The sequence below is a fragment of the Musa acuminata genome, chromosome BXJ2-9 (assembly GCF_036884655.1).
Source record: "Musa acuminata AAA Group cultivar baxijiao chromosome BXJ2-9, Cavendish_Baxijiao_AAA, whole genome shotgun sequence".
Taxonomy (NCBI): Eukaryota; Viridiplantae; Streptophyta; class Magnoliopsida; order Zingiberales; family Musaceae; genus Musa; species Musa acuminata.
In genome coordinates, this window is record NC_088346.1 from 10,046,365 (window position 1) to 10,185,661 (window position 139,297).

Sequence of the window (139,297 nt, forward strand, 5' to 3'; positions counted from 1 at the left end):
TGTTTTGATTGATGCATCCATTTCAATTGTTTCTCGAATTTGACGAGACTTAATTTAGAGAGTTCAATCTCGTCTTCAAAAATCTTTAAATTGATGTTCGAACCATAAGCTAACTATAATTTTTAAAAATTACTCAAATATAAAATAAGTCCAACTCTAACTCAAATTTAATTGGTCAAAAATTCTAACTATTATTTTAGCCAAAAAAATAAAAATAAATAATTTTAAAATATAAAATTTTATGGTAATTGATGGATTAACTTATTGAATCCAAATCATCATGTCTTAGTCAAGCTCTTATAATCAAACTAGAGGTGTTTCAATGACATCTAATTATGACTTATCATTGATTTATAAATTTATTTATGTTTGTTTAAAATAATTTAATAAACTATTTTATTTAGTTTTAAAAGTTAAAATTTAGGAGCATTGAACCTCGTTGATTTCCGCGTGTGGATCGATGGACGGCTGAGATCTCAAAGATCAAGGTCATGTGCTGTGCGCCAACGCAACGCGATCGTCCATCATCGACGGCGGCGATGGCATCGATCAGCATATTCTCTCTCTCTCTCTCTCTCTACCTTCTCTGTTTGAAGAGGAGAGAGGAGAAGGACGGCAGCCTTTCTCTCTCACTCTCTTTGAACCCTGCTAAAGCCCTACCGGTCTCCGTTCTCCGACGATCGGATCGAGCAGTTCCTCGAATCCATTCGGGATGGAACTCTGCAAGAACTGGAGGCGGGGGAGGAGCAGCCCCCCAAACGGCGTCAAGGTATGGATTGTCCTGGGGATCACCGTCGCCGGCGTGCTCATCCTCGCCGAGGCCACCCGCCGACGGAGGCGAATGTCGAGGGGCGTGCCGCGCCGTGTCGAGTTCTTCGGCGCCTTCGTCGAGCGGTTCGAGCTGGCCCCCTCCCCCCAGCCGCCTCCCCCTGCAGCTCGCCACCCCCTCGCCGACCTCAAGTTCGCCGTAAGCGACAAGTCGGTCGCCTTTCTTATTTGTCTGCCTCGATCATCTCCTTCTTCTGTTTCCCAGCAAAATTTTTTTTCTTTTGTTTGAGTCCTGCAGTTTTGAGATCAAGGGTTATGTTGCTGGGTACGGGAATCCGGATTGGAAGAGGACGCATGAGCCTGCTAGCCAGACGGCGGTGGTGGTCTCGGCGCTTCTGGAGCGTGGTGCAACGTGCGTCGGGAGGACTGTCATGGATGAATTTGCATTCGGGTCAGCATTCTCGATAGAATGATAGCTTTCTTTCCCCTTACTGTTTTGCTGGTTTATCAGCTATAAGTTCTTTGGCATGCTAAGTGATTGCAAAGGGGGTTTCTCTTTTGAAGTATATGTTTCTTTTTCTGCTTCAAGATTCTAATGACTAATATGCATATTGAGGAAAAACCAAAAGTTTGTGTAGATTTATTTGTGCACGGAGTGGATAGTGCGATTGAAAAAATACAGTGCAAATATGAGTCATTAATGCTGTTCAAAGAGAACTAGTTGTTATATGCATTTGTTTTGATCTTTGTGTTCCTTTCATGCAGAATTTTTCTTTTAATAAAAGTTTGGAAAACACATGAATCTGCTCACTCTAGCACTAGTTGATATATCTCTTTGGAGATCTGCAAATAGGGTTTCGGAGGCATCTAAGTTGCTCACTCTAGCAAGTGTAGGACATCTGTGACCAACGTTCAATGTTAAATGCAAGCGATAAAGGTCTCATGAACATAGTGAAGAGGAGTAGCAGATGAGACTTTGGGTAAAGAACTTGCTGAACATAGCTTAGAAACATGGTTTTTTACATTGAAACTTGAAAAGACTGTTGTGTTGGTTGATTCCCCAATTTTCCCTTTTGTGGTTCTAGTGAATTTTATGAGATGATATTTTTTGTGGCAATAAAAAAGCTCTTATGATTATAAACCATCTACGAGAAACTAATATAGCGTGATCAGTTGCAGACTGCAAAACCAAAAGGTTGTTTGTTGCATTCTACGTAATCATTAGTTTTGCCTTCTCATGTGGCTAATAAGTAAAATGGTTCATGTGGATGATACAAAATTTGGTTTGGTACACTTGTTATAGTCTTTATATATCTGGTAATGCCTGGTCAATCTGCTTTTATGTTGTAACAGTGTAACAGGAGATAACTTGCACTATGGTATGTTGTAACAGTGTAACAGGAGATAACTTGCACTATGGTACCCCAATTAACCCAGAATTGCCATCTCTGGTCCCTGGAGGATCATCCAGTGGTTCTGCTGTGGCTGTTGCTGCTGAACTTGTTGACTTTGCTCTTGGTATGTGAGTGATTCATGATTAAAACCATTTACCAGTATATTAGTTGATGGTTTCTCAAAGACTCAAACTGTGCTAAAATGTTGGCCAGCGCACTCATCATTTGTCTCTTGCATATTCTTTTGCTTAATGCCTCGTTAGTTCATGTATTGGTTGTACAGCTGCATCACTGAGGCATGATTAATTTGCTATATTAAATACTCCCATCTTTTTATTGTCATCTTTCATGCCTCAGATATTGCTTACGGCCTGGTTAGAAAATTTTCTTTGTTATTTTAATGTGAGAATTAGTGCTCAAGTTTTTATCTGCTCCTGTTACTACTTCAGAAATCATTTGTGACCCTTCTTAATGCAAATGCTTTTGTAGGATTCAGCTCATTCCTGATTACCAATTACCATTTGATTTTTGCCTTGAAACTTCCATCACTCACATACATCTGACAGTGAATGCATAATTATTTAGTTGCAGCTTTATGCTATTTTGTTTGACTTGAGAGAGATTGGTAGTTGAAATCAGGTAAAATTTTTTGGCATTTTAGGGTGACAGCATGTTCCCATGTACTTCGTGTCTCATGGTTTTTAGTAAATGGGCATTATATATGCCTTGTTTTTCACGGGTTCTTTGTCTTAATTTGCAATTTTGATGCTAAACTAACTGTTGCAGATATGTCATTCCTGTATCTGTGATAATGCTCTTGATCCTACTCTTCTGGTAGCATTTCCTAATTTATTGCTTACTTGTTGTAAAGACAAATATTTTATGCTGCTCTTTCATTTTAAATTCAAATTGCTTGATGAGGCTTATGGTTTTATAGGTACTGACACCATTGGAGGCATGAGAATTCCTGCATCATTTTGTGGAATTTTTGGATTTAAACCCTCTCATGGAACTATATCTAACATTGGGGTGTTAACAAACTCACAGAGTTTAGATACTATTGGTATGTCTTTGTGAACTTGTTAGCTCTTTTTTCTGTTTGATTTGCAAATTGAGAAGCACAACATTACTTTGCAAGCATTTTATCTATCATATGTTTTTCTTCAAGAAAATTGGCAAAGTGCTTCATGTATCTGGACTTATTTAGAATTAAATTTTATTTATGATGCTAATGTAAATAATATCTGGAAAAGGCATTTGTTATTTAGTGTTATGACTGTCATTTGTAGTTGTTAGATCTTTATATAACATACTTAGAAGCTGTCTGTAGTTGCCTGTGGTAATCCAAGTGCATTGTCTTGAAGAGTAAGAATTCAATTTGTTTGACACTGGTACTCTGTAAATAAGAGGGCATAAGTTCTGGATCTCTGCCTTTTGTTGTCTGAAGTATTTAAGAACAAATTCATGAAATATGCTATTACTGCATCAGAGTTTTTCTTCATTATTCTTTATGATTTATGTCCATGTCAGCATAGGTCTTCCCTCTCTGCCTAAACCTTTCTGAGACATATTGAAGACGACTATGCTACTGCAGCTGCCACATAGCTTTGTTGGACATCCGCATTCATCTTTCTGTTATTTCATGGCATGGCTAATTGATGAGTTGGCATTGGTACTTTACTTCCCCTAATAAACTTCTTTTTCTCATCCTTCCACTATGATAGTGGATACAGATACAGGGTATAGACATGTAACTGATATGCTATTACATCAAATCTTATAAGAAGATATATACAACATCTAATATGGCAAAAGGAAAAAGAAGTATAGTGTTGTATATGATAGAACTTGACATCTGCAATAGATGGTATTATATAAATTTATCATGAAAGGGAATAGGTAATTAACTTGCATTCATAACCCATTCATCATTGAAAAATATTTTACAGCATAGTACCTTATGAATGTAGAGAAGATAGCAAGAACATATGATTAATGAAGTTAAATCATTATTTAAAACTAGATAATTGTAATCTGATTCTTTATAAAACAATATATAAGCAGTTTATATATTGTTTTAAGCTAAATAATTTATCCATCTTATCTACAAAAAAGTCTATATCCAATAAAACAAAATTCTCCCAATTAAATATTGGCAAACATATCCTACATATCATGGATCTTTATTAATAGTTTAAAGAATGGATACTCTAAGCGAGTATGAGACACAAACAGAAGTATACTACAAGAAGCATATCCTAGACGTATAAAAAATGGATATGTTATTCAACTAAAAGTATTCATGCCCCACAGTCCTTATGTTTGCTGCATCAATCTCGTAAAATGCCATCCCCCTAGGCAATGTCATGACATGCCAAAATATCGCTGGCTGCTGTAAAGTTTTCTTTATCGTGCCTTGAGACAAAAGAGTGTTGACTCTTGGAATCTGCTGTCACTACTTATGGGTATCACAGTCTGTTGTCTTAACATCATTAAATCCATGTACCATCTAAAACAGCTAAAAAGAATATTGTGCAATCAAAGTGCAGTAAAGGGCACTGATGTTGGAAGAAATTAAGAGCTTTTAATCATTCAAGGTAACCATAGAAGTAGGTTACCATATTCCATTTTACCTGCTTATGTGAAACGTAAAATCTAGAAACACTAATCATGTCACTAACTAATGATGTAATATGTAATCAGAAAAAAACATATCTGAATATTTCACTAGATGGTTGGACTTATCATTGCACCCATGCAAACAAAGCTTTGACTTTCTTCTGCTTTGCTGGGATATTTTCTCTTGTGATATAATGAGCCAACTGCATGATTTGCAATTCTGTTTTTTTTCCCCACATTTATACGATTTTTTTTCTGACTTTTATTCAAAAGATGTTCCCTCTTGGTACTTCTATTTTGGAGAATTTTGGCTCTCCAAAATGTATGCAAAATGTTTTTTTTTTAATCACCTGTATAAGCAAAGAGGTCTTTCCCATAGAATGGAGTGTCTTAATATGTCTACATGCATTAGATGGAAAATGTTTTGTCATCACATTAGTAATTTTGGGTTTTTATACTCTTCATCCTAATCCCTTTCACCTTATTGTTTGTTATCTGCTGTACAAATTTCAAAGTTCCTTCTCTATTCACTGACTTGGAATCTGTATCAGGATGGTTTGCACGGGATCCATCTATCCTTCATTGTGTTGGGCATATATTACTGCAAGCATCTGCAATGGGACCAAAAAGGACCAGGCGGTTTATATTAGCTGATGATTGCTTTCAGATTTTAAGGGTTCCTAAGCATAAAACGGTGCAAGTTTTAGGCAAAGCTGTTGAAAATTTGTCTGGCTGTAAGCCATTATGGCTTTAAGTTTGCTGGTTCTTATAGAAAAAAATGATACTCATTTCATAATCACATGATTGTGATAAACAACTCATGCATGCTTTTGATTAGAAAATCATTTGCTATTTTGTGCAGACCAGCCTTTGAAGCATATGAATATCAGTCAGTATATCGCTACAAATGTATTGAGCTTGAAGGAATTTGTCAAGCCATCCACAAAAATGCAACATGGAAATTCTACTTTGAGGGCAATTTCTTCAGCTATGGTTTTGCTCCAAAGGTAAGTCAGTTATGTTTAATACAGTACACCATAACTCAATTTCATAAAATGGTTTGTTCTTGACTCTACCCCATCTGGATCTATTTGTGTATTATTAACACAAATATCTTCTGTCCACCTTTTTTTTCTCTTCTCTTTTACTGTCACTGATGGGTTTGCAGTAGGCAGAACCCTACATCATGTCACATAGACCATATAATTTTGAAGATGGATAATATGGTCTAGTATGGACTAACATGATCTGCTGTGTGCATTAAATTTCCATGCTAAGTTACTAGTTACAACACTGGAAATGGCTTATTGTTCAGACACGAAGATGATATGATCCTTATCCTTGTAATTGTGTATGCTTTCATGATTATTCTTTAATAATTATGTCTTTGGCATGTTATTCATGTTTTTCTAATGAGGAAAGGAATTAGGTAGTTGTCTGTCTCAGTTTTCTTAGGGAGTAGTATATAAATAATGAGACATCGTCAACACTTTGATGCAAGTGTTTGTCAGCAGCTAGTTGTGAATTGGGGCTTTCTCGTCTGACATATCATTCACCTTTCCAGATATGAATTCAAAACAAACCATGAGGATTGGTTTAATACAACAAAGCCCAGAATCGGTATAGATATTTCCTCTCAAGTTCTTGCGGCTGTGAACTCCACACAGGATAACATCAAGTCTTTGTATAAAATGCGTTTAGAACTGAGAAGTGCATTGAACAAACTTTTGAAGGTACTTTTCTGGTATTTGATATAGCAGTATTGTATATCATAACTTGATTATACTAGTGAATCTTGTCATTCTTCATTTGATGTACTCTAAATATTGTGCTATTGTTTCTTTCTGTTGATGAATTAAATATTCTTCTATGTAATATTAGTACATCTCAAACAGGGAAATATGACATGTCTCCTGTACTAACTGATTGTTGGATGCTTGGAATTTTGGTGATCGAAAAATAGGTTTCTGATGTGGATTTAATTACTTATTGCACTTTTTGGTTTCACTACTTGGTCAGAGTATTCTGTCAGACCGGAAATGTTCTCTTGCAACTGTTGTAAAGTACTTATACAACCTAGCTTTTGTGGATTCTTTTATGGTCCATAAGGATCCAGTCCTGTATGCCTCTTATGGTTCTATTATTTTTGCTATTGATATCATTTTTTTTACGTCTTCTCAAGGATAATAAACCTAGGATGTTTGTAGCTTATTCTAATTCTAAATCCCCATGGCTACCATGTGAACTCACCTCGCTGTAACTTACTCATAACCTGGAAGAGCATGTACATCTGTTCCACTTTGAAGAAGTTTGGGTTCTTCTGGTAGAAATGTGATGATATTAAACGTTTTGTATGTACTAGAAGATGCTAACAATTTGAAATTGTGCATTCAGGGTGTACACCTATATACATTATGCAGTCAAAAAGTTGGCATCCTCGATGGTTAATATTTATTTAATATATATTCCTTTTACAAGGGAAAATGTCTTTTTTACTTAGATGAACTTATTTGTGCTGTCATGGAAAAAAAGAAGAAGAGAAAATTGTGTACTTTTTCAGTTCAGCTAGGTTCCATTTACTTGAATCCTTGATTGTGGAAAATCATTATTTTGGTATTCCACATAAGCACACTTCTTTCCTACCTTCAGTATTGCTGACCCAATTATAGTTTCCGCCTTTTTGCTTATTATTGCACATTGCTTCCTACTTATTTCTTTCTGCTATTGTTTATTTTGTTCTGATTATGACTTTTTGTTGTCTTTTATGTGTTCTCCAGTAATATTGTATGCTTTTGCAGGATGATGGAATTTTGGTAATTCCAACAGTCACAGAATTTCCTTTTAAACGTGATTCTAGGAAAAAGATAACTCCTGATATTGAAGATCATCTACATGCATTATTGAGCATTGCTGGGATGTCTGGCTGTTGTCAGGTACTTGATTGCATTTCTTTTGTAGTTTATAGTAGTTCAAATAAGTTTTGAAATGTACAAGTGATTAAGTCATGATAGTTCTTGTTGGCTGCTCTGCAACTTTAACACTACATTTTTTTTTTAAATTTGCAGATCACAGTCCCTTTAGGAAAGCATGAGAGCTATCCCATTTCTATATCATATATAGCAGCACATGGAGCAGATAAATTTCTTCTTGATACTGTTTTGGATATGTATTCGTCTCTCCAAGAACAGATTACAATTGCATCCAACTTGGTGCCAACACCTGATACCAATGGGGACATGGATGCATCAGAACTATGGAAAGAAAAGGTTTTTTTTGCCTTTTACTATATGCTGAATCTAGGTGGAATCTGGTATTAGTGATGGTTTGTAGTTTCTATTGGAAACTTTGAACATGGCTAGATCATATGCATGTTTTGCTTGCCTCTCTGGTCCTTGGAGTCTATCATGCTTATTACTGTAGTTTCATATATGTGATAATCTCTTGTGGAGTGTTATACGTCTTTTAAACCTCAATGTAGATGTTTAGAGATATCTGTTCTTTAATTTCATTGTTTGTCTAATCCTCTCTTTGTTTGGAATCTTTGTGAACCTTGATAACTGTAGAGTTAAATAGTGTGGTTACATGTTCCAAAACTTCTTAAATTTGTTTACCACATAGTAGGAGGAATTAAAAGGTATTATTAGGTCTTCAGATTTTCCAATTTGTTATAGTGATCTTTCAGTTCATGTCATTAATGTTGCAAAACATAACCTATCCTGATCAATAAGGGATCTTGACATGTACCTCTTTTTCTCATTTCCAATCATGGTTCATTTAAACTTTAACTCAATTTAATCAGTGAGATTCTTAGTTGTCTTTGCTTTCACCTTTTGCCTTCTATTAGCACAGTTAAATTTATACGCTGTAAGGGGCCCTAGGGTATTGAGACAATAAAAGCCTCTTCTGGATATTTTGCCATACAAATCAAACCTTTCCACAGTTAACAATCACCAATGTGAGAAAAGATGTGGTTTAATTTTCCCTACCCTAAGATCCAAAAAGCTTGATCCGTGTTATGCCAGAAGTTAGTAAATTAGGGTTTAATTGACTTCTAATGGATTGTGTTTTCTTGACAGCCTTATTTAGTCCTTCAATTACTATAATGCTCTTCCACATGGTTAAAGATACTACAGCAACTTTCCTTGCATATTGACAGTCTCATAGCCACTGTGATCAATCTGGAGCCAAGTATCAGATAAAAAGCAAGATACCTGATCTAAAATCTTCATCAACAGTTATCTAAGGCCAAAGTCTGCAATGTTTGGATCAACCACAGAATTTATTATTGGGATCAGTTCAAATTGGTCAAGTCAGTTGGATCGAATTATGTGTAATCAGTTTCTTTTTTTAAATCTGCTACCTTTCTGTTTCTGATGAAATGACTAGAAAGAAGTTTGGATCATCCAGAAATTACCTGGAAACTGACATTCTGCTGAAAATCAGTTGGAAATCAATTTGGATCAGCCAGGCGAGATCATTGGCCGATCTCAATCTTGATTAATTGGATTAAATCACTCTGCCTATCCTGAAAACTGTCTCAGATAGACCTTGCCATTGAGATATGTTGACAAAGAAGACATCATGAATTGATATCTACTCCATTACTTCTTTCCTATCATTTTCAAGTTATGGTTGTAGTTTGTCAGGAGATAAGTATAAATATTTGATAAAATGCCCAACATTGCCATTAGAAATTCAACGTAAGGTTATATAAGGCTTTTTCTCTGCCTGTTGAGATTTAAGAATAACATTTGAATTTTCAAAAAATTCTATCACAAATAAAATATGGCCCTAATGATGTAATAGGGAAATGCTGCATACAAGGGAACACAGTGGAACAAGGCTGTTAGCTTCTACTCTGAAGCTATTAAACTGAACAATGCAAATGCAATATATTACTGCAACAGGGCAGCAGCTTATCTGAAACTGGCTTGGTATGTTATATATTGTACTATTCTTGATTGATTCATCAGTATGAAGCATTCAGTTTGACAACTTTGTCACAGTTTCCAGCAGGCTGAAGCAGATTGCAGCCAGGCTCTTTTGTTGGATAAGAAGGTGAGAATGCCCTTAAAAGAGTGTTTCCTTAACCTTCTACGTGTATTTAAACTTTCATGAATCCTTTAAATTATTTACTATTAACTTTTCCATTGCACTTATGAATTTCTTTCCTTCACAAACTATGAGCTGTTCTTATATCTAATGCCTAATGCTGGATGGCTTCACCACCTAATTTGTGGTTAAGTGACTGAGAAATAATCTGTTGAAGGAAAGATTGAATATAATCCAGAAGGACAATTTACCAAGTGCTAGGCATATGAATGCATATAATATGAATAGTAGTTGATATGAGTGAATTTATAGGTGCCTTTTTGAAGTTGAATGCTATAGGCTCTTTGCTGATCAACTCTTTATTGCCTGTTCTGATGAATGATTGCCAGAAAATTGCAGGCATGTCACTAGGATGACAAGTGTATTTTAGTCTTTGTAGATTTTTTCCATCAAAGAGAGAGGAAAGGTCTATTTTTAAGATCTCTGTTTGGTTATCAGAGCCATGGTTGCCACCTTGGTTTTTCCGTGTGCAATCACGGCTAGAAGTGCTACTTTAAACTTTCTCACCTTACTAGAATGTGCCAGCTGTTGTCCTAGACAAGTGGAGCTTTGGGAATCCTGTAGTGCGTGCACAGAGTGTTGGGGATTTTGTTCAGATCTCTAAGGTAATGATTTCATGTGCCATTAGTGTTGATTTATGTCATACAACATGCTACCAGCATGAGGCATGATACCATCCTATGTCTAAGCACCGCAGTGGGCTATCATATAGGCCGTGTCTACTAGTGTATTCCCATGTTGATTTGTGCTTGTTGGCACATACCATTTCAGCACATATGCAGCAAAATTGCATTCCAGGTTGCCACAAAATCAAAAAATCTTGCTCTAATGTGTATCAATTGAGAAAAACTATCTTTGCTGGACAAATGTGCATCATATGTAGGTGATTTATTTGATATTCTATCTTTAGCTTCAAGGTTTCTTATATTGACAATTACAACTCAACTTAGATGGTGATGCAACTTCAATGATTTTGTTGAGTTATTTTCTCCAAATTTTGTGGGTGTTTATCTCCTGTTGACTGTTCCTTAATCTTACTTTAATTTGCTTTTCATGTGAAAACTAATGAAGCTGAATAGATGGTCTCATAGCAAAATTTTTTGCATACAAGAGTTGCTTAGTCTGGATTTATAAGAATCTCTTTGTAGTTAGAGATCAGTGATTTAAAAAGCACTATGCGTCAAAAAACGCAATGTCCCAAAATGTTCGAGGCAAAACGAGGTGCTCTGAAATGTTAAAATATAAAAAAATATAATATAATTAAAAAATAATTATTTTAATAAAAAATATAATATTAAATCAAAAATATACTATTAACATTAAATTACTTACTGTTAATAGTAGTAGAAGGGAAGAAAAAAATTGTTAATAGTAATAGAGAGGGATAAAAGGGTCAAAGGTAGCAGTGAGAAGCTAGCAGTAGTAGCAGCGGAGGGTTAGTTTAAGACAGCTATGGCAGCGCTGCGAACGATAGCAGCGGCAGCCGTGGAAGATGTGGACAGCGACAGCGGCAGCGATGGAAGCTATGGACAGGAGCAGTGGCAGCGACAGAAGCTACGGATGGTACCAGCAGCAATGGCAGAAGCTCCATAGGTCGTCCGTCGGTGGCGGAGGAACCTACGGTCCTCTCCCTCGACAATGGAAGGAACTACACACGGAGCGACAGTGGAAGGAAGCTATGGGCTGTTGCTAAGTTGTTGGACTTGTTTGTTGATGACAGAGGAAGGCTTTATCCGCTGCATTTGCGGTGAAGGCAACGACAGAAAGCGTCGGTAATGGAGGCAGAAGCAGCGTTAGGGTTGGCTTAGGGTCGCATAGGCGTGAAGGGTGGGGTAAGAAATTGCATTATTGAACCAAACCAGGTAAAAGTTTGGTTCGGTTTGCTTATTTGAACTGGGCGCTCGCCCAAAGCGCCCGACGCCTCGGTTTGGGCGAGCGCCCAGGTGGCGCCTCATTGAAGCGATCGCCTGGTCCACACACGAGGCACTCAGGCCTCGCCTTGCCTCACCCGAGCACCTATTTAAATCACTGTTAGAGATAATGCTTTGTCTCTAAAAGTCTAACATCTCTTTATTTCAACTGAACAAAGAAGTCCGGGGACAGATGTGACTCTAAATAAATATGACAAAGATAGACTGTTTGGACATTTAGATGTTGGTAAATCCTTGCATTTGTTTTCTGATTTTAAAGTTAGCCAGACTACTGACTTCGTACCTAAACATAGTTTTTCTCTTGGTATCTAGTGAATATTTTAAAAAATTCTGAATTTTATGTGGTATTTTATTATTGCTGATATTTTAACTATAAGCCTCTAGCATTTCCTACTTCTGAACGATTTCTGTAGCTTTAATATGACTCAATAAACTTCTACTTTTTTGACTGGAAAAAGGTTAGTATTCTTTTCTAACTGACTTCATGTTTTGTCATTAGAATGTAAAAGCATATTTGAGGCGAGGAACTGCCAGGGAAATGCTCTTGTGTTATAAAGAAGCTCTTGAAGGTGAGTGCCTAATGTTACCATCATCTTCTACATTAAAATTCATTTTTGTCAATTGTGTTCTTATCCATTCTTGCAAACATTATTAACCTTTGGCAACTTCTGAGTTGTTGCATCCATTGTTATTGAGGGCTGTAGAAACGACCTCATGCAATCATGCCTTAATGTTTGCATTCATTTGACATATTTTAAGCCCAAACGGTAGCAAACGTACTGTAACTGGCATGTCTTGGTTATAGAACCTGTTATTGTTAAGCAAGATTGTATGTTGAAAATGAAAAGATGTCTTACATGCAACACTTTGCGTTAATGCCAAACAAATAAAAAAAGGAAATAACTTGCAGTTTACCTGAAACCTCCAGATCTGTTACATTTAACGATTTCATTCTCCTGTTTGGTTTTGTCTTGGTTTCTGTTTGCCTTTCATTTAACCATTTATTGATTTCTAACATATGAGTAAATCAGATTCTTTGAAGAAATTTTGATCTGAAAGATTGTGATTCAAGGCTTTCTTTGGTTTCTGTTTTCTTGAGTGCTTATTAGAGTTGATGTAGGTACTGATGATTAACTTCATCTCAAATCTGATTTGGCTGTTGCAAAATGCATAAATGCTTCCTATATTTAGATGACTTGGTCCCTAGACAACACAATGCACCTCTTTATGAATTGAACCTATCATAAAGTATTCTTTATCAAAAAATCTTGAAATGCATCTCCCAGTGTTGACATGGAGAGATAATACAAGTTGTTTACATATTCAAGTTGCTCGATGATCGACACTACTGAAAATCTTTCACCCCACCTCACAAGAAGGGTTTTTATGTTCATGAATCATGGAGTTGACCAATAGTATTGTATAGCAACAAGACTAGTCTGTCAGACTTTGCTTTTGTATGATTTAATAAAGAAGCTTCCATATATTGATCGTACCTGAAACTAAGATTTACGGAAGACTTATGAAGATTGCAAAAATAAGAATATTTTCTTGGAATTTGTTACCATTGATATGGTGTTAATGATAAAGTCAAACACTGGTTTGTAGAAGTAAAGCCATAAATTAAGTGTGATGAGTATCTGAAACTAAAGATCTATGAATAAAATTGCTCCCCTGCAGAAGCTTGCTTTAATGACTAATGACAACTTCTATATAGATTTTAAGCATGCCTTGGTTCTGGAACCACAAAACAAGGATGCCGTTGATGCAGAGAAGAGATTAAGAAAACTGATGGCCTGAAGTCATGCTCAACAGCCACTCCTGGAAGCAAGAAGCATGAAGCTCATCAGAAGGCCGAAAAGTGTTCCGGACATCCCGAAAATGATCCAGTTTTTGGTAAGCTCTTAATGTGTGTCTCGGCAATAAAGGCCTTTGCGTCAAGTTATTACCATCTATCATAAGCATTAACATAATTTTGTTTCAAAAAAAAAATTGCTATAGTTTTTTGCAAAAAAAATGTGCGCTGTAATCATGGAACTGTACTGTAGAGTTACAAATACCACATTGTGATCTCACTGAGGTTTAACATTATATTTTTCCTGCAAATTCAATGCGCAGAACACAATCAACTTTTCTTGGAGCATTCATCACGGTCATGCTCAGACACAATTAACTTCATGAGCATCTATCAAGGTCGCAGGTTAATATAGAATTAATTATGAATGCATATTGGATGTGGATTAATTATGGATCTTAAATGCATGGTGATAAAAGCTCCCATAGCAGCCTGGTGATGGTTTTGTCTGCCTCTCCAGTGTTGTGAATACCATACGCAGCCAAAGGAGAATAGAGGTCGAAGGGATAGAGAGGAGCACGAGAATCATATGAATAAGAACCACAAGATCTGGTATGAAGAGAAGCATGGAAGGAGAAGGGAGATGGATGGATAAAAGAGAGGAGCACGAGAAGCGTAAGGAAGAAGAGTTGAAAGTTAGCGAACCACCTGCGGTCCTACGACGAGAGCCACTTGAGGGGGATTGAAATATGAATGTTAGTGCTATTTCGAAATGATATACAAGTTTAGTAATTTAATTGCAATTCACACTCACTAAATTAATATTTCGACGTGATATACGAGTATAATTTAATGTACATGAGGAACCCACAAATTAGAGGGGAAATATTAGACACTGGTGGTTAAGGTGAAGATACGCATATGAGTAATGATAGCGATAAAACTAGTTGAATTTTTTGTTACATCCAAATAACATAATTCTAACTTTACATATATTACTTATGTAATAATATACTAATTAATTCGGATACCTCAACAAATAGAAGTAGTCCGACAAAAATGGTGGAGTAAACGCTTGATTTTTAGAACCAATCAAATAATCTACGATCGAAACAAATGGACAAAAGCATGGCATACAAATCTTATCGCTATGTCTCTCTACACGAAGCACGGAGCCGATTGCCTTCCTCTAGCTATGATGGAAGCAAAACCCGTTCCTTCGCAACGAGTTGCACGAAACAGCAGCAGTAGGTAGGTACTCTTCTTAATCAGCGAGCTTCCTTCGGATCGACGATGCAGCCATTTTAGCCCACAGCAGTAGCAACTCTTTCGTCTCCTCCGCCTCATCATCCATCTGTTTCACCTCTCCGTGGCCTCTTCCATTGTTGACAGACCAGAGACACGGAGGAGAATCTTCATCCAATACACCCATCTCCTTCTTCTTCTTCTTCTTTCCAACATCCATCTGATCGACGTAGTCTGCACCTGCCATGGCTAGAGCCTCAAGCGAAGTGCCCTTCTTCTTCTTCTTCTTCGTCTTCGTCTTCTCGTCATCCATCGGTTTGTCTTCTTCATGGTCGATAGCTAAGAGATATGGAGGAATCTCTTCGTCCAATGTGTCGAAGTCTATAGCACTATCCTCGTAGTCTGCACCTGCCATTGCTAGAGCTTCAAGTGATGCACCCATCCCCCCCCCCTTCTTGAGCACTGTCTGAGATGGATACGACATGATATTCCATGGGTCTTTATAGCCAAAGATCACGTGTACGGGTGTAGGTCAAAATTATCCCAGTCCAATTTGTACAGAAGCCGATCGACGGTGCAGAGGTGAAGAAGTCTCAGGATGTCCTCAGACCGGGAAGCTTCAACTCCATTGCAAGCTCGTGAAGCCTGTGATGAGCCACTAGGTGTATTCACGCACATGAACAGCAAAACATTCGGGGAGGAGTTGTCTGACGCGGGAAATGACGCTCCTACGTGCAATGCCTTCTGAGCTCGCCATGCACCACACGTGCATCGGAAGGAGGAAGACTAACGATTACAGTAAGACGCTACATCGCCTACGTATCTCATCATGGTGATGAGGTGCCAGTCAACCCGCAATGGCTTCGTGAAACCTGTGATCGGTCAGTCACTCGTCGTCGGAGTGCTCGGTAAAACTTGTGGAAGAGTTGGAACGACCGACGTGGGGAAGAGGACGACGGCAAGTTAAGTGACTCATGCAGAAGGCGAGCTCTCCTGCCGCTGTGTGGACGTCGTCGCTCGTGACATCACTGCTGCCGTACTTTTGCGTGCGAAATTTTTGTTGCCTTCGTTTTCCCACCCAAAAAAACAAATGATAGAGATGTAATGTTTTAGAGTTTATTTTGGAGGAAGAAAAAACCTTTATTTTTGAACTTTTCTCTCGAGAAATATTTTCATGTTTTCAAAGACCAATCTTTATTTGTCGTAATCCTTGAAACCTCACTCGATGATGAAACGAAATCGATCTAATTCATCTTATTTTTTGAATAGACACTCAGTATATGCTTACATTATAACTAACATATAAGTCTCTATATTTGATTGTTTTGATTCCTAAATTAATAATGATACCTATTTAGAATTATTTGAAATGATTTCTATTGAATTTTGAGCCCATTTGACTTATAATGTTTGACTTTGCATATTTTACTTATTTTTATGCAATTGACTGATAACGGTTGGCTTTTTTATGTTTAATTGCATCCAATTTGTTATTTTTCCTGTTTAATTGCCTAAAGTCACAAGCTTCTAAACCTGTCAGTGATCAAGCTTTCAATGTTATTAGTCATTTCAGAAAGTATTATTTCAGCTTGAATCTCAAAGGAAAAAATCTTGCATTTTGATACCTTTTTCCATGTTGAAGAATTCTATAGGAGCAACAATTTGCCACAACACTGGCAACTCAGTAACTTAATGGTGTTTTTCTTACCATTGACACACAGCTAGCAATAACCAAATTTCATTGATTGATGCATCCAATCAAATTTTCTAAATCAAAGATGAAAGAAAATAAAAGATGATCAACATTTAAAATTCACATACTACAGAGGCTACCCAACAGAAGAATCAGCATCTCTCTTGCTGGTCCACATCCCAATCCTAGAAAGAGACTAGGTTCATGTGCAGCACAAGGTAATCTGTAAAGAGAAGAGATAGAGAATGAGTATTTTCCCATTCATGGCATCTGTTTAGATTTTGCTACAAATAATTGGAGAGACCTCCATATTTGATCAGCTGGACCTCAGTACAAACATATATTTATGAGCATTTTCACTGAACAATACAGCTCATTTTGCACCATACACAACTCCTTACGGATTAGAGGGATTCGACATATTGAGTCCAGACATTTTAAAGTATAAAATTGTACAACACACACTCAATATAGATTTTAGTGGTTCTAAAATGCACCGGCAGAAGAGTACCATTGACGCCATGGAGTTTCTTGAAGCGCCAAGCAACAGTCATGGAGATGGAGGCCATTCAAAGCCAACAGAGGCATCACTAAAACCACATCCATAGAACCTGACTTCCAACCCCTCTAGTCCTTGCTCATCATTCCAAATACCATCATCATCACTTTCTCCATCATAGATATTGATCCCATCGTCCATGAAATCCCAGGAGTATATAGAAGAATCAGAGTAGTCAGAGCAATCTTCCCAGAAGCTCCGCTCGTAGGAGTCTGTGACATGTGGTCCCAATACCTTCAATCTGGGATGGCACTCCTTTATGTACTTCTCATCAAGCTTGACATCCCAACACCCTCTTAGATCCAAGAACTCAAGATCCCTGCACCGCGAGAGAATATCAAGGACCCCTGTTGTAGTCAACACCAGGTAGGCCATCTCCAACCGACGCAGCTTGGGCATTGTATTGGCAATGGCATAGGCCTCTTCGTCTTGGCAGACCTTGTCTTTCACTTCTATTGGATGCATCCTACGCCGCAGCCCAACAAGGAATTTGCAATTCCTACCAAAAGCTTCTAGCGCATGGGCACCTATCTTTCCACAGTAGCTCACATCCAGGAAAGTGATATTCAACAACCTTGGGGCAACTCGTTCTACTATTGAGTCACTTATTTCACTCCTTGGCAACTCCAATCTCTGAAGAGAATCAGCACTGGCAAAACAAAAAAAGGAAAAAAAAGCCATGAATGCAAGAAAAAAGGTGAACCATAAGAAACAAAAACAGCAAATCCTAAATAAAGCCCTTTTCTTTTCTCATTTTTACTATTTTCCATGTTTGTCTCTCTTAATACCAGAGTTTGGAATTAAAAAAATGAAAAATAAGGAAACAAAAGAATTTACAGACCAAAGAGATGAGACACAAATTTCCAATTTAGTATCATCACATTTATTAGTTTCCATTGATGAACCCCAGTGACTACCTGATCATTGTTTCCTATTGTAATCAAATGCTATAATGGCCTGCTGTGTGAGGCGTGGGCTATTAAGAGGGGATAGTGAAGGCTTTGGATCTGGAGTTCCTAGCCTGATTGTGGAAACGGATTCAAAAGCTAGTATCGATATTTTGACGAGGCATGCGACACCGCCTTGGAGTATTGCTGTGGTGTAACAGAACATTCACCCTCTAACAAGGCATTTTTTTGGAGTGTTCTTTCGTCCATATATGGCGTGAGGGCAATCATCCGGCAAACTGGCTCGGCAACTTTGTTAGAAACTCTTCTTTTGGTTGTAGTTGGCAGCAGGTAAAGAGGGTTTACGTCCCGATCTAGATTTTTTGGTTTGCAGTGATGCAAACGGAGATGGTTGTATTGAACAATACTAAGTTTTGATTTATAAATCTTTCCTTTCTTGGAAAAAAAAATGCTATAATGATTTTTTTTTGCATTAAAAGCCTCAAGGTAAACAACAAATTTAGCAAGCAACTATAATCTAATAAACAATTTTAAAACAAAAGGATTTCTACATAATAGGCATATATTAGTGATTTAAAAAGTGCTAGACGCCAAGATCCCAAAATGCCCTGAGGCGCTAGGCACTCGCCTAAGCGAAGCGAAACGTTCTGAAATATTAAAATATAAAAAATATATAATATAATTAAAAATATAATTATTTAAATAAAAATATGATATTAAATTAAAAATATACTGTTAACAGTATATTACTTACTATTAACAATAGTTAGAGGGAGGAGAAAATTTGTTAACAGTAATAGAGGGGGATAAAAGGGTCATTGACGGTGGAAACCGACAGAAAGTGATCACAGGTAGCGGTGAGAAGTTAACAGCAACGACGACGGAGAATTAGTTTAAGACAGCTACAACGGTACTGTAAACGACAACAGCGACAGCAGCGGAAGCTGCAAACAACAACAATGGTAGCGGCGGAAGCTGTGGACAACAATAACGACAACAACAGAAGCTACGGATAGTAGCAGTGACAATGGCGGAAGCTCCAAAGGGCGTTTGTCGATGGCGGAGAAACCTGCGGTCCTCTCCCTCTATAGTGGAAGGAACTACACATGGAGCGACAGCAGAAAAGGAAGGCTCGGTCCACTGCATTTGGCAATGGCAAAAAGCATCGACGGCGAAGGCAGAAGCAGCTAGGGTTGGCTCGGGGTTGCGCAGGCATGAAAGGTAACTTTTGAGGGTAAGAAACTGCGTTAAAAGTCTGGTTCGATTCGCTTATTTGAACCAGGCCCTCGCCCAGGCGACACCTCATTGAAGCGTGCCACCTGGTCCACACACGAGACACTCGGGCCTCGCCTCGCCTCACGCAAGCTTGAAAGATTCGTTATGGATGTATATGCCAGGAATAGCTGTAAAATATTAACCATACTTCCAAAAGTTTCAGGATCGGTACATGAATCTTTTTGATTGTTGAGGTGACATTACTATTTATCATTTTCACGACAAGTAACCTACTTAGTACACATGATGTGATGCCCAATAAATACAAATGTATGGATCTTTCCAAGAATTTCAGATTACAATTCACACTTCCGATATCAATATTCAGAATGTCTAAAAATATTTAGTTATCGACATAAAGAAATATCAAGGGATATTCTACAAATAAACTTTCTGTTAAGATCCTCGAAACCTCAACCCGCAGCTATGTTCTACCAATTCTATGAGTCCTTGACCAAATTATGAAGTTATGTGGCCACAAATAGAAAGAAAATGCCAAGTATGTGAGATGTCGATCTTAAACTATAACAAAATAGGCAATCTCATGAGCCAATTCAAAGAGTTTTGAGGAAGAGATAATTGAAGAAATGCAACCCACACACTACTTACTGGTCAGCAATGAAGGTAAACATGGATTCAGTATGAAGCCCAGAGATGCTAAGCCGGCGAAAGGAACCACAGCTTCGAGTTACAAGCATCTGAAGCATTTGATCTAGCTGTTCGGGTTTGCACCGCAGGCTCCATTCCTCTATGTCAATCTCTTGCCAGCAGTAAGGCCCCAAAACCACCCTGCACCAAGATTTGCATACCCTGGGCACCACAGTCAAAATCTCTTGCAATGAGAGGTTGCTGAAGATTAGCCCTAGAGCATCAGGAATCAGCTCCTCCCAGGCTCTGAAGTCACTGCAATCTGCCATCCTGTGAGCAAAGAAAGAGAATCAACCTAAATCTCTGCTCAAACACGCAGATTAAAATAATGTGTACTAACAATACAAAGAAATTCCACCCACAAGTATGAACTCAAAATGTTGCAGAGCAAATCAAGAACTAGAAAACCAAGGGAAAAAAATGTTCTTGGAATCAATTGGATGTGATATATAAGCTCATGAGAAGAAATTAAATATTAAAAAATAAAAGAATTTGGAGAACGAAAACCATATAGGAAAAGTGATTCAAAAGGTGAGATCCAAATTATGGATCAAGATGGAAATGCTATATAGCAAAAGAAAGTGTCCCATCATTGTCCAATGGTTCGCCTGGAAAGCTTTGAACCAGCAACCACTAACTCGAAATCAAGATGAAAAATATGGTTAATGGGAAGAGTCGAAGGAGAAAACAGATGCAATTCTCTACCTCCAAAACTGGCCCCTGTTCACCCGTAAAAGAGAAAGCAAAAACCCCTCTTTTAACGAAAAAAAAGGACTAATATAAGGACCTAGTTGAAGAATCCACTATGAAAATGAAGCAGGCCGAGAGATCAAGAACCCTAAATTCCAAGAACAAGGACGAATAACTTCTGCTAACTAAAAGCCATCATCTTGAGTCAAAAACGCCGCTCCAGACGACGAAATCAAGATAATAAAAGGCGAGAGATCCAAATATATGAGAATATGAATCAAAGAATTGCGTCATTGATCTCAAATCAATTCACGCGCACCGACCAACAAATCACATAAAAGAGAAAAATAGGGCGAGGACGGGGAACCACTACCCAGACGCGGCTGTTACTTCCAGCGCAAGAGAAGCCGCTCCCGAATCCCAATCACCAAAAGAAGACAACAGCCTCAGTGAAGAACAGTGCGAGATATACTGCAAATAATGGCATTCACAGTACGACGGGACAACATGGGTGACAAAGCCTCGTGCTTTAGGTCGTCTCTAGGAGAAAATAATGGCATTCGGAACCAGCAGACACGGGAACGGCGGATTGGAGATGGACGAAGCACCAACGAAGAGCAAAAAGAAACTATTTTGACGGGTCTTCGAGACAGGAGAGGCGACAGACGGGGAGGGAATTCTCACCAAAGCCCGAAGAGACGCGGAAAACTACAGCAATCTGCAAAAGACGCACGCAAGAAACCCTTTTATCTCGACGTTGTGCAATCAATTATTTGCTTTGTTCTCCGCACCAGAAGCGTGCAAAGAAATTGATGGGGAAGAACTGAACCGGGAATGAACCAACATGGACCGGACGGTTCGATTGCAGTATGGGCGGTCTGATTTCGACCCAATCAAACCCAGCTCGATTAAACAGGAAATCTAGTCCAACGAGGAGGCGCTCAATCATGTCGTACATTCCAAATGACTCGGTCTGACCTAATTGGACCGGATCCAAACTCGTCTTAACCCATCAATGCCGGTCGTTTCGATTTTGACTGATCACCACTCGAAAACCCTCACCGTGGCCATTGAATGAATGCTCCCAAGATGGGCTTTCGATCCTCGAAGCGGCCTCTGACGACGCCTTGGAGCGCGACTTCGGGGCTCGATTTCGGCGTCATCGGGGAAGCGCTCGTCGCCTCACAAACTCAACCACCGATCGGGTATGATTATGCTCTACTGCTCTTTCGATCGATCGCTAAATGTTCTTTTTTCGGCGTTGATTGATGAGACAACCCTGCGTATCTCGTACGAGGATCATGCCTTGGTCGTTAGAGTCGATGTTTTGTTTGATGTGGTGTCTTCCCATTTTCCATCTTCAGAATCTGCTTGTCTTGGTTGAAGTGAAAAGAGTTCAATTAACACCTGTTAGATATGAATTAAGTTCCAAAACAAAGATCAACATTTGTAGTTCTTGTTTGTGCAATCCCCAAAGGAGTAGAATTCACTTCGAAATCCACTGTTTGGAATGGTAAGGCGACTATATTTCAATTAAATTGGATGGAATTGAAGTGGTTTGTTATAAATAATAGCAAATAACATGATTTGTGGATTTGGATAAAATCCATTTATCTAAGTACTCCCTTTGCGTCGTTTTTATATGGCATCTTTCTTTTCTTCATTGCACATCCAACCCAAAAGTATGAATGGGTAAGTTCAGGTCAAATTAAATATTCTTAAAAAAATTGGTTTCATTTTCATTAGATTGTTTGTGCAGTTTGCACTGTATATGGAAATTTTTCCCTTTTCTCTCTTCTTCTGGTCTGTCCTGGAGTTAAGAGATGATATGGGGTTGCTCAATGATGGCTTGAGGTTAAACTAGAAGGAATGGAGTAGCACTTTCTGTTTTACTGACCTTTTGGGTTTTCTTGGGCAATCTTTTTTTTTTCCTTATCTAAATTTGCCGTGTTGGAATTCACCATTAGTTTCAGATGGTTGACTTGCTGTGTCAGCCACTTGTGGATATCTTCAACTTTTTCATTTTTCAGCTTCTAGCCAATTCTCTGTTGATAGAAAATGCTTTTCTCCTTTTGATGATGATGATGAGATGCTTCTGTGAGAATGTTTCTAATATATGTTGCTCTCAACGTGCTCTAAGATATCACATCCGATATTTCTATGGAATTCTTAAGGAACTTGTTTAATTGTTGCCAAGGCATCCAGGTGGTGCACAGGCCAAAATACACAGTAATTACCTAAGTGTTCAAGTGGACTGCTTACCGTATTTTGGTAAGAAAATCTGGAAAAGAAAAACCCAAAATCACTAATGACATATGAAATGATATTTTTGAACCAAACATATGATCCACAGAAAATATGAGCAAAAAGGGAGCTCAAGTTGATTGATAATAAAATATGATGTCTTAAGATATTACTCCATTACTTTGCCACCTGTGGAAGACAGCCAACGGCATTCAAGCGGGGACTTCTGTGTTTTAATATGGAAGGACTGCTATGGTGGACTAGTCCAATAGAGAGTTAATAAGAAAGAACAAATTTCCACCTGCGGAAGAAAGCTAAATGTATAACACAATTGAAGCAGGAACTTCTTGAGTTTCAATAGGGAAAAAAACTACTTAGAACAATGGAGATATTTACTGACTAGAATAATTAAGCAATAACAAATGAAAAGAATCCAGAAACGATTTCTGAAAACAAAGACTCAAGATGCAACAAAAATAACACAAGATAAAGGGAGAAAAAGTAAGTACAACAGCATCTGGTTACAGTCATTTTATAGTAGAACACTATAGTGGTATGACATGTCAAAGTAGAGGGAAAAGAGCTACTAGTACTAGCAGTGTCAACAGCAGTAGCAAATTGAAAAGAAAATGCATGAACTTTACAGATAGAAAATGCAACAAAAGCATTAGCATAAACAAAATCGAAAAATAAAATGAGTGGGAGAAGTATCAAGAGGTATATATCAACAAGCAGTGGTAAATATAGGATAGCAGTGAGAAATTAAAGGAAAAAAGAAAGAAAGAAGACAAGTAAAAATGTATGGGTATGGATCAAAATATATATGCTAAACAATGTGTAATTAGAGAATTTCAGTGCCAAGATATAGTTTTGGTTTTAGTGTTACAATTTGGTCAGCTTTTGGTGTATTCTTGCAAAAGGTAGCTAGTTAGGAAATTGCAGCAAAATAAAAACCAGTCAGCATTGTTGCAGTTACTATCCACCGTGATGATGTATGGTGGCATTACACTGATCAGGTGTTACCATCTATGTATAGGTGTCAATGATGCAGAAGCAAGTTCCCTATCTCTTCCCTATCTAAAGTCATGATTACTTGATAACTAATCTACAGACTGAACATTTTGAGTGCGTTCTTGTAGTGTATTATGATATCAACCTTGTTTTACCCTTTGTGATCCGATCTTAACTAATTTGTGATTCCATATTCAATGGATTGTTATGAATGTAGAAATAACCGACAGTTGCAGCTTTTTTGGTTTTTGAGATGTTATTGCACTGATACTTGCTCGATGGTCAATGTACATACGTTAAGTACAAACAAAATTATCAAGATTTGTCCATGAGCTGTTTCTTTACATATTTTTAGGAAAGATAAAAGACTAGACAATTTTTTTTTGGGCATTTGGAATCATGTCGAAAAATTGAAAGTGACTTCTGTTTCTGTCATTCTTGATATAGTGTTATTTTTTTAAAAATAAAAGTAAGTGACGAAGATGATATTCAGAGTTCAGGATTCTGCGATAAACTATCAAAGTTATGGCATCTTCGACATGATTACAGCTATGCAAGGTCAAACTTGATGAAAGAAAAGCCACCCTGTTGCAAGGTCTCCTTTAACATGATTACAGCAGGTATTTATAAAGCCTTAATAACTGAGAATCAGTTCAGATTAGTATGTCTCCTTTTATTTGAACGGCACTGTTATCTTTTCTTCCTCATGCATTGCGTAGCTCGAAAGCAGTAGTGGTCAACCTATGAATCAAGATATTTACAGCTTGTCATAATATGCATGCAAAATAAGTTGGCATAGTATCTGATTGGTTGTGCTCACTCCTCAAAGTACAGAAATCATAGGAACTTGTTAATGGAAGATACTGTAAGGTATCTTTCGTTAGGTAATATTTTAGCTCCTCCTATGTTGATACTAGATGCGTCAACCCACATTTTGGTGATGGCAACTTATGCTTGTGCCAAGGACCACCATCTGTGGACCATCTCTTTGACACATCACTGTTGACACTTTCAGAATTCTGAAGCATCCCATAAGGGTCAGATAAAACTATATATTTTCAAACAAGAGAATAGTCTCTTTTTTGGTTTTTACTAGGCTATCAGTTTAATTTTATTGGTCCCTCTATTATTTAAACCAGTTCAAAAAACATTTCAGTTGTGATGACTCATGGTGGTTTCTAGGGTACCCTTGTTTGGACCAATGGCAAACAAAATAGGGTCACTGAGAGCCGGCAGTGATTCCTTTAGCGTCTTAAATCCATTTCCACAAAAGATGTTGGTCATCTCGGAAGTATCATGACCTCTAACCTATATCTAGGTTTCTATAAAGAATGTGAACATTCATATGCAAATCCCAAAGACTTAGGAATAGAATGCCAAGAATTGTTATGCATCTTTTTTTTGGTTCACAAAAAAGATCATGTTTTGCTGAGAACAGAAAAAAAAGATAATTTTCAAAAACTTTATATTTTTTTAAGCAACGACACTTGAAGGATTTAGCAGATAGTTGAGCTAATTGAAACATCTATATAATGATCCTGATCTGGGTTTGTTTCAGTACTTGGAAAAGAGTTTCATCTCTGACTAATGCATTTACATAGGTTGTGCTTAATCCTTCAATTCCTGGGTATTTTTGATATTTCAACATAGGTCATGATGCTTACATGCCATGGGACAAAATCTACCCCATCCTTTTGCTCCTTGTCTTCGTTCTTCTCTCCTCTCAGTGGAATCACACCAGACAACTATATGATAGGTTGCAGGATTAGAACCCAAGCCATGTGATGGGTGTTTCTGCCTATTTGAGGAATGCATGCCATGGGAGGTTAACTTGGAATTATACGCCTTGCATCATTTAATGCCTTGCTATCTTTTTCCTCCTTCCTACGTATATTTGTATTATTACAGCAGGTCATGACGACAGTGGATTGTCTTCTGAGGAGAGGTGAAACCAGACAATTCCTTGGCCCACACCTCTCTCTCTCTCTCTCTCTCTCCTGCCCCCACATCTGCCATCCGTTTGACTAATCTCTATCTTCACTCTGCCGAAAGTAAGGAAAGAGGCTATTGAGAGTGAGACTTGATCTCTCTCATAATTCTTGCACCTTTTTCTTAGGGATAACCTTTGCATGTGTCCTAGCTTACGCCTCATGTCAGCCACTTAGAAGACTGTTAAACCTAAATGCGTAAATGATAGTGATTGTTGTCGTTTTATTTAATTCACAGAGCTTTCACATGCCATCTCAGTGGGTTCAGTTGTGCGAGAGAGGGAGAGAGAGACCCCTAAATCGTCCGTTTTGTCTCTCTCACCCTTTGTAGGTGTTCTTCACTTGTGTCCTCTCTCTCTCTCTCTCTCTCTCTCTCACTCTCACTCTCACTCTCAGAACCAAAGACCATCACCATCTCTCTCATTTACTTTACCTACCACCTTCCTTGAGTAAGGCTGTCTTAAGCACTCTAAAGTCTTCAGAACTCCCTCTCTTTTTTCTACCTCGATCTGAACTCATGGCAAGATGACATGGTCCCGTTACAATGAGCTCACTGAGCCATGCTGTTCTCCTCGCCACCAGCCTCCTCTTATCTCTCCTCATTCTCATCCCCGTCTCCTGCCTGGATAAGTCGCCTCTTCCCTCTCCTGAGGTATCGTTCACTCCCATACATTTTCTGGTTTTCTCTGCCTTAAAACCTCAAGTAGTGGATGTCTGTGAGTACAGGGAATGCTGCTGGAGCAGAAGATCCGGTTAGGCTCCACGCCGCCGAGCTGCCACAACCGGTGCAACGAATGCAATCCATGCACGGCGGTGCAGCTCCCCACCCTTCCATTCCAACCCAACCCTGTCAGCCCCAGTCGGGTCAGGGAGGCTCATCAAATGGATGACCCCTCTTCTTACAGCAACCAGTACTCCAACTACAAGCCCCTGGGGTGGAAGTGCAGCTGCGGCGACCACCTCTATAGTCCCTAGCTGCAGACGAGCTCTTCTCCACGGATTGGTCCGCGTGAGAAGAATCGTTGCTGCAGGTTCTTCACACTCGTTCTCTTTTGCTTTCCATGTTGTTTTTACTGTTTGAAAGAGTGTAGGTTGCCATTCTTTTTTTAGGCTTACCATGGCTTGCTAGGAGAGAGAACAGCTCTCGTTCTCCCTCAGTTTGTACTGTCTTCGTCCTTTTCTTTCTTTTCCGCAGATGGAGTTGCCATCTCGGATTCTGCGTGATAGATTGACTGATCGTGTCCTAGCGAGAAGTCTCTCTCACGAACTGAGCGTATGTTTGCGATCGCTGCCTGTGTCGGGCTGTTGTATTGGATTTGATAGATCGAGTCCCCACCTGGAATATGATATATAGCCTGACTGACATCCTATCTTGGAATGGCTCAGTGGGCAGAAAGATTGTCATAGATTTTGTCATGATGTTGTCACAACGTGGGTCAGTGTACCAATAAAGCTGACGGGCGATGTGGGACGATAAAGACCAATCAGTTCAGTTATCATATCAGCTACAAATAACCATTTGGATTTGATATATATTAGTTAACAGCCTAGTTATCACTATGTTAATGTTTGTTCTAATCTTTTGTTTGATGCATCCTAATTTAGGCATCGGAGGTAATCTTATTGGATATGTTGTGGGCGCCTTCTGAGTCTCGTAGGTTCACTGGTTTATACTCTCATCAGGTGGATTTCCTTCAGCTCAATAAGCTCACTTAAAGATGTGCTCGACATCAGAAATAGATCCACATGGGACATATTACATAGATCTGTCATCATCATTGGGAGAGAGAGTGACACATGGCCTTCTGCACTAGCTGGAATTAGGTTTCAGGAAAAAAAAATATTAAGAATTCATGCGCTTGTAGTTTGGTCAATAGAGGAAGGTTTTAGCTTTAGACTTATTCAGCTCCTTGCTACTGAGATTTTGGAGAGTCTCAAATATGCTGCATGTTCCAGCTTCTGCTCACTTCTTTAGCTGTCACAGCTTGGTCCAAGGAGAAGATTGGCCCATTAACCTTCTAATTCCTAATATGATGCAATAACTAATCTATTAACTTGATAGGCATCGACTTACGGGACTGAAAATACTTTAAACTTAATTTAATCATGACTTCATCTCAGACCTATAAACTAATTTCTGTGTGGGATTATATATGATGGGGTGTCATTATGTAATTCATCGACTATCAGAACCTGCCCTTAGGACAATTTTCTCTCCTATGTATTGCATTAAATTGCATACAGTCTGCTTTTACATGGATATGAATATGAGATCTATCAATTGTGTGATGATGGGCTAAACACCCTACTTTTTTAGAGGAAAAGAATCCAAGTCCAAACATCTTGTTCCATCTAACCCTTAAAATGTTAAATAATTCAATCTTCAACTCTTACATATATGTATATGTATGCCTCTGTGTTTTTATTATGTCAACTTGTTTATGTGGAGTCCCATCACCATAGATCGGAAAACACTATTGCTTTATAGGCCTTCGAAATTAAAGTTTTTATGCATTATGATTTAGGCTTTAATGTTGACTTGTGTTTTTGTTGGTTTGTGGAATAAACACTACAAAATACACCTAGTTATGACCATTTATTTAGCCTCAACAATTTTTATGATGTACAACAAATCACTAAAATTTGGGTCATCTTATAGAGGAATGCAAATTAAATGATCAAATTTAGAGTCTTATCACGAACTTAGTGGAGTTTGCTTAAGTCATATAGTACCCAAGCAACACTTCAAATTGCATGGACGATTTAAAAACTCCCTTAGTGTAGAAAGGACACTTGTAAATTTTTAGTTATAGCGCATAAGGGTTCTCTCACAATTAGAGAGCCTAAGGTTGCATACAGAGACGATCATGTTTTCGACAATGATTTGACTACTATATTTAAGTGAAGGTTAAAGGAATATGCCTACTAGAAATCTCTTAAAAGTAATATTACTATCATGGGACTCCATAATGCAAATAGACAACAGCAAAAATCGCATCAGGATGCCCAAATCTTTCTATAATCATAAAGAGCTAAAATACATGTGATGGAGCTGGTAATTTCAAGCTTACTTTCCGTCGTAGTACAATAATTTGCATTTTGCATATCTAGAGATTTTTTCTCTGATGACTGACAGTTTGGATCAAAACTATATTACCCTTCAGAGAATAGATCTTTTAAACATTAGTTTTTCATGAATTTTCAAGCAGTAGATTCAGTTTTGGGAAGATAATGTCGAAATGAAATTTTGAGATTTAATTCAAAGATGCACTGGACAGATGTCTTACAAAAAATGAGAATTAGGGAAAAAATAAACAAAAAAGAAGTTTGGCGTCAATTACTGCTCATCATGGGGCTGCTGAAGTAGTTTCATCACTGACTTGGGAGATCTTAATGCAAATTTTCAACTCAGCCTTTTAAGCTTTGTCACAACTTTATTAAATCCATGTTCCCATCGTTCCTTGTGATCAATCAGAAGGACCGATGAGCAGAAGTTATGCTGGAAGGATGTGAATTGCCACCTTCAAGCATCCTGGTTATCGGTGTTTGCTCCAGCTGTGGAGGGTTGCTGAGGAGCTTGTAAGTCTGCGAGCATTCATGACACAAGGAAAAAGGTTAGCAATTTGATTCCATGCTGAAAAGAAATTGCAGTTTCATCAAGTTATGATTTTTATAGAATAACAAACACATTAAGTTAGAAAAGAATTTCAAATGCTCTTAGAAGCTGTCCATGAGATCTCTTGCAAGCTAGTAAATCTTTAGATCAGTGTCATTTACAAATGAGGGCAGAGGATGTGGATGATGTTTACCTACTGCTGTGCTCAGGGGTTGCCTTGCATGTGGTGGGGGTTGGAGCTGAAACGGGTGTTGTTGCGAGGAGGAGGGAATGAAGGACCCCTGCATGTGGGGTGCAGGATGCTGCTGCATGTATGGTGGCCGTGGGCCTTGTGCTAGAGAAGGAAACCCTGCCCTGGGACTTTGCATAGAGTACCCCATGTGAGGGTAATGGTGGTAGGGTGGAGGTCCAACAGCTGATGGTGACGTTGGTCCATATAGCTGTTGGTAGTAGTAGGATGCCACTTGGGGATTGTACATAGCAGCCTGTTTGCAGAATTCAGAAAAGCACAAATGCCATGGCATTAAACATTTGATGAGATACACGGATGATGCACAAGTAAAACTAAATTATCGCTGATAAGAACAGTGCTCCATCGAATAGATTGTTTGTTTTATGAGAGAGATTTCTTTTGTTTGGTAAAGATGAAAGGTTAAAGAGGTTGTGAACTACGACTTTTATCATGCTCAGTGCATTTGTTCCAACATGGAAGGGAATAATTTGGTGCTCTGTTTCTGCAATAGATGCAGTGCCAATGAATAGTTTCCAAACCCTTGGAAGCTTTATAGGGTCCTGAAGGACATTGCTAAATTAAATCTGGATCAAAGGCAGGTATCCAAATGCAGGGGAACTCGAACCCTATAAAACCAAACAAAGAGAGAAGGAAGCACTGACTTGTTGATATCCATATTCAGATGGGTAGGTCAGATACCTGCAATGACAGAACAAATCCATTAGATGCAAGTACCCTACGCAAGACTGTTATGGAGCGCATTGATAGATCAGACACAGTGAGCCCACACCATCGGGAGGAAAAGGAAAAATTGAATGAGAGCATCAGACCAATCTCTATGGACTCGAAGTGGTTTTGGGAGGACGAGCAGGAGAAGTTGAACTCGCTTCACAGAGGGGATTAGGGTTGGAGAGCATGGGAACAAGGTTTTTAGGGGGGGAGAGGGAGAGGAGGAGGGGGGTGGGGGTGCAGCAATGTGTCGTGGCAGGCATTAATTGGAGCGGCTAACAGGCGGCAGCCCACCTTGGCCCTCCACGATGGAGTGTGGGGCTCACGGAAAGGGAGGGAGCAGCAGGTGGGGGACACTCACCCGAGAGGAGCAGGGTAGATGACTGGGGGGCCCACTTGGGCTGGCAGTCTGCCATATGGTGGTGGTGGGCCCTGGTACATGCTCCCATCTTGGCTCCTCCCTGCACACAACAGTGACACGAGAGGATCAAAGAGCAGCCACATCTCGTTGATCCCCATGCAATAATTATGTTGATGATGGTGATGTATTATTCGTGGCCTAACAAGTCGAAAATGCCACATGAAGAAGCAATGGTCTCTCTCTTTCCTAAAGACCGATTAAGGAGTTAAAACCAAGATAAAGGTGAATCCCCTGTGTGTAATGAGAGGGACACGAGGAGATGGAGCCAACACAGGCTTGGCTGGAGCTTATAATATTATTTGGCCAAGCGAAGGCATCACTAGTCTATGCCTGCAATGAATCAGCCAACTTGCCCCTGCGCTAAGTCCTGCACCTTTGAGCTGGCATTTCAGTACTTCTCTTGTATGGGTGTTTTGGCACTCGCTATTGCTCTATGCCTGCTGGCCAATGCCCTTTCCTGAGATGATTCAGTCGAGGAAGATGACACCCACCCCTTGATCACGCAAAAGGAAAGAGATGGAGATGAACACAGAGCGAGGGCGAGGGCGGGGGGTGTGTGTCAAGTCATCCTATACTAAGAAAGCGTGGTAGGAGAAATAGTATTTCCATTTTGTGTTGTCTACGTTTTCCTAGCATGGGGAATGCACAGAAATATTATACCTAGGCGTGGAGAGGGCGGCCTTGGCCTGCCCAAGGCCGCAATGTTGCAGTTGGCTCGCCTGCCGCCGATCACCGGGTTGGGGTCCGCCACTGACCGCCTCGCCGACTCTGGCTCCCGGAACGTCACCTGCCAAGTCCTCCCATGTTTAGCCCCCTCTCGCATGTTATGGAACACGAGCAAAACCAAGCTGAGAGAGAGACTTCGTCTTCGTGGTTTATGATGATAGAAAGGAAAAGTAATGCAGAAAAGGCTGTGTAATGTGAACAATCGAAGGAAGGCCAAGTTAACCGAAGAAGAGAGAGAGATCAGTGATAAGGTAGTTGATGGATCATGACGAAACATGGTATAAAGAAAAACGAGATGTAGATAAGATTACGACAGGAAAAGATCAATATTATACTACTGTTGATGGATCGTCGATAACACAAGAGAGAGAGAAGAGAGGGTGGCTCACGAAGCCGTAGCCTTTGGATCGGCCGGTGAACTTGTCGGTGATGATGACGGCCTCGAGGATTTCGCCGAACTGTTCGAAGTAGCGGCGGAGCTCCTCGGTGGGGGTCTCCCAAGCCAGACCTCCCACGAAGACCTTGGTCAAGGTTGTGTCGCCGAACCTTGATCTGTACTGCGGGCTGGAGGTCGAAGAAGAAGCGGAAGCCATACAGCACACCCTCCCTCCCTGTTCTTCTCCTCTACGCGCAAGGAAGAGTCGGTAGCCCTAATTCACGGAAGAGGAAGAGATCTCCCATGTGTAAGAGGAGGACATAGGAATGGTTGACTATGTTGCCATCTACCTAGCTTGCTCACAAGAACACAGTCTTCCTTCCCTCTCGGTGTACTCCTCTCTTCCTCTTATTTGCCGGATCCCTTCTTCACCTCCTTCCATCACCCGCAGCGGCATGCAGGGAGAGAACCAAGCGAGGATGGCGGTGGGAGGAATCTAACAAGGCTGAGATGGGGATCCGACAGGTGGGAAGGGCCTCCTTGCTGTATTGGAGGCTTGGATATGGGATGACAGCTGCATGACCTCTTCTCACATCTCCCACTTGGTGTCTTATTGTCCTCCCTGTCTCCTACTCAGCCCTTTCATTTTCTTATATACCTCTTATAACAACAATCTCCTCTCTCTCTCTCTCTCTCTCTCTCATTCTCTCATCTGAGTTAATGACCAAAACAACTGAAATATATTGAAAGCAAACAAAGCTGGGCTGGTGGAGTTAGGAAGGATGGGAGTTGTCCATGGCGCAACAACAAGTGCTGACTCACTGGGAGTGGCACCAGCTCTCGGTGTCAGCCATTTCATTGCTTGCTAGCTCGGCCACCTGCCTTCTTGACTTCTTTGGTGACGATCTACTGGGTGATTAGAAAGCTGGGTGTTGTGGCCAGTTCACGAGCACATCATATTGCGCAAGAGAAAGAAACATGGCCAACTCTGGCACACAAATATATATGGTGTGCCGTAAGATACTTGTGGACCTCAAGCAAGATGAGTTGTATATATGTGTGTGTGTGACCTTTATTTTCTTCCTTTTTACCTTTTTAAGTGATAAGATTTCGAATCGAGTATCCATTAATTCATATTAGTAAAATATATGATGATGAAGGTGTGGCTAGTAAAGATTGTTAATCTACCCATATCCATTTACATAAATCAAAACTCCAAATTCTATTTAACCCGGATTTGAGCTATAGAAATAATTTTATATGCAAATATCTCAAATTTCTCTTGTGATGGCTATGGTAAATTCCATTTCCAATCATCCCAAACTATTATCAGCAGAGACATTCTTAGTTTGAGGCTCTGACAAATGGGAGAGAAGTCCGACGAGGGTGGCAGTGCAAAAGCTCAACAAGAGGAGAATCCAAAGGACGACAATTATGCCAACTTTTTTTTCTCGAGAAAGAAACAAAATCTAAGTATGCATCACTCTCATACAAAAAGAATCCGAGAACAAAAAATGGAATTATTCGTAATAGCAATCCAATCGAAGCGAGCATTGTGGGTAGATTAATCAAAGCCATTCCTCATTGTTGGTATACCATAAAAATCAATGTTATTGTATAACTAATCATGACATACTAATATGATATCTAGATAATTATTGGCAGGTTTTTCGCCCATGTTTTTATTAGAAAATAGATGAGAAAAATATATTTTTTTCATTTAATCATAACATGATGTATTCATTATTCACTATTAATTTTATCTAAAATATCGATTTGGAGGAAATATTAACTTAAGACATCAAATAAAGATGATAGTTAGGATTATAGAGTTTGATTTAGGGTATCTATTTAGAATTTATGTCCACATTAAATTTTAAGATGAATTATTGTTTATTGATCTAAGGACAAATGAGAGTTATTTTTATTTTTTCAATTATTATTATTTTTCTTTTTTTCAATTTAGAGGAGGATAAGTGTGTGTGGCGGACCAATAGATTTGCAAGTCAGACCCGAGTTGACAAAGCAGGTATGTGATTGGGTAATTGCGTTGAAGTGATGGTTTCGTGGTCATTATAGCGATTGGGTTTTCCGCACGACATCGCGAGATCGAAACCTGCGGCGCGGGCCTCCCAACTTAAATCCCCTCTATCTTCTACCCACTTCCTCACCGCCCGCAGCGGCCACCGAGAGAGAGAGAGAGAGAGAGAGCGCCATGGAGGAACCCGATTCCGATAATGCCCCAGCCATGGCGTCTTCCCACAATACCCCTTCCCCTTTCCCTCTTCCGGCCGAGGATTCCGAAATTACCCCTCCCGTCGACGGCCCCCGGACCACCGCTCCCTTGCCCGGAAGCGGCGGCGGCGACACCCCTCCCCAGGGCGCGGGCGCGGCCTCCGGTCGCAAGCGGCGCCGCCGCGACAAGCAGTTCCCCGAGATGATCCCCACCGCCTGCCTCCGTGTCCTCCGGCCCACGACCGCCCGCTCCGCATCCGTCGTGTACAGTGAGAAGCTCATCGACGAGCTGATCCAGATGCAGGTCAACGACGCCGCCCCACGGCGCCGCGGCCGCGGCCGCCCTCCCTCGTCCTCCCTCCGCCTCGCCCGCGAGCTCGACGTCGAGGCCCTCATCGCCATGGCCGTCGGGTTTCCGGTCGATTCCCTGACTGAGGAGGAGATAGAAGCCAACGTGGTCCCCGTCCTGGGTGGCGTCGCCCAGTCCAACTATATCGTCGTCCGGAACCACATCCTCGCCCGATGGCGCTCCAACGCCTCGGTGTGGATCACCGAGGCCCACGCCATGGAGTCCATCCGGTCCGAGCACCGCGCCCTTGTCTCCGCTGCCTACGCCTTCCTCCTCGATCACGGCTTCATCAACTTCGGTCTCGCCCCAGCCATCATTACGGCCCCTCCGCGCCACCCGCCGTCCCTTCCTGCCCCCTCCGTCCTGGTCGTCGGCGCGGGCCTCGCTGGCCTGGCTGCCGCTCGTCACCTTCTCTCTCTTGGCTTCAAGGTCGCCATCTTGGAGGGCCGCCGCCGCCCAGGCGGCCGTGTTTTTACCAAAAAGATGGAATCTTGCGCCTCGTCGACCACTCCCGTCGTAGTTGCAACTGCTGACCTCGGCGGCAGCGTGCTCACCGGTATCAATGGCAACCCTCTTGGCGTTCTCGCTCGCCAGCTTGGCTTTCCCCTCCACAAGATTCGGGACTTGTGCCCTCTCTACCTCCCTGACGGCCGGCCAGTGGACCGCGTCATCGATGCGCGTCTCGAGGCAGCCTTCAACCAGCTCCTCGACAAGGTCTGCAAGTTCCGCCAGGCTGTCACCGATGAGCTCAAGTCCGTGGACCTCTCTCTTGGGACTGCCCTCGAGGCCTTCCGCAAAGCTTACGGCTTTGCTGACTCCTCGGAGGAAAGGATGCTGCTTGACTGGCACCTTGCCAACCTCGAGTATGCCAATGCTGCCCTCCTCGCGGACCTCTCCATGGTGTATTGGGACCAGGATGACCCGTATGAAATGGGTGGCGATCACTGCTTCATTCCTGGTGGCAATGCACGCTTCGTTCGGGCCCTCGCAGAGAACATTCCCATCTTCTATGGAAGGAGAGTCACCCGAATTCAGTATGGATGTGACGGGGTGATGGTGTATGCCGATGGACAAGTTTTTCGTGGCGACATGGCACTATGCACTGTACCACTTGGTGTGCTCAAGAAGGGCTGTATCGAGTTTGTGCCTGAATTACCCAAGGAGAAGCGGGAGGCAATCAAAAGATTGGGTTTTGGATTGCTTAACAAGGTTCTGATGTTGTTTCCCCATGATTTTTGGGGTGGTGGGATTGACACTTTTGGGCACCTGACGGAGGATCCAAGCAATCGTGGTGAATTCTTTCTGTTCTATAGTTATTCGTCAGTCTCCGGTGGACCACTTCTCGTCGCTCTCGTTGCAGGGGAGGCTGCAATTAAGTTTGAGACCACGTCTCCAATTAAGCATGTTGAAAGGGTACTGGAAGTTCTGAAAGGTATCTTTGCTCCTAAGGGAATTGAGGTCCCCGAGCCCCTTCAGGTGATTTGCACCAGATGGGGGTCAGATAGGTTTACATATGGATCGTATTCTTATGTCGCTGTTGGTTCTTCTGGCGATGACTATGACATTTTAGCTGAGAGTGTGGGGGATGGGAGGGTCTTCTTTGCTGGTGAGGCAACAAACAGGCGGTACCCGGCAACAATGCACGGAGCTTTGCTCAGTGGTTTCAGGGAAGCAACTAACATGGCCAGGGCCACAAGGAGGAGGTCCACGATGCCAGTAGGAGAAGGTAGATGTTAGGGAGGATACTTCGTATTTGGATTACCTCTTTTGTATTCCAGACCCTCTCTCTTGCTAGTTTTTCAGTTCTTTGTGAACCATGTTATTCAGGGCCTGACTCTACTTCTTTGTTGTGGGTGGGGACTGGTGAAAAAAATGGCTTCTGTCTCTCTTTTCCTTTGTAGTTTGATTCCAAAGAAAAATGATTTGGACTCGGCTGAAATTGATGGAGACGACAATGGACTGACCATGTTAAATCATAGCTTTGGCACAAAACTAGTAGGGCGGAATCACTTGTGCAGCGTTGGAGATTTTTTTGTAGCCAACATTAGAGTTTCAAGAGCAGCTATCTTGAACACTTGATCTGGGTTGATCCGGGGAAGAGGAACATCGTTCTCAAGAAGTTGTTTGGATGGGGCAGCGGACTTAGGTGCATCGTTCAGAAGAACAGATTTGGTCATTAATTCAAATAATCTCAGTCAACTAGCAGAGCAGTGCATAAGTCTACAAACTGAAGCATGGGAACTGCATTCAATTATTTTTATGCCTAAACTTGGTAATTTGTATCAACTCTTACCATTTCTAGTAATTTCTTATCTTCGGTTTATAAGTCGGTAGATGTGCAATCCCTCTTGGGCTTCCATCAAGATGATCACCATTTGTGTTTAGGTTTGGTTGGAGTCATGCCATTGATGAAATGATTTTGCATTCATTTTACTGGATGTACAAAATGCATCTTAATGATCAGTCTCCAGTCATCAAATTGTCATTCAGATGAAAGAAAAATCTATTTCTGTAGTTGACCATTTTTCATTAATATGGAAGTCACTTTTTTTTTCATATATTAATTTCATTTGGTCTGTGCTATGTGTACAAATTTGCTTTGCCTATTTACTACTTCATATGGTGCTTCTTAATTTAAAGCAAATATACTGCAACTAAAGATTTATATGATTAATCAAGATAGCGAATAAATAGCTGTGACAGAAGACTTTTCATCCATCAAACAGATGTATTGGACAACTTAGTCATTACTAGACCTTTTTGGGATATTCAATTCTCAGCTCTTAGTTTGTATGCATGGGAGGATCATCACGAACTAAAACTCAACTTATGTAGTAAGACATTTGGCAGGCACTGATCCACAGAGGTCTTGATCAGAACATGTTTGCTATTTTAGTTGTTTAGACTTTAGAGAACATAGGATTTATGAGAGGAAATCTCTGAAGGTTGACCAACCGAATTAGGTCATTAGCAGTTTGTGACTTGGCATTAAGATAATTTTCCACACTGAGTGTTGTTTCTTCTTCAAAAATAGCTCCATCATTGCTCTAGAGTGACGTATTATTTTCTGCATAAGGTTCTCCAGCAATTGGGGAGAGAAAAAACAAAATTCTGATCAGAGTTTGGCCATCTTAGATACTTCCGGTGAACTTGTGATGTAAGCCATCTAGTTCTGCATGCTAGTATCAGTTGAAACTGTCTTCGTGGCTTTGATCCAACAAACTCATCCTTTATGCATTAGATATGTCAATTGGCTTCTCTTTCTCATTTCACTCTACTGCGATCTTGCTAAATCTCATGTCACAGTACTACCGTTCGGATGATAAATCAATCAATTGAGACCACATGTTCAAAAATATTTTTTTAAAGAAAATACAACTATATAAGAATATAAAATATACCAAAAAATATGGGATCATTTTAAACATCTTGAGTTATAATTTTATCAAGGCATAAGATAATTTATGATTTTGATTCCAAGATTGCAGGATCTCTTTCATTTTTTTTTTTCATATTGTTAACAATCTAAAGATAGGATTATCCATGATGACTAATATAAAGAGGACTAAAAATTTTTTCATTGTTTTACAATCACTTCAAAACCAGTCTGCTCTGACTGGACCGATTGGTTCTTTTGATGCACAGTAAACTGATAGATTGAACCCAGTTTATTCTGATTGTTTTATCATTTTTGAAGCAATTGGTAAATTGGACAGATCAGAAGTCCACTTCTCAGTTTTTCATTTGGTGCAGCCTGTCTGGTTCATTTATCAGTATGAATAGATAGAGAACAGGGGAGGTGTTCAGCTTTCTCTTTTAAGTACAGAAATGGTCCGGTCTTCATAGAAGAGGGAAAGAGGCCATAGAAAATATATAGAAAGTTAAAAGGAAAAGGTTGCATTCTCTTAATTTTCTGTGCCTATCATGGGAATCCTTAGGAAAAGCTCTTGGTTACGAGGAAAGCATGTTTTGTCTTCTTCATTCCAGTGGCAATGCATCTATAAGATCAACCAAAGCATCTCTCTTTTGATTTTTGTGCAGCTCAGTAATACTCAAAGCAACTGTAATTTGATTTTATGAAAATTCTTGGATTCTTATATGCTTTCCTGGGAATGCTACATATTACTTTTTGCTACTATTTTCTATTTTCACAATTTCTTATATTCATTTTCACTGCAATATACAATAACAATTCATTCAACATCTAGCAAACTACTAGATGTCCAATATCAACAAAAAACAAAACTTTTATAAATGAAATCATGCATTGTGTATAATTCTATGTTATAATTGGTGCTCCTTGTCGTAGATCAGTGCTTCTTAACAAATGTGTATATTGACACCACCATAGATTGGATTTTATGGAATGAAAGACATACATCTGAGCTATGAACAAACAGATCTTGATGACCTCTTCCCCTAGTATGACATGGAGTTAGCTGCACACTGAAATCATCTGGTTTGATCCTCAATGCATCTGATCATATGAAACCAAGGTCCAGGATTCTCTTAGTTTTTTTCCTTGGATATATACAGTGGGGCCTCTTGTTATGCTACTCAACCATATCAATGGAAATCCAATAACTTTGATGCACTTAAAACCTTTGGGAGGTTAATCAAAGGAAATCCAATAACTTCAATGAACTTAAGCATTTGGCAAGAAGATAATGGATGAAAGTGGTGGCTAAACATCCAAAAAGTCGCTTGAGTTATTTACATCTGCTTTGGAAACCTCACAGTATTGACAAGAGATCAATGAACAGAGTTTCAATGGGGTATTGCTGATTGGAACCATCCTTTTGTGGATCATTAGGCCTAATCTTCTCAACAGTGGCCCTGCCACATTTGCTGAAGATTTCATCGAGAAGACGAGGAGCTTCTTTGCCAGTTGATGCCATCAAAGTGAAATCCCTCTCATCCTTCTATCAGTGGCTTTCTTATGCATAGCAGTTGGAACTCAAATCTTGGAGTGTATGTGGCTGAACTCAATGCTGGACTGGATTTGCTGACCAATATACAAATTGCTATATGCTTGTAAGTAATGGGGTATGGGAATGGAAATTGACCAAGAAATGAAGAGGGAACAAGGACTTCATGGTGGATCAATGAAAATGGAAGAAGATGGCAGTACTGCACCTGAACTTGTAGCAAATTGATGAGATTAAACAGGGACTTCAATTCAGACAAATTATAATGGTTTCTCTTCATGACAGATGAAGATATGATACAAAAGTGTATAGATATTGTGCTGGACTGTAGATCAGCTGCCGATTATGTTTAGTAGAATAATATGCATGATATAAAGATGAGCAAATATAGATTCGGAAGCCTACATGTGATTACTGTTTACCACGATTGATATGGAATGTTACGGAGATTCACAGTAGATTATATCTGAACAGTTGAAGTTTATGTCAATTAAAGTTCAGTCTCTGATGTGCTTACAGCATTAAACAGCTACAGAACATGGGAAACTTAATCTAATATTAACCACTGGAGACTCAGTTCATGTCTTTGAGTTCATTCAGAAGAAATAAAAAAAAACGAACGTATACATATCTAGATTTATAGTGTCTCAAATTCTTGACTTAATTCAGACATGCTTTTGTATATGCTGTAGAATATGTGTAGGAACTTTTACTTGAAGATGGGAAAGCCAGTTGGTCATGTTCTGAAAAAGAGAGATTAATGAAAAAGGAGCATAAAGATGCAACAAAGATTACCTGGGGCATGTTCGTGTTGGTGTTTCAAGACTTCATATTGATGAGCATGGCACTTCTCTTTTCATGTGCATCTAAGAGCATCTCTTGCTGCAGAAACAGTCTCAATCTCACCAAAATTTTTGACCTAAACAATGGAGGATTTGTGAGCTTTTGGCATTACAAACATATCTGATTTGCCTGTCTGAGACAATTTTCCTTTTCTATATCATACTGCATTGTTCTCTCTGAGGTTGTCAAATACCTCCCTGCTAGATATACATACCGAAACAATATGTTTACTTTGTCAATTTCGATCGTACTCATGTAGAGATTTTTAAATATCTCCATTTGAGTCATCTAGACATATTAAGATACTTTGATTCTCATGATTCTGCAACTAGCAACAAATGTATGGAACTGTAAGATTATGATTTATGTATCTTGTTCATAACAGTTTCAGCTACTTAGATATGTCAATGTCTTAATGATACTTGCTGGTCCACATGCAGGGTTTGGTGACACTCCGCGATACTGCCCCTATCTTTGGATCTCCCAAATCTGAGCTTGAAAGTACCACCACAAATCAGCACCTCTTACTTTGTCACAAGTCTTTCTTCAAGGAAGAACAATAACTCAAAACAATTTCCAGAGTGCAGCTTAGAATCAGACATTATATACATAATGGTTATGCAACCAATACTTACTGGAGAAGAATTAGAAAAGTTTGAATCAGTAATGCTTCATCCCCATGGGGTATGTGATTGATTGCCATATCAAAATTCTTCAGAGATAAGAAAGCTGTGACATTGCCATGAAGCATATGGGACAAGGTTATCATACTGTGGGCAAATTCTCTTCTTTGTTAAGAAGATTCTTTTAGCAAAAATAGATCTTTCTTCTTGTACATGTGGTCTGTAATACTCTTCTGCAAACAGTGATTTCTTATTATTCATAATATTTTGTCATCTACAGTGTACTGATGGTTATATTTTCCCTCTTTCCTGATGAACAGCCATTTTGTTCTTGGCAGTGCTCGGTATGTATCTTGCAAACCGAGTCATCCAATGTCCTGTGAAGTGAGTTGAGGCAGACGCAACAAAATGTAGCTCTTTTGGACTCCTGCGATTGGCCGCCACAATGGTCTTCTCTCAATCCCTCGTGGCGTTTGTGAGATCATCAACCGGTGAAGGTGTTGGAATCTCCTGCTGTGTCGCGCCGGGCAGCGAACTGGAAACGCCGGCGAGGCCCGGAGCGAACCCCGAACGGTGCCTTATCCGCTGTGGGCCCCGCTCGCCGTCTTCTATGGTCGTACGCCGTCCGATCCGAAGCATCGGACGGTTGCGGTCTCGTCCCACGCGAACCCGCGTCCGCTTATCCGCGTTGGAAGCATGGAGAGGAGGAGCGAGAGAAGGGTGAAGAGAGAAAGGGGAGAAAAGAGGGGGGCAGGCCATCGCCGTGGACGAGGAGTCCGCCCCGTGCTAGTTTCTCCCCCTGCCTCTCCAGTTCGCCGAACCGAATCATGGAGGGAAAGCCTCGGCGCGCCGCGCTGGTTTTCCTGGTCGCCTTTGTTGCCGTGGCGGCGGGCTCGCCGGCCTGCCCCAGGCCCTCCGTCGTAGACACGATCCTGGGTCGGCCGGACTCTTGCTGGGATTCGGATTCTACGCTGCCTCTCGGTGCTTATCAGATCGGCGTCGTTGAGGTGCTCCCCTACCACTTCTTGGGATCTCTGGTTCTGTTCCTTTTCTATATATTGCACATTTCCCCTCTTTTAAGTTGTAGTTTCTTGATAAAAGACGCTCCTTTTGGAAGATTTTTTCGTGACATTATGATTATAGCGGTCCTGAACTCGATCGATCTTGCTTGTGGGGAACCTTTCCGTATTGGTTGCAAACAATAGAAATCGCAAAATAGTTGCTTTTGAGGTATCAGACGATTTGGGTTGGCTTGTCCCTCCATAGCACTTGTAATATTTGATGTAATGAGATCAAAACCAAGCATGGTTGTCGACTGAAATTGACTTATGTTCACCACATCGAGACCAAATCAAACATGTTCAGGTTAACAATTGCCTGACACCAAGGATAGGAGATGATACTGACTCACTGGTGGCAGCTATTAAAAGACAAAACAAGCAAAATCTTCCTGGAATCTGGTTCATAATCCTCATTTTTATTCTTTTTCTTTAGAACAACGAAATTATAGACAATTGGGTAGTTGGTTTGACCAAAATAGATTTGTTCTATCTGTCTTGACTTGATTAATCTAAATTAAGGGAACATATACTAATGGTATAAATGGGCGGTTGAAAATTTTCATTTTTGTTAAAGATAGATGAGGAGATTGTCCTTGAGGTTTGACATAGCACACATAGAACATTAGAATAGGACTGTTACAAGGTGCAGTGATAGATATTAATTTTATTGGAAGCCATGCTGCTTTAATTGTATATCCTGCACCAGAATCCTTGGAGGGAAACCATTGTTCTTGAACTAAAAGACGTAGCATAGGCCAAATTGATGGGCATATGACCATAACAGCCTCAGCGGGTTCTGTAAAGAATATTTTTTCATGCTTGTGACAAACTACCGAGCTCTGGACAATGTGAGATAGGACAAAACGGTGCATTGACATCTTAATTCAATATGGCATTTTTATCCATTTGGCATCCATGTAGTTCCTTGCATGGATATGCATGTCCCTCGAACCGTAGTTCTCTGTCCTTTATGATAACTTTGTTTATTCAAGCCTCTAATAGCATAAGACCATCTAGAATAAGCAGAATAACAGCTGGAAAAGGAATATCTTAATCAATGCCAGAAGAGTTCCCGTTTCATGACTTCATTTGTTTTCTCATTTATGAAACTATTCGTAGGAAGATAGCATGAAAACTGATGAGCCAAAACTTATATTAGATGCCTAGAAGATATAGAGTCCAGAATGAGAGGACACCAAGTATGATATAACCCTGAATAGAGACGACACTTGGATGTTACTGAAATTTGTGCCTTTGCAGTATAATCTGCTCGTCAATTTAGAGTTAATGTTTACCGTATTGTCACGGACAAACTTCGAAACAGGATGTTTGGTGTAATGCTTATGTATGTCCGTGTCTTTTGGTATGTTCATTCTTTGCCTAGCATGTAGAGGGACAGCCGAATGCTTAATAGTCCCATTTTAGTTGGGTTTGGTGGCCGCTTTAGGCTTGTAAATAAAGGTTGTGTCATGTGGACACTTATGAGAGATTTTCAGTCTGTAATGGATCATTTTGACCCTTTGTTGTGCAACTGTTCAGAGCTTCTAAAGTCTGTTTGTAATTTGCATTGTCTATGAAGTGTTTTCGGAAATGTTTGCTTGTGGATCCCGAATGAGGCGTTTTCTCTAACCCGTTCTCTATTTTGTGGGTCCTAAGGGACCATGGGAGGCTTCGGGAAGGCTGACCTTTGCTGACGGACACGCAAGGGTGCCGCACGACTTAGGCAAAACCAACTAAGTCCGTGATAGATGGTATCAGAGCGGGACAAGCACTCATAGAAACACTTAGCATGCAAACGTGGGGGACCTAGCGGGGCTGCGTTGAGGGCAGTCAGCACACGCGCGACCGTTTGGGAGAAAACGGGCATGGAGATGTAGGGAAAAGGAGTCACTCGGAGGAGCAGGTATCTGAGATTGGCATTCAGAGGAATGGCCAACCCTTTGCGCAAGAGGCACCACGAGAACAGGCAAGCTTGGAAGAATGCGAAGCGCACAAAAGTTGGGATGGCTGAGTTTGAGCTACGGCTGAACGTTGACAACTATACTTGATGGTGCTCAAGGCAAGCGAGGCGCTTGGTAAAGGATGAGACCATGCAAGGTAGAATGAGTTGCTTAGCGACCGAAAGAGTTGTGCAAAGCTCACAGAGGTGAGGGGAATTGCTAACTCGAAGAATTCGATACTCATGCATAGGCTTGTATGCGGACGATGGAATGTTCGCGGCCATCCCAAGGCGACCGAAACTCGGCACCATGGAGCATTGAAACTTTCTCTTTTGCATGTGAAGGATACGTCCGTAGGAGGCTGAAGTGTGCAACGAGCTCAGCATGTTGCTAGGCCTTGAGTGGTGCAGTGGGGGCTGTATTGACGTGGAGTCGCAATCTAGCAAGTGCGTTTGCAGGAGGCAGAACAATGCACAGTTTGTTCAGCAAATCGGAGTAGTCCAAGGGGATGGTGGTCTCCGAAATGAAGAGAGATGTTGCTCCAACGGGACAGTTATCCAAGAGGGATAAGTCCCGGCTCTCTAGAGGGAGAATCATGTGGGACGAACCGCACATGTTGAGGAGTACCTCAACAAACCACAACTCCACGAAGCTCAATGGATCGAGCAAGCAGCGAGGAGTCGTCGCATGATCTCGCTTGAGAGAATGCATTGGTGGATGCATTGCGAGATCAAGCGGGGGAGCGACCCAAAGCAACACAAAGGTAGGCACACTTGGAGTCGGTATGGAGATCGGACTCAAGGGAGGGCTGACCCGTGGAATGGTGGGCGCGAGGGCCACCGTCAACTTAATGCAAAACGAGGAGCGAAGAAACTTGGGTGTAACTTGACGAAGTATCCAAGCCGCATGAAGGGAGCCAGCATAGAAGATGGAACATGGAGCGGAGGCACAGTGCTTTCCTTGGACAGAGGTCAAGGACATGAACTCTTGCAGAGGCAAGTGTAGGATCATGTTGTTCCATGGGTCCTTCATTCTGACGGAGCAGACTCATCTTGTATGGTGCTAAAGACGAAGGGAGCTTCTGGGCACATGCACCTTATCTCAGAGAAGCATTTGATGGAGAAACTAAGGCGATTCAACTTGCGGAGGCGAAGTTGGGTTCAGAAGGCCTTGGCACGGGACAAGAGGACACGGAGGAGGGTACTCTTGAAGAATATGCCATAGTGTTGTCATTCAAGTTGCCATGAAGAAAGCGGTGTGCAGCGGAGATTGTGCTGGTAGGGGCAGAGGCCCCGGATCCAGACAATAGTGCACTAATTGCAGCGAAGTCGGGGGACTTCGGGAGCTACTAGGTTACGGACTATCCTAGAGCGGTACTTCATCTAGGTGTGACCCAAGAGTGGGTGGATGAAGGTCGATTGTCAAAGGAGCGAATAAAATCGAAGGTGGAAGAGACCCTACAATGTATTGGCAGAGGCCACATATGAAGGGATCACAATTCGAGTTTATCCCACAAGGATCAGAATGCAATGGAGATATCACCAGGAGGCGACATGGTGCAGCGGATCGTGGTGGAATAGTTTGTGGCAATACGATACACATGAATTAGTCCCGTGAGGGACTAGATCATACCGAGATATGATCGGGAGCTACTAGAAGCTCCACTTCGGTGAACAATACGACGGCAAGAAGGGCTATGGATTCAAGGAGTGAAGGCCATGGTACCGTAGAGGCGGGTCTTCCGTGCGTGCATCGAATTTTGCATCGGATGAAAGCCTTGGTCATCAGCATATGAGGGCTGTGTTCCACCAAGGGAAAAGTTCGAATGCAAGTACCAGTGAGTCCCATGGGAGGGACTTGATCATACAAAGGTATGATCGAAGCAGCTGGAGAGTTTGACTGCTCCAGAGCTCATATTCGCTTAAGGAAGCCCGGCAAGTCAGAGGACAAGGTCGAGTAAGCGAACGTTGCTACCAAGGAAGCTAAGGAGAACAGAATCGGTGCAAACCCTACAACGTGATGGCAGAGGCTATGCATGGGAGTTGCAATTAGTCTTTCCATCGATCAAAGGGAGCTGCTTGGAGAACACAGAGGTGTTGAAGCAGAGGGTCGAAAGGGGCGAGGAAGCGACGATGAGTCCAGAGGGACTTAGCTATCCAAAATCAAGCATCAGTTAGAATGGAGGTGGACTCGGAGGAGTGCCACAGAGACATATCTACTGATCGTGAAGAAAAGGGATGCAGATGCGAGGCGACGGATAGTAGGGCCATGGGCATGGCAGCGCCATGGTACCGCAGAGGCGGGACTTCCATGAAAGTCATTGATCCCTTGCTCTCATAGAGGGAGAGTGTTTGGTCGTGAAAGAGGCCGAGGAGGTGGAGCATGCAGAGGCAAACCCCAAGTACCGAGACAAGGCTGAAGGGCAGAGGCCAAGGAACTTCGTAAGATCGGTGTCAATAAGCTTCTCATCAAGATAGCCGAAAGTAAAGGACTTCGGGTCAGGCAAGAGTGCACGACCAAGGAACGAAGTATGCAGTATGTGGTGCTGTACCTTTGCTACTCAGTGGAGTAGGCGGCAGGGTTGATGGAGAAGACGGTACAATCCCAGAGGCGACCAAATCTATTAGAGAATTACTCCAAGTTGGGGTGAAAACTTCCTGCATTCCAAAAGTTCGATGTCATTGAGAAGGTGAATCACAGTAACTAACTCAACGCAAGGAGTGCAAACACTTCAAGTGCTTCAGAAGTGTGAGCAAAGAGCAGGCGAAGGCCAGTAACTAGCTCGATGCATGAAGTACAATCTCGAGGAGGCGGGCGAAGTCAAGTAACCTTTGCCTTCTCAACTCTTAAGAGAATGGGCGAAACCGAGTACCCCAATTCTCTTATCTATCCAGTAGAGGAGCTTTGCACAGGTTCAAAGACCTTTCGAAGATAATAGAAGACAATAGTTGTCAAATCCTCACCAACGGTGATCAGTGCTATTGAGAGTAGATTGTCCGCTTCATTTCCCAACGAAATGTCAATCGAAAGCGGAAGTGATGCGAATCTACTTGGAAGTGACAACTAAGTGAAAGAAGAGTCAATGGGCAAATTTTGTGGAGGAAGGACCCAAAACTTTAGAAGTTTGCGAGGTGATGCTCGTTAAAGCTCCAACAAACATCCACCCAGTTCAAGCAGCATGAGCCATTTGAGAGACTGGCGCATAGTAAGAATGATCTTTTCCTTCATCTGGAGGATCCGCAGGAACCAATAAGGATTAAAACAACTCAGCCAATCCCACACTAGAGTCAGAGTCATTGGCGAGTTGAAGCAGCATGGCGGATCAAATGGTTCGACTACTCAAAAACAACACCGGAGAGCAATTGGGAGCCAAGAGGCGCATTGCAGCTGGAGCAGAAGATTGAAGACTCAGCAAAGGCGAGGAGTTGCAGTGTCGACAAAGGCTTCGACAAGGACGTCGAAGGAATAAGTGGGGGAGAATGTCACGGACAAACTTCTAAACATGATGTTTGGTGTAATGCTTATGTATGTCTGTGTTTTTTGGTATGTTCATTCTTTGCCTAACATGTAGAGGGACAGTCGAAGGCTTAATAGTCTTATTTTAGTTGGGTTTGGTGGCCGTTTTAGGCTTGTAAATAAATGTTGTGTCATGTGGACACTTGTGAGAGATTTTCGGTCTATAGTGGATCATTTTGATCCTTTGTTGTGCAATTGTTCAGAGCTTGTAAAGTCTGTTTGTAATTTGTATTGTCTATGAAGTGTTTTCGAAAATTTTTGCTTATGGATCCCGAATGAGGCGTTTTCTCTAACTCGTTCTCTCTTTTGTGGGTCCTAAGGGACCATGGGAGACTTCGGGGAGGCTGACCTTTGCGGACGGATATGCAAGGGTGTCGCACGACTTAGGCAAAACCAGCTAAGTCCGTGACAGTATGGCATTGTTATTTGCTCTTGATTGTTGCTTGATGCTGCTGTTGACGTATGCTTTGTGGATTAGTGATTCTTCTATGGCCTTTCTGTTTTCTGCTCTCTTTGTTCATGTGATTTTGTGCAGTTGTATCTGCTTCTTGTTCTTCTATGGTAGTGTTTCAATTGTTCCATTAGTCTTGGTCAATCAGGGTTAGTTCAAGGGGCCTTTCTTGTTTTGAGACCTTGTCACATCTAGATTATATTCTTGTTGACTGACAGAAGAACCTCTATATCATATCAATTTGCTTTTCTTAATTGTTCTGAGACTTTTTTTTTTTCTTTACCTTGTGTGTAGGGAGATGAAGCTGCTTTGCAGAAGGCATCGAGTCTGGTGCAAAAGAACAGGGAGGACTATGTGGCCCTGCTCTTTTATGCATCCTGGTGTCCTTTCTCTAAAATTTGTCACCCAAATTTCCAGATCTTGTCTAACTTATTTCCAACCATCCGTCATTTTGCATTTGAAGAATCTGTTATCAGGCCAAGGTACAGAACAATGTTTGTTCAAATGACAAGATTCCTCAAATATATGCATGTACTGATATTGACATCTGGAACTTGTGAATTGCAGCTTACTATCAAGATATGGAGTGCATGGTTTTCCAACCCTTTTTCTTCTAAATTCAACTATGAGGGTGCAGTATCACGGTTCACGAACCAGAAATTCTCTAGTTGCTTTTTACAATCATGTAACAGGTATTTTGCATTTTTCCTTTGATTAGATGCCCTTTTTTAAGTGCCCTTTATCTCTGGATTGCAAAACTGTCCTACAAGACTTCTCACGGCATAGTTATGTTCCCGACTTCCTTAGAACTATTCACTTGATGGTTCAAAACAATAGTCATTTTCAAACTTATGATATTAAGCACTTTTGCCGAGTAACAAAAATACCTTCAATAGAGTTGTTCACAATCAATAAATGGTAAGCTCAAGTTACATAGCATTTATTCATTGAGCATAACCAGGCTGGACTCTCGTTTTGTGCATAGGACTCTACCGTTCTGGTCAATCTGCAATGAAGATTGAAAATTAAAGAAGTTTAACACGAGGCTTTCTTTGCCTTGGAACATGTTATATTTATCGTAATCTGTTCATCGTGTCAGGTGTCGGTCCATCACCGAAACTGGTCTTCCTGGATAATGTTATGGATCCGCCAGATGATACTGAGCTCAAAGAAGACATGCAGGAAAACTGCCCATTCTCATGGGCAAGATCACCAGAGAAACTGCTGCAGCAGGATGGTTATTTGGCACTTGCAAGTGGTTTCCTGCTGATGAGGCTGCTTTACTTCCTTCTTCCGAGACTTAATGCATGTTTTCAGCGAGCTTGGAGGAGGCAGATGCGATATGCGAGCGTGAGGAATCTCTGGAACTATTTCCAGGCATACACTGAACAAGCAAAGCGGGAAGGCAGTAGGTTGCATCCATGCGAGCGGCATCATCTGCAGGAAGGTGCAATGAGTGCCAGAGCCTGGGCTTCCCAGTCATTAGCGTCGGTCACTCTTGGCGAACCTAGTTCTGGGAGAGCATTCTCGACAGGTCGAGAAAAATTAGGCCAAGATGCGGCTGGTTGGCTTTAATTGTTTGTATAGTTGATTACGTAGTCAAGATCCGTTTTGTGTTTTGGTTATTGGTTGCAACAATTCTTCCGCATTCTCTTTTACTCCAAGATGCTCAAATTTGCTCAGTAATCCCTGTTGGTTGATGATGTTACTGGTTGCAACAAACAATTCTTCCTTGTTGATGATGCTATTTTTTGGACATTCTTCCTCCTTGATGATGTTATTTCAACCAACAATTCTTCCACGTTCTCTTGTACTCCAAGATGCTCAAATTTGCTCAGTAATCCCTGTTGGTTGATGATGTTACTGGTTGCAACAAACAATTCTTCCACATGCTCCATGCTCAAATTTGCTCGGTAAACATTGTTGATGACGTCATCTAATACTTGAGATAGTTCGGCTGCGGTTCCGTGTTATTATCATGTTGACGGTTGGCCGCATCCACGAAATTTGCTTGGGTTCTGTAGTCAAACCACTATGATCACAAAAAGCAGGATTATGATCAAGAAATAGGAAGCAGTAACGAATTCCATCTTGCAATGAGAGTCATGGATAGAAGCTGCTAATTGCCATATCACATATTTATTCATATTCATATAGCCATTACGAGGATGCCAAAAAAAGAACACATGAAATGGAGAAGAATGAATAGAGATAATAAATTCAAAACAAGAACACATGATGAAATAAGCCACATAAATCAAAAACCTCTGGAAAATAACAATATTGAAACGAAATCAGAGGATGAAAATTCAAAATAAATGAACAGCAACCACACGAAAGGCTGAGAGAAATATGATATAATGTGTATGTCTGTAACAAAGCTAACATCTGACAATATTACCACAAAACACATTCCTAAATCATCTGAAATTAGAATTCCATACATCACCACCCGGCTAAACTAAAGATTAACAGACTGATGCATAACATATAGGCCATCGATCACATGACCAAACCACGCACCATTATAGTCGGAATACCATGTTACCCATACACACAGTATCGAATAACTAAATAGGCATTAGGAGTCCCACATCTGTTACTCATAACAAAAGTTATTCGTAGCAGACAGCCCTCTCAAGCCCTTTCACCTCGGATCCTCCGAGCCAACTGGATGTCCTTAGGCATGATGGTCACGCGCTTGGCATGGATGGCGCACAAATTGGTATCCTCAAACAAACCCACCAAATACGCTTCGGCAGCCTCTTGTAAAGCAAGCACTGCATGGCTCTGGAAGCGCAGATCAGTCTGCACAACGCAGATATAAAAAAAGATTGTTTTAATAGCTCAGATCAGTCTGCACAACACGATATATAAAAAAAAAAAAAAGATTGTAATAGCTCAGATCAGTCTTTATAGGTCACCACCATTCATAGTGTCACATTACTACAGACCTTGAAATCCTGGGCAATTTCCCTGACAAGCCTCTGGAATGGCAACTTCCTTATCAGAAGCTCCGTGCTTTTCTGATACTTACGAATTTCACTATAGTTTTCAACACCAAAATGCACAATAAGCAGCAGCAAAGCTTAAGTGTGAAAACTACACTAGAGAACCCACTAATATGGTACCACCAGTATCACACAGCATACCGAAGAGCAACAGTCCCAGGACGGTAGCGGTGAGGCTTCTTCACTCCACCGGTGGTAGGGGCTGATTTGCGTGCAGCCTACACAAACACCAGAAAACAGCTAACCACACAAAGCGACAAGCAAAGAGGATAAGAGACATACATGATGCAAGACAATGTGCTAATTAAGAATGACTGAACCTTAGTGGCAAGCTGTTTCCTAGGAGCCTTCCCTCCAGTTGACTTGCGAGCAGTTTGCTTCGTACGAGCCATCTGGAACAGAGGAAAAAAGCAATTAGACTTACTCTATATATGATGGATTATGTGATGTCAAGACAAATCAATCAATTACATCAGGAAAAAAAAAATCAATCTCAAGAAGTTTACCATACAACTAAGTAATGATCACAAAGGGCAAAGCATAGCAATGAAAAAAGATTTAAGAAGTCCACCCATAAAAGGGATATGAACATAACTAGATAGAAACTCATGTGAAATTTTCCATAATTGTGACAGAAAATCTCTCTTGTTGTCAATGTCATATATCAGAGGCATACATACTCAGGTCAATTGGAGATATAGTTATAACCATGATATATGAAACACAGAAAGAGACAAGAAAGAAGGCATGTGTCAAAGCAGATAAACTAATTAACCACCAAAGAACATCACCAGGTTTCTTAAAAACAAGTCTGCTTAAGTTCCTAACAAACTGCATAGTCCACTAGTCTAATTTGATACATCCAAAAAGCAAACAACAGATCAGTGTATAACAATTATTTTTATCCAAACCAAAAATGCACTTACAAAAGCTAAGAACAAATCAGAATTCTGTAATGACAGTATCGAATCACCAAGATAAAGAGAAACAAGAAAATTCACCAGCACTTTTGTTTCTAACACAAGTTATCCAGAGAAATGTTGCTAAAAAGCTATTTTTTAGCTTAAAACTCAAAACTATCATATATAATTTACAAATATAGAACATTGATAATAGGACAACAAGAAGCCATAGAAGTCATTTGATTGAGATATCAAACAAATAACTTTAAAAAATTCAACACCTGTTTATTCAATCCAAAAAAGATCATTTGACATTGAAGAAATAAAAATATGCATCTCAAAAGAAAACGACACAACAGGAAAGATTCTAATCAAAGAGATACTTTACAACTAAATGAATCTAGCATTCAGAAACCCTGTACAAAAAAACAAATAAAGCTGGAAACCCTTACTTCAGGTTTCAAATATGTTCTTGGTTTAACTCAAGATAAAGAGAAGCACACAGCTGAAGATCCATGGAGAATCGGACCATCAACAAATCAACAGATCCAACAAAGTAGAGAAAATCATCTTAGTCTCTTCACACATCTACGAGACCAGTTGAGCTTGAATACATAGATGGACACATTCATATTTAAGTTATGCTAACTGAGATCCTTGCAACTCACAGAGACACAATTGAACTCCACTCACACCCAGATATCATAATATTTGCAACCATAAAAGACAGCAATACCAGCTCAAAAAAAAAAAAAAAAAATCAAAGTGTCCTACATAGAGAATGAACCCTTTGTTTTATCTTTATTTTTTGCTTGTCACATTTGCCTTATAGTTTTCTCACCCAAGAAACATCATTAATAAAATGAGTTATAGTCATTATTATCTGCGACACATTTGATTTGCGTATTATTAAATTCACAAAGTTATTGGTGCGAATTGTTAAGGAATATGGATTTCTCAATTGTCCAATCAGTTTTCACCCCTAGTTTCCACAAAATCATTATTCTATAACCCACGTCGGCAACCAAGGGATAAAGCTTTGTATTTTTCTGAATTCTCAAAACAGACGCCATGCACTGAACACATCGAATCACCTATAGGGTCCTACCAATCAGTTATTCCACAAGATCACAGGGCATTTCCAATTTGCAGAAGAACAAAGATCTCAGTTTTGCACGAACATGCTCAAAAACTCAAACCCCGTAGCACCTTGTGTTACACTCTCGCGTTAAATTCCAGGCAATCAGTCATATCGCCTCAAGGAAACTGCATAACCACGAGTAAGTTTGAGCAAGGCTAGTTGCCGTCCAACAAGGGCAACCAGAATCGCATAGTTTTTTTTGGTAAGCACACCAAAACTTCCTTCCACAACAATGTCTATGCAACCAAATCACCAACGCCGCAAGGCAGAATAAGATCAAAGAACCAAACGCGACATCATTACATCACAGGGACAACAACAAAGCATTAAATCCCTCCCAAACCCAGGCAAATTAGAAGAACACAACAATGACTTTAAGATCACATGAACAAGTCGCGCAGGAATGAGACGAGCAATCAACAAACTTGAAACAAACCAGAGAAATTAAGCGAAAACAGGCGCATTATACAGTACCTCTCGCGATCTCCCTCCTGTTCGCTCCTCCTCTTTACGAAGCTTCGAACCGGAAGAGATCCAAAGTTGACATCAGCGTAGGTCGAGCGCTATTTGTAGGCCGTCCACGGCTTGTGGACAGTCGAGATCCCGTCTCGCTGTGTTTCTTTGCCGTGAAACGAACGGCTGCGATTTGTTACATGGCAGCGAGGCGGATCGAGACGTGTTGTCGGAGGATTTCTATTGGCCGCCACGCTCGTCCACGGATCGCTAGGCGGGGTTGTTAACTCGTTTGCGGTTTTTAGGGGAATGCCCTTAGACACGTTCTTGGGATTCGTTATGCTTCCGGAGACAGCAAACATCGTTCTCGCCACGTAGCTGTCGAGCTAACCATCACGACAGTGGGCCCCACAATGATTGGCACATCAAATCATGGAAATATATATTAATACTGTATTTTGCTATTTATTATTTCCTTATAAAAGAAAAAAATAAATCTGAGGTTTCTGTAATACAAACAAAAAGGCCTATCTGTAATTGCCTCTCATAAAGATGCCACCATCTTCTTTAAAGAAACACCAACGCAGCAGCAGAAGCAGCAGCAGCTTTCATGCAACTACTCCGCCTTCAATTCTCTACTTTGGATTGCCATGTCTGTAACCTGTAGCTTCATGGTCGTACGTAAAGGCAACCAGAGCTCTCCAAATGCTCCTTCAGTCGGTCGATCGGCTATGGTTAAGTCATCAGCAACATCTAAATCACGTGCTAACAAGATGATGATGACCGGTGGTGTCGTCCGATTCCGACCGGCACAAACAGTCCGGTAGAGGATTCTCGTAGAATGCTTCTTCGGATCGAAATCTTTCTTTTCCCCTTGTTCCAGAGATGGGACCTTTTCTCTTGCGAGGTGACCCTTGTCTGATGCACAAATGCAAGACGATAAGTGTCGAAGCAAGAAGGTGTGGACGTGGTTCTATTCATGGCCACATACCTTCCTTTGTGGGCTTCGAGAATCATGTTTGATAGCTTTTTTCCTTCTTTGAGCGATCCACGATCGATCTTATCAATCAAATGAACAAGTGATTTCCTGCATCGTAAATAAAAATAATACATTAAACGACATATAAAAAACGTTCTTCCGACCTATCAACAGTACAATAGAATGTGTTGAAGGATGTCTCGAAGAGTTCATTTTCGAAGGACAACTCACCTATCGGGAGTGATGGTTTTTCGGTGGCCCAAGAAACGACGGTGACCCTCGACCGCCCTTGCCATGTTTCCCAGGTACGATGAAACGAAAACATCGCTTTCCACTGAGACAATGTAATCCAATGCTGCCATTTGAGATGCATATGGTCTAAAAGGATCAAGCTCTTCTGCTGAAGCTAACTTTTCCTGCAAAGGAATATATATTTTTTCATCTACAACCTTAAAACTCCAGGAGAAAGTAAGAAAAAGTTTGATCAAGAACGAACGTTTTTAAGGCGTCTCATGGTTTCATTTGCAAAGATTTTGTTTCCCTGAAGACAATGAAAAGAAAGAATTTGTCTTCATATAAAACCTTCAACTAAGATTTTGTTTTCATGAAGACAATGAAAAGAAAGAAAAATGAAGATATCATGCTAGTCCACCAAAAGGAGAGGAGTAGCTGATCCATTAAGAACATAATATAGGGAAATGTAAGTCTGATACTCTTCTATTATCAAACATCATCATAACATTTACCCAAAACATATGCAATCATGCTTTCATATCCTGCATTTTCTATATTTTATTGTCATTGTCATAAATCAAATGTCGTGTTGTGAACAAATCTAACATATACCTACAAGTAGGAACTGGCAACATTTAAATAAAAGGCTTCACCAGTTTTACTTTGTATAAAGAAAAGAAAACATATGAAGAGACTTCATGTTGCGTTATCAAATGTATTAGTACCTTGCTCATTAGTATCGGAAACCGGGATTGGAGATCAGCCATATGTGAATCACCTCCATATATATCACCAGCTGCAATATATATTGGAGTACTTGATGGATATCCTAGAGCAGAAAGGAAAATTCCAACCTCTTTTGGCGTAAGGGGACAGTGACCTTTGGATCTCTGTTGCATGGGGTCAATGTCTTTCACCTTCCAGTATGGTGTGTTTTCTCTATAAAAGCAGAGAGAGAGAGAGAGAGAGAGAGAGAGAGCAGAGTAGATGAACATAATGCCAGTGAAGAGGTTGTTTCTTGGAAAAAAATGAGACATTAATCTGCAGAAGTTCTTACCTAATTTTGGTTAGCTCATTAGCTTCATGAGGACTCAAACCATATGTACAACCACTAAAAGCAAGCATGTCCTTCTCGAAACGTAAGTGCAGAGCAATGAAAGGACCATATGATCTCATTCTCTCAACCAACAACTGCACTTTATACAAAGAACATGAAAGGGTAAAATAAGCTCCAAGTGTAAGTATTGTAATACAACGACAAATTTAGGAAACATAGAAGCTAAGCTATTACTTTTCCTAGTGCCTCAATGCTAGGGGCGAAACGAAGAGACTCGTAGAAAACTCGGCAACGGAGCTTCTGTATCTCAGAGGATAAATTGTTGTTAGCAAGACGAGAATCTGATTTAGCAGCTCGAATAACCTGTCAGAAAGATAATATCAATGATAAATTTTATACAGTGTAGTAAATAAGTTTTGTGTTTTACAGTAGTACAGAGACTACACCTTATTATCATTCCATAATCGAGATATCTCATCCTGGTAATATTCTACACCAGACCAGCTCTTAAAATATTTCACTATTTTGGTAGATGCAGCAAGCTCCTTTGGTAGTTTCTTCACGATTTTCACATCATTTGCCAAAGAATGTATAAAGTGATCTTCGTCAAAGACATCCGAAAAATTGCTGCCATAGAATAATATGTCAATAGAAAGCACAGATATTCTCAAACAAGACAACAAGAGAATTACAAGTACCTAGAATCTTGCCAAAATGAGCTCTTATCGAGTTTTGGAATCACGAGAGTGGCATTGATAATCCGCACAACTGCTACCATGTCAGAGATCTGCAATGAAAATCTCAGAACATTTATAATAGTTTATGGAAAAACGGTTATACAAGAAATACCCACAACCTCCTGATGAACTTGTACATAAAATCGAGTAACGTTTCCAAATAAACATTGGGTTTTAAGTTAAAAGAACTATGAAAGTAGACAGGGAAGAAAGCATGTTCTGGTAGTCAATGTTGCTTTTTAACTTTTTTTTATTTTAATTCCCACAACTATTTGGGCCGATAGCCTTAAATGTAAAGAGAGTGATTATGTACAAATTTTAATTAAATAAAATTGAAAGGTGAAGAAGGCCATGACTACTTGAATAAGTTACTTATTTTACTCTAGAATATTCAAGAGCTAGCACATCCATGAAAACTTTGGGTGCATTGTATATCTCTAAGACATTTTTATGCAGGAAGATGGCAGGTTCAAGTTTTTAAACTAGTGAAGTGACTGGTCGGAACCACATGAAACATTGGCAATAGATAGTTAGATACCTGTCATAAGCTACAATTTCTTCTGGTTGAACTTAAATTTAATTATTTGTCCAAAAAAATCATAGAAACAGTGACCAAACATCTGGACAAACAATCCTAGTTCAGTTTTTGTTTCAGATGAAAAAAAATTACAAAGAGACTAATACGTAGCAACCCGAATCAGTGAAGCATCTTGACTGTTGCAGAGTCGCAGACCTTATTGACTAGGTTGAAGAAGACAAGTAGGGAGATTGCCATTTTCTAGTAGTCAGTTCAACTAGCACAACTGCTTTGGATGAATGAAATTACAATTTTCATGAAGCAGACAAAGAGCAGTAATTATCCATTAGGTATAGCCGTATAGATAGGGTCCAAACAAATTGCTTGAAAAATAAAGTCAAGATTTCAACCAAATTGCCAGGTATCCCATCTCTAAATCTTGGTTTGGCATGCCTAATTCGCATATGAAATCAACATGGTTGACTTAATGAAACCACTATGCAATATAGCAACTGTAGGACATGCTTTTAAAAAAAAAAATTTCAGACTACTCTATCCTTTACCTCTTTTTTTGTCATTTGGTGATTAAAATAATAGGTCTTTGCACATGTTGAACAATTATAAATAGATGTTATCATGCTGCCTCATGCATTTTTTTGTTAGATCATAAAGTGTTAAAGGTACTTGTTCATTTTTTGGCATTACAGAGTACCATAATATAAAATGCAATCAAGTACTCCCAACTATATTGATCAATAAAAAAATAGAAAGCAAGGAAAGTGACAAGCATGATAATAGATTGGAAGTTGCTTTGCAACCAAATACAACGTGCGAACAACAACTCAGTCAACCACATGTCAAATTAAGGGTCCCAGCTAGTGGAATTTTAACCATCTTAAGAATACTTCCATAATAGAAGGCCTTTGACACTTTAAATTTAATTTAATTGTTGCCCACTACATCTATTTCTGATTTCTTAGTTCGTGGAGAAAATGCTACAATGAAGCAAGCAAAGCCTTTTTAAGTCATATGCAATCATCCAACAATATGTCAAGTCAAAAGGATTGCAACAATGGCAACCAATCTTCTCAAGAAAAAGATAGCCCGTCTCACACTAAGATTCTTTTTCATTGGGAACTTTAACTGTAATGTTCTGACATATATTTTTCATGTTCAAAGCTAGAAACACTATCTTCATGTTTAGTCTCTTTGAGGACCATTCAACTCCAGATGAATTATAATCTGAAGCATGTTACATCACACAACAGAATCTTATGATATGCTATATGTCTGCAGTTAACTCAATTTCTTTTCTAGCGACTAGATTTAGGCAATACCAATCAGAATTGGAATTTTTCTTTGGCCATTTAGAATGGAGCATGAACAAGATATACATAGGAAGATTGATTACCCCTGCCCTCATCTGGTTCAACCCACCATTGGTGCTCACTAACAGGTAACCTCTTGACTCTCCAGGAGCTGCAGTAAAAGAGAGCATTTCTTAAGATAAATGCAATCTGCCAAGTGAAGAAAGAATGGAAACAATCTCAGGAAATGGTGTAGTTTATTACATGAATACGATGAGCTGGGTTTAGTGCAAGGCACAAAGCCACGATCTGATGGAGACTTCCACAGCTTCTCGAATTCCTCCGTCGTCTCCTGGCTCGTGCTATCCCACTGTCAATTCTAGAGGAGTGAAAAGAATGGGAGAGATGGCATGATTGCTCAGCACTCCAAATATTCGACTAAAAACCCCCCATGAAGCCGTTAACGTCAAGAGATCAGATTGAGAAAAATTGCAACTTTGGCATCAAATTGAAGGCGAAACCAATCAAACCAAGAGCTGATGGAGATCGAACAGAGAAATAAGTGGATCACCTGATGATGAGCAGCCGACGCCTTGGAGAGTTGAGGAGGAACCGCTTCTTGCACCCATTTGTGCTCGGAACGCCAACTTCCATACCCAATCTCATGCCTCTGCTTACAACAAATCGTTAACTCTCGTAGAACATTTCTATCTGACGCTATAATACCTTTTTTTGCGGACCAAAAGAGAAAAATGAACCAGAAAACAATCAGAAAAGATCTGCAAAATGAGAGCTTACCATCTTCTAAACAGAACCTTTGGCTAAAAATAACAAAAAAATGGGTTCTTGATGTCGATGCATCAAGAAACATAACGAAAGAGATTTCTGATGCTAAAAATCCAAAAAAACCTACATCAAGAGTCGTTTTTTATTCCGAAGAGATATAAACATAAAAAAAGAGAAAAAAAAACGATTCCAAGAACGGATTTTTAAGGAGCGAGAGAGGTGTAAATTAAGAAAAGGATATCTTGAACAAATCCCAGGATATTGTGACTGAAAACCCCTATAAAGCGTCAAGAACCGGCCTTCGTTTGGAGAACATCAACGATTAAGAGAAAAGAAGAGGGAGAAGCAGCGACCTTGGGGAGCTTGTAAGCACCCGGGGAGGACGAGGAGGAGTAGGAGGACGAAGGGGACACTTGCACGGCCAGCAGCGCCACCAGGAAGACGGTGCCGACGGCGATGGTCAGCAGCAACCGCATGACGGTCACCCTTCTCGGCCGCACCCTGCGCCTCTGCATCTGTCTCTCTCTCTCTCTCTCTCTCTCTCTCTCTCTCTCTTCGTCTTGAGGAGTCTGCTTCTCTTTTTTCTTCTTCTCCTTTTTCTGTGCTGCTTCTGGGTTCGCTTTTTCTTTTTCTTTGTGGGAGAGGAGAGGCTTGTATTGGCGCGTGAATGCGCGTCCGACAGAGCTGAGGCTTGAATTAAAGCCTTGAAATGACGGCAATTGCAGACCGCCGAACACATATGCGCTTCGTTTCTTCCTCCCATCCTCACGCGGCAGATGCTTCACACGTCCCAATACACTTGTTGCCGCCCCCACGCAGATTCGACGAACCCACAACTCACCACCTGGCACATCAACCTTTTGACCCCCACGACTCCACTAAGAACTAACCACCTGCCATTTGCTACACTTCCACCGACCAGGCCTTGGAGATTCACCGCAACGACGTCACTGTCCCGTTCGTCCCACAGATCTGTGTGCGCTCTGCACAAGAAGCAAGGCAGAGAAGGAGAGCTCGAGGAGGAAACATGTCTTTGACAACGGTTTGATTTCGTACCCCGTGGCAGTACAAAAGATCTCGCGGTAAAGAATTCTTTGGTAGATTATTGTCTAGATTTGGTAGGATTAGCTGTTCATATTCTAATCCAAATCAGGAAACAAGAATGTCAGCTGCACTAACGTAATAATCTTTTGGCATATGATATTTTTTATCTTGTATTGTTCACGAGAACACATACAGTAGTCCCTTTTATTGTGAACATTTTTATCATGAAAGATCCGACCGAGTTAGATGTGATCACACCATACCGAGTAATAAATATAAGAGACATATTTGGAAGTGGAAGATCCCAATTTTGACTTTGCCCACCGACATGGATATATGGCAAGAATAGAAAGAGAAAGATGTCTCCACATGTTAGATTTCATCCTTTTATTTGTGTGGCAATATTGAAGTGTTGGGGTTTTCTTTATGATGATTCTTCTTACCACAAAACATAGTTTTCTTGATGACTTATATAGAGAGGAGAACAAAAAGTACAAGGTCATATGCAGGGAAATGAAAGCCTCTATGAGGCGTCTGAGTCTGCTTAACCTGTAAATAATGAAAGGATGAAATCTCTTTATCGTTTATTATCGATACCAGTAAGTTTGGAAAATATCTTAGGGTTTATAATTCTATTCCGATTACTTGGATGGTCATGATTATGAACTTACCGAAGCATGTAGAATACTGACGAAGACATCCTACTCTTCCATTTTGTTTAGTTTGTTCTACTGCTGTCTTACATTTTGTTGGATTACAGGAAGAGCTGATCATCAAAACATCTTCTTCCTTTCAATTTAGATTTTTTGTACTCTGTCACTGCATAATTCAGAGTTCAGGAAGAGCCTCAGTACAAGAACGATTTGCACTACATTGTCTATCGGTGACCGAGCAAAGGCAGTCCGGCAGCGACTCGGTCAGTCTCTTCTTCCATCTGTCTTATACTCGTTTATAGTCTTCCATGGCCAGTTTTGGGATGCTAGAAAGAGTTAAAGATGTTGATCATCTTCTGAGTGTCATTTACATCTCACCTTGCAAGTGCATAAACATTTTTGGCCACAGTTTTTACCTTCTATAATTAATTATGGTTAGTATTTTGATCCTTATATTTTAAAAAATAATATTGAGTCTCTATACGAAGGTGAAAATTTTAGTCCCAATTTTTTTTACATAGTTAATTTCGTCGATCGAAAAAATCGCATGTGTTGTCATATGCAAAAAAAAAAAAAAAAAAAAAAAGCACAAATGGAAAAGATAGAAACGTATTTTTATTATTTTAAAATTATTAAATTTATATTCACTTCTCGCCCTAATTGATTTTTCTTCCTCTCCTCTTTCTAACTACTTGGTCACCACACCCACTTGACCGTCGCTTCTCTTGTATTGCTCGCCATCGTTGCATCGGACCCGCTCGATCGTCGTCGCTCATACACCACTTGTTATCGCTGCACCGGACCTAGCTTGCCTACAGCACCTGCTCGCTCATCACTGACCTGCCGCACAATTGGGTACGTTCGCTAGGACAAGGAGGCTGGTGGGTCAATTCTAAAGCTTATGGAGTTTGCAAAGGACAGAGTGGAGGACAACAAAAGTGTAGCTGATCGATAATGGAGGGTTGAGGAGCTTTCTGTTGCACATGAGGACGATGATCTTGGAGTCTTGCAAGAAGGTGCTGAGGTCATCTCGGTTAGGGATGATTGGGTTTCACCATCACTTATTTGTTTGCTTTTGCTTCTCTTTGCATGTTCACTCAGTTGACTTTATCCATGGAATGACATCAAATTGTTTATAGATTCCAATTATATTAATAATTTGTTATATGTTATAATCATGAGATGATAGCCACACAACAATACACTTTTTTTTTTTAACTTTTCATAATGTTCAAACTAGAACAAGGAGGGCAGCCTACATGGATGAACAATGCTGCTTGGGGCCATTGGACTTCGATCCTTGATTCTTGCCACTATTGTACCCAACGAGGTCCAAGAACTTATCGATCTTGGTGAGTAGCGGGAGTACCGTAGCAAAAGTAGAGATGCACAAGCAGCGAGCTTCTTTGACAACGACGAGACTATCGTCAGCTAGGGTAGGGATGTTGGGGTTATGGGCATGCAGGTGTAGCGGGCAAGCAGGGTGCCACTGGCGAGCTGGGTTTGGTGCGATGATGGTGAGTGGTGCAAGTGCGGTTGTTGAGCAGTGCAAGAGTAATGACGGTCGAGCAAGTCCAGTGTAGTGGCGATGAGCAGTGCAGGAGCAACAACGATTTAGCAAGTCTGGTGCAACGATGATGAGCGGTGCAAGAGAGGTGGCTGTTGAGCAGTGCAGGAGCAATGACGATCGAGCAAGTCTAGTGCAACAATGACGAGCAATGCAAGAGAGGTGACGGTTGAGCAGTACAGGGGCGACGGTGAGCACTATAAGTGCGGTGGTCGAGTGGTGCAAGAGTGATGGTGGTCCAGCAGGTTCGGTGTGACAGCGATGAGCAATGCAAAAGAGGTGGTGGTCGAATAGTGTAGGAGCGGTAGCAATCAAGCGAGTCTATTACAGCGGGGTCGAGCAGTGCAGGAGAGGCAACAATCGAGCGATGCAGGAGCGACGATGACAAGCGGTGCGAGAGAGGCAACAATCGAGCGATGCAGGAGTGGCAGCGATGAGCGATACGAGAGAGGCAACAATCAAGTGACGTAGGAGTGGTGGTGACGAGCTGTCACGACCTTAGCTGGTTTTGCCTAAGGCGTGCGGCACCCTCGCGCGTCCGTCCGTAAATGTCAGCCTCCCCGAAGCCTCCCATTGTCCCTTAGGACCAACAAAAGAGAGAACGGGTTAAAGAGAACGCCTCAATCGGGATCCACAAGCAAACATGTCCGAAAAACACTTCATAGACAATGCAAGTTACAAACAGACTTTACAAGCTCTGAATAGTTGCACAACAAAGGGTAAAATGGTCCATTACAGACCGAAAAGCTCTCGCTCGTGTCCACTTGACACAACCTTTATTTACAAGCCTAAAAAGGCCACCAACCCAACTAACATGGGACTATTTAGCCTGCGGCCGCCCCTCTATCTGCTGTACAAGGCATGAACATGCCAAAAGACAACGGACAGACATAAGCATTACATCCAACATCTTGTTTAGAAGTTTGTCCGTTACATTCTCCCCCACTTATCCCTTCGACGTCCTCGTCGAAGCCTTTGTGAACACTGCAACTCTTCGCCTTTGCTGAGTCTTCAATCTTCCGCTCCAGCTGCAATGCGCCTCCTGGCTCCCAGCTGCTCTCCGCTGCTGTTTCTGAGTAGTCGAACCTTTGATCCGCTATGCTGCTTCAACTCGCCAATGACTCTGACTCTGGTGTGGGGTTGGCTGAGTTGTATTGATCCTTGTTGATTCCTGCGGATCCACCAAATGAAGGAAAAGACCATCCTTACTGCGCCAGTCTCTCAATATTTCCACATGCTGCTTGAACTGGGTGGATGCTTGTTGGAGCTTTAACAAGCATCGCCTCGCAAACTTCTGAAGTTTTGGGTCCTTCCTCCACAAAATCTGCTCATTGACTCTTCTTTCAGTTAGTTGTCACGTCCAACTGGGGTACTCGGTTTCGCCCATTCTCTTAAGAGTTGAGAAGGCAAAGGTTACTTTGACTTCGACCGCCTCCTCGAGGTTGTACTTCATGCATCGAGCTGGTTACTGGCCTTCGCCTGCTCTTTGCTCACACTTCTGAAGCACTTGAAGTGTTTGCATCACTTCCGCTTTCGATTGGCATTTCGTTGGGAAATGAGGCGAACATTCTACTCTCAGTAGCACTGATCACCGTTGGTGAGGATTTGACAACTATTGTCTTCCATTATCTTCGAAGGGTCTTTGAACTTGTGCAGAGCTCCTCTGCTGGATAGATAAGAGAACTGGGGTACTCGGTTTCGCCCATTCTCTTAAGAGTTGAGAAGGCAAAGGTTACTTTGACTTCGCCCGCCTCCTCGAGGTTGTACTTCATGCATCGAGCTGGTTACTGGCCTTCGCCTGCTCTTTACTCACACTTCTGAAGCACTTGAAGTGTTTGCACTCCTTGCATTGAGTTAGCTACTGTGATTCACCTTCTCAATGCCATTGAACTTCTAGAATGCAGGAAGTTTTCACCCCAACTTGGAGTAATTCTCTGATAGATGAGGTCGCCTCTGGGATTGTACCGTCTTCTCCATCAACCCTGCCGTCTTACGAAGTTTCTTGGCCTCTGCCCTTCAGCCTTGTCTCGGTACTTGGAGATTGTCTCTGCATGCTCCACCTCCTCGGCCCCTTTCACGACCAAGTGCTCTCCCTCCGTGAGAGCAAGGGATCAATGACTTGCACGGAAGTCCCGCCTCTGCGGTACCATGGCGCTGCCATGCCCATGGCCCTACTATCCATCGCCTCGCCTCTGTATCCCTTTTCTTCACAATCAGTAGAGATGTCTCCGTGGCACTCCTCTGAGTCCACCTCCATTCTAACTGATGCTTGATTTTGGGTAGCCAAGTCCCTCTGGACTCATCGTCGCTTCCTCGCCCCTTTCGACCCCCTGCTTCAACACCTCTGTGTTCTCCAAGCAGTCCGTTTGGTCGATGGAAAGACAGACTGTAACTCCCATGCATGGCCTCTGCCATCACGTTGTAGAGTTTGCACCGATTCTGTTCTCCTTAGCTTCCTTGGTAGCAACGCTCGCTTACTCGACCTTGTCCTCTGACTTGTCGGGCTCCCTTAAGCGAATATGAGCTTTGGAGCAATCCAACTCTCCAGTTGCTTCGATCATACCTCTGCATGATCAAGTCCCTCCCATGGAACTCACTGGTACTTGCATTCGAACTTTTCCCTTGGTGGAACCAAGCCCCCATATGCTGATGACCAAGGTTTTCATCCGATGCAAAATTCGGTGCACGCCCGGAAGACCCGCCTCTGCGGTACCATGGCCTTCACTCCTTGAATCCATAGCCCTTCTTGCCGTCGTGTTGTTCACCAAAGCGGAGCTCCCAGTAGCTCCTGATCATACCTCCATATGATCTCATCCCTTACGGGACAATGTCGTGTGTGTCGCATTGCCACGAATTGTTCCACCACGATCCGCTGCACCATGTCGCCTCCTGGTGACATCTCCATTGCATTCTGATCTTTTTTTCTTTTTTTTTGGAATAAACTCGAATTGTGAACCCTCCATGTGTGGCCTCTGCCAATACATCGCAGAGTCTCCTCCACCTTCGATTTTGTTCACTCATTTGGCAATCGACCTTCATCCACCCACTCTTGGGTCACACCTAGATGAAGCACCACTCTAGGGCAGTCCGTCGCCTAGTAGCTCCCGAAGTCCACCGACTTCACTGTAGTTTGTGAACCATTGTCTGGATCCTGGGCCTCTGCCCCTACCAGCACAATCTCCGCTGCGCACTGCTTCCTTCATGGCAACTTGAATGGCAACATTGTGGCATATTCTTCAAGAGTACCCGCCTCTGCGTCCTCTTGCCCCGTGCAAAGACCTTCTGAACCCAACTTCGCCTCCGCAAATTGAGTCGCCTTAGTTCCTCCATCAAATTCTCCTCCGAGATAAGGTGCAAGTGCCCAGAAGCTCCCTTTGTCTTTGGCACCATGCAAGATGAGTCTGCTCCGTCAGAATGAAGGACCCATGGAACAACATGATCCTACCCTTGCCTCTGCAAGAGTTCATATCTTTGACCTTTGTCTAAGGAAAGCACTGTGCTTCTGCTCCATGTTCCAACTTCTCTGCTGGCTCCCTTCATGCGGCTTGGGTACTTCGCCAAGTTACACCCAAGTTGCTCCGCTCCTCGTTTTTGCATTGAGTCGATGGTGGCCCTCGCGCCCTCCATTCCACGGGTCAGCCCTCCCTTGAGTCCGATCTCCATATCGACTCTAAGTGTGCCTTCATTTAAGTTGCTTCAGGTCGCTCTCCCACTTGATCTCGCAATGCATCCACCAATGCATTCTCTCGAGCGAGATCATGCGACAACTCCTCGCCGCTTGCTCAGTCCATCGAGCTTCATGAAGTTGTTGTTTGTGAGGTACTCCTCCTCAACATGTGAAGTCCGTCTCACATGATTCTCCCTCTGGAGTGCCGAGACTTATCCCTCCTAGATAACTGTCCCGTTGGAGCAACATCTCTCTTCGTTTCGGAGACCCCCATCCCCTTAAACTACTCCGATCTGCTGAACAAACTGTGCATTGTTCTGCCTCTTGCAAACGCACTTGCTAGATTGCGCCTCCACGTCAATACAGCCACCGCCGCACCCCTCAAGGCCTAGCAACATGCTAAACTCGTTGTACACTTCAGCCTCCTCCGGACGTATCCTTCACATGACGAAGAGAAAGTTTCAATGCTCCATGGCGCCGAGTCTTGGTCGCCTTGGGATGGCCACGAACATTCCATCGTCCGCATACAAGCCCATGCATGAGTACCAAATTCTTCGAGTTAGCAATTCCCCTCACCTCTGTGAGCTTTGCATAACTCTTTTGGTCGTTGAACAACTCATTCCACCTTGGATGGTCTCATTCTTGCCAAGCGCCTCGCTTGCCTAGAGCACCATCAAGTATAGTTGTCAACGTTGAGCCGTAGCTCAAACTCAGCCATCCCAACCTTTGTGCGCTCCGCATTCTTCCAAGCTTGCCTGTTCTCGTGGTGCCTCTTGCGCGAAGGGTTGGCCATTCCTCAAAATGCCAATGTTAGATGCCCGCTCCTCTGAGCGACTCTTTTCCCTACATCTCCATGCCCGTTTTCCCTCAAACGGTCGCGCGTGTGCTGACTGCCCTCAACGCAGCCCCGTTAGGTCCCCCACGTTTGCATGTCAAATGTTTCTATGAGTGCTTGTCCCGCTCTGATACCATCATTGTCACGACCTTAGCTGGTTTTGCCTAAGGCGTGCGGCACCCTCGCGCGTCCGTCCGCAAAGGTCAGCCTCCCCGAAGCCTCCCATTGTCCCTTAGGACCAACAAAAGAGAGAACGGGTTAAAGAGAACGCCTCAATCGGGATCCACAAGCAAACATGTCCGAAAAACACTTCATAGACAATGCAAGTTACAAACAGACTTTACAAGCTCTGAATAGTTGCACAACAAAGGGTAAAATGGTCCATTACAGACCGAAAAGCTCTCGCTCGTGTCCACTTGACACAACCTTTATTTACAAGCCTAAAAAGGCCACCAACCCAACTAACATGGGACTATTTAGCCTGCGGCCGCCCCTCTATCTGCTGTACAAGGCATGAACATGCCAAAAGACAACGGACAGACATAAGCATTACATCCAACATCTTGTTTAGAAGTTTGTCCGTTACAGAGCGGTGCAGGTGCGACGACGGTCGAGCGGTGCAAGTGCAGTGGGAAGTAGATCAGAAAGAGGAGATGAAGAGAAATCGATTAGGGCAAGAAATAAATATAAATTTAATAATTAAAAAAATTATATTTTTATATTTTTATTCATTTTTTTTATACGTGACAACACGTGTTATCTTTTCGTTGACGAAATTTATGACATAAGAAGAATTATGATTAAATATTTTACCTTCGTAAGTGCATGGATCATAATATTATTTTTTAAAATATAAGATTGAGATATTAATTATAATTAACTATAGGGGATAGATAATATGTAATTATCCCAGTTACATATGATCAAAGTTGCATGGAAACTCATTGTTGGCTGACTTATCTTGTTGGTGAACGAAAATTCCTTGACTAACACGGCTGTCACCTTATGACTAGTGTGGTCTGTAGATCATATTAAGGTGTACTGTAGGTTCCATCAAACATGGGTTTTGTCTCCTGTAATCTTGTAGTTTTTGGATAACTACAAGTTGTTCATTCTTATCCTTTGTAGTTTTTGTTGTGTCTTTTATGTTCTATTATCATGTTCATCTTTTTCCACACCGAGCATGACACTAAAGTATAACTGAGAATGAGAAATATAGATCATATTATTATTCTAGGTTGCATCCCGGCACGATTCACATCATCGAGATTGGCAGCAGGAAGGAAGTACAGAAGGCCATGTGATAAGGACCGGTAACACAGCATTCTGAGGCAACTCGCATTCAATGTTCATCTCGGTGACTCATGCATCCAGACAGAAGAAGATGTTCCTGTCACGAACAGCGGAATCCGTTCACGAATTCATGGTTGCAGAAACTTCCTGCACGTTCACCATTGCTGTGTAGTTGCAGGTAGTGACACTGCAGGAGCTGTTCTTGGTCGATAGATGAGTTGTAATAGAAATGATTGAGCTACTGTTCACCATTGCTGTGTGGTTGCAGGTAGTGACACTGCAGGAGCTGTTCTTAGTCGACAGGTGAGTTGTAATAGGAATGAATGAGCTGCGGGAGTAAGTGAGACGATGGAGCTACACAGTTCAAGCAGTTGAAGGTGGTTGGTCTGCAAGATTGGAGAGTCCATCACGAACTCTCAGCATAAGTTCAGTTCAATGAACATTCCATCAAGAACTCGACTAGAATTATAAGCTATCTATCGTTAATTTGAGCTTAAGCGGTCGTGTCAGTAATTTATATTCAACAAGTTGATGGATTAGTTTTGTGGGAAAGGAAAAGAGATGGATGAATCGCTAAAGTGGAAATGAAAATAAAAACATGTAATTTAAGTTTCAGGAAGTAAATATTAATTACATTACAAACTCTGCTCTGGATTACTACTAGTATTACCATCGATCTATCTCCATGTACGGCCGTGGCTACTTCTAATTCCAGTCGTCGGAGCACCAGTTGAGAATGGGCGGCTGGTCGTCGGAGAAGAAGCTGATGAACGGTTCCTCCTCCTCCATCATCAACATGTGGTGATGTTGATGGTGCAGGAATCCTTCCTCCTTGATGGCGCCAGAGAGATGATCCGGATCAAGAAAAAGTGGCGCGGAAATTGTCTCAGCAGCCGTAGGCAGCGGCCGCACCGCGTCCATCGACGAGGGCTTCCCCCGTCGAGGGATGTTTTCGTCGTTGAGGACGGCGCTGGAGTCGCTTTCGGACGATCCGTCCTTGTAGAACAGAGCCGCGGGATCCTTTTCTGACGACGAGGGCGGCGCGGCCTTGGCCTCGGCTTCGGAGATCACCGGCTCTTTCTTCACGGAGGAGAAGCTGAGGCGCTGCTCCCCCGACGACAACTTGGCCTTGAGCTCTCCGATCTGCATCACGAACACGGAACGAGTTCACGAGAAAGAATCCAGATTGCGTAGCTCTCAACGGTTGAACCGATGGATTCGTGACTCACCTGGGTGAGAAGAGACTCCTTGTCGCGGCGGAGCGAATCGTAGTCGAGGCGGAGCGCGTCGTAGTTGGCCTCGAGGGCGGCGTAGTCGCGCTCCAGCTGCTTGGTCTTGCACCGGGCCCGGCGGTTCTGGAACCAGACGGCCACCTGCCGCGGCTGGAGGCCCAGCTGTTGTGCCAGCCTCAGCTTCCGCTCCGGTTCCAGCTTGTTCTCCACCTCGAAGCTCCTCTCCAGAGCTCTCAGCTGCGCCGCGCTCAGCCGCCGCTTCTTCTCTCCTTGTACCGCCGCCTCATCATCTTCCACCATGGACTCGCTGTTCTCCTCTGTAGGTATCCGACATGAACAATCAACAAAGGTGAGCCCCGTGTGTATGATTCGTCATCCACCTCCCTAATTAATGAGAATTCTCAAGGTGATCAACGACCAAAAATAACCGAGGCATGAATGCAGTACCAGATGGGCAGATCGGCATGAGACACCCCCAGTCTGCGATGCGCCTCTTCATCTTGTAGATCTAGCCAGCTACTCTCTCACTCTCTCTCTCTCTCTCTCTCTCTCTCTCTCTCTCTAACAAGTAACAAACAGAGTCTTGTTCTAAATGGGCAGCTCTGAGTGAGAGAATAGGAGTAGGAGGGACTCTTCCATTACCACTCTCCTTCAGATCTCATCACCAGATACTACCATAAGCATATCCACAAAAATCCTCGTAACTGCTTAGTACAAAGTAGAGCGAGAGAGAGATGCGGAGGGATCTGTGGGAGATCTAGAAGAAGGTGGCAGAGCTGAGAGCTCAAGGCAGCAGCAGACTCTTTAAGGAATGGTTAAGAAGGGTGAGAATTAGGTTGCAGGGGATGAACACGAAAGGAAGCTCCGCATTGGCTATGGTCCATTTCTTTATTCATGTTTCAAGATTATAATAATATATATATATATATATATATATATATATGAATATATATAATATTATATGATATTATATTAAGGTTGAGTAGAAGAGATAGTTGTATGAATACAAGGACATGAAGAGCCCACATGGCTGATGTACCACCTTAGTTGAGCCACCCTTGTCACAATAAATAAGTTGGCTATTTCAAGTATCATTTCCCCCATGCAGTGTTCTCTATCTTCTTGTGAGAACAAACAAACTTGTAGATTATGACAGTCAAGTCTCCAAGATTTTAGAGTCCTGTCAAATTGGCTTCAGATTCAATGGTTGTTGTAGGTTTTTGGCTTCATTTAGACACCCAGCAGTGCTGCAAACATGCAATGATCATGTTTTGATGGTGTGCAAAAGTTTGCTGTAACATTGTACCTTGTTAAACTGATTCATAACATATCAGCAGCATTATTCACAAATGAATACAACTTTTGGAGTACTTGATGTTGATATGATAGTTGGATTTTGGCAGACAAAAAGAATACTATGGATAGAATGCATGCCAAATCATCACCCAACAATTGCACATCAAAATTTAACTTACCTCTCTCTCTCTCTCTCTCAGGAAGCTTAATCTTTATCTTTTTTTATCGTTGAGAAAATAAACATAATTTTTCAAGCAATTAAAAGTTTACTGTTTCGTACAAAGTTGCGTTATCCTAACTTTTAATCAATGAGAAAAATCTAAAATAAGTGTTAATCAATCATTAGTCTTGTTGTTGTAATTTTGTGCATCCAACTAGCCAGCTTAATCTCACGCGAGTGTGGCCAAAATACATATATTTTTGGTTGCCATAGTCATATGTGGTCCGAAAGCTTACAAGAAAAAGAAAGCTTTAGATGTGAGAGAGAGAGAGAGAGAGAGAGTTGATTTAGTGCATCCTAGAAGATAAAAGTCGACAGGTACATTTGTCATGTGGTGGAGATAGACATGATCATGAAGGTGTTTTAGCATAGCACTAGCCTAGTCACCATCATCACCCAACCACCATGGCCATGCATGTTGATAACATGGGAACAGAAGGTTTGATGGTGGGAAGGTAATGTCTCCATGCATTGTAATGTGGTACTGTATTCTGGTGCATGTTACACATGGGTGGCTAATTCTACCCTTTTCTTTTAATTATAAATCTATTGAATTTAGATGGCACAAAATTATTCAAGATTATTGTTTTTGTTAGTGTTATTTTTAGGTGCTGCTGAATACCCCATTTTGATTTTTTTTTAACTTAGAATACATAAGCATAATGGAAGCTTTTATTATTATTACTATTATTATTATTATTATTATTATTATTATTATTATTAGAGAACCATCATCGAATGAAATGGTTGGTATGAGATGGGACTGGAGGAAGAAATAAAAGGTGAGACATGCTTAGTCCTTATTTGTATTAATAATGCAGGATGAAAGCGTTGAGTAATGAACTTTGATATTAAAATTAATTGATAAATTTATTGGATTAATATACTTTTTTGATAAGTAACATAAAAAATTTTTTAATCATGAACTTGATCATTGAAAAGCTGGCTTTCGAGTATGAGAATTACACATTGCATCGAGAAATTATTAAATTAAAAATTAAATGTAAAGCTGAAGGATTGATTGATGTGTTGGAGATTGGACTTTGTATTATAGGTTTAGGCATTATACTAGAATGATCGAATATTACATCGAAAGATTAGATATCATTAAAAATTTGATATGTTGGTGGAATGAGCAATATATTAAAGGAAAATATGATGTGTCAAAGATTTAAACGAAGACATGTTAAAAGAAAGTACAAAATGTCGAAAGTTTCGTAAATGTGTCGGATATGTTGTTGATTTATTAAAATTTTGATCAAGGTCATTTTGGATCAATTTAAATTAGTATTGGGTTGCAATAATATCAACTTGTCAAGAAATCCATTAGGCTTAAAGTTTGATCAAATTATGCTTTTTAGAAAGCTAAATTGGTTGCTTAAAATAAGCTTGGGCAATGGTACCATTAGGCCTAAACAATAATACTATCTAAGTTAGTCAAAAAGGATTGTTTGTTATTGTTAGTCTTTCCAATGATCGTATCGTTTATGATACGGTTGTATCACTTATCACGATAGTAGTACTGCCTAAGACGATGATAATAGCACTAAGAATTTAAATTTTATGATAGTAGTACTGTCTATCACGATAGTAGTTCAAAATTATGATGTCACGATAGTAGTATCGCTCATATTTCAAATTTTTAAATATTTAAATTTTTTAGCTTTATTCTCGAAGTATTTTGAGCCTATAAATACCCCCACTCAGGCTTGGTTGATGGAGTATCTATTATTGAGTTTGTAAAGTGTTGTAGCTCTTTATTTGAGTATTGTTTGAGTCCCTTTCTCTCTTTTCAATTTAGAAGTACTAAGTTATAGGATATAAGAGATTTTTTTATAAAAAAGTGAGTGTGAAAGTTATATTCTAAGACTATAAAAAGGATAAAAGTTGTAACAATAGTAATTGATCTTCACGTTAGAAAGAAGATTTGTAAAAAAAGTTGACGGGCTCAACAGAAGAGGAATTAGGAGTAGACCTAGATCAAAAAGATCAAAACACTACAAATCGATTTGTATTTATTCTTTTTCTTATAACTTTTGTTTGTGATGGCTTATTAATTATTATTCACCGTACTCATAATCTTTACTCATACTCAATATTTGATTAATCATATCTTTATATAGATTTTACAATCAAATTTTAAAGTCAATTAAAATATATTATATTATAGTACTAATTCACTCTTTTGTAGATCTTATAAAAAAGTATTTAATCTAAAAAATGGCTATGGGCATTAAATTAAAATAGCAAACTATTCCAAGCTTCAAACCACCGGATCACTGATGAAATTAATAGATCAATAAATTAAGACAGTACATTTAATGAAAATGATAAACATAATTTAATAAAATGTATCACTCTAATATTATGAATTATAACTTGGATGTGGGTATATATATATATAATTTAAAATATTAGGATTAACAACTTGGTTTCAGAATCTTAAGGTAATTTATATTAAAAAAAAACTTTGGGACATTTTTGGGGTATTATAAAGCTGTCTTGATATATGTTGGGAGTAGTCTCCAATCTTTCAAACCCTACTAATTTTTAATTCTAATAGTTAGAGTCAACACAATTAAATATTTTTTTTCAAAAAGACCAAGGTAAATGATGTGATTTATTAGATTTAGTTTGTCCATTATACTCCATCACCATTCCAAGTCTTTATTCAATTATTTTGCACAGCTCCGCATCATCAATTAGATAACGTTGAACTACTAAAGACATCCCCCAATGGCAGGCCTCCAGACCCGCCATTAGAGCACCTCTCTTCAACTCCATTACTCTCTCTATCTACCAGGCAGAAAGATCCGTCCCCCACAGTTGCTAATGGAAACCCCCCCCCCACTAGCCTACCTCCTCCAATCCAATCTGGTCAGTCGCATCACCCCAACAGGATGCCGTGGCATCTCCTCTCCAAAGGCCTCTCGTCCTTGGGTCAGTCTATTTAGACAATCTTCTTCTATTCATACCTGGAACTTTGATGCCGAACATATTGCCAAGATTGGCAAAATCCAAGAATCCTCTCGTTACGATTCGGTACTTGATCCAGCTGAGTTGCAGCATACGAGAGATAACTAGAAAGAACGCCTCCCGTAAAGGTAATCAACTTTACGTTGCTGGCCCTTTGAAAGCTACAATCTGGTCTCCAAATCATAGACCTAGCGAGGGGCTACGTATGTTTCAGATGCCAATCAGAGAAAGATAGGATGAACAAGGCCCGTGATTCCTTAGAAGTCAGACACTCAACCTTTTCTCTTGCCGTGAAAACTTTCAACCCCTAAAAGATAATGATCGTCGCACCAACTTCTTGAGTTCATTAGGATCCTCTTATAGATCGTAGCTTGTATTGACGATTCACTCAAGATCGATGTGATCTATCATAGACAAAGCTATAAATATGATGTGGTAGATAAAACTATAAATATGATGTTCGATGTAATACTCATATATATCAATATCTTTCGATTTTATCTATTCTTTAGGATTTATAGTAAACTTGATAATCTCATTTTGGTTTATTTTTATAATCATTTTAGGCTTACATTCATAAGTTATGTGCAGTCATTATATATAGGTAAAATTGTCCGGTAATAAACCATTTAGACAATCATTTTGAGGATTTTCTAGTTTCGTAGAATAATATATAGTGTTAATCAGCACAACATCCAGGAGCTACTTAGGTGGTACATAGTTGGATATGTCTTTAAGATAGTGACTAGGGCTAGTTTGCTATTTTATTTTGTAGTACTATCATATAGGAACTTGTAGAGACTTTTGATCATGGCGGATCATCTTGAACCCTTTGTTATGTGATCGTTCAGAGTTTGTGAAGTCTATGTTTATAATTTATATATCTTATCACATGCTTGCTGAAATAGTTATTTGTGAATATCGAGTTAAACACTTTCTTTAATCTATCTTATCTTTTGTAGATCCTTAAGAGACCATAAGAGGTTTTAAGAAGATTAACCCTTTGTAGGTAGACATGTAGGAGTGCTAAGTAAATCAGTTAAATCTATAACTTATGGTACCAGAGCGGGACAAGCGCACTTAGAAATCTTACATACAAACATAGAGAACTTAACAGGACTGCATTGAGAGCAATCAACATAAGCGAGCCATTTAAGAGAAACGAGCATTGAGATATAGGGAAAGGAGTGACTCAAATGAGTGGACATCTAATATTGGTATTCAGATGAATGACCGGCTCCTTTAGGCATAACGAGAACAAACAAAATGGGAAGAATGTATAGTGCATAAAAGTTGAGATTAATATCATCCATCGTATGTACAAGTATACAATACACCAGTATGTCATGATATCTCGATGTCTCTCTCGAGTAACATATGACCGGGATTATTTAGGATCTATGTTTAAAGGTGAATCGATATCATTATCGTGATCTCATTACAATCCAATTCCTATTACATAGATTCATGGACATCATAATATATTCATGCAATAAAAAATATAAAATGATAAAATATTAAATAATATGATAAAAAGAAATACGATTACACATCATTACTGCTTGTAGGACACCTGAGACGAACAACTTCTTCTTGGTCCAAGATCTTATTGATCAAAATCATTAAAACCTAAATTTTCTTTACACTCTATCAAATGCGCTTTTGAAGCTCACATGTTCCAAAAGGATAAAATCGTACAGGTACGCCCATCGCCTAAAGCGGACAATTCCTCACGAGCCTACGAACTACACTAATGGTCGATCGATCAAATGATCTCTTATCAAATTGGCGCTAAGGACCCGACGCCTACACCTCGGCCGAGGAAACTCGCTCTTGAGTTGTGCACCTCGATTATAAGCCCTTGGTTGAGAAGTATAAAAACCAAGAGCTCATAAGTCTATCGGATCTCTCTTATCCTTAAAGATACTTTTTGGAGCTCATATGTTTCGAAAGGATAAAATTGTATGAGTACACTCAAAGTGGATAATTTTTCACGAGTCTACAGATCGCACTAATGATCGATCGACCAAATGATCGTTTATCGGTGACCCACCTCATTCTTTTTTATTTTTTCTTTTGAAAGACGCTATCACCCCCGCTTACCTCTGTTGAGTCCCCATTCTCTGTATTCACTCTTCACTTAATTTAAGCAGTTTCTTCCTTTAAATAAAAAAAAAACACATCAGTTAGATAAATATTATGGGCATATAAAGTATGTTTCTTTTGCACCACTCCGTACCAAATTCTTGATATTCCTAATATGTTTATATAACAACTAATCAGGTTTTATATCATTCAAGGAAAAGTCTTTTTGAACTTGAAATTTTTTTTTCCTTCAAATAACTTTTTTCTTAAAGCAATCTGTTTTTACCAAAAAATTCAAAAGTATTTATATATCATAACAATACCAAAGTCATCTCATTGTGAACCATGGAGTTTGGATTCCATGTTCCATGGAGGAGACATTTAAATAGCAATCCCCTTTTCCATCATGTCTCCACCTTTTCATGTTTTCTTGTTCAAGAAGCTATTTTACTTTTCCTGTACCTTTAGATTGACTTTTTCTGTCTTGAACAAGTCAAAGTCCTTTCCCCCTTGAGATGAAGAATGACCGAGTATTCATGATTGCAAGGTAGATTATGGCAAGGATTTAGAATAGTGAACTTCATCATATTGATATCTTTTAAATTGAAATTAATTTAATTATATTTAAATTAATTAATTAAATTAGAAAACACTCCCGAATCATAACTATTTAGAGCCTTCAAAATCAGATAATTCGCAAATCAATTTGATTTTTTAATTCGATTTGAATACCCCTAAAATTTATAGGCGAGTGATCTTAAGTTATATCTATTCTGATGTCGAGTTATATCTATTATTAACCTAATACACGAGAGGTGAACGGAGAATTGAATGAATTCATAAAGAATTGAAGGTTAACGTACTCTCATTGATTTAGTCTTCAATATCATGAAATAAGCTCAATACATTTGATCGGAGAGAGAGAGAGAGAGAGAGAGAGAGAGAGATCTTACGCTGCAGGTGGTGGAAACGGGCATTGTGGCATTCACGTTCCCACCGGTTCAAACTGCAAAGGCGAGCTGCGATGTGACCTCCACTTTGAGGCATGGATCCAAGGCTTGCAGAACATCGTTTTGGGTTTCAATGGCGCCGCCGGTGTGGGCGTGGCCACATCCTTCCCCCCTGTCACGACGACGACTATGGCTACGTGATGCCACGGACTTCTTTGTCGGCGATTGTTGCATGAAGTGGACACGGGCACTGTTGTAGTCACGTTCCCACCGGTTCAAACTGCAAAGGCGAGCTCCGATGTGACCTCCACTTCGAGGCATGGATCCAAGGCTTGCAGAACATCGTTTTGGGTTTCAATGGCGTCGCCTGTGTGGGCATGGCCACATCCTTCCCCCTTGTCACAACGACTACTCCGGCTACGTGATGCCACGGACTTCTTTGTCGGGGATTGTTGCATGAAGTGCTTCTTGACGTGATCTGATCTGATGACCACAGTGATGACTGAGTTCTTCATGGCCGAGGGGAAAGGCGACAAGGACAAGTGGAATCCATGAGCTCATGGCAGGTGTTTGATAGGTGCTGCCACTGATTCCACAGTAAAGATACTTCTCATGCTTGCATTGTTACTGTGTGCAAAGGAAATAATCAACATGGACGTGTCCCAACTTTGTGGTTCGTCTGCTACTAAACTTATCAGGAACAAGAGGAGGAAGAAGAATCACAATAATTAATACAGGATTCTGACATGAAGAGGTTTAAGCCGAAGACCTTCCTTCTTACTGCTCAGCAGTAGTCTTAGAGGTTTGAGTCGAGAGTAACAGAGGTAGTGAACCGTGAATGCTACCATGAGTGTTGAGCTACTTAAACTACGTAGGGTGAAGGTGATGTGCATCATGGTTCATTGATTACTGAGCATTACTTGTTTGTACCATATAAATGCATCTATATTTTATGGATCGATGGTTCTAGTCGTGTCTATTGCATGAGATAGAAAACGACGTCATGACGCTGAATGAACTCTGGAAGCCATGTTTATATTTCTAAGGTCCTCTAGAAATTACATGGAAGGTAGGAACAACAATGTCCTCTCACAATGCTGGAGACCAGCTTCCAAATTACATCCAAAACAATTACTCTCCCTCTCTCTCTCTTAATCCCTATCTACGGGTTTAGGAAAGTGATAACCTGTAGCACGTGCTTGGCACGTGGGAGGAGTGGGACCCACGGACGCACTGGGAAGAATCATTCACCTTCCGATCACGTACGCGCGAGTCGAGACAGGTGGCCGCTCTCGCTGCTCTTTCATTGGTCAAATTTCACAGGGCCCCGCATTTCCCCATCCTTCACACTCGGGTAAGAACTGACTCCCGTTCACCCCCTGACGTCCGCAATCTTGATTGGTTCCCCTTATTGGGACCCACACGTCCCGAAGCGTTCACGAGACAAATGCCATGTTCTTTTAGAGAGAATTGCGTTTCACACGGAAATATTATACACACAAATGTACCCACATGATCATTACTGTAGGAATTTGCTGCCACTGAGATGGGTTTCTTTTCTATTGGTGTCTGAGCCACCGCCCGGTTCACGATAAACACAACCACATGAAGATGACAACGGAGATAACAGAAAGCAGGGAGGGGAGTCGTTGCGGGCCGCACATGTGTCGAGTTCCCCACATCCCGAGTCCGCTCACGGCGCAGGTGAAGTCGCTCATCTCTCAACGAAGACGAAAGATCACTATTAAGTGGCATTTTCGGTGATCGGAAGCCACCGTCTCTCTCCCCTTTCATCTTCTTTTTGTTTCCTTCGATCTCTCAATGCAGTGATCGGAATCCACCGTCTCTCTCCCTTTTTATCTTCTTTTTGTTTCCTTCGATCTCTCAAATGGAATCCGTTCTTTTACCCGGCCGCACTCAAGCGATAAAGCATCCCTGTTCGTCCTTCTCTTCTCTTAGTTGTCGAAACAATGTTCGATTTCTCGCGTCGATGCCCTCCTCCACCCGCCGCCTCCGAGTCTTACGAAACGAGATGGGGTAACGTTCTTCTGTTTGGTAGGAAAAGTTTGGCAACCACTAATAGGACCGCAACGGCGTAGTAGCCCCATACGATGGGTCATGTTCATCCATTTTTAGTCCTTAAAGTTGGCATATTTAGGTACGATTTGGCAACTGTTTGCTAACATTGTTCGTCATGCCTCTTTGGTCTTTCTGGTCCGCCCCTGTGCGATCCATCCACTACCTTAGTGCTTAGAAGTGTCGGAATCAATCATCCCTGATCCTCTGAGCATTCGTTGCCTTCTTTAAATCTTAGAAAGATGACTTTGGCATCCGGGTTGGTTTGAGCGATCAACTCTCTAGCTATTTTTGACGTCATTATTTGTGAATTGAGGATTAAAACACGAGAACTTGTTGTAAATCTGATATAGTCAGAAACTTGAGGATTATTTGCAAGTCAGCTGTGAATAATGTGAAGCAATGGGTATCATTAGTTTGATCATTTTTAGCTGCCAATATTTATAATTTGTTCAATTGTTAAGTAATTTGTGGAGATATCTCACGGTTTCTTATGGCTATGAGAGATTAAAAAGGGTGCATTTTGCAAGACCATTGAGAAACTTTTGCATATTGACTTTTTTATTTGATGTAAAAAGGTGATCATCCAAAACGCTAAGATTTGTGGTATCAGCTGACTCAGAATCTTCATCCACCATTACTGGAATTGGCTGCTCTAGGATGATCTGGCTAATTTGTGCCTTTCCCACTTGACATTCAGCTGGTCGTGATGGTTTGATCACTCAGTTTGATTCTGGATGCTTCTAATCAATCCCAATGAACTTGGCTGATTTCAGCCAGTCTTGCTCAATTTACCTATCCTATCTGACTTTTTAATGTTGTTAATTTTAAAAATTCTTCATGACGTGATTTCCCTAATATCATATTTCCAATCATGAATTTTGTGGTTGATGCAGAAATTCATTTCTTCTATCAATAGAAAATTGAGAGAAAGAATATTTAAGACATGACCTTATTGAACTTGATCAAATCTAACTTTTTCTTATGCTTTTTAAAGTGTAAGAATATTTTAAATGAGTTATTTTATCCTTCTGAATTTTGAAAACCATATAGCTTTCTCAGCATAGTGACAGAAATTCATTTTGTTTATGGTCCATGCTGCACCTTGGCTTGATTTTGCATTAATTATTTTGCAACTCCTTTCAGAGTTCCTTTTGTTTATGTAGTGGTTAGTTCATTTCTATCTGCCATATTTTCTATTCGACAGAACTCATGATATTTTCTTGATTTTCCTTGGTGGCCATGATGCTGGAACATGTTGAAAGAAATATTGATTGTAATGTATTCTGGCAAACTTTTTGCAGATTGAGATTTAGTAAAGCTAAAATTGCTTCAGGGTGGCAAAGGATAATCAGCAAGGCATGTCTTGATTCTTTGTTGCTTTCTTCACTTGTTGATTGAGATTTTCTTCTCTTTTTCCAAAACTATGACTATTGTTATCATTGGATTAGGTCAGAGAAAGATATATGGTTAAGCCTGGAAATGTTTTTGGCCATAGCGTTGAAGAATCTTTGGTAGAGGTATGCTGAACTTTTTGGTACATTGCTAGCAGACTTTCTTTGTTAATTTGGATGAATAATGTAGTAATAATCACAAGCATGTTGACACCCATTGTAGCAGGCAATTCAAAACTAAAGCTTGTATTATGGTAAGTTTCAGGCTATCAGCGTTCCTTTCTTGAGATATCAAGATGTGAATGTGCTGATAATATGAAGACATGAATCAGCATTGTTGCATTGTCTAATATTAACTAAGCATCCTATTCCTAAAGTACAAATCTCCTGTTCATATTGACAAGCTCTTCCTTCTTTTCCCTTTATGCCAAATAAACACAAATCGAGGCACAAGGTGAGGCATGCACCTCAATTAGAGAGGCATGTTTAATGCTAGAATTCATGAAAAAATATTTTGATCAAAGTAATTTATATTTATTTAACATTTAAAAACATTTAATAGACAATCAGCTTCTGGAAACAAATAAGTAAAGAATGCCGTTTGACAGCGTTTTCTATATTGAGTGATACAAACTGATTGAACATGAGATTCATGTACAGATTCCAGATCAAGGCTTACTGTTTGAATCTTGAAATATAGGCTTTTGCATATTTTGGTTGAAATGATCATGTTCCTACTGACTCACCTGCCGGTGTTAACGATCAGTTTGTCTTATATGTGAACAATGTTTAAGGACCAGTTTGTCTATTTATAAAATTTACTGGTTTGATTTGTGCAAAGACTCTTTATGGTTTTGGATAATGGTAGGATTGGTCTGGTGAGCCTTGAACTCAAGCCTAGGCAGTGTAGAGGAACATCTGAGTGTCCAGTGTTCCCTTCAACCTTCAGCATAGTAGAGTAGAGAAATGGAAGAACAGTGTTCTTTACTTCCCCTTTCTTTTTTCTTCTGTTGGCATAATCTGTTCATATATCAAAGGTAATAACCTATGTTATCACTCTGACCAAGGACCAATGCAACACAGGTAACAAGTAAATACTCTTTGCAGGATTGATGAATGGGAAAGAGGGAAATAATTGAGTAATCACAATCGCTAAACAGAAGTAGAAGATAAACAAACATACCAAAATCATGGATTACTGTTTTGGGTACCTGGCCTATGCAAGTCCAGTCCATTCTGGCATACCTTGTGAGAGGGGGAGAAGGCAGTGGGGAAGAAGAGTATGAGATGACGGAGGTAATGGAGAAGAGGGGAGATGATAGAGGATGTAGAAGAGAAGGAGAGTGCCGATCAATAGGGTTAGCAAGTGATGTGATAGCGAGGGGCAGCAGACATGGGCAGTGGCAGACATGCGCGGTGCGCGGTGGCAGACGTGTGCAATAGTGAATGACACTACAGAGGGGTGCAGAGTCTGTCGAGCTGTATGGGACTAGGCATGAGGTATTTGTGTTTTTACTAGACCAGGCTTACTAGACAGTAACCACTGTTTACTTACTAGACTGCCTAGTCTAGTCCAGTCTATGTATGACCTGATAAGATGCTAGAGCGCTATGCTCCAATATGTACCGGTCCAGATGAAATGTCAAACAATGATCCAAATAAGCAATAATTGTCAGTTTGGTGGTTGGAAGAAAAGAGAAAATCAAAAGAAAAAGAGAGAAAAAGAAGGGTAGAAGAACAAGTACACAAAAGTAAAGAAGGGGACAAGGATATCCAGAAAAATGAAAAAATTTTGTAGTGTGGAATCATTTGTGATCAGTTTGTCTTTCTAAATGGAATTGATTCAGGACCATTTTAATGTATTCATCATTTGAATAAAGTTATTAGTTTAGGGGTCATTTTGTATATGTCTTAAGCCATCACTTGGTTTACATACCGTATTTTTCTACATTTATTACTTGAAAGTTGTATTATTCTACAAAGATAGAGAACTATCAATTAGATATATTGTCAAAAAGCCACACTAATTGCTTAGACAAACCTCGAAATTTATCTTCAAGGAAGAAAATGAATAGTTGATTTATGTGGATGTCATTGTATTGTTTTTCATATTTTTGTATTTTCATTTTCCTTTTGTACTAGGGGTCTACAACAGGGGGAAATGTATTGTAATTGCAAACCATAAAGTGAATGAGTGTATTTTGTTACACTAAATGAGTGTATTTTGTTACACTAAATGAGTGTATTTTGTTACACTAAATGAGTATATTTAGTTACACTAAATGTCAGATGATGGTTATTTATTATCCATGTGTGAGATGTACAGAGGTGCTTCATTTTTATCCTTGAGGGTGTTTTTGAGCTAGAGTGAGTTTGATAGTTATTTTTTTCAATTACCTTTTTCTACTAGTATCTTTTCATTCCTCTTATCTCAAATAAATTTTTTTTGTGCTTGTCCTCAATTTGTCTAAATCAGATTTGTTATTGGAACTTTTGGTTTAGCTATGATATTCTACATCAAGGTTGATTCAAATTTCAATTATTTGAATTTTGAATGAATACCAATGCAAGAAATCATACGACTTAAGACCATTTTAATATATATATATACATACATGTATGTATATATATACAAATTTCAATTGCATAAATTTTGTTGGTCTAGAGGGTATTTTGTAAATGTTATAAGTTGCCACTTGGCAGCATCTCCAAAATTCACTTTTATTTCTTACTGAAGGAGAAAAAATGAGGTCAGTAAAGAAAAAAGATAAAAAAAGTCAGAATTCAGTTTGATTGAAGATTCCATCTTTATAGAAAAGTTTTAGCTTTCTAGAAGATTATTTGCCAAGGCAAACATGGAAATTTATCTCCACCAAAGAAAGAAAATGATAAACCATTGATTTATCTAGATGTAATTATATTTTTCTCATTTTTGTATTTTTTTTTCTTATTGTACAAGTTTATATGAAAAGGGAAGTCGATCATAATTGAAGAATAAAGAATGAATGAGTGGAAATATATTCAATCACAATGTGAGGTCATATTTTGAGTCTTGATGGTACAAAGCCATCTTGCACATGTGAAATGTATGGAGGATTGAGATCTTCACCCCGGAGAGTTTCCCCTTGAGATGGAGTGATTTGTTTGTTATGTTCTTTATCATCTTTTCCTATTATTATCTCCCCCACTTTTTTCTTTTCCTTTATTATTGAACGAAAGCTCTCTGCTCATCGTGAACTTGTCTTACATCAGGAATCCTTCCAAAATGGTCGAACTGTCCTTTTGAATGGGACACTTTTAAAACAAAGAGCATTTGTGTCAAATCAGTTGATTAGAATAAAGATGGATCTGACAAGAACTTTGTACATGTAACAATATAAATATCTATGCCTTTCATGCTCAAGTGTTCTAAAATGGTAGATGGTGTAACTCATCTCATTGAACTCATGGACCCTTGCTTGAGGTGATGCACAAAACGAGTCTCAGTATGCTTCATGTCCTGTTATGCTTTTGATGAAAATGAAAACTAAAGTCCAGTGCATATTGATGTTAATACTAGCTACAAATTGTAAAAGATTAGATGCACTAAGCAACTAAGCACTTGTCAATTAACTAATCTTTCTCATTTCACTAGGAGAATCCTTTGTTATTTTCTCCACATGTTGAGGACTTCTATGAAAATACAAATTCCATAAATACTGCAATGTTTTGTGCATTGTTTTGTATAGACTGAACCTCTTGATTACTACTAGCATAATTTATATCCAAAATATATTTCAATATCAATCTGTAACATGACACTTACAAGTCAAGTTCTTTTGCGCAAACCACTTGTTATGGCTATTTCAAACATTTTAATATGATTCATATCTAAATACTTTTGAATCTATCGGAAAATAAAAAAGAACATATGCGTGGTTCCTTAGATGTTTCTAGAAGGGTAAAGTACTGAACCATGTTGGTTGAAACATGGGAAGTATTGGCTTGGACATGTTTTGGCACAATTTATATACCTCAAAATAGCTTGGTTCACCGCAACCCAAATTGTGCTGACTGACATGACAGTCCTTTTGGTGGAACACTCTTTTCTAGGTGGTAACAGTTTGCTGCCTCTGTGTTTGTACTAGAAGTTTATAACATTAGCAAAAGTAATACTTCTCGGTTGCCTTAGATCAAGCTGAGCACAACATTGAACGTTATTTTTGATGCATTAAGTGACAATGACTTGCTAAATGTTTTTCTTGTGATTACTAACATTGTTTGTAATTCCACAATAGGAGAAGGTTACACCAATGTTGGGGACTGATGTTCCATTGAAATATTCTCCTGGCATGGCCTTTCCGCTTGGAGCTTCAGAGGCTGAAAACGGAATTAACTTTGCTATATTTTCTCGACATGCTTCATGTGTCACACTTTGCTTGTCAAATTTTGGGAGGTAAAAAATACAACTCCTTTTGTTAAAAAAAATTCATGTTGTTTGTTCAATCTGCACAGTGGTTACAAAAAACTGTCTTCAGGCAAAAGTTACCGTATGTAGGTTTTGCATGAACATGATATTTATAGTTGCAAGTCACATGAGATATATGTACATTTAAAGATTATCAACTTTCTTTAATGTTCTAGCGATTTCTGTTTGCTGAGCTTTGCTTCCTTTTTCTTAGAACTTTTGCATACACTAAAATGTTCACTCCTGTAAAACCATTTAAAAAGCACATGAAATATATGTACATTATTTGCTAGAGTAGATCATGTGGAATTAGCTTTGCTATATTTTCTCAACGTGATTTGTTTGCCACACTTTGCTTGTCAATTTCTGGGTGGGAAACACTACAATTTCTTTTGTTAACAAAAGTTTTTGTTGTTTGATTTATTTTCATTTAATTCAGTGGTTAAAAAAAATCATCGTCATGCAAAAGTTGCTGTATGTAGGTTTTACATAGATCTAATATTTATAGTTGTAAGCGACATGAGACATATATACTTTAAAAATTGTCAACTTGCTTTAATGTTGTACCAATTTCTGTTTGCTGAGCTTTGCTTCCTTTTTCTTAGAACTTTAGTACTAGTACACTAAAATGTTCACTCCTCTAAAACCATTTCAAAATCTATTCTTCACATGCCACTCTGTTTTTGTTGTTTTCCTGCAGCCTGATTTGTTTGCAAGCATTACAATTGCTGTAACAATGCAATAACCCTTTCTAGCCTTGATATCTGTGGGTTAATTGCTTCTGTGTGATATGATGAAGATTTAGTTTTGTTGATTTTCTTATGATAGAAACTGCTGGATGTTGAAAGGCACACAATTGTACTCGCTGCAATGGTGATGGCAGACTCTAAAGAGAAACCGTAGTTTACAATCTTGTAGTTTACCATCTTGTCGACCAGTAGCCATGCTAAGCAGAAAAGGATAGCGCTTTGATTTGCTTGTGGAATATTCTACATATTTTTACTGTTGGACCATAAAAGCATAATTAATTTTCTTGGTGATGGATAACTTGGATGGCTTTCACTACTGAGTGGTAAGACCTTTAGAGATGCTAATCTTTTTCACAGCTAGGTTAGGAAGCATCGATAAGTTAAGGTTATTACGACTCATACGGTGCATCTTTGCTTGCCTTTAGAAATGATCTTGTTGGGGAAATTTTAGATACTCTGAAATATTCATAATCTCCTGTAGTATAATCTTCTCTTGGAAGCTCCCTCAAAATGTTGAGGCCATTGGTTTTGGTTGGATGTAGATGATGTAGATATGCGGTAGCAACACTGGCACATAACCAGTCTAGCATTTTGAACTTCTAAACATATTTATGTTTGCTACATTCCAAAGTTAAACTAGCCTTTTGGAGCATCCTGCTGAAGTGTACATGGAGAGATAAATCACATTTGGTCCACATCTTGAAGAAGATACATGAGCCTTCTAGTGTTATTCAGAGTTTTGTGTGCTGCAAGAGAAATGACTAAAGTGTCACTAAAAGTTTTTAGTATATTACCATAATGTTCTCAATTTCTCATGCTAAAGCCATAAATTTAAGTGATGTACATTAAAACTGTCATTCCATATCATCTGAAACTTCTCATTTTGAAGCAGGAAGGAATTTCAAAATGGGGCTGTATCTGTGACCCTATGGGGTTTAGTTATGTAATAAAAGACTCAGCCTTTAAGCAACTGAACCTAATTTGTCTGGTTCGTGTGCTCAAATTAAACTGATGTTTTAGGTTCTCCAATTGGCTTGTGTGAAAATTTGTGCTATGTTGTCCTTACCACTGACTGATAGTTGTATAGAAAGTTCTCACAAGAGAGAAAATGCAACAAGAAAAATCTGATGTTTCCAACTATCTGAGACCAGCTACATATATTATCTCGACCAATAAACCCTCTGAAGGCAGTATCTTTTGATAATTTACATACCTAATATATCTGTGTCTTCCTATGAGTGTATTACAATCTCTCTTCTTAATTAATTCATCTAACCTGAATGATATTGTATGTCTTTTTTTGATATGTCCAAGTCAACAATTACCATCAGATGGCCAATATGGTTCGACACAAGGTTCGTTGTACCACAGTATACTGCTCGGTATGGGCGGTACATACCATTTTGACAGGGGACCAGCACAGATGGTACATCGGTATGCCTCCATATACTATGTGTTAGTACACTCAGTATGGCTCGGTACAGTTCGGTACTTATCATACCGACTGCTGGTCAGTACACTAGTATAGACCGATAAGACGAACCATTGTTCGACATACTGTCACACACACCAACTATTTCAGTGGGAAAAACAGAGTGTGAGACATGAAGAAAAAGGAAGAACCCAACCATCGATAGAGAACATTGATAGAACCCTGGATTGGGACTCCTGTTTTTGTGAATCTGGAGATGCCTTAGGTTTTCCTCGTTTGTCCAATGCAATTAAAGGCCTAATGGCCTGCATAGAAAATCTAAAGCTAGTTTGGACCTTTCCCTTAAACTAGTTGGCTAGTTCAATGATTAAAACAGATTGACTTGAAAAAAATAAAAAAAAACTTAGGCACTGTACAATTGTACATACAAGGTGATAACCATACATCAGTCCTTGGTTCAGATTGTCTTACATGACTTTTCTTAATTTTACTATAGGATCTACCCATAATTTTCAGGAATGTTATTATTTCTTATTTTGCAAATCTTGTTATTATGAAATTTCTTTCATAGTATTTTCCTTTTTGATTTTTTTCACCTTTTTTCATATGTGCCTTTTCAACTTCCTAGCATTTCACTTATATAGCATGATTGTCATTCCAGATACTTAATGTCTAAGTTTCCCTGACTCATTACATGGATAACTATTGTGGGTGGTCTGAAAAGTGTCAATCTGGCTCATGCGTTATAAAAGCTGGTTGTGGAAAACTGTTCTATATATGCTTGACACATGCCTCAGCTTGTTAGATATTTGAACACCTGAAAAATACATGTGTTTAGGGATGGAGTTATCTCTGATGTCTATTATCACTGATGGTTATATTTTTGGCTGAAGCTTTCTATAATTTTTAGATAAATGCTGAATCTAGCAGTGCTTGCTTGATGGAAAGATTCTGCAAAAGTTGTTTAGATAGCCTTAATCCTTCATTACCTCATCAGTTTCCCAGCTTAAATCTATTGAATTTCTTGTGGTTGACTTTAGGATCCATGCATTATTTTCCTATGATTAAATTTTTTAAGTTACTTTCCAGTAGCCAATTACAAATTCATTTTCTTCAAAGATTGTGGCTTCTGTATTGTTTGAAAAGCTTATAATAACTTTTATCCTAACTTTTTGGTCCTGATGTCAGTTTGTTCAATCTTGTGCCATCAGGGAAAAGAGTCAGGAAATATGTGATGGGATGGTTGAGATTGCACTGGATCCTGAGAAGAATAAAACTGGGGATGTGTGGCACATTTGTGTTGAGGTTAGTACTGAAGTTCTGTAAATTGGTAGTTTGGGTTTGCAGATTTATTAATTTTCTTTATAAATTATAGTCTTGCTGTGTTGTCATGGCAAATGTCTCCATCATGAGGCAAATTGCTGAGAGATAGGTTAAGGTTGCAACTGTTGTAAACGTGTTCTTTCTGCATGTAATTTCCTATAGATCTATATCCACAGGCAACAGCATTACAGAGTTTGTTTTCCTGTTTCATCACTCATCTTCTTGATAGCATCTTAATTATGGTGAGATGACTCAGAATAATTGTAGTTATCGTTTCAGTACTGATGACACCATTGTCTGTCCATGAACTCCCTACAATTTATTTTGGTTGGGATTTAGGTTGTTCACAATGTCCCAACCATGAACTTATTTTCCATGTTTAGTCACATGATGTTACATTATGAGGAACTAAATTCTGGAAGTACCATATAGGCATATACTATATAGTATGTATACCCAATCAATTCTGTTCACAATGTTTTAGTTAGTTCAACATTACCAGACTCAATTTTGACTTATACTGACCAAACTTTCCCTTAATTTTGAACTGTTTCTGCTGCCTTTAATATGTCATGCACTTCGGCTTAATTTGTTCTGCATATATCATATATATTTTAATAGTTTATTTTTTGTTTGTTTCTTAGGGTTTATCAAGATCTGGCATTCTTTATGGATACCGAATTGATGGCCCTCATGAAAGGGAACAAGGGCATGGTTTTGACAACAGCATTGTTCTTCTTGACCCCTATGCAAAACTTGTTTCTGGTAGGAAATGGTTTGGGGATGTTGCAAATAAGATGTCCAAGTTTCTTGGAACTTATGACTTTGAAAGCATGCCTTTTGACTGGGGTCCTGATTACAAGCTGCCTAATATACCTGAGGTAAAACTAATAAGTAGAATCTATTCAAAGAGATGTGTTTTCTCATGCAACTATTCATCATTTTATGGTTTTGTTACTTATTCTGCAGACAGATCTTGTGATATACGAAATGAATGTTCGGGCATTTACAGCTGATGAATCAAGTGAATTGGATCCAGAAGTTCGTGGCAGCTATCTTGGTGTTATTGAAAAAGTAAATTCTGCTGTGTTTTCTTAATATTAAGAAATTATATGATTTACAATGGATAAATTAGTAGGTTATATTGATTATGCTTTTTTTCCTCAAATTGGTTAGACTTAACCTTGTAGATATTCACCTCAAGGATTGAAATATCATATCGTACCGGAGTTTCGACCTTCTCTCGGTATGGTATGGTATGGTATTGTATACCGAGCGATATAATGTTCGGTATATATATATATATATATAATTAAAAAAAAATGGTGATGTTGCCTCTCTCTCTTTATATATATAATCTTTTATTTATATATATAAATTTTTTAAAAAAGTGTGATGTCGCCTATATATATATATATATGTATGTATGTATGTACCGGTACGTATCGTCCAGTAGCGAGTGGTTCGTGTACCGGTACGTACCGCCCATACCAGGCGGCATCATTTGAAACTGTATACGTTGATTCACCTTATCATTTTATTTTGTTTTACTAAACTGCATTTTGGTTTTCAAAGCCATACTTATTATTTAGCAATTATAGTTAGTATTGTATCATTGTATCTAGGGTCATGATTTCAGGCCATAAAGAAATCTTTTGTATGCGTAGATGACATTATTCAAGGTTGAGGATTGCAGTATCGGGTACTGGACCCATGTTGGTCCATGATCAGATTGGTAAGGATTCATTCTGTACTGACTGACTGACACAGTATACAAGCATATAGCATGGTTCCAAGGGGGGAGGAAGAGTAGAGAGAAGTACTGGGTGGAAGCAACACTAATTAGGGAGAAGGGGAGGGGCTGGGAACTTAGGGCACGGATGGAGTATGGGTGTGAGAGAGAGCTTATAATGAACCATGGCCGAAACCAAGCCAGTAAGCTTGGCTATAACCCGGTTGAACTTGTACCGGTAGGATTCTGGCAAGGGCCCCATGCTTCCTAAGTTAACATAAATATGATAAGAGTAATGGCACATATTTGGCATATTGCAAACCTCCATGCTGGCATTTATTGGCAATTAGCCATGATTGGGACAATGATTTCAAATAGACAAATACCATTCTATATTTATTTTTTTCTATGTTTTCTTTGGTTTATACCAGAAGGTATATGTGAGTATACTGCTCACTGCTCAGTACATTAATCTGGGGGATTACTGGAACTGGTACCTCAGTGACATTTAAAATCTTGGTTGGAACCAAGATTTTTCGCTCGGATGGCACTGAGGTTTCACAAGATGTACACAAGATGGCTAGTGTCAGCAAAAATATTTAGTAAAACTGCACTTCATGTTCCAGAAATTGTATTCCACTCAGATGGTCATTATTTTCCAGCATGGCATGTGTAGCATCAAAAAATAGTAGCCGAAGTTTTTAAATTGTTTACTTGCACTGTTGTAGAATATTTTTTTCTTGAGGTCCTTTATTATTTTACTGTTTATACTTCGGCATTCTTATCTCTTAACACCAGCCACCAAGCTAGAGAGTAATTCTTTGATAAAATTTCTTTGTAGATCCCACATTTATTGGAACTTGGAATCAATGCTGTGGAGCTCTTGCCAGTTTTTGAGTTTGATGAACTCGAATTTCAGAGGTACCCAAATCCCAGAGATCACATGGTAAAGTTTATATCCAGTTTGTGATTTAAGAATAGTTTGTTGTAGCAGCTACTTGAATCTATATCTCCTTTTTCCTCAATGATATAGTAGTGTTCAAACTGTTGATATCTTTTTTCAAGATTAACACCTGGGGCTACTCCACCTTAAACTTTTTTGCCCCCATGAACCGATATGCTAGTGCTGGTGGTGGACCGTTGGTTGCTTCTCATGAGTTCAAACAGATGGTGAAAGCTTTGCACAATGCTGGCATTGAGGTGTTATAGAGTATCGTTTTCATTCAATTCCGAGACAATTTTTATGTCTCTATCTCTATTTAATTTCAACAGTAGTTTTTATTAGAATTTTTTATATTACAGGTCATTTTGGATGTTGTCTATAACCATACTAATGAAGCTAACGATCGTCATCCTTATACTTCTTCCTTTCGTGGTGTTGACAATAAGGTGATCATATAGGAAATTTCGATGTACACTAACACATTGGCATTTTACAATTAAAATGGATTACTTGTAAGCTATTATTATGCTTCATTTAATTGAAAGATCATGCAATCCAAATCCAATTTTCTCTGGATAGTGCATATGGATGTTATGTAAAATGATATAACTGGAGTTTGTGATTCTACAGGACTGGAAGAGGTTGGTCTGACCGTCTGATTGACTAGCTGTGAGTTAGCAGTAGTGTGATTGAGAATGTTGGATTTGGGATGCACTGAGCATCATAAATAAATATTTGAAAATGAAGAAAAACATTTAAGATCTAAATGTGCATCAAGCTTGTAAAAGAAAAAAAAATATGATGCTTTAAATTTCTTGATCTGTTAATTGCTTTTGAAGGATTTATTTCTCTCTTAATTTTAACTTGTTCATGCATTTTCTTGTTTCAAAATTAGCACAAAGTTCTAAGGCCTCAATAGAAAAAGCATCATTATTTGGATGGACAATTAGTATGGAGAGTGGTTGCACTTCTCTAGTAATTTGTTTTTTTGTCTTGTCTTGGAAAACTTATTTTCCTGTGTTATTAATAAATAAAGGAGTCAAATGCTTTTGTTTTGCATGTAGATAAAACAGGCAGTATCTCTTATATTTCTCGATACCTATGGAAATGATAGGTCCCATTATTTGCATTAGAAGGTTGATGTTGTTCTTATTAACACTGGAGTGTTAACAACATGCAGAAGAATGTTTCGTGTTATGAGTCTTATGACCGATTTCAGTTGGGTTGGGATAAGATGGGTTGGGGTTAGCTGGTTCAAGTTTGGAACTCTTTATAAGTATTGACTTGCTAATTTGGCTTTTTGCTAATTTGGCTAAATCAATCATTGGTATTGACTTGCTGATCCAACCTACTGGAAAAAACTGAAAATCAGTCAATTCAATAGAAGCCTTCTTATGACTTTTAGAACTGAAAATGAGAACTGCAAATTAGATGACCATCGAAACTATACCAGAAATGGTTCAAAATTCCAAAAAGTTACTGACTTTACTAAATTTACCAAACTCAAAAAATTAAACTGTTTGAGAGAAGCCAAAATTGAAATGGAAACTGAAACTAAAATCCTTCGAATATTGAGTACATTGAAAGCATGTAGTAAGTACTAATTAGTAATTACCATCATATATGTGCATGCAAAACACAAATTTGCAATGCAAATGTTCACATCTATGATTTTGTTCAACAACTTGTTGGTTGTTTGTTAAATAATATATTAGTCCTTATCTTTTCTTCTGCTTTTAATTTTTATTTTATGCTTACAGGTTTATTACATGTTGGATCCCGATAATGGTGCTAAGTACTTGAATTTTTCAGGCTGTGGTAAATCCTTTAACTAAACACTTTTACTCTCCGGGATGCCTAGAATATAAGGCTGATATTTGTTCTTAGTTTTTCTTTAAAATTGGATCTCTTCTCAAATCATACCCTCTTGCAAAATGCTTTGTTTGGATGCCTCTGGACCAAGTATTGTAGTTTTGATTGCACATGTCAGCAGGGGTTCAAACATATGGCGCCATAATTTTATCGGCATGAACCATGCTATAACATCCAATTTTTGGTTTGTCTGCTTGCATAGGTCAATGCAGATTAGTATGTGATAGAAATCCCATTCTAGATAGTTATTGATGTGGCCTCATTCCGTGATATTACAATCCCTGCTGTAGACAATACAATGTGGTGATTGGCTAGATACTATTGAATGTCAGCTAGTTTATCCCTTGCTATGAGCCATGTTGGTGAACACTGAACTAGACCACGCCAGTTGCATTGATTTGAGCTGTCTTTCATGTCCTTTTAAATAACATGGTGTCTTCTTCCCTTTTTAATTGTAGTTCCTATAGTATCCACTGTAGAGCTTCCCAGAGTATCCACTGTATATCTTGAATGATCAAGTAAGCTTGTAGCAGGAAATATTTAGTCTTTGAAGTTCAGTTATTTGGAATGTGAAGGTGAATGATACTACTATCATTTTCTTTTGCAAAAGAATCAGATACACAGAAATTTCATTTTCATGATGAGATTCTGCTTGCATGTTTGTAATGAATGAATGATAATGCTGTAATAAAAATGGTCCATATTATGGTAATATGGACCCATTTTTATACCATAATTATCCTTAAAATATTCAATTGCATGTAGGATATTTGGAAATCTGACTATGTTTATTTTGCAGGCAACATTTTTGCTTCATTAATTTCGTTTGAAGTTTCAGTTAGTTTCTGATGATAGAGTTCCTTAAATAATATTCAAAATTGTTAATTTAATAGAAGTAAATCCAAGCCATTTCCACTTTGTAGAGATATTAACTCGACTTCGGAGTGCCCTGTCCTTCCCTTGTATTCTCATCATTTGGACATAGGATCCTGGAGTGGGGAAATGAAGACAGTAGCTAAGATCCTTTGTATTGCAGCATTCGGTTGAGTTTTGGTTCTCCAGTAGTTGACTCCAAAAGCTAAAAGCTATTAGTTAGATTATATTGTTAGAGACAAGGAAACAAGAGCCAATATTGTCATCATAACTGAACTTCCATCGGTCTTGCTACTAATACATTTTTATTCCTCTTGTGACTTCATATACCCATAAGTAGTCATGGTACAGTCACATCTGAAATTCCTAGTATGTCAAAATAGCAGGCATATTCTTTGTGAACTTCCATAGAGAAAGATCAAATGACACTATACAAATATGGCGCTTGTTCATTTATTTCTGAGACTGTTTTTGCTTTAAATTTTTTCAAATGCATCTATATCCATTGATTTTTTAATCTTTTGGTTCTATAATTTACTTTTCTTTTTGACCTGTTTATTCAATTTAAAATTTTACTTAATTTTTTTGCTCTTATCCAGGAAATACATTAAACTGCAATCACCCTGTCGTCATGGAACTTATTCTTGACAGTTTAAGACATTGGTGAGTTCTAACATTGATTTTAATTTAGACCTGCATATTTATATTGGTTTGAAGTCCTAAATTATGTGCTTCATTGGTGACTCCTTTCTTGTACGTGGCATTCCAAATATTATCCTTTATGTTAGATAAGCATTGTGTCTAATGCTTGATATTTCTCAAAATTCTCAGTAGTTCTTATATGGAATAACTTCTTATAGTTGTTGCTTCTGTTGTACTGACCGTCACTACTTTTAATTATTTGAAATTTCAGGTCGTCCATGTTTTTCTCTTCTTTTATTTCCATATAACCACTTGCTTTTTTATTTCATTTTCTTTTGTTTATCTCTTTTTTATGTTATCTCAAATTCAAAGGACCTTTTGGCAAGAAATATTGATGGATTTCAATGGTATTTGAATATTATCTTTGTAGAGGAACTGACAGATGATCTTTTCAGGGTATTGCTTGCAAACTTCTTGATAATGTTTTAATTTTAACCTTTTCATGTACATGTAGAACCAGTTTGCTGTTGATGCAAGTTACTTCTATCATATTGTTTTTAGATCATATATCACTGGAGTCATGATGCATTCTTTACTTCTTGTTTCATATTTCCTCCCTTGAGTTACATGAATCTACAACAATAGCATGGCTGAAAGTCCCGAATGTGTTTGCTACATGTATTTTTTATATGAATCAGATAATCCATATCATCTGTTGATGAGATGCACTGTGACTGTTGTCCTTATTATTTGGCTCATCTTCTCTAAACCTGCCTTTTCTATGACACTTATTACAGGATTGATTTCTTCCTTATTCTTGGTGCACTCTGCAGTCCTTTTTTAGACATGTCATTGGTGTCATGATAACCTTTTCCTTGTCTCGCATTTTTTTTTTAATCTCATGACTTGTTTTAGGTAATAACCTTTCGTTTTCAGCATCAGCATAGATACACTAAGTTATCTGTATGATATTCTTAAATGATGAACATTGTCCTATAACGCGTATTCAGTTTCTGGCTAATACTATAGAACTTCCTTTTTATAGGTATTCAGTGATCAGATAACATACCAAATAACTTTATTCATTCATGTGTTCTATTCTATTTATACATGGTTTACCCTTAAGTTTTCCCCCTTTGTTGAATTTTCCATCCAAAGGTAGTATAAGCGGATGTTTTTTAGTACTCTTGAGTCTTGACCAAGGTATGCAATTTCTAATAATACTGCCCGGTAGGGTAGTACGTACCGGTCTGTCATCTTACCTTATCGAGCGGAACGAAATAAAAATAAAAAAAAATATATATATATATATATATATATATATATATATATATATATATATATATACAAGGTCTGTCATACCGAAGCGTACCGGGCGGTACGTATTGGTCCGACAGGTTACCGGTATGCGGACCGCCCGGTACCGCTACAGTACTATCCTGTAGCACTGCTACAGTATAAAATTTATTCGGTACACCGGTACCGTACCGTACCGAGCCTAGGTCGAAATGCCGATACGATATGGTACAGCGAACCTTGTATATATATATATATATATATATATATATATATAAACGAGGCGATGTTACCCCGCGTGGGGGAAGGAAAAAGCGACATCGCCTTTTATAAAAATATTATATATATATATATATATATATATATATATATAAACGAGACGACGTGACGTCGCCCCGCGTGGGAGAAGGAAAAGGCGATGTTGCCGAGGCGATGCGACGTCACCTTTATATATATATATATATATATATATATATATATATATATATATATATATATATATCGAGCGGTATACTGAACAGTATACCGATCGGTATACAATTTCGTACCGGATCGAGCGAACGTCGAAACTTCGGTACGGTACGAAATTGCATACCTTGCTCTTGACTGCAATTTGTTAATTTCTTTTTTCTTGATATGGTTCCATTCATATATTTAGTATTATCCCTGTTTGAACAGAAGCTTTGGATCCTTAGGATACTTGCTCTTGCCATAGTTTCAATTTGAGTTAAATCTTTGAACTAGAATCCTGTTGCTAGCAAATAATATATGCTATAATATTTTAGTTTTCCTATTTTTTAATGATTGGTCCAAATACTTCTGTTTGATTGGTGGTTGATAGCTTTCTTTTTCTGGATTTATGACATTTACCACCTGGAGTTCTTCCTTGTTGATCTTGCATCTGCTCTAGGCTGCTTATATTTTCATTCTCTTGGAGTGGCTATACATTTCTCTTCTTTCTTATCAAGGTGAAGTGTTAAAAACATTCTCTAGATGTACATATCCTCATCGTGTTCCATATTCTGGAGTGGTCTCACTCTCACATATCCAAATTCAAGAAGAATTATGTTAGTACTTATTGCTTGGTACATGTAGAATCTCTGTGTACTGAAAACCTCAATGATTTCTTCTCCCAGTGGTGACTTTAATTGTCATGTGATCTAAATCAAGGTTCGCAATACCGTACCATACCGGTGTTTCGACCTGGGCTCGGTACCGGTACGGTACGGTGTACCGAGCGGTATACCCAGGTGCACCGAGCACTGTACTGCTACTATAACAGTGCAATGCATCAGTAAACTGTACTGTTACAGTGCTACAGTGCACTGCAACAGAGCACTGCTACAGCGGACCGGTAGTGGGCGGTCCGCGTACCGTTGGCCTGTCGGACCCGTACGTACCGCCCATACCGGGCGGTACGATTCGGTATGGCAGACCTTGATCTAAATTCTAAAGTATTGTAGTCAAATTTGTCGCTAAGAGTCACAATGGTTACATCCATGCAGTGGTGCATGGTCTGAACTCTGAATAAGGGATTAAAATTTCAGTCTGATATCAGTTCAACAACCAGTCAGACCAATATATACTGCTATATTGGGTGGTATACTAACCCATATCATCTTGTGTAAGTGGGAAAAAATAATTAAAAACTGTATACCAATTGTTTATGACCTATATGATCCTATGCAGGTCCTTGGTTGGAATGGTAAATATGGGTCCTTACAGACCATACAACTGAAGCTTTAATCCTTCGTCTAAGGATTATTTTATAAAGTCTGATTCATGACCACCTGAGCTTCATCAACATCATATCTATTTTGTTTTAAGGCAAGACAGTTAATGCTTATTTTATGAAATTCTGGGGGTATGTTTCCAACTAATTTCAAGTTTGTCAAAATGTTTATCTTATTATTTCTAACTTTGTGCATAATGGAGAAAAATAACCTCCACTTGGAGAATATCACAGTTAAATACTTCTATGCCACCTCCATAAGTATTTGAGCTTGGAACTACTATAAAGAAAGAGAGCATTAGGTTAACATCTAATTCATCAAAATTTTTATGTAGTGATGTGAATGCAAATTTAAGTTCCTTGCTTTTATCTGCAAACTGTGTATCTTTTACCTTCATAGTTAGCATTTTAGATGCATATTGCTTCTGTTGTTGATAAAATTTGTAATAAATTTCAAGAATTTATATCCATATAGTATTGGAAATTCTATGTTTAGTTGTCTTAGCTGTTTCTCTGACTGATGTTCATATGTGATGGTCCTGTATAAGGGTTAACGAGTACCATGTCGATGGATTCCGGTTTGACCTTGCAAGTATTCTTTGCCGAGGGACCGATGGTTCTCCTCTTAATTCACCTCCATTAGCCAAGGTTCTTTTCGTCCTTATTATTCATGATTTTCTTTTGAGCTAAGTGAATATATCTTTTTTTTGTCATATAATATGTTATTACTGGTTTTATCTATTTTGGAAGATTGCTGAGAATTTATATATGTTGATTGTTGGCAATTAACGTGTGCTAATCTCCTTTGTTAAAAGCTAACTATTGATGTTCAATGAGTTGAACTTTTGAATTCAATCTACATATTATTGTTTTCCTAATTCTTCAGTAGACAATTACTGTAACACCTAGCTCAGTAGATACATTGTCCATACTCTATAACAAGGTTTGTCGTACTACAGTGTATCGCTCGGTTTGGTCGGTATGTACCAATTTGACAGGGGACCAATACAAGTGGTATATTGATATGCCCCCATGTACCATGTATTAGTATGCTCGGTATGGCTTGATACATACCATACAGATAGCTAGTTGGTATATCGGTACGGATTGGTAAGATGAACCATGCTCTACAATACCAGGATATGGTGCTTGAAATAGTATCACTGAGGTTGTTATGACAGGTTTTGTCCAATGCTTTACAGGCTGTCACCTCATGACCAAATTTTTGTGTTAGTTGTCAACAAGATTTTGTGCAAAAATTAAAGATATTAACTACAAACAAGGTTTGCGATTTCGGTACTGGGCCATTGGTGATCGCTGATTGACTAGTTTGGGTCTGGTTTGAACTGGTGTAATGACACATAATCTGTCAATGGTACCAAAAGGTGGGAGGAAGAGAAAAAGAAGAGGACGAGGAGGAGAAAGAGAGGAGGTGTTACAGAAGATGAGGAGGCAGTAGAGAGAAGAGTAAGAGGAGATGATGACAAAGGAGAAGAGGAGGCAACAACCTCCAAGGTGGAGGATGAGGAGGAGAGGGATGCTCCCAGCCAGTGGCATACAACGTAGGTAACAAGAGACAGGCACATGGTTTTATTTTTAAGGTTAAAGACGAGTAATTAGAACCGGCTTACTAGGTTATAAGCCCGGTTCACTAGGTGTGAGCTCCATTCACAACTTATCGGACAGTGGTCCCTGTTCACAGGGCCCTCAGGGCAGTGAGTTCTACACCTCATGTGGACCGCCCGAAATTGGATGATCTGTTTTTGCCAGTTCATGCCTGGACCAGTGAATATCGGTTGGGTTGTACTGGTCACGTCAAAATTGTATTCCTTGGCTGCAGGTTCTATGTTCAGAGCTGTTGTAATTGAGTTAAAAGTAGTGGCATGTCAGCACTTAAACATTAGAGATTTTTGATAAAAGATTGAGGTTGTAACTTGTAAATACTGTAAGACAGACCTTCAGCATGGTTCTATTAGTAATCTCTAAAGAGTTTGTTGGGACTTGGGAGTAAGATTTTAAATCTTCTTGGATGCTTTACTGGTTGGAAATAAACTCCCTTATAGAAGCTATTAATGATCAAATAAAAAAAGAAAAAAATCATATCATAGGGCCCATGATTGAAGGTTATATTCCCCTTATGCTTGTCTTCTTTTTCATGTTGTCCTTGTCCTTGTCTTTTCCTACAGCTATGCTGTGGCAATCCGAGGTCAGCCAGAGCCTTATCCTTCTCTTACCATCTCTTTCCTTCTATTTGGAGCCGAGAGATAGAGTATGAAGAAATTGTGATTTATGAATCATGAACAGTGAACCATGAGTTTGAGATTGGATCTATCCCTCTTTAGAATTGAATCAACAGACTTGTATAAAGATCCTTGTCTAGTTTTAGGTTGGTTTGGACCCAAAACATACATAAACATTAGAATGATGGGGTTCATAGCATGTTAGCATGTGACACATTCCCTCATTGACCAGTGTGTGCTGCCATTCCTTCTCGAAAATCACTTGCCCACCTCTTTGTTATCAATAACATCCAAGACTGTCCAATCCTGTTTCTCTGTGGAACCTTTTGTAATTTTTAGGTTTAATGACCCCTAATCAATTTTTAGGATTCATTTTTGAACAAAACAAATCAGCTTTCTCGATATTAGCACTCATGCTTCCCATTTCCATGAAATGGCTCTTTTCCCTTAATCAATTGGATTCACAAGCCAACTTGAAGAAGAAAATATGATATAGAATGAAGTTATATTATTGGTTGTACGATCCAAGGACCTTGATAGGTGGGATTGAATCTTTGGGTCCTTTTATTTTGAATGTATAGGAGAACAGTTGTGATTAAATGTATAGACTGGATAAAAATCTGCTTGGCAGGCCACTAGTTGGCCACACAGGATCATTTCAAATTTGGTTGGAATTGATAAAGATCTGGCAGTTCTGGCTAATATGGATGATTCAAAATCACAACTGGACTTGGTTATCGATTCCCCAGTCCAGATTGGATTTGTCGTTCCTGCTACCTCGGGGTCATGGTTCAAAATTTTGATACCAGATCCCAAAACTGATGGTGGCTGGACTGGTATGGGTCTGATTGTTACTGGCGTATTGACACACTGTACTCTGGTGTAACGGTTGACAATGAGAAGGGAAGAGGGGAGGAGGAGAAAGAAAATTGGAGGATGGAGTGGAGGTGGAGAAGGAGAGGAAAAAGTTTCATCTGCATGCTGGTTCAAGCTTGGGGCAATAAGTATCTCAGGGTAAGCACTGGTCCTAGCAAAATTTGAAACCGTGTCTCATGTTTGATAGGTTGCTTTTGTTGTCTACTAATTTGATCAGCTTTGGTTTTGCCAAAATGGAGTAGTTGCACGTTTGTTTGTGGTGTTTGATTCTAATTGTTTGCTTGAGGGTTAACTGTAGAGAGCAAAATTGTAGATTTTCTGTCCTTAATGTATGTATAACTTAATTGATTTGTTTGAAAGATGTGGTCACATACTGATAATGGGTTTAATCATATCAACTCACTTCTGAATAAAGATTTTGATTCTTTATTTACATTACTATCTTTGGTATCCAACTAGTTTCCTGTGAGGTTGGTGATATTAGAGATTTCCAAAACTACAGGACGTGGAAACACTGAAATTTTTTTTGCGTAAGCTAATAGATAGCAAATTGCAATTCTGTATTCCTGGCCCATTCACTGTTAACATACTTGTTAATTTATTGGGATAAGTGTACATAAAAGGCACTTATCTTGAGGTGAAAGTGATATTGTAGTTGCAACTTAAAAGATTCGTTCAGCTAATATCTGAGAACATAACTGGAGTAGTGTTTGATCAGTTACGTTTGAGAATGCTAGTACACCAAAGAGTTAGTTCAAGTAATTCTCTCTTGTTGGTTTGATCAATATGCATACTGTGATTTGTCTGTTTTTTTTATCATTTCAGTCTTGCTGGAGTCTATATCTTTGGTTTGCAATTTGCATAGGATTGTACCTCTGTAGGAGTACTCATGTTCTATTGTTTATTCTGGTTATCATTTATTATTGTGGTTTTTGGATAAATTTCTGAGAATGCTATAGAGTTATATAAGCACTACCATATAATTTTTTCACTTGACAGTTGTGATTTGACTCACAGGCAATTGCTAAAGATGCTGTACTTTCAAGGTGTAAGATAATTGCTGAACCATGGGACTGTGGAGGACTTTATCTTGTGGGAAATTTTCCAAATTGGGACCGGTAAAACCTTCATTACTTCCAACAAAATTTGGTTAATGTTGAAACTAAAACCATTGTATATACATGAACAAACATGCTTTTCTTTATTTGGAGCTAGTGATTTAAAAAGACGCACAGGCGCTCGGGTGAGATAAGGCGAGACCTAAGTGCCTCACATAGTAGCCGGGCGACGTGCTTCAGTGAAGTGTTTTCTAGGCACTCACCTAAACCCAGGCGTCGAGCGCCTCGGGCGAGTGCCTGATTGAAGCAAAGCAACTAAACTAGATAATCAACTCTGGTTCGATTGAATAGTAGCTTAGTGGGTTCGATTGAACCAACTAAGCAAAACAATAAAACCCCATTCCCCCACTCTTCGCATGACGCGGACCTATAAACTCTACTTCATCGCCCTGACACACCTCTGTTCCCACCACTGCCTTTGTGCACAACCGCTACCTCTGCCACTAACGCACAAGTCTGACGCTTCCTATACTATTGTTGGACAAGTCCGAAGGTTGACATGCCTTCCTTTGAACCTGTTCCTTCAATAATTCTTGGAGCTTTGTATAGTTTTAACATCAATGGTACCAAATACCTTAAGTTTGGAATCCTTTCTTATTGGTTTTTTATCCTACAAGATAGGCAATTATTGAGAAACAAATTGTGACTGCCTCTGTGCCTCAACTTGAGTAGATTCTGATTCATATTTCTGAAACCTTAAATTTCTCTCTTTCAATAATTAAACTTTTCATATTAAAGATTAATAGATACTAATCTCCATCTCTAGTTGCAGTTTCTAGGATGAACATTGAATTGTGATGCATATTTGTGAATTGTGTGTTATTTTGTGCCATACTATAAAATTCCTAGTTTTAATGATCTGCACAGATGTTGAAAACGTCTTGGGGTATTTATTACATACTTGTACAAAGAATTTTGTCACACAAAAGACATTCTCTTTGTATGATGTGGATTCTGGTGTTGGTGTGAGACAAGTTTCCGAGGGTTGATGATGCGATGGCTGGACCACAAATTAGTTCTATTGTAATCTATATTTTCAAATATGCCTATGTTATGTGAAAACATTTTCCAATATCTGGTTTCCAAGAATGTCTTTTCAAGGATCTCTTTCAACTATGTCTTCCAGGTGGGCCGAATGGAATGGAAAGTACCGTGATGATATTCGAAGATTCATGAAGGTGATATATTGAAAGTTATGCTAAATGTAGTCACAGTTATTTCTAAAATTAAAAGTCGATGCATTAGCAAAGTACCTTATCTTATGATGTATGCCAAGTTGTCCATCTTACTAAGGTTTTGTTTTCAAAAAAATTGCTATATTGATGACCAATAGAAAAACATTACTGTTAGGGTCAATAAGTCGGATAAAGATTGTCAGATTTGAGTGTCATTGTAATTGGCATGGTGTCTTGTTCATTGTAGTTGGCATGATGTTGGCCTCCATGTCAAATAAGTATTTGTTTGGAACAATATTTTCTATCTATGCAGTTTATGATATAAGTTGTTTATTACCAGTTTTCAGCAATTAATAATAAGTACTTCATTTAGGCATTTAAAATTGTGTACAAGCAGTCCTTTGTAGGAGGGATATGATTTGCATTTGAAACAATGGCTACATCAATCATTTCTTCTACTTGAGACTATCTTGTCATTGGATATAGTGGTTCTATCCCAGTCCAATAGATTAGTGAAAGTGGTACAGGACTTTTACCCTTGGCTTTCATTATTGTTCAGTAGGTTATCTTTCATGGTACATTTGTTTAGTCTTTGGCATCACCTAAAACCATGGAAACTTCTTAAGTTCTTATAAGTACATTTCTGTTTCTGAAAGCTGTCATGTAATAACTTTTGCCTTGGAAGGATAAAAAAGAATTCCTGATTTCTTTTCACTCAATTTAACATAAATGAAAGCGATAATTTATATTTTTGCTTCCAATCAATAGTGGTGTGTTTGTCTCGCTGTGAATTTTCTCTTAAAATATATCCTTCTGTATTGGTCGATCCAGAAGTAAAAAAATTTTCCTTTTTCTTGTTAAATGTCTGGATATACTTTATTGCAGGGTGATTGTGGTATGAAAGGGACCTTTGCAACTCGTATATCTGGATCTGCTGACCTCTACCAGGTATCTCATATACATGAATGTTAAATTTTACATCATTTCTGTTATGTTTTGCCTATGTATTTCTAGTATGTAGTAGGTACATGCTCGTTTTTGAAGTTTGGTTACAGAAAGGGAGTGTATTTATCAAATCCAACAGTAAAGTTCTGAGTTTTTCATACTGTTTCGAATGAATCTTGAGCCAGTGCATGCTGGAAACCCAGATATGGGGATTCCAAATTGCATCAGCCAAGACTTTAAAACTAAGACAAATAAAGATTTTTTAATTGACCCATGCCTTCTTGCTCCAAGTTTTGTTAAATATCAAATGACTTATAGAACTTCTATCTTCTGTGGCTTAGAGCTTTGAACAAGAATATCGATTTGTCACTACTCTACACTGGAGAAGATACTAGAGAAAAGAGGTTGCGGAAAGTGTGAACACAAGATGCAGGAAGTAGGAAAAATGAAGAAGTCATAATACCTTTTGAGGGCTGAATCATCATGTTACTTCTCGGTCTTGGAGATAAGACTGGTGGCAAATTGAAAAGGTTGAGGTGATTGATTTGGCCTTTTTACTGGAAAAGTGGCTTGGGATTTCTGAGCTACTGAATCTTAAATGATTGGGCAAATCATTATAACCTTTAGTTGATCTAATATTGCAAAGGAAGATTACATAAACTGTAAATTCATTTAATTTATTTTAGAGCGATGCAGGAAATAAAGCATCATAACCTTATTATGCAAGATTGAATAGCATAGGGTGACAGCATTGCAACTCAAAGATCAATATTTGAAATTATCATTGCTTTACAGTTTAAAATTGTTTTCCATTTCACCTCGGTAGCAAGTTGGGTTTACAGAAGTATGCCACTTTATAATTAAATAGTTCACATGCTTACCTTCTAGTAGTTACTTCAGATTATAAACCCTAATCATCATATGTTCATTGACATTTAGGACAGAATCCTCGAGTTCAGTTTAACTCCTAAAGAAGGCATCTTGTTGTGTTTTTGAAAAGAAAAAAAAAGTACAATGCTTCATTTATTCTCTGTAGTTGGCAGTGATCATTTGATTGTTTCTCATATAAACTTGTCTAATAGGTGAACAAGCGCAAACCCTACCACAGTATCAATTTTGTGATAGCACATGATGGGTTTACACTGTGTGATCTTGTTTCTTACAATTTCAAGGTAATCAAAGCAAATACTATAAAGTTAATTCAAATACTTTGGAATGTAGAATCCCGACAATTAATGTTTCTTGTTACTTGTTGGGCATATAGCATAATGATGCTAACGGGGAAGGTGGCAAAGATGGAAGCAATGACAATTTTAGCTGGAATTGTGGTGTTGAAGGTAAATGTTACATCCCATACTTCTATAAATCATTAAATCTTAAATTAAAAATAATTTCTTTTAGCTAGGAGAACCAGGACATGCTGAAGTTCAAGTTTAGCTGATGTTTTTTTGTTTTCTCTTGAGAAAATTATTTTGTAGATCAATGATGCCATTTAAGTACTGCTCTTGTTATCAATCTGGTCTTCTATATCTACTATGTACAATGTAAAAGATATAGATGGTGTCTTCATGTCTTATTTCTGATGCTAGTGCAACTAACAATCATGTTTATTTGCCATAAACTTGGTTTTTTTTTCTTTCATCTTTTAGTTAATTATGTTAGGTATATAGAATTAGTTTTCATGATGCATGCTATCCTCTAATGAAGTTCTTTTGAGGTTTTAGGAGTATTTTGAAAGCTAAGGATTTGTAGGTAGGACAAAAAGGAATATTCTGTATGTTACTTTCTTTTAACATTATACAAGGAAATCACTTCTTAAAAAGTATATTTATAGAGAAGTTATGACAAACTAATGGCAAAAAAACCAATAAATACTGCAACTGAGGGTGAGATAAATTTGAAAGGTCATAAGTATATATTCATGCAGCCATAATGACTGTTAATTCAAGTTGGGTATAAAATGTTAAGAACAAAGTGATGTAACTTGTTATAAAAACACAATAAGATCCAGATAGAAGAGCAGTAGAAAGAGAAATGGTTGTATAAAGAAGAAAAAATACATGGTTACCATAAGAGTTCATATATTTTTTTATATCCAATTCTTGATAAATACCCTGTGTACAAGGTTCTGCCAGTGCAGGTTTACGGGGATCAATATAGTGTTCAATTTAGGTTATTTTTATGAGGATATTCATATAATTTGGCATTTAGATGGAGATTGTTTCAATATTTTAGGTTAAATGTGCAAAGATTAATACAGATTGTTTCAATGTTTTAGGTTTCCTTGTTCAAAGTTTGCCGGCAGCAATCGGGATTTTCCTTTCTACCTTTTTCCTATGTCAAAGTTTGATTGATACAGATTTTAAACTTTCTGTTCCATTTACCTTTGTTTATAACCTTCAAATTTGGAAAGGAAATTTTGTTGCACCTTTTGAATGTGGTACTACCATACTTAGATATAAGATTCATGTATGCATCTATGTAATAAATCGGTCAATTTAATTTTCTTTCTTTTTCTAGGAGAAACGGATGATGTTGATATTATAGGTCTTCGCTCACGGCAAATGAAGAACTTCCATTTGGCCTTAATGATCTCTCAGGTACCATTTTTCTAAATACCTTTTAGGATAAGGACCTAATATAAAGTTTATAATTTCTCTAAACATTATTGTTTTTCACATAATTATTAACTTGATTTTTCTTCTGCATAATGGGTTCAACATGTTATTCACCATATTAATAGGAAATTATTTGTTTTAATTTCATAATTCTCATATTAATATTTAATACCAGTTTCTCATTTTAATTTAATAATACAAAATGTTGACTTCTATATTATTTTAAAATCCTTTTATTCAAAAGAGAACTTAATAACCCAACCCCCTCTATGTTTCTGTCTCTCTATGTGGTTCTCATCATGTGTTCACCACAACCCGCCCACCGTGGAGCTGCCTGCCACAGCCACATCTTCCTCTTCCTCTTTGCCACCACCCTTGGCTCCTCTCTTCTGATCCTTCTCCTCTCCCTTGTACCATGGAAATTACCAACGTACCATGTGTTGGTACAATAGCATTAACCAGACCTGTTCCAGTTCAGTCATGGATCAGCATGGATCTGGTACCCAATATGTGGAACCTTGGTCCAAATTGTATTGGATGGGACAGAGAGACTCTTTATTTGATCCTGGACAACAGGTATGATGGAAGAGTTCCCTTTCTAGACCACACAACATTTGACTCTGAACCATGGAAGGCATTTTCATGTTTTAGAGGTAAGAGCATCCTAGATGCCGTTCAAGTTGCAGCACTACTTTTTATGAGACAAACCTTCTCCACTCATTAAGGTCATATCCGTAAGTCACTTATTCCTCAGCTATCTGTTGTACTGATGTGAACCTGGAGTGGATTGAGATGACAGGAAGGAGAGCAAAAGTATATAAAGTAATAGGTGATCCCATGGTTGAATTTGATCATGCCAGCAAAAATTGAACCCACGGGTGAGTCATTAACTCAAGTTGTCTGAATGGAGTAATAGAAATATTTTTCCTGGGAATTTACCAAATGGAAACTCAGAGTAATACTGAATGCCTAAAAGGTCCAACTGTGAGATGAAGAGAAAAGGCTGAAGACATTCTTTTCCAGATTGAACTCCACTTGGTCTCTTCGAATATCATTTCCATTCTTAGTAAAATGGTTGTCTTCACCTTAATAAATTAATGACAGAAAGAAGAAATTTTGTTTTGCCTAGATGTAAGTCATACATCATATTTGAAAATAAGAAATAGATTCAAGCTTCCTTTAGGAGACTACTGGACTCTTTATAGGTATGACAAGAAATGGGTTTTGAGAAATATTTTATTTGACCAACTCTACTGGATTGATACTTTGAACCATCAGTTTCCTCCTACTGTAAGAAATTCTGAGTCTCAGTATTCTGTAGCTTCTGGCATTTGTCATTGTAGAGAACCATTTGTGTTATCCTGTATCACCTCATACTTCCTTTTACATGCTATTCCTGATTTAGTTTTCTCTTTAGATTGCTTTAGCATATGAATATGAACAAAATGGACATTCATCTGTGCCTGCAAATGCTAATCTTTGTCCAGGGAACACCAATGATGCTAATGGGGGATGAATATGGCCATACACGTTATGGAAACAATAATAGCTATGGACATGACACTTCCATAAACCATTTTCAGTGGAAACAGGTACCAGGCTTTTTTTAATTTTTGACAATGATAAGTTGCTTGTTGCTAGCACTGGTTCTATTTTCCTCTGCCTTATCTGTTTTTCTTTTGTTTTTTCTCTTTTCGTGTTGTGATAGTTGGAAGAAAGAAGGGGCGGTCATTTTAGATTTTTCTGTGAGATGATAAAATTTCGCTGCAAGCATCCCATGTTGCGACAAGACAGATTTCTTACCAAAGTAAATCTCCTAAACTATCTACATTTCATGCTTCTGGTAAATCAGATATTTGAAGCTATTTTTCATGATTGATTTAGAATATATGTGAATATAGAAAAGCATTTTATGTTCTTAACTGGTAAGTATTTCTACATAATATCTATTTTGTGAGAACTAGTGGAGTATAGCACTCTAGTGGGTATGCCTTCATGATGTTTAACTAAAGATCTTGTCTTTGCAACATGAATTTTTATAAATAAATTTACAACATTTCTCTTTACTGCAAAATGCAACTTTGCACAATCCTTTATCTATATATATTCGGGGATCTTATAGATCCAACTATATAAACTCAGAAGAATAACTAATTATTGGTATCTACTTGAAAAGAATTGCTAAGTTTGACCCTACCTACAGAAACTATTCAATTTCACTGGACTTTTACCTTTGTAGAGAAAATAATTGGGCCTTATGGCAGCAGCTTAACTTCTTCAGGTGCAATTGGGATCTAAGTGAACCTAAACTTATTGAAGTTCCTTGAATTTTGTGATGTTAAACAATTGGCCTTATGGCAGCAGCAACTTAACTCTGAGGATGAGGTCTACTTATTAAAGAATGTGTGGCTGTGAGGGATGTTTACAGCTGGCTTGGGCTACACGTCCTCTGCAACTGTTTGCCTACATGTGTGGACATGGCACTAAATTTTGTTTGTTTTCTCATCATTTTCTATGATAAACTTTGGGTTGTCCTCATTGGTTCCATTAATAAGTGATGAAGTTATCTTGTCACCTGAAGCAACTATGGAATTATATGAACTGACAAAATGAACATCTGTTTTGCAGAATGATGTTGCATGGCATGAAGACAACTGGAGCAACCAGGAGAGCAAATTCTTAGCATTTACGTAAGAAAAGAATATCTCCCATTTATATGAAATTATACTCATTATGTTATCATTTTCTTGCTAATGACAATTATTTAAAGGCCTTTTTCAGCTTGTCTATATACACTTAGAGACTAGCAAAAGTCAAAAGCTTATCCTAATTTTCTGTCAGCTTCTCATAAGAATCTTTAATCATAGGCTTCATGATGATCAGTTTGGAGGGGACATCTATTTGGCTTTTAATGCTCATGATTATTATGTCAAAGCTGCAGTACCTTCACCACCACATAAGAAGAGATGGCACCGAGTGGTATGAATTCTTCCATTATTTTCTAATTTCCTTGGAGTTAATAATTGACTAGTTGATAGCACAAACTTTTCCATGACTCATTCCATGTAATTAGCAGCTGCATATGGCATCTTCTAGCATTGCATTTTGATGCAGACTTGAGCTGCAAATATTATATAACATATTAATCGGCTCCTCATCTCCTAGTATGCAGAGCAAAAATATTCATGCTACAACCATAATTTTAACTCTCTTACTTGAGAAAATTGGAATAAAGTTGAGAGATTCTTGTTTTTTCTTTTTCTTATTGAACTTAGTTTTTAAGAAAGCTTAGAACACACCATGTACTGTATGAACATGATGAAAGATATGCTCCATTTTTCATGTCCTCTTATGATCAATTCTTATGTATCCATTCATGAATGTGATTCTCTGTTGTTTGTATGCAAGTCTCTTTTGAGTGCATTCTTGTTAAACGAACTTTACTGGTAATGCTATTGCTGGAACTCAGCATCCTTATGTTGATTTGGTCTAGTTGAGCAAAGGCGGATACTCCAACCTAGAGAGTTTTTAGATTCTAAATTGAAGCATGTGAAACTTTACCAAGTTGAACACTAATGCCCAAATTATGGTTGTGAATTATTCATATTTAGTACTGATTGATTTTTTTTGTCAATATTGCAGGTTGACACAAATCTGGAATCTCCCAAAGATTTTGTTCCCGAAGGTGTACCATTCAGCAACACCAGTTACAATATCGCTTCATATTCTGCAGTTCTCCTTGAGGCAAAGCCATGATCCTGTGACATTTGTTCTCCAGAATCATGATCAATAAAGGACTCCCACTGTTTGACAAATTGCTGCCTAAGGGTTAGTCAGTCCATCTGCTGACATTATATAGGAGGTCGGAGAGGGAGACGAAGGAGAATTAAAAAGGAGAGAGGCAGGGGGTTGGATTGAAGGGAATTATTTGCTATAACTATCCCATAAATAAATTTTAGAAAATTGACACATAATAAGAAATAATGTTCTGAACTTTTGCCCTTTCTCTTATTTAGAGTCAGGTGTTTAATCTTCTTCTCACATGTTCTGCAAGTTTTGTCAGAGTTCTGCAAGTTCTTGTCGATCTTTCTGTGAAATGGTCAAGTCATTTTCGCATGTCATTAGTAAATCTGTGCTGTAACTCTACAAGCATCAGTTTTAGACGAATCTAAGCTTAATTTCTACAAGCATACGGCACAGAGCAGAGGTTGCTTTGACCAGTGCGAATATAATCAGCAAATTGAAGCTATCTCTGAGTCTTGAGATCTTCCACTTGTTTGATGATGCTATTTAGGTTTGTGATATCGGCGATCTGAGAGTATGGACTTGGTTGACTCTATTCTCTTCATTCTCAACTGAAAGTTAATTCATAGAATAAGCAACACTTTTATATTTTTGTCTTTACGGTGTCAATATTATCTGTAAAATACCAAAATTCAAAATGGCTCTATTCATGGAATCAATTCATATTTGAGGACACAGAGCCTCTATGTTTGGTGATACTGTGTGTTTTATTCTCTTCCATGTTTCTCCTGAGGTTTGAGGATGAAGCAGGCATTTATTTTGTGCCCTGAGAAAGAACTGCGCCCATCATATTCTCCATCCATTAGTTGTTCGTTGTTTCGACCCCACTAATAATTCCAGCACATCTCAGTGGATGGAGAACATCTTTAGGGTTGTAAGCATCACTTTCAGGAAGCACATTCTCCAGCAGTCCCAAGTGAAGAAGATAAGACACCCAAGCAAGCATATTTCCATGTGCACTTCACCTCCCTCTTTCCTCACCAAAACCCTCAAGTCATTTGAGTATGACACCCTGAAACAACAGGAGAGCAAGTTGATCCATGATTGCCCTAACACCCAAAAAGAAAAGAAGAAGGATTAATCTGTCGTCTGTCATAATAAACTGTCACCAAGAGTTGCACTGTGAGTATTGGAGAATCTTCTTGGCAATTGGGGGATGCCCAAAGAAGAATATGGTTTACGTAAACGTGCAGAAGTTTCATGCTGGTGTCTCTCCATGGAGGAGGGCAGGGTTCCCTGATCACGTCCGTCGAATGCATCACATCAGGCATTGCGAGATTTATAGATAGAGATCGCTGTCCCTTACGTCTCTCTCTCTCTCTCTCTCTGTTTGGCTTTCCGCCTTTATATACACCGTCTCTCCCCGGTTGTCCAATCGCTACGCACTCTCTACGCTCCAACTCTACCTCTACCTGACAGTCGCGGCCGCCATGAAGTCCTCCGGCGCCCGCCTCCGCCTGCTCGTGGCGGCTCTGACCCTGCTCTTTGTGGCCTCCACCGCTCAAGCGCCTGGCCCAGCTCCCGTCAAGCCCCCCACCGTAGCTCCTACCCCCGCTCCCACTGTCGCGCCCCCGACCCCGGCTCCCGCTCCCGGCCCCGCACCGTCCCCCAGCGTCCCTGTCCCCGCACCGTCGGCCCCGGCGCCGTCCCCCAACGTCCCTGTCCCCGCCCCCGTGGCCCCGGCGCCGTCGCCTAAGGCGCCCACCCCGGCACCAGAGGCGCCCGCCTCCTCCCCTCCCGCTCCCCCTCCAGCCAGCCAGACGCCGACCGAGGCGCCGAGCCCGCCGTCCACCAGCGGGGCCGCTGAGCTCTGCTCTGCGGCCTGGGTCTCCGCCGCCGTGGCCGTCGCCACCGTTGCGTATGCGTTCTAAGGCCTGGGTCTCCGCCGCTGTGGCCGTCACCCTCGGCCGTGGCTTCCTCACCTATTTCTCCGTCTCTCTCTATTTAGATTCCTCGTGTTAATTTGTGGCCATTCTTGTTTTCGTTATGGCTTTTATGGTTCTCCTTCTACATGCTTTTCTTGAATTCTTCTTCTTCTTCTTCTTCTTCTTCTTCTTTAGGCAACTTTGTAAGAGTGGCTTCCAATTAACCAGTGGGTGTTTGTCGACATAGCATTGCTGTGGTGAATTCTTTTGTTATAGTTCTCATGATTGGGCTTTGTGAAACGAGAGAGAGACAGTGAGAGCGAGAGATCCCACTCGCTCAACAGCTGTAAGGCAGTGGAGGGAGGCGCGCCCATCTGCTCGTGGCCTCCCGGTTTCACCTAGTGATCTCGCTTCACGTGTGTGTGGGCTCGTCCACCTACCGCCACCTAACACACGATTTAGTTGGCCGGAAGACAGAGGATCTTTGGTTGGGTTGGTAGATTGCAGCCAGCAAAGAGAGGCTCTGCGAGGGGAGAGACAGATGAGACGTGGTACAGGGAGTAAAGACCTCCAAAGAGAAATTTGAAAGATCAAACAGGTATATATATATATATATATATATATATATATATATATATATATATATTAATATTTTGACATAAGATTTAGATGGTTCGACTCCTTGTCTTTATTTACTCAAAAATAATTCTTTTACTATAAAAAAAATAAAATATAAAAAATATCTCTCTTCAATTTTTTTTCTCAGTCTTTTTTAGATTAATATGTAAACGGCACCCAAAATATCTTTCTCTATATCTCTCTCCAAATCCTCAAATAGTTTAAAATTAATTATTACTTCTAGAATATTTATCGATCCTAACAATAAAGAAGTTTTTTTATCTATATATATAATTATTATGATCAAAATTTTCAAAATGATGTAAGAATGATATTCACATTCGTAGTATATAATAATGTTTGTGAAAATATTAATGTTGAGCTGATCAAAATAAGTCGTTTGAGTGTTTTTTTTTTAATGTTGACTCATTACAAGTTCTAATAAGATTTAAAGTACTTAAAATAAATTAATAATTCAATTATGAAAAAGATTTATAGTGAATTAGAATTTGTTTAGATATAATTATTTTTTATATAATAAAAATCTTATTTTCTCTATAATGATCCTAAATAGTTAGGACTTATGATTTTAATATTGTTGTTGTTATTATTATTATTATTATTATTATTGTTATCTCTGTAATCATTAGTAAATATTATTTTAATTTATTAAATTATTAATATTTAAAATTTCTCTCTCTTGTTTTCACAATCTTTGATGTCTAACACACCACCAACATTCCCCGTCTTCTCCCAGCAAACTTCACCATAGTCATAGTGCAGGAGAAATGCAGTGCTTTCTGTCTCAACAAACATTCCAAGGAGACTTCGACAACAGTCATACGGCATCGTATCCATACTCGTCTGTTCTCACCGAAGTTAGTGCATTGCTTTCCTTTGTTTATCTCTCTCTCTTTTTTTTTTTTTCTTTTTTTTTACATTTTAGTTTCTATATTTTTAAAAATCATATTAAAATTTTATAGGTAAAATATTTAATCTCATTTCTCCTCTCACCGTCAACTCTAATGATGAAAACACCATATATGCTTAGCGATAAATCAAAATAAAGTAAAAGCAATATGTGGTCAATGATAAATCCTTAGCAAAATCGTAACAAAGTCGATGATACGAAGAAAAACAAATTAAATATTTTACTTTCATAAGTATAAATATAGGAATCTTAATATAAATTTTAAAAATATAGGGATCGATATACTAAAGATAACTAATTATAATAAATAATTTATAATTAGTCCATCGCTAAGTATAGGTTTTTAATATGTTATTCTCCTATTGCAATGGGAAGAGAGCATAAGAAGGGCTTCACATTACTTTATTATCTTTATAAGAGCATAAGTAGTTCTTTATTATCTTCATTTTGTTCGTGGAACTCACGATAAGGCATCGCTCGTAGGTATAGGTTTTTAATAGGTTATTCTCCTGATACAATGGGAAGAGAGCATAAGAAGGGCTTCACAAGAGAATGCAACCGTATCTCCGACACCCACATGTCAACAGTAGTTCTTTATTATCTTCATTTCGCTCGTGGAACTCACGATAAGGCATCGCTCGGAGGTTTTGAATCATATTTATCCACGTACATAAATTAACAATAAAAGCATGAATTTTAGATACCATATTCTCAATTTCATTTGTAAGGATTATTTTAAATATCATTGAGAGTCGGTAAACCTAATTTTTACCACTCACCAACCAAACATTGATTTGACATGAAAAAAAACAGCACTATTCATTTGGTCGATTTAACTCGTAAACTTTGAACCACCAGCGTAAACTATTCGAGTCAAAGTTAACCTCTCGCATTTTCATTTTGTGGTTCCATTTAGAGCATTGCATATCCCATATAATGTAGAGACTATTCGAACCATTATTATATTGTATTTTATTAGTTCAATTCTGATATATGAATTCTCTATTCAACTGAACTGATTTCACACACACACACATATATATATATATATATATATATATATATATATATATATATATATATATATATATATATATATATATAATCCTTTGTTTGTGATGTATATAATTAGAAGACATTGATCAGGGAGTGCATTGTCATACAATTGTCTTTGTTAAGAATTGTAGGATCAATGGAGAAATTGCCAATCTACTTCTTTCCGGATAGTAAAAGAGAAATGTTATCAGGTGAAAATGGAATTGTAGGTGACCAATTCTATAAATAAAGGAATTCCAAGTACATTATGAGATCACATTATTCTTCACTATTGTATGAATGGATGAGACGGCTGAAGGCAAATCACATATAGATATGATAAAACAAATGCTTCTTCTTTGTTCCTTTTTTATTGCTGTGAGTCAAGTAAATTCAACTCTCTTGTGAAATAACAAGGAAAAGGAGTGGACTAATCCAATCAGAAAAATAAAGATGACTTGAGAGAGAGAGAGAGAGACCTTAGTTGTCTCTAAAGGTTTGCTGCACTCATTCTCCCACACTAATAATATGTACAGAGAGAGAGAGAGAGAGAGAGAGATCAGGAGACAGGTGTGGTGGAGAAGGTCATCATAATACACCCAAACCCAGTAGGAGATCTGCACCAACTACTTCAAATTGTTGCTTTCAGCTATGTGGCTACCCTGTGTACTATGTCAAGGGGACTTTCTCTTTTCTTGGAGTAGGTAATTTGTTGGGCAGTCATGTCCACTGTTTGTCCCTACAAGGAGAGAGAGAGAGAGAGAGAGAGAAAAAGGAGATTTTTTTCTGTAGATAATGTTATCCTACCAACCCTGCCAGCCTTTTTATGCATTCTTTTCTGATCATAATTCAAATCAATTGCATATATTTCTTCCCTTTTATTCTGCTGAAATAGTACATCAGTCGTTACTTAATAATATGGCAACATGTTATTTTTAGGTGCATCTGCACTTCTCATGCAAATGTCTTCCTTGCACTTGTCTTACTTCTCAGCACTTGAAGCAATGTATCACTTGTTGCAGAGATGATAGTGATTTAGCAATTCCTGCACCAATTTGAGGTTCATAGTATGATGTTGATCTTTTCTCTCTCTCTCTCTCTCTCTCTCTCTCTCTCTCTCTCTCTCTCTCTCTCTCTCTTATATCTGAACACTTGAATGATGTCCAATAATTATGTTGTATGAGGTCATGTGCACTATAATATCAGAAAGCTGTGTACATCAATTATGATGTCTGATCCATCAACTCCGACTGCCATCTTCTTAACTCGGTTCAATTGGCTTCTCCCCCACATAGATCAAATCAAGACTCATTTTATTTCCTGATCTCTTCCTCACAATAGAATCAATAAAGAGAACATGGCAACCATGCACCGGGATGGAACAACTCGACACACTCAAATCAAGCTGAACAAAGACGATACAGCCGTAAGGAAGTAGATGGATGATGATCTACCACCTAACACAGAAGAAATGGAGAAACAGGAGCAAGAGCACTGTCTCTACCCTGGCCAACCCTAAAGGAGCACCAACTCGAGCGCCAGCAGCCCGGTTAGCATTGCCACGGAAGCCGAGGAGACGTATCCGGCGCTGGACTGCTTGTCGGCCGCCGTGGTGGTGGGGGTGGTGGTGGAGGGCGTGGTGCTTACGGAGGGCGTGGTGCTTGCGGAGGGCGGGGTGGCGGTGGCTGCGGTGGGAGGCTTGGTTGAGCCGGACGGGGGGGTGGCGGGCGAGATGGCGGGGGACGCCGCCTTGACGGGGACCGCGATCTTCATCCCGTTGCTGCAGTGGCTGGCGACGCCGCAGATGAAGTAGTAGGTGCCGGCCTTGGAGAGCTTCACCGTCGTCTGCCCGCTGCCGTCGGTGCTGAGGGCGTTGCTGGCGGAGCAGGAGCTGTAGTCGGTGGCGCTCACCTGGTCCACCGTGTGCACTCCGGCACCATAGTTGAACGCTGCAATGGCCATGACGTAGATTAATATCGAGACCTCGTGAAACGCGTTAATTACATGACGACAATGACTCGATACGTTCATAAGCTCTAACACACATATCCACAGCTATATCTTACTGAGGCTGTCGCCGGCGACGAAGGTTTTTCCGGAGGTCCACTTAGTGTAGTCAACCCCGTTGGCCCAACCAGTGGAGCCTCCGACGGTGTGGTCGGTGGCGAACGCCGTCCACATCGTGCAGCAGAGGAGGGGGAGGAGGAGGACGCCGATGGCTGAGGAAGTGCACCCGGCCATTTCTATGAAACGAGGTGAGCTGCACACACCGGAAGAGAGGAGGGGTTGCTTTATATAGCCCGACGTGGTTTGGTTGGAGTTAGTAGGAGCGTTCCGTCCTCTGCGCTTTGAGACAGTAACGGGTGGGAATAGCTTAGGGAATACTCCATGTAGACATCTCCATGGGTGGGTGACCGCATCTGATCTACTTAGCTTTTTCTTCGTCCCCTCCCCCCTTTTGGTTTCATCACCCACAATGATGATGACACAGCTCGTCAATGGGCCTTCAACAGCTAGCATCAGGCTTTTGTGTTCTTCGCCATATGAGTTGAGCTAATTAAGCGGATTATATACTGCTATTCCGGAGGAAAAGAAGTAAATAATTGAAATGTTTGGGGAAATAAAAGGAGTCAAGAAAGTACATATGAAGCATTAAGAACAGAGGAGACCCCAATTCGCAGCGGCCATCTTGGTGCTCTTGAAATGGTGACATGAACAGCACGAACAACAAGTGCTAAAAGAAAACTAAGCTCTACAAATCGAAGATTTTTCGGTGAGAGTTGTGTTCTTCTTTGCATCGTTTAGTTTGGATCAATGTCAGATGAACTTTAGCAGGTGTTGCTTTTGGTTGTGTAAGAGGATATCCAATCATCCTCAGCGCTTACAAAAGAGTCCAACATTGTGCGGACCCGAGAATAAGTACATTGAGATGATGAGAATAGTAACCACCAAATGCACAGCAAAAATCTTATTTGCGACCGCTGCTTCTCATTCTGAATGATACATAAGGAAACTTCTTGGACACAATATTTCTACTTCATGTGTGATCAAGTGTTCCAATCAATCCCCTCCATTTCTAAGTCCATGGAAAGAATACTTGCCTCTCAAGACACTTGTGATGCCCCACTTCCATTTTTCTTTGTCTAGCTTTCATGTTTCCTGTCTCTAAAGCTAAGCAGAAGCTTGGTGGTCAAGTCTGCACCACCACCTGCTACCCCTTCTTCCCTTCACCCAGCTCTGTATCCGAAGTCAAATTGCTACTAGTTGATTTGTCTTGCTCTTCCTCTTTCACAGAGGTCATGATTGCCTTGTTATCTTTCTTTTGAATCTCTTCTGATACATGGAACTGCCGCAATCATGATCGGTTCCCTTCCGCTTCAATCCAAGTCATGCAAAAGAAAGGGGAGAGGAGAAATCTGCTCTGTTCTAAACGAGGTACAGAGTGGAGCGAACATGTCGTTCATATACGACTCTGCACCGTATCTTCTTCTATCGACTGGTTTCAAATGTACAGGCATCGTCCTGAATCAGTCTAATTCTGCACCAAACGGTGCGAGTCATCGATCAGAATATGCATCGTCCTAATGCATAGCCCACCCCGACAATGCCCAGGGACAAGGCCAGGGTGCACCACCACGTCATGGCGGCGGCCGGGTCGGAGCCTTCGTCTCCGAGCTCCTCCTTCTGCGCTGGCCGCAATATCCTCTTCTGCAACACCGACACCTCGGCCTCCAGCAGCTCCACCCACCGCCTATAAGCAGACAGCCTGAGCGAGTCGGCCAGGAGCAGCCCGACCAGGTCCTGGTTCCTGCTGCGCTCCTGCGACGCCCTCTTCTCCGCCTCCCTCGCCCGGGTCTGCGACAGCCGCAGAGCTCTCAACAAGCTCGGGTTCTCGTCGCCATCCCACCGATCGACCTCGCTGCCAGCAACACAGCATCCTTCGGACCGAACACCAGAGGACCGGACAGCTTTCTTGTCATCTTGTTCGACGGGGGAGAAGAGTTTGAGGGGAGGGGGAAGATCGCAGTTCTGGAGGAGGTCACCGGCGCACAGGGAGGAGCGCTTCGAGAAGTCGACGCCGAGCAACATCTCCCTCTCGTGGTGGCCGTCACGCTGCCAATCCAAGAACCATTTCTTGGTTGGCGAATGAGGGATCGGCTTCACCTCCTCCATGGAGATAGATGAGAAGAGGAAGAAGATGCTACGATCTCTTCCTTCCTTCCTTCCTTTCTTCTCGGGGAGTGTGAGGGAGGAAAGGTCGCGATGGGGAGGGTTTGGTGGGTAGGAAGAAGCGTGCAGACAAAGGAGATCTCATTCTTCAAAGAGAAGGATACTGCGGTAGGTTTTGTTAGTTGATGAAAGATTCTCAAAGTGGCGTGCAGTTTGCTGTGTCGCCTAACTAACACGCGGCATTCACTGTTATTCCAAAACAATTATAGACAGTAATATATGTTAAATATTAATCCGAAAACAAAATTCAATAATTTATCTGATTAATGTTTTCTTCTTCACCATATTTCTGTCTTATGAAAGAAATATTATTAAGGAGGATTATTTCGACTGACACAAAGATTAAATACTTTTGATTTAGAAGTAATGTTTTTTACATAAAAATTCTATTTATTAACAATCTATATGAAAAAAGGAGGGGGGAATTCCTTAAGCTAATAAAGCAAGCATTTGACATGATTAGCATCACAAAGCATCTTTAACATGTTAATAATGTAGTTATCTTGAAACTATGCTTTTTTTGTTTAGAGAAAGCTACACGCCACAGTATATTGCTTTTGTCAACTCTTTTAAAGGTTGAGTCTACATATAAAATTCATCATGGGATATGGAGATCAATTCTCTCGATTTTGGGATATTAAAGAGCTATTTATTATCCGAATTCTAGGAATTTGTTCAATTCGATTTGGTCATAAGATGATGAGCTAGGAATTAATTAGAGGTACAGTGTGGCATATAACTTCCTTTAAGATTGGAATTCATAGAATAGAGGAGCAGGGAAGACAGCTTGAAGAGATCAAATTTACATACTCGCATTCAACAACTGCTACCTGCCGAATGCAAGAAGCATTTTTCATGTGGAAGGATTGTTTATTCGGTGAATGACTGAGAATAGTCAAACGATGCCATGTCAAGCTGACTAAAATTTATTTTGGACAATAAGATACAATTCGTAAAAATATTAAGATATTCAATAAAATATGAGATTTGAAGAGAATTAATATATATATATATATATATATATATATATATATATATATATAAAGAACATATTTGTGTCGATAATTAAATCGTAGAGGAACACCTCATCGTAACATCAAAATCTTGAAATTCACAAGTCTATATATCATAACATCAAAATCTTTAAATTCACGAGTCTATATAAAAGTGAACAATTCCAAGCATAATAACTCATTAAAGATAACTATGATTGATCCTTACCAACTACATAACATTTGTATCAGGCGTCTACTATAAACTAGGAGTTATGCAAGTAAACTTGAGATAATATAATACTCAATACTCGTCTAACTTATCTAACTTAGTACTAACTTGAACGTCGAAAGGATCATTATCGGGATTACCCCCTGACTTAATTTTATAGGAATCCAACGACTGGTACGAAGAATTTCTTAAAGACCGACTCGAAAAAGAACTAAATTAAAACTTGACTTGGAGGACCCATCCAAAATCATCTCTAACAACATCTAATAACATAAATATAGGCAAGTTGGGTGGGAGGCCAACTTGATTTTTGTCCTATATTGACTCACACTCAATCTTCTCCTTGTGAACCCTTTTTTAATATCATCAACTTTAGTTTCTTGGGTCAATCAATCCTCAGGCCTCTGGATCCGATCAGTTCATGTCATTGTTTTCAGTCAAAGGCAAGCAGGAAGCGGATGGTCTTCACAATGAAGTCCTGGTGCACTCTGAAGAGAGATGAACCTGTTTCTAAAACTTAAATCATACTTCAACAGGTAGTTATTGGCAGTTCTGACAAACTTGGCTTATCACAAAAAAATTTTTAAACAAGCATGGAAGTTGAAGAAAGTTTTAGAATGTAATCTATCCATAACTCAGTTTCCTTCAGTATCTGCAGACAGCCTATAAATTAAATCTGTAAAGCCTAATGAGATAACTTTGATATTTGGCTTCTCTGACATAAACAAGCATGGAAGTTTTAGAATGTTATCTATCCATGACAAAATCAGAGGTTTCCTTCATTTATCTCAGTCGGTCTAACTGCAAATATAACCTATAAATGAAATCTTGAGACAACTTCATTATTTGACTTTTATCTGACTTCAAAGGATCATTCTTCAAGTTATAATTTGATCATTTTTTATGGAAACAGCAATGCTTATAAAGGCTTAAGAGTCAGGCTCCAGCATCATAAGTATCTCAGGAATACAGCTGGTTAATGTAAGAATTCAATCATCTGAAAAATGCAAATCATCGACTGAATTTTTGCGTACCTTTCTTAGACTTGACATCGTTCATGCTTTAACACCCTCCACTTCTCACTATGGTTTTGGTGCATTCATCAATGAGCTTATGGTGCAGTTCCAGGTCCATGATTCTTTCCGCCAAGCTTTCAAGTCATTGAAGAAAGACCAAACCATTGAAACCCATAGATGCTAGCTCATGAACAGGTCGAGTGAGATCAAGTCAAACATCTAAAGCAGTACACAACCCACCAAGGTAGCTTCAAGGTCTTCTTTGATATCTACAACATCAATCTTCTGTTATAGAGAAATGTTGCTCAAGTATGCGTGAATTTCAAAAGGAGAAAGGTGCTGATAGCATGCGTTCTACCAACCAATAATTTACCAACTGCGCTTTCAGTCTCGTGGCAAACACTTTTTTACCCGCTCTTTTAGTTGTTGGCAGAGGTTAAGATGTAACTTGCTATATAGATAATAGCCTATATGCCACATTCATCTTAATGTTAATTCCCATGCCATTTTAATGTCCATATCGTTATGATAGTTTCAGCAAAGGGTTATTATTTCCAGATGTTTAACAGCCGCTCAGTCACAAGAAAGTCTACATTTCATTGAAAATCTTATAATAAAGGCAAGTAGTTATAATCGATATAAATTTAAATAGCTCCACCAACTAAGTTTCATGAAACATTGATCCAGCTCTTATGGATTGATTCTCACATAAGATCTGACTAGAAACTCAGTGATATGGAATATGATACACAAACGAAATAAATTCACAAAAAACTGTAGTCAAGTAAATAAATACTGAACCAAAAGAGAAATATATATTAATGCAAAAAACATAAATATATATAATGTCACTTTTACATGCCTCAATTTTCTTCAGCCATGTCTCATCTGGCTCTGGTTGCTCTCAGCTAGCATCTACCTCATCTGATATCTCATCTGATTGCTCATAGGTATCCACCTTGTTTTCAGCATCAACTGCTTGATCCTTACCCAACACCAAACGAATGCGTCTTCCCATCAACTTCTGCAGTGGTTAGCAACGTGTTAACCGGATGATAAAATAGAAGACTTATAAATAAACAGTAAATGGTAGACGGTTTGCTATATATGAATTGTTGTGCCATTTGGCACATGCCATGCCGAAAATGTAATTGCATTCGCTGAGCTAGTCTGTACTGTCGCATCAACATGCACAGCCATGCCAGAAAGGAATCTGTGTGCATCTGTCATAAAAGGAAATCTCACAATAGACTAGAGACATAAACCTAAATTTACATTTCCATTCAGAGTGGTTATTGCAGCTTCTGCTTCTTCTTTTGATGAGAACGAGACAAATCCATAGCCTGCTGATCTTCTTGGATTGCTTTGGAAGATGACTTCAGCAGATAGGATGTTCCCACTGCCACTAAATAATTCTCGAAGATCCCGAGATCTTACCCTCCAAGTTAAATTGCCCACAAACACATTATACTTTGGAACAGGACCTGCTGCCACAACAGGAGCCTTCTTCACAGATCTTGCAAATTCCACCTTGATCACACGACCATCTAAATCCTAAATCACCAACAGAACTCATGATTAAGCACCCACCACAATGATAGAGGCCTGATGCTCTGACCATAAATATAAGATGAACGATAGCACCATTGTTCCCTGAGAACTACTTACATATGATTTCAGATGACTAAGTGCTGCTAGTGCTTCCTCCTCCGAGGCCATTGTTACGAATGCCAATCCTCTATTTTTGCTGCTGTTATACATCGACAGCTGGACCAAGAAGCAAGGTCTAAGTGACAATAATTTGGTGCTGGTGAAATAAGCCAAAATATCTTTAAAGCAATTGTAAAAGGGTCAGAGCAAACAGATTGCAGGATACTCATCAAGGTCTACCAAGATTTTGACATGTGCATAAAGAAGGACACCCCGTTTCAAGTAACTTCCTGATATTGATGCTAGTTCTACCAATATCGAAATCCTAATGGTTGCCACCATTAGCATAAGAACATGCACTAGTTATGTCATGATGGGTGAACAATATCAAGGCATCTATTAAATAAACAAAAGTTCAAGAGATATAATCCTAGATAAGGAATTATACCAGTGGACTAGAATTCTTTTTGTTGTTTTACATGCTTTATGATATAATTGGCATTGCCAATCATTCAGCTCTAGTATTGGATAAATCAATTGGGTTGTAAATACATCAATGATGTTCATATTCGCCATAATATGTAACCAGTGATAGTGAAATTAGTAAATTCCGACTTCATGGCATCAGAATTATCATCCTTCAAGCTCTTTAGTTTTGCTTATACTCAGATAATAAAAAAAATCATTTTTTTCACTCATAAATCATGAGCAGACATTAATATCCCATCAAGCATAAAGTCGGAAGCATTTAAAAGAAATAATACAGCAAATCCCGCTTAGAACTTAAAATGGTATGATACAAATGGACTCGCGCTCAAAGATTCGATCTTTTCCCTAGGCATAGAGCAGGAGAATCCGAACCTCAACGTCGACGACAGTGCCGTGCTTCGAGAACAGATTTCTGATGTCATCGGCCGTGCAGGTCCAAGGTACGTTTTGGGCGATCAGCCTCGTTCGAGCCTCCCCCGAGCTCTCCGCCGTTTCCACTGGTGCTGCCGGAGCGCTGCTGCTGAGAGCGGCAAAAGCAGATATCTCTCGACGGAGGAGGAGGAGGAGAACTCCACTCGCCCTTCTAGGAGAACATGTCACGCGGGAAGGAGAGGGCAGAGAGAAGAACGAAGGGGAGGAGGGAGAGAGGTGAGGGTTGTGAGAGGAAGAGAGTCGGAGAAGGGGAATCGCCATGACCCCAGAACAGAGGACACAAGAAAAGATCTCAATCCGTGGAGCGCCCCTTTAGGATAAATAAGTACCGGTTCAGCTGTCTGGGCATAGGCACGGTCCAGCTTGGCTCCATTAATCGCTCACGGATATTGTCTACGTGGCTATTTGCGGACCTGACGCGTGTCGCCTATAGGTGGTCCGATACCGTACTGCTGGTATTCGAAGAACACAGAATCGAAGAACAGAGAACATTTCTTAATCCAAAAATGATCGGGCTAAAAGTCGAAAAACTACAAGTACAAACCAAAACGTGATGATGGAAGACTTCTCGGCAAACAATATCCAACAATGGGACGCTTCAGTTACCAGGATCCAACTTCTATGTAATCCCATGAACAGTTGTTTAAAGGACGGGGAAGAGATGGCTTGCATCAGCAAATCTAAAAGCTCAAACTCTGGAATCATAATCTGTTCGTGCTGCTTCCTGTAAGAAAGAAGATGCCAGTTTAATCTGAAGATGTAAGAAGTAGAGAAAGAACATCTACTTTGTAATCTTGCGTGTTTAATTTTTCTTGTGTCTCTTCTTTTTCCATTTTGTTGTTTCCTTTTCTGCTTTGCTTTCTTCCTTTCTCCAATTCCTTCATGTAACACTTTATTCATGTTAGATACTGATTCTTCAACAAAGAAAGAGTGCTACCTCTGGCTTCATTCTTCTCAGGCATTATGTGGGTAGTCTAGGAGTGATATGCATGTACATTATGGACATTTTGAGTATCAACTGGATAGGTTGTGGTGTTTCTCAAACAGAGATGGAAGGTGACAGTGATTCTACAACATCAAGAACATAACCTGGAAAGATTTCTGGTGTGTGTACATTAAAGTTAATGCTCTTGAATTGACCAGCCACATACCTTTCTTTCTTTTTCTGTAGGGAAAGCTGGTCACTTGATTTAAGGAAATCATGTCTTAGCTTTCAGACAATGACTTGTCCATAGTCAACACTGTAGATTCTTCTTTATAGTGTAGCTTGCAGGAAGTGTCTGGTTAAATCCATATAATTCTTTAGGTAATAGCTTGCAAGTGGACATTGTTGCCAGATATTTCAGATAACTGATGTGAAGTTGCAGGAACTGCAAGAATTCCAATAATTTGATTCTGTCCTGATGGATGCTGAATGCATTGCTTGGGACTTCAAGAACTCCTCCATCAACCATATAAAAGACTCAGCCGATAATTCTTTTAGAAGACATTAGATGCTGAAAAGAATTCAGCAACCTCTGTCTATGCAAGGAGGACCAATGCATGAACCAAAGGAGGTCATGCAAAGTTGGGTTGAGTTGAATACTTGCAATCCACTTTCAACAATGAACTACACTCTCATAAAACAAATTGATGCTTCTTGCACATGTTTCAACGCTCAGTAACCTGCAATTATGCTTGACATTCTGATCCATACACTGTTGTTTTCTTGGACTACATGTTTCTTGTTTAAGCTGCTTCTTTTGTCATTTACAAGGACACATGGGGCATGAGCTCCTTCAATCATCTTGCATTGTATTGTGGGAGAGGACAATGAGCATTCCTTAAAATGTGCATGTAAACAGGATTGAGAAAGACTTTTAGCCACAGTGTTATACCCAACTCATTGTTCATCAACAGCCTCCATGCTTGTCTCAGAGAAGTAGCACAAAAAGCAATCGCATCCTTCAACAGCTTATGTTGTCTTCTAACCTCGCAACTTTTAAGTCTTTTCTTGAGAAGGAAGAGAAACAAAGGGATTCAAACAGGATTACAGGATAAATAGGAGAAAAGAGTGAACTTAGATCTTCATTTTTCTTGACATAGTGATCATATATGTTCAAAGCACATCAAGTACCTAAAACATCACTTCTAAAGCTGCTTCATTTAAAGGCCTCCTTTAAGAGAATTAAACAAAATGATTCCTATGTAAATTGAGTTTAAAGTGTGAAACTGCAAAGATGCAGATGGAACATCTGAATCTTTTCGATGAACGACAAGAAGAAAGAAGACATTATGGTAAGTCATGAACTGAGCTCTTACACAACCAGAAGCCATTGCATACTATCTAACATCTCTTGGAGCGATGATGGAGTCTCTCTCACTCTGAAGCCAATTCAATAAGCAGCAAACAGAAATCTAAAAGAACATACAGAACGCTATAGGCACCGACATTATTGTCACTGAAGTGTTCTGATAGAAGCGGATTACTGGTGAGCAGTCTCCTCCTCCTCGATCCTTGCAATTATTTGGTGGACTGCAGTGGCGATCACATCCACTGATGCACACTGGCAATCGTCTTCTACCTTCACCAGCAAAAGCAGAGGAAGAAAACAACAACTCGTGAGTCATGGCATCGAGAGAAGGGATTGGAATCAAGAGGGTGGTGGCTCATCTTACCTTGAGACTGAAACAGTAGAGAACCATTTCGTCGACGGTGGTCACGTTGAGGTGAAGCGTCGTCAGCCGCAGGTTCTGCAGGCCCAGCACCAGCATCAGCAGCTGCCTGGGTCGCCACCTCGAGAAGATCTTGACGTTGGCATGGCTCTCGACGATGGTGACCTCGATGTCAGCCATGGCCGATGGGTTCCTGCCCGCCGCTTCGACGGTGGCGGTAGTGTCGGTGCTAGAAGTGCTAGTGCAGTGCGAGTAGCTGGATGAGTACTGGGGGAAGGTGAAGAAGTCAGCGAAAGGAGCCGCCTTTGATCGTTCCCTGATGCGCTTCTGAGCCTCGAGGGATTGGACTGACTGCTCAAGCTCTTTGACGAAATTTATGGCACCTCCAACGATCGATGCTTGATCACCCTGCCAAGGAAGAGATGAACTGTTTGGGGTTTCTTCATCGATCAAAGATTATTGAACTGGTTTTAGGCCATATATGTGCAAACATGTGAGGGAAGATGGTGCAATTGTTTTGCTGCATGACGATTAGAATCTTGATGAGATGATGAGAAAAAGTGGCTGTTAATAGTGGAAGAGATTAGGAGAAGAGATGTCTCGGATGAGATGGAATCAATTTCTGGAAGGTGTGGAAGACGAACTTTTTGGACGTAGGAGGCGGGCATGAGTGACCGGAGCACGGCGAGGTACTCATTCATCAGTCTCCGCCGGTTGCGCTCCACCGCAATGTGAGTCATCCTCTGGGTCTCCACCTCTTCCTTGTTCTTGAACCGCTTCGTGCGCCGCCTCTTCCTCCGGTCCGCCGTCCCTTCCTGGCAAACGGCAGCTGATCCGGTCTTCGGCGACCACGAATCCACATCCCAGTCATCGAAGTTTTGCAGCATGGAGGAGCAACATGTGTCCCAGCTGCTGCCGCTGCCGCGCTTCCCTATTGCCACCTCCCTCCCTCGGTTCAGCTTCCTGCGACCGTCGCCGCCACCACCTATCTCGCATCCCACGTTACACAGCTCCTTCGTTGTAAAACCGAGTGCTTCGGCCAGTGCCATTTCTCTTCGATCAATCACCTATCTATGGACAAAGCACACAAAGATCAAGCTTGCCTTTTCCGTTGGGGAAGAGGAAGAAGCTGAATGGAGGAGACTTATACTAGGCATAGGAAGGATGTTACTGAAAAAAATAAATCAGATTATTCTAATTCTTTTAATATTTCGATAATATATCATCATAATTTTAAATTATAGAAACTATAATAATATATAATCATGATTCTATCAAATAATAAGGATTATAATCATGATCTCTTCCATTATGAAAATTTTAGAGAGATATTTTATATTTATTATTTATTGAAAAATTATATAATTATTATATTTTATATTTTATTATAAAATATAATTATAATTTTATATTTTATAATTAGATCTTACTAGTGAGTATAAATTCATACTCACTATTAAAAAAAAATCAAACTAGTCATCTTATTGAAACTTGTAGGTTGCTTCAAGTTTTTTTTTTCTCCACTCCACTTTTTGATTTGATTGGTAATATCTCTCATAGCCATAAATTATACTTCTTAGATCAATTTTATTCTTTTCAAATTGATTATCATCTTATGGGTTATATAGGGTTATATAGATTATAATGTCACTTGCTCTCCATAAATAGAAAGAACAATCTTAAAATTGTTAATGCTAAACATACTTTTTGGATCCGTCAAGATCATCTTCTTATAAATACTATCATTACCTCTCACTCTCTCTCTCCTCGAATCATTCCCTATATAGTCTTTACAAAATTCTCTCATGTGGTCCAAGTTTATAATAATATATATCAACTAATCTCATGATTATCTCATACAACTTTGAGAAATTCTCTTGTTTTCTGACTATATGTATACTATCATAACTCAAGCAAATGCACTTGCTATGACTTACATCTTTTAACGATAAAAAGATCAATTTTCATATATTAAATGATCTTAATTTAAATTATAAGGAGATTTTGATTGTGATTTGTGTTCGGGATAGTCCTATATCTTTTTAAAAAACTTCATGATAAGCTTTCTAACTATAAAGCTTATTTTAAGCGAGAGTCACATCATTCTAATATCTCTTCTATCATTATCAATTTTACTAATAAAATTAATTCTAGTAATAAAGGCAATATCCACAACTAGGTAATCATCCAAACAATTATTCTAGAGTAACATGCAACAAGCCTATAACAAAATTATCAACTTATCTAAGAAATAATTCGACAACAAAATTATTTATTAAATATATGACATGCAATGCCATGTTGCCAAGGAATATTATCGTTTGTAAGTTAATATTCTACGGATGTTTTAGCTTTCATTACCCACCATACACTACCTACCTTACACCACCTAGTTGGTTTTCATTATCATACCACATGCTCACTTTGTTGTTTAATCTTTTTAACTTTCATCAAACTAGCTTGTTAATTCTCGGGCTTATCATCATGTCATATTTTACTTGAATAATCTATCTCTTCACTTGATGATCAGATAATATCATGATAGATGATAATAAAGGTCTTAAGATAACTTATATTAGTTTTATAAATTTTTTTCTCAAAATTGTTTTTAATTTCTAATGTTCTTTATATTTCTAAAATAAAAAATAACCAAATATATGTCTTTAAATTAACTTCTTCTAATAATATTTCTACTGAATTCTTACCAACTTTATTTATTGTGAATGATCTAAATACAAAGACATATCTTGTGGAGAAGCTGAATATAGAGTTTATAAGTGGTCAACTATTACACTATTTTCATCAAAATTTATCTTTATTTTAGCTATTATCAAGGCTCAATTTCAAATATGGCACAATCACCTGACGTACATGCTTAAATTGCTTGCCTCTTTAATTTTGGTCTCATGTATTTATTATATCAACTTATCTTATTAATTATATACCCACTCTAGTTCTTGATTTCATTATTTGAAAAACTATTTTAGATCTAATCGTAATTATAATAAATTACATGTTTTTAGATGTCTATGTTATTTATGTTTAAAATGTTACACCCATAATAAATTGAAAGCCTGATCAAAATCATATTTTTTTTTGTAGATATTCTACTAATCAAAGTGACATTAAATATTTTGATCTATCGAACAAAAGAATTTTTATTTCTTACTAAATTGATTTTGTAGAATTTATTTTGTCTTATAAATCACTTAACCCTCTTTTACGTAGACTAACTTCCATCAACTTTATTGATTGGATTCCCAAAATTCATGAGCCACCTCATATTATCATTCTCGTTCAGATTAAAATATTAATCTCACCCATCAATCCAAATACTTTATCCACTCAAAACTTATTAGGTCTTTCCTCAATGATACATGATTGACAATTACCTTTCGATGGTACATGATTGACACTATATTACCTTGTCCATCCAACTATTTAGTTTTAGTATCTCCTATTTTAAATTCTTCTTATTCAACATATTTTGGAGATGTCATTGACCCTACACTAATTTATTCGTTGATTACTAAATCTAAAAATCAAGCCTTTAAACCAAATAAATATTTTTTTATAAAACAGTCCTAAAAATTTATTTTTGAACCTTCTACTATCAACAAAGTCTTGTAAACTCCTGAATAAATAACAATAATGTTTGAAAACTATAATGCTTTATTACATAAGATTAGGTCCTATCCAATTCAAGTCAAAATTTTATTGGTACAAATGAGTTTTTTTATTAACAAAATCCTAATTTATCTATTAATAAATATAAAATATAATATAATACAAAGAGATTTCATCAATACCCAAGCCTTGAGTACCATAACACCTTAGCCTAGTTGTGAAACTAATAATAATTCATATTATTTTATATCTTATCTTACCAAACAATTGAAGACTTTGATGGTTGGACATGAATAATGTATTTCTTGATTGTTATATTTCTAAGAATGTTTTATACAATAACTTTCAAAATTTATTAATCATAATCTTTCTCTTTCTCAACATATTTGTATGCTATGCAAAGTTTTTTATGGTCTCAATTAGGTCCCTCATATTTGGTATCATGAACTTCGAATATATCTTAGTATCAATTAAATTTTATAATTTTAATCTTATTATTCATTATTCATTTATTTTAATGAGGATATAACTATATTTCTACTAGCTTGTATGGATGACTTAATTTAATTATTTATTCAATAGATTAAAAATAATTTTTTTATAAAAAATCTTGGATCAGTAGTTATTTTCTTGATGTTCAAGTTAGAGCAAATAGTCTTTTTTGTTTTCTCAACATAAATATATTTTGATCTTCTACCAAAATGCTTGAAGATAAGTCAACAATATTTGACATTTACTCATTTGGATATTACACATGTAGTTAACAAGTTATCTCATTTTATGCATAAACCTATTTTTAATTATTAAATAAATGTTAAATATCTTCTCCGGTACTTAGAAGATACTATTAATTATGACTTATTTTTTTAAAATTACTTTTTCTGTTACTTTATGTTGATTCAACAAATAATAATGATGAGATGACATCTGCTAGTGTTTCTGTCATATTTCTTAATCACAATTCAAATTGCTTTGAGTTTTAAGAAACAATACTTTATTTCAAGATCTCTTAAGGACGAGTAATTTCTTCTATAATTATTAAAATTTAATAAATTTAATTATTACTTCATGGACTATTTATCACGTTCTTTAATCCTTCATCTATATATTATGATAATATCATGATAACATATATATTTGCTAATCTTTATTCGTGACAAAATTTAAAATAGTAAGTTAAGTGTCTCTCATGTTTCATTTTGTAATGAATTTAGAGATGCTCTTATAAGCTTTTGTCTCGCTAGTGATTTCTAAAATTTTGATCGATATATCGGATTGAAACACTATTTTGTGAGAGTATACTAAGTAGGATATTATTAAAAAAATTAAATAATGATAAGATTATCCTCTCAATATTTTGATAATATATCATTATGATTCTAAATTATAAATATTATGATAATATATTATTATGATTCTATCGAATAACTAGATCATGATCTCAACGTTATATCCTCTAATGATTTAGATAAATATTTTATATTTAATTAAATATATATAATTATTATATTTTTATAGTCATTTTTTATGTATAAATTCGTACATATTATTAATAAAAAAAATTAAGATACTTATTTCTTTCATCTTAAAGGCCTCGGGAAGGCAACGCAACAAAGGACAAGGTGGTCGTATAAGGCCGACGTCATATAAGGCCAAGGGAGTGAAAGGAGACAAGCAACAAGTAACATTGGTGGTGAAATGGGCTACAGCATGTGCTCATGTATTGCGGATACGCACAGAAGCCGACACACACGAAAAGGAGATGGCAATGGGAGCTCAGATGCTCTCTGCATGGCCTGAGGACGAGAGTTGGGAGTGAGAAAGGGCGCATGTGACCACCGCGACAAGCTGTGTCATGGCCACAGGGACGCTCCCTTCCGATTCCTCTGCAAACATCTGCCGTGGATGCCAAGATGATTTCTCCTAGCTTGCTGCTCTCACCGTATTGCTCCGACACCAACGCATCAGATCAGCTGTTGCATCTTCTCTCACTTGTTCTACGTCGCTTGGAAGTCTGGATAAGGAAGGGCGGGAGGGGAATCGAATGCTTGATTCGGAGCTTGCTGCATTCTGTTCATGTGGGTGGCCATGGCCAGAGAGCCCCCGAAAATGACACACCCATTCTTTGAGGCTTCCCATGGTTGCAGGTCAAAAAACAAAAAAAGAGAAGTGTTTGCATTGGACTGACAGCAGCTTGTTCTGGGATCATTTTGATATGCCTGATCACATACATCTGTGTGTGTTGCCTACAAGAAATAATGATTCCTTGGTCATAAGATCATCTGACAACTTTGAGGACACACCAAAACAAGAGGTTGGCAGCTGTGGCAGTGATTTGTACTGACTGCTCTAGCAGCTGTGGGTGCTGCTGGTTGGGATAGATTCCCAAGTGAAGTACCTGAGTGCTGTTTTGGTATAATTCTTCTGGGGAAGGAGAACATGCTGTCTCATCATTTCTTTCCGACACTTGTGAATTTGATCACAGGCACTTAAGAGAAAAGGATACAGAAACATTTGTGTTCTTGTATTGTTTCTAAAATATGTTGAAACAGAGCAGAAATCTTTATGGAAGAATAGAGTTTGACAACTCGAAGGATCTTACAGCATTAACACACACACACACACACACACACCAAATACTGCAAGCAGGTGAAAGTTTCAGTTTCCACCCTTTTTGTCTACTTTATGATGAAAAGTGAGAAACAATGTGATCCTTTATTACCACAAGAGATGGAGGATGGATCGATCATTGTCATCTACCTTGGCAATGAGCATAACCTAAACCTGCGAAGGAGCATCCCATGTGGGTGTGGAATTTCGAGCTTGTCATGTTGTTATCAAATGATTGTCTACAAGGGTTGGCAGATCATGGATTTGTCTCTTTTGCATCAAATTATGTGACACCCCCTCCTTAGGCCTTTGTGTAGGCCACACAGTCCTACATGCATGAGCAGTGCACTTTACTCCACAGTGGATTGCAAGAATCTACTGTGTGGATAATGTTTGACATGGAAGTGTTATGCACATTCAACTAGGGTTCTTAGGGGAGCCTAATATCACTACCATAGTGGGAAACAAAATTATCTTCCTTTTGGATTAAATAAATTTATTTAAGCTTGTTGGATTAGGGAAAATTCTTTATATGAAACAACCATCATTTGCAGATTGCAAAGATCTATAAACCAATAAGTATGAATCAAAATGATTTAAGGATAACACACATTAGATTAAACAACCTTAGAACTTGAGCTTTCAGACTCTTTGAATACTTAGTAACATAACAAGTGTTCTTTAGTCCTTTTCTAATATTATTATTCTTTTAATATAAATTTGATATTCGATCTGAAATCAACGTTGAATTCTTGGAATAGTTCTAATTATTTAAATCTTTAGTAAATGGCCTTAGGACACATTCACTTAATCGCTATATCGTTAGTATATAAATATATCGTGAGACCATTTTCTTCACTTAATAATATAAATGTATAGAGATTTTTATTAATCTAAAATTCTTCTTGTGCGTAGAAAATTATTTTTTTTGTTCCTATTAATCAAAAAAATTGATTGAAGAATAATAATGAAAAAAAATGGTCCCTTCCTGAATATTATGTAGTCTTATTATGTTTACGAGAGAGACAATCTTTGCGTGAAAAATCATGTTTGGCAAAAAAAAAAAAAAGGAATAGGTTTAATTTTTCGGATGGTTGGATCAAGAAACAAGGTCGATTCGAGTTCAATCTCTATGATCACTAATCTCTATAGGATAAATAATATTGGCCATTGCACAACTCCTCCTTTATCTAATATCTTAATTAGCGAAACATTAATCTTGATTAGTGAAATAATTTTATCTTGACCCCCCTTTTTTTGTTTACACCCAGAATTCATTGTCTTATATTGATATCTGATACTAAAATTGAGTTTGTTTGTCTATATGTGTTGCTTCCTAATTAATTTCTCTGACACATTTTGTGACAACATGTGAAATTGGTACAAGCAACCTTCCAAATTGGGCTCAGAAGGGGTTGCATTCATCTCAACTTGCTTCCAAGTCCAAGCACAAGCACTTCATTGTTGGGAGACCAAGCATTCATAATTGCAAGCAACAAGTAGGGCTCATGCCTGTGTGTTGGTACAGTGACAAGCAGTTCGATCATGTCTTTCTTGTTTATTGGTAAAATAAATGTAAGATGATACCATCTTTGATCCTTATTTGACTCAAATCTAGATAGTCAAACCATCAATCTTGATTTTGACCAACGTTGACTTTGATCCACGTTGGAAATAATGAGTAATCGAAGTAATGATGAATATTTCACAGGTTCAATAAATTTAGAATCTAAAACATTTGTATAATGACAGTATATCTAAAATCTCGATAATTTTTAATTTAAAATATTAATTTGATAGTAATAAAATCTAAATTCAACGATAATAATCGCCTTTCATGTGAGCTAATTATAATTCGATTCGATGACTTATTCTGAACTGAATTAGAATCGGATACGGACGATTCAATTACTAAGAATCGAAACCAATGATATATAAATTGGAACTACTGACTCTGATTTTGATTTTTAAAATTTAAAAAACCAAATGATACTGATTCCGAAATGCTAAGATGCAGCAATCTAATTGTTGGCATGGCTAAGAGGCAATAAGGGAGTTGCTTGAAGATGACTGTGAGCTATAATTAATCTCATGGTCACTGACTCCACTAGTGCAACATCATCATCATATGACATTGTTTGAAAATATAGGGCTATGTCATTTGCCCCCTTTTAACTTACCCCACCTTCAATGACTTAGATCACACTGTTTACTCATCCTTGTGAAGTATTATGGTCCTTCTTCTCAGTCTCAGTTAAAGGAAAAGCAATATGTATAGTAAATTTTCTTGCAAGTAAAACAACAAGATGCATAAGTTGCAGATACTGATGGTGGTATCTGTATAGAGTCTAAGAGCATTAGCTTTATTAACTGTTAGCTAGTTAAAACGAATACATATTAAGACAGTAAGAACGAAAAGCCACACTCTTTGTTCAAGTCAACCAACCGACACTGTGAGAGAGACAAATGCATGTGTTCCAGAACTGAACAAACCACAGCCAGCCTATCTTCGTGGTGCACAAATGTCATGCACTATTCTATTCAACCAAACCTAGCAAATGGGAGTACAGTCTGTGCATGCCGTATTATTGATTGTCGTGTCCAGGCATTGAATATATATATATATATATATATATATATATATATATATATATATATATATATATATATATATATATATATATCTCACTAGAACATGCCAGATTTTCTATGTTGATGCCTAATTTGTCATATCATGCAAAGGAATAAGCCGCAAATATCATTCTTGCTTACCTGCTGGCTTCGATTGATTTGCCCACCCAATGCTTCACAGCTATCATACGTTACCAAGCTTCAAGTACAAGTTATACCTGCGCGGTGGATGCTAACCAGCAGGAGTCAAGGTGGTGAGAACAGCTGGGGATTCATGATTGGAATGGACGGTATCCGACCACTGATGCCTCTAGTTGGTTGATGAGTCGAGCAGACGGAGTTGCTGCTGCTGCATTGACGACACCTGCGAACACGGAAGGAATCAGTAGAACCTCACAAGACGTCAATTACCTATGCCAGTCTTATGGGACCCATTCGTCGTTGATACGGGCCCCATGCGTTATTGACCAATCTGAAGACGTCTTTTTCTGATTGGTGACTTGATACCCATAAGTGAACTGGATCCGTCGGCCAATCGGCGGTCGGCTCACTGGTGGTCACCCTGATGCTTTGCTTGCGTACGAACGGAGGAGCGGCCCGTGGGTAAGCAACCACGTGACCGTGCGCGCGTCACGTGCCACCGAAGCTTCGAACCGCCTTCCTGGTGCTCTGAAGCGTGCGCCCTGACGCGGTTTTATCTTCACGTCGATACGCCTTCCCTTCCGCCTTTATCGCACTCCGCCCCGCGACGCCATTCACCGCCCTCCATGGCTACGACGCACGGCTGCCGTCCGATCGCGTCGGCCGGCTATGTCGTCCTCCCGCTCGCGCTGCTTCTGCTCACTGCCAGGTGCGCCCACGCACAGTCCTCGTCGGCTTCGGTGCCCTCCGACAAGTACAACCCTTACTTCGGGGCGCCCAGCTTCAACGCCACCATGGCCATAGTTATCGTGTTCCTTGTGGCCGCCCTCTTCTTAGTGGGGTTCCTCTCCATCTACATCCGCCACTGCGCCGGCGGAGGCTCCGACCGACACGGCCTCGCCCGAGGAACTGCAGCCCGGTCGCGGAGGCTGCTATTGCAGCAGCAGATGGGGCTGAGCCCGGAGCTTCTGTATACGTTCCCGACATTGGTGTACGCGGAGGTGAAGGGGCTTAAGCTGGGAAAGGGCGCGCTGGAGTGCGCGGTGTGCCTCAGCGAGTTCGAGGACGACGACGCCCTCCGCCTTCTTCCTCCGTGCAGCCACGCCTTCCACCCGGAATGCATCGACGCCTGGCTCGCCTCCCACGTCACCTGCCCCGTCTGCCGTTCCAACCTCGCTGAAGCAGCCAACGCCACGGCTGACAGAGAAACCCCGACCGTGGTCATTGCCGCCGACCCGGATCGCGAGACACCCCATCATCCGTCCCAGCGGCGAGTAGAAGAGGAGTTGCGGCGGCCGCTGGATCACCTGACGATCGTCGTGGACAAGGCGCCCGGGGAGGACAATAATGAGGGATTGGCACGGATAGAGGAGAGGCAGAGACCGGAGGTGGGATCGCGATCGGGGCGCCGGCCGCCGAAATTACGTCGTTCCCACACGACAGGACACTCGGTGGTTCTGTCCGGGGAGAACGTCGAGCGGTACACCCTGCGGCTCCCAGAACACGTGTGGCGGGAGATATTTGCCTCTCAGAAGCTCCACCGGTCGACGAGCTGCGTCTCGTTTGCGACCGCCGTCGAGGGGAGCTGGCGTCGTGGGTCCCGTGGCACTGGCGGAGGAGGAGCAGGGGAGGGGAGCAGCCGCGGTGGGAGGAGCGTGCGGCTGGGTAGGTCGGACCGTTGGCCGTCGTTCCTCATCCGGACGCTGTCGGCGAAGGTCCCGCCGTGGGCGACGGTGAGGAGAGCTGACGGCGGGGAGGCGTCGGTGAAGAAGGGGGAAGCGGAAGGTTCCTCGAGCGGGAAGTTCACGGCCGTGAGAACGCCGTTCTACTGCCTTGGAGGCGGGGGCAGTGGCGCCACGAAGTCCGTCGTCGCCGCCGCCGCCGCGGCCGACGACGACGAGTCGTCAGCTACCGGACACGCCGGGCGAGTCTGACCGAGTCGAGCTCTTTCCATTCCTTCCCTTTTCCCCTCACCGCATTTACACACTAATAACCAAAATCCAATTTGAATGACGTGGCATTACACCATCCGTTGAAGAAATGTACAAAAATACAAAATGAAGGGCGGTGTTTAAAAGGATCTTTTTTTATTTTTCTCGTATTAAAAATAATAGAATTTTAAGAAAAAATAATAAAGCAAAAGTTGCCGACGCGATGGCGTTAGCGCGTCGGTTTCTCGAGTACAAGTTTGTTAGAATGGGGCGACGCCAAACAACCTCATGACAACCGTCAAATGTCATCAACCACACTTTTATAAACCTTCTTTTTATTGATTATTTATGCTTGATATATACATTTATTCATGTAATTGTCATCAACCACGCTACCTCCCATAAGAGTTGCTGCAATCAATCTCGTCTTCTTTTGGCTGAAGTCGTCGTCCTGATCCGGTAACCAGTGGCAGCCAAACGTCATCATCATGATTCGTGTGGATGAGAGCACCTGTTGCAATCGCCAACAAAAATATCCTCCTCTTCTTTTTACTTCCCAAGGTTAGAATGAGAAAAATATAGCATAAGTTAGCTAAAATCTAATGTGTAATTGTAATCAAATTATTACGAATCTAACAATAGCAAAATTAATTTTATGTGTTTTTTATTAATAAACAACATTTCCTTCTCCAATTCCTCGCTCCCATCTCCACATCTGAGCCTCCACCAAGTCCTCTCATGGCAACGGCGCGATTCTTCTCTCTCCCAGACTCCATCAAACAACTATCTGATTCCGGCGCCCTCTCCTCCGTCCCTACCCACTATGCCTGTCGAGATCCCGACGCTCCCTCCGACGTCGATCCCACCCTCGAGGGGCAAATCCCCACGATCGATCTCTCCGTGCTGACCCAAGGAGATCCCGCCCGACGCTCGCAGATGGTGCGGCAGCTCGGCCGGGCCTGCGAGGAGTGGGGCTTCTTCGTGGTACGTCCGCAGCTCGCAGCACCAATTCTGCGTGCGCATGCTGGCTTTACACTGATCGACTCCGTGTGATTGCAGGTTGTGAACCATGGCGTGCCGGAGACGGTGAGGGAGGCGATGCTGGCTGCCGCCCAGGGGTTCTTCGACTTGGAGGAGGAGGAAAAGGCGGAGCATTCGGGGAAGCATGTCATGGATCCCATCAGGTACGGCACCAGCTTCAACTCGAAGGTTGACGACGTTGGCTATTGGAGGGACTACTTCAAGATAGTTGTGCACCCCGCGTTTCATTCTCCGGCGAAGCCTCTCGGTTTCAGGTATTCCAATGGTCCAAGTTCACTACTTTCTTCATAAGTTCGACTCTGTGGCATAAACGCAAACACTTACAGGGAGGTATTGGGGCAGTACGCGGCTTGCACGAGGGTTGTGGGTATGGAACTGCTCAGAGGCATGTGGGAGAGCCTGGAACTCGACGAGGGCTACATGAACAACGCCTTGGACCTCGACGCATGCTTCCAGGTCTGTGCGGTCAACCTTTACCCTCCCTGTCCTCAGCCGGAGCTGGCCATGGGTCTTCCTCCCCACTCCGACCACAGCCTTCTCACGCTCCTCCACCAGAACGACGTCGACGGCCTGCAAGTCAAGCATGGCAGCAAATGGGTTCATGTCAAGCCCCCACCCAACTCCTTCCTCGTGAACACTGGCGATCAGATGGAGGTATAAGCTCTCTCACACACACCACTCCACAACTCCACTGGTTCTTGTGGCAAACTTGAGCTTGTTATGATGACTGCAAAACCATCCATGGAGGCAGATTGTCACCAATGGCAGGTACAAGAGCGTGCTGCACCGGGCCGTCATCAATGGCCGAAGCACGCGGATGTCGATCGCTACCGTGGTGGCTCCTTCGCTGGACACGGTGGTGGAACCAGTCGCCCAACTGGTGAGCTCCGAGAGGCCAGCCATGTACAGAGGAGTGAGATACAGGGAGTACCTCGAGCACCAACAGCGGAACAAGCTCTGGGAGAAGTCAGCCCTCGACCATCTGAGAGTGCAATGATTGCTTTTTGGTCTCCGGT

General features: G+C 39.6%; 15 protein-coding genes, 1 long non-coding RNA gene and 1 pseudogene across 27 annotated transcripts in view; 8 read left to right on the forward strand and 9 right to left on the reverse strand.

Moving 5' to 3' along the window:
- The first annotated feature begins 588 nt into the window (after positions 1–588).
- LOC103997957 (outer envelope protein 64, mitochondrial) lies at positions 589–14,072 on the forward strand. 3 transcript variants are annotated; one of them, XR_010491260.1, is made up of 14 exons: positions 589–978; positions 1,067–1,219; positions 2,162–2,286; positions 3,100–3,225; positions 5,333–5,515; positions 5,644–5,788; positions 6,346–6,514; positions 7,580–7,714; positions 7,847–8,047; positions 9,588–9,715; positions 9,788–9,839; positions 12,324–12,393; positions 13,542–13,720; positions 13,943–14,072. XR_010491260.1 is itself a non-coding variant. In XM_009419304.3 (13 exons), exons 1-13 carry the CDS (start codon positions 713–715, stop codon positions 13,622–13,624), a joined length of 1,836 nt encoding a protein of 611 aa, XP_009417579.2. In that variant the 5' UTR covers positions 589–712; the 3' UTR covers positions 13,625–13,915. The 3 variants fall into 3 exon arrangements, 1 of the variants encoding a protein (XP_009417579.2); XR_010491261.1 differs by lacking the exon at positions 13,943–14,072 and having other exon boundaries at positions 9,798–9,839; positions 13,542–13,623; XM_009419304.3 differs by lacking the exon at positions 13,943–14,072 and having other exon boundaries at positions 13,542–13,915.
- A 2,724-nt stretch (positions 14,073–16,796) lies between these two features.
- On the reverse strand, positions 16,797–21,407 carry LOC135623067 (F-box protein FBW2-like). 4 transcript variants are annotated; one of them, XM_065125579.1, is made up of 3 exons: positions 21,322–21,407; positions 19,909–20,217; positions 16,797–17,765 (listed from the first exon to the last, which is right to left on the reverse strand). In XM_065125579.1, exons 2-3 carry the CDS (start codon positions 20,214–20,216, stop codon positions 17,108–17,110), a joined length of 966 nt encoding a protein of 321 aa, XP_064981651.1. In that variant the 5' UTR covers position 20,217; positions 21,322–21,407; the 3' UTR covers positions 16,797–17,107. The 4 variants fall into 4 exon arrangements, with proteins under 4 accessions (XP_064981651.1, XP_064981649.1, XP_064981652.1 ...); XM_065125577.1 differs by having other exon boundaries at positions 21,011–21,374; XM_065125580.1 differs by having other exon boundaries at positions 21,008–21,374.
- Positions 21,408–21,692: 285 nt separating this feature from the next.
- LOC135623068 (uncharacterized) lies at positions 21,693–30,038 on the forward strand. The gene is made up of 4 exons (XR_010491262.1): positions 21,693–21,842; positions 24,386–24,512; positions 29,356–29,494; positions 29,706–30,038. It is a non-coding gene; the product is annotated as an uncharacterized LOC135623068 (long non-coding RNA).
- On the reverse strand, positions 29,115–32,701 carry LOC135583587 (uncharacterized). 3 transcript variants are annotated; one of them, XM_065125584.1, is made up of 7 exons: positions 32,344–32,701; positions 31,994–32,254; positions 31,539–31,665; positions 30,819–30,918; positions 30,391–30,427; positions 29,690–29,981; positions 29,115–29,465 (listed from the first exon to the last, which is right to left on the reverse strand). In XM_065125584.1, exons 2-7 carry the CDS (start codon positions 32,195–32,197, stop codon positions 29,404–29,406), a joined length of 822 nt encoding a protein of 273 aa, XP_064981656.1. In that variant the 5' UTR covers positions 32,198–32,254; positions 32,344–32,701; the 3' UTR covers positions 29,115–29,403. The 3 variants fall into 3 exon arrangements, with proteins under 3 accessions (XP_064981656.1, XP_064981655.1, XP_064981654.1); XM_065125583.1 differs by having other exon boundaries at positions 32,331–32,701; XM_065125582.1 differs by lacking the exons at positions 31,994–32,254; positions 32,344–32,701 and having other exon boundaries at positions 31,539–31,922.
- A 1,403-nt stretch (positions 32,702–34,104) lies between these two features.
- Positions 34,105–37,120, forward strand: LOC135623069 (lysine-specific histone demethylase 1 homolog 1-like; annotated as a pseudogene).
- A 138-nt stretch (positions 37,121–37,258) lies between these two features.
- Positions 37,259–49,684, forward strand: LOC135623071 (5'-adenylylsulfate reductase-like 3). The gene is made up of 4 exons (XM_065125587.1): positions 37,259–41,965; positions 48,221–48,408; positions 48,494–48,618; positions 49,026–49,684. The coding sequence occupies exons 1-4, from the start codon at positions 41,786–41,788 to the stop codon at positions 49,499–49,501; spliced, it is 969 nt and encodes a 322-aa protein (XP_064981659.1). The 5' UTR covers positions 37,259–41,785; the 3' UTR covers positions 49,502–49,684.
- Positions 49,685–50,245: 561 nt separating this feature from the next.
- On the reverse strand, positions 50,246–53,540 carry LOC135623072 (histone H3.3). The gene is made up of 5 exons (XM_065125588.1): positions 53,455–53,540; positions 51,258–51,329; positions 51,079–51,155; positions 50,881–50,971; positions 50,246–50,734 (listed from the first exon to the last, which is right to left on the reverse strand). Exons 2-5 carry the CDS (start codon positions 51,327–51,329, stop codon positions 50,564–50,566), a joined length of 411 nt encoding a protein of 136 aa, XP_064981660.1. The 5' UTR covers positions 53,455–53,540; the 3' UTR covers positions 50,246–50,563.
- A 310-nt stretch (positions 53,541–53,850) lies between these two features.
- LOC135623070 (O-fucosyltransferase 7-like) lies at positions 53,851–59,733 on the reverse strand. 2 transcript variants are annotated; one of them, XM_065125585.1, is made up of 13 exons: positions 59,404–59,733; positions 58,836–58,934; positions 58,529–58,634; positions 58,369–58,436; positions 56,402–56,490; positions 56,150–56,330; positions 55,938–56,066; positions 55,704–55,837; positions 55,372–55,585; positions 54,909–54,953; positions 54,644–54,828; positions 54,425–54,520; positions 53,851–54,351 (listed from the first exon to the last, which is right to left on the reverse strand). In XM_065125585.1, exons 1-13 carry the CDS (start codon positions 59,563–59,565, stop codon positions 54,192–54,194), a joined length of 1,668 nt encoding a protein of 555 aa, XP_064981657.1. In that variant the 5' UTR covers positions 59,566–59,733; the 3' UTR covers positions 53,851–54,191. The 2 variants fall into 2 exon arrangements, with proteins under 2 accessions (XP_064981657.1, XP_064981658.1); XM_065125586.1 differs by lacking the exon at positions 54,909–54,953 and having other exon boundaries at positions 59,404–59,731.
- An 8,944-nt stretch (positions 59,734–68,677) lies between these two features.
- On the reverse strand, positions 68,678–69,977 carry LOC103997966 (homeobox-leucine zipper protein HOX4). Its single transcript, XM_065126140.1, has 3 exons — positions 69,789–69,977; positions 69,339–69,658; positions 68,678–69,252 (listed from the first exon to the last, which is right to left on the reverse strand). Exons 1-3 carry the CDS (start codon positions 69,838–69,840, stop codon positions 68,815–68,817), a joined length of 810 nt encoding a protein of 269 aa, XP_064982212.1. The 5' UTR covers positions 69,841–69,977; the 3' UTR covers positions 68,678–68,814.
- Positions 69,978–78,470: 8,493 nt separating this feature from the next.
- Positions 78,471–110,344, forward strand: LOC135583602 (isoamylase 3, chloroplastic-like). 2 transcript variants are annotated; one of them, XM_065125590.1, is made up of 24 exons: positions 78,471–78,572; positions 80,249–80,303; positions 80,396–80,464; positions 84,616–84,773; positions 88,178–88,271; positions 88,934–89,170; positions 89,259–89,363; positions 90,863–90,967; positions 91,087–91,221; positions 91,324–91,410; positions 92,725–92,782; positions 94,309–94,372; positions 97,928–98,027; positions 101,513–101,613; positions 102,740–102,791; positions 103,674–103,736; positions 104,816–104,905; positions 104,998–105,070; positions 106,254–106,333; positions 107,839–107,943; positions 108,060–108,158; positions 108,980–109,041; positions 109,219–109,330; positions 109,994–110,344. In XM_065125590.1, the coding sequence occupies exons 3-24, from the start codon at positions 80,411–80,413 to the stop codon at positions 110,105–110,107; spliced, it is 2,148 nt and encodes a 715-aa protein (XP_064981662.1). In that variant the 5' UTR covers positions 78,471–78,572; positions 80,249–80,303; positions 80,396–80,410; the 3' UTR covers positions 110,108–110,344. The 2 variants fall into 2 exon arrangements, with proteins under 2 accessions (XP_064981662.1, XP_064981661.1); XM_065125589.1 differs by lacking the exon at positions 78,471–78,572 and adding an exon at positions 78,579–78,905.
- Positions 110,345–111,585: 1,241 nt separating this feature from the next.
- LOC135624046 (vegetative cell wall protein gp1-like) lies at positions 111,586–112,026 on the forward strand. Its single transcript, XM_065127519.1, has one exon. It carries the CDS (start codon positions 111,586–111,588, stop codon positions 112,024–112,026), a length of 441 nt encoding a protein of 146 aa, XP_064983591.1.
- Positions 112,027–115,896: 3,870 nt separating this feature from the next.
- LOC135623073 (blue copper protein-like) lies at positions 115,897–116,875 on the reverse strand. Its single transcript, XM_065125591.1, has 2 exons — positions 116,671–116,875; positions 115,897–116,553 (listed from the first exon to the last, which is right to left on the reverse strand). The coding sequence occupies exons 1-2, from the start codon at positions 116,843–116,845 to the stop codon at positions 116,120–116,122; spliced, it is 609 nt and encodes a 202-aa protein (XP_064981663.1). The 5' UTR covers positions 116,846–116,875; the 3' UTR covers positions 115,897–116,119.
- Positions 116,876–118,009: 1,134 nt separating this feature from the next.
- Positions 118,010–119,150, reverse strand: LOC135623074 (uncharacterized). Its single transcript, XM_065125592.1, has one exon. It carries the CDS (start codon positions 118,775–118,777, stop codon positions 118,169–118,171), a length of 609 nt encoding a protein of 202 aa, XP_064981664.1. The 5' UTR covers positions 118,778–119,150; the 3' UTR covers positions 118,010–118,168.
- An 824-nt stretch (positions 119,151–119,974) lies between these two features.
- On the reverse strand, positions 119,975–123,941 carry LOC135623075 (29 kDa ribonucleoprotein A, chloroplastic-like). 3 transcript variants are annotated; one of them, XR_010491263.1, is made up of 6 exons: positions 123,586–123,940; positions 122,743–122,841; positions 122,350–122,628; positions 121,937–122,098; positions 121,093–121,343; positions 119,975–120,562 (listed from the first exon to the last, which is right to left on the reverse strand). XR_010491263.1 is itself a non-coding variant. In XM_065125594.1 (5 exons), exons 1-4 carry the CDS (start codon positions 123,904–123,906, stop codon positions 121,979–121,981), a joined length of 657 nt encoding a protein of 218 aa, XP_064981666.1. In that variant the 5' UTR covers positions 123,907–123,941; the 3' UTR covers positions 119,975–121,343; positions 121,937–121,978. The 3 variants fall into 3 exon arrangements, 2 of the variants coding, with proteins under 2 accessions (XP_064981666.1, XP_064981665.1); XM_065125594.1 differs by having other exon boundaries at positions 119,975–121,343; positions 122,512–122,628; positions 123,586–123,941; XM_065125593.1 differs by having other exon boundaries at positions 119,975–121,343.
- Positions 123,942–125,861: 1,920 nt separating this feature from the next.
- Positions 125,862–127,397, reverse strand: LOC135622159 (transcription factor bHLH94-like). The gene is made up of 3 exons (XM_065123803.1): positions 126,945–127,397; positions 126,304–126,708; positions 125,862–126,209 (listed from the first exon to the last, which is right to left on the reverse strand). Exons 1-3 carry the CDS (start codon positions 127,347–127,349, stop codon positions 126,111–126,113), a joined length of 909 nt encoding a protein of 302 aa, XP_064979875.1. The 5' UTR covers positions 127,350–127,397; the 3' UTR covers positions 125,862–126,110.
- Positions 127,398–135,747: 8,350 nt separating this feature from the next.
- On the forward strand, positions 135,748–137,399 carry LOC135623077 (E3 ubiquitin-protein ligase ATL6-like). The gene has a single exon (XM_065125597.1). It carries the CDS (start codon positions 135,936–135,938, stop codon positions 137,241–137,243), a length of 1,308 nt encoding a protein of 435 aa, XP_064981669.1. The 5' UTR covers positions 135,748–135,935; the 3' UTR covers positions 137,244–137,399.
- A 509-nt stretch (positions 137,400–137,908) lies between these two features.
- Positions 137,909–139,297, forward strand: part of LOC103997972 (2-oxoglutarate-dependent dioxygenase 19) — a 1,550-nt gene continuing 161 nt past the window's right edge. The window contains exons 1-4 of the mRNA XM_009419328.3: positions 137,909–138,224; positions 138,300–138,535; positions 138,608–138,935; positions 139,033–139,297. The exon at positions 139,033–139,297 is cut by the window's right edge and continues 161 nt beyond it. Of these exons, the coding sequence (XP_009417603.2) occupies positions 137,979–138,224; positions 138,300–138,535; positions 138,608–138,935; positions 139,033–139,278 (1,056 nt within the window). The 5' untranslated portion in view covers positions 137,909–137,978 and the 3' untranslated portion in view covers positions 139,279–139,297. The remainder of the gene's footprint in view (positions 138,225–138,299; positions 138,536–138,607; positions 138,936–139,032) is intronic.

What these genes read in the sequence shown, in the direction of transcription:
- LOC103997957 (XM_009419304.3), top strand. Translation starts at nt 713, where the DNA reads ATGGAACTCTGCAAGAACTGGAGGCGGGGGAGGAGCAGCCCCCCAAAC. An exon ending in CATTGAACAAACTTTTGAAG is followed by an intron (nt 6,515 to 7,579) that starts GTACTTTTCTGG and finishes ATGCTTTTGCAG; the next exon opens with GATGATGGAATTTTGGTAAT. An exon ending in CAGAACTATGGAAAGAAAAG is followed by an intron (nt 8,048 to 9,587) that starts GTTTTTTTTGCC and finishes ATGATGTAATAG; the next exon opens with GGAAATGCTGCATACAAGGG.
- LOC103997966 (XM_065126140.1), bottom strand. Translation starts at nt 69,840, where the DNA reads ATGAAGAGGCGCATCGCAGACTGGGGGTGTCTCATGCCGATCTGCCCA. An exon ending in CATGCCGATCTGCCCATCTG is followed by an intron (nt 69,659 to 69,788) that starts GTACTGCATTCA and finishes GGATACCTACAG; the next exon opens with AGGAGAACAGCGAGTCCATG. An exon ending in AGGAGTCTCTTCTCACCCAG is followed by an intron (nt 69,253 to 69,338) that starts GTGAGTCACGAA and finishes TTCGTGATGCAG; the next exon opens with ATCGGAGAGCTCAAGGCCAA.
- LOC135623067 (XM_065125579.1), bottom strand. Translation starts at nt 20,216, where the DNA reads ATGGCAGATTGCAGTGACTTCAGAGCCTGGGAGGAGCTGATTCCTGAT. An exon ending in TTTACCTTCATTGCTGACCA is followed by an intron (nt 17,766 to 19,908) that starts GTAAGTAGTGTG and finishes TTGTTTTGCCAG; the next exon opens with TGCTGATTCTCTTCAGAGAT.
- LOC135623073 (XM_065125591.1), bottom strand. Translation starts at nt 116,845, where the DNA reads ATGGCCGGGTGCACTTCCTCAGCCATCGGCGTCCTCCTCCTCCCCCTC. An exon ending in CGTCGCCGGCGACAGCCTCA is followed by an intron (nt 116,554 to 116,670) that starts GTAAGATATAGC and finishes TGGCCATTGCAG; the next exon opens with CGTTCAACTATGGTGCCGGA.
- LOC135583587 (XM_065125582.1), bottom strand. Translation starts at nt 31,881, where the DNA reads ATGTTTCGTCATGATCCATCAACTACCTTATCACTGATCTCTCTCTCT. An exon ending in ATCTACCCTGCTCCTCTCGG is followed by an intron (nt 30,428 to 30,818) that starts GTGAGTGTCCCC and finishes CTGTCATTGCAG; the next exon opens with GTATCTGACCTACCCATCTG. An exon ending in CTGAATATGGATATCAACAA is followed by an intron (nt 29,982 to 30,390) that starts GTCAGTGCTTCC and finishes TTCTGCAAACAG; the next exon opens with GCTGCTATGTACAATCCCCA.
- LOC135623077 (XM_065125597.1), top strand. Translation starts at nt 135,936, where the DNA reads ATGGCTACGACGCACGGCTGCCGTCCGATCGCGTCGGCCGGCTATGTC.
- LOC135623074 (XM_065125592.1), bottom strand. Translation starts at nt 118,777, where the DNA reads ATGGAGGAGGTGAAGCCGATCCCTCATTCGCCAACCAAGAAATGGTTC.
- LOC135583602 (XM_065125589.1), top strand. Translation starts at nt 78,757, where the DNA reads ATGGAATCCGTTCTTTTACCCGGCCGCACTCAAGCGATAAAGCATCCC. An exon ending in ATCTTGGTGTTATTGAAAAA is followed by an intron (nt 89,364 to 90,862) that starts GTAAATTCTGCT and finishes ATTTCTTTGTAG; the next exon opens with ATCCCACATTTATTGGAACT. An exon ending in ATTCACCTCCATTAGCCAAG is followed by an intron (nt 98,028 to 101,512) that starts GTTCTTTTCGTC and finishes TTTGACTCACAG; the next exon opens with GCAATTGCTAAAGATGCTGT.
- LOC135623072 (XM_065125588.1), bottom strand. Translation starts at nt 51,329, where the DNA reads ATGGCTCGTACGAAGCAAACTGCTCGCAAGTCAACTGGAGGGAAGGCT. An exon ending in GGAAACAGCTTGCCACTAAG is followed by an intron (nt 51,156 to 51,257) that starts GTTCAGTCATTC and finishes GTGTTTGTGTAG; the next exon opens with GCTGCACGCAAATCAGCCCC. An exon ending in AAATTGCCCAGGATTTCAAG is followed by an intron (nt 50,735 to 50,880) that starts GTCTGTAGTAAT and finishes TGCGTTGTGCAG; the next exon opens with ACTGATCTGCGCTTCCAGAG.
- LOC135623071 (XM_065125587.1), top strand. Translation starts at nt 41,786, where the DNA reads ATGGAGGGAAAGCCTCGGCGCGCCGCGCTGGTTTTCCTGGTCGCCTTT. An exon ending in GAATCTGTTATCAGGCCAAG is followed by an intron (nt 48,409 to 48,493) that starts GTACAGAACAAT and finishes TGTGAATTGCAG; the next exon opens with CTTACTATCAAGATATGGAG. An exon ending in TTTTTACAATCATGTAACAG is followed by an intron (nt 48,619 to 49,025) that starts GTATTTTGCATT and finishes TCATCGTGTCAG; the next exon opens with GTGTCGGTCCATCACCGAAA.
- LOC135624046 (XM_065127519.1), top strand. Translation starts at nt 111,586, where the DNA reads ATGAAGTCCTCCGGCGCCCGCCTCCGCCTGCTCGTGGCGGCTCTGACC.
- LOC135623070 (XM_065125585.1), bottom strand. Translation starts at nt 59,565, where the DNA reads ATGCAGAGGCGCAGGGTGCGGCCGAGAAGGGTGACCGTCATGCGGTTG. An exon ending in CGTCGGCTGCTCATCATCAG is followed by an intron (nt 58,635 to 58,835) that starts GTGATCCACTTA and finishes TAGAATTGACAG; the next exon opens with TGGGATAGCACGAGCCAGGA. An exon ending in CTCGAAGCCCACAAAGGAAG is followed by an intron (nt 54,352 to 54,424) that starts GTATGTGGCCAT and finishes TTTGTGCATCAG; the next exon opens with ACAAGGGTCACCTCGCAAGA.
- LOC135622159 (XM_065123803.1), bottom strand. Translation starts at nt 127,349, where the DNA reads ATGGCACTGGCCGAAGCACTCGGTTTTACAACGAAGGAGCTGTGTAAC. An exon ending in CCGCCTCCTACGTCCAAAAA is followed by an intron (nt 126,709 to 126,944) that starts GTTCGTCTTCCA and finishes CTTCCTTGGCAG; the next exon opens with GGTGATCAAGCATCGATCGT. An exon ending in TCTACTGTTTCAGTCTCAAG is followed by an intron (nt 126,210 to 126,303) that starts GTAAGATGAGCC and finishes TTGCTGGTGAAG; the next exon opens with GTAGAAGACGATTGCCAGTG.
- LOC135623075 (XM_065125593.1), bottom strand. Translation starts at nt 123,906, where the DNA reads ATGGCGATTCCCCTTCTCCGACTCTCTTCCTCTCACAACCCTCACCTC. An exon ending in GCACTGTCGTCGACGTTGAG is followed by an intron (nt 122,842 to 123,585) that starts GTTCGGATTCTC and finishes TTCTTGGTCCAG; the next exon opens with CTGTCGATGTATAACAGCAG. An exon ending in TAACCACTCTGAATGGAAAT is followed by an intron (nt 122,099 to 122,349) that starts GTAAATTTAGGT and finishes TAACCACTGCAG; the next exon opens with AAGTTGATGGGAAGACGCAT.